Source organism: Salmo salar, chromosome 12 (genome assembly GCF_965601325.2).
Source record: "Salmo salar chromosome 12, fSalSal1, whole genome shotgun sequence".
NCBI classification, from domain to species: domain Eukaryota; kingdom Metazoa; phylum Chordata; class Actinopteri; order Salmoniformes; family Salmonidae; genus Salmo; species Salmo salar.
In genome coordinates, this window is record NC_138302.1 from 76,930,574 (window position 1) to 77,047,713 (window position 117,140).

At 42.6% G+C, this 117,140-nt stretch overlaps 8 protein-coding genes and 1 pseudogene across 14 annotated transcripts; 4 read left to right on the top strand and 5 right to left on the bottom strand.

Moving 5' to 3' along the window:
- The first annotated feature begins 416 nt into the window (after window positions 1-416).
- Window positions 417-5,088, top strand: LOC106565884 (SH2 domain-containing protein 5). Of its 2 annotated transcripts, none has more exons than XM_014133521.3 (10): window positions 417-737; window positions 1,270-1,511; window positions 1,758-1,838; window positions 2,166-2,240; window positions 2,342-2,488; window positions 2,603-2,803; window positions 2,951-3,143; window positions 3,570-3,675; window positions 3,991-4,150; window positions 4,268-5,088. In XM_014133521.3, the coding sequence occupies exons 2-10, from the start codon at window positions 1,350-1,352 to the stop codon at window positions 4,457-4,459; spliced, it is 1,317 nt and encodes a 438-aa protein (XP_013988996.1). In that variant the 5' UTR covers window positions 417-737; window positions 1,270-1,349; the 3' UTR covers window positions 4,460-5,088. The 2 variants fall into 2 exon arrangements, with proteins under 2 accessions (XP_013988996.1, XP_013988997.1); XM_014133522.3 differs by having other exon boundaries at window positions 1,400-1,511.
- A 256-nt stretch (window positions 5,089-5,344) lies between these two features.
- Window positions 5,345-11,227, top strand: LOC106565935 (kinesin-like protein KIF17; annotated as a pseudogene). The gene is made up of 8 exons (XR_014379836.1): window positions 5,345-8,021; window positions 8,128-8,203; window positions 8,283-8,441; window positions 8,822-8,939; window positions 9,022-9,248; window positions 9,437-9,695; window positions 9,870-9,940; window positions 10,053-11,227. The product of XR_014379836.1 is annotated as a kinesin-like protein KIF17 (transcript).
- Window positions 10,058-11,227, top strand: LOC106565883 (kinesin-like protein KIF17). The gene is made up of 2 exons (XM_014133520.3): window positions 10,058-10,173; window positions 10,656-11,227. The coding sequence occupies exons 1-2, from the start codon at window positions 10,077-10,079 to the stop codon at window positions 10,811-10,813; spliced, it is 255 nt and encodes an 84-aa protein (XP_013988995.2). The 5' UTR covers window positions 10,058-10,076; the 3' UTR covers window positions 10,814-11,227.
- Window positions 11,228-14,058: 2,831 nt separating this feature from the next.
- LOC106565951 (specifically androgen-regulated gene protein) lies at window positions 14,059-24,551 on the bottom strand. The gene is made up of 4 exons (XM_014133643.3): window positions 24,294-24,551; window positions 22,071-22,237; window positions 21,680-21,875; window positions 14,059-21,601 (listed from the first exon to the last, which is right to left on the bottom strand). Exons 1-4 carry the CDS (start codon window positions 24,343-24,345, stop codon window positions 20,379-20,381), a joined length of 1,638 nt encoding a protein of 545 aa, XP_013989118.2. The 5' UTR covers window positions 24,346-24,551; the 3' UTR covers window positions 14,059-20,378.
- Window positions 24,552-30,928: 6,377 nt separating this feature from the next.
- Window positions 30,929-40,375, bottom strand: LOC106565882 (ubiquitin thioesterase OTU1). Its single transcript, XM_014133519.2, has 3 exons — window positions 40,282-40,375; window positions 34,481-34,703; window positions 30,929-34,364 (listed from the first exon to the last, which is right to left on the bottom strand). The coding sequence occupies exons 2-3, from the start codon at window positions 34,686-34,688 to the stop codon at window positions 33,661-33,663; spliced, it is 912 nt and encodes a 303-aa protein (XP_013988994.1). The 5' UTR covers window positions 34,689-34,703; window positions 40,282-40,375; the 3' UTR covers window positions 30,929-33,660.
- Window positions 40,376-40,834: 459 nt separating this feature from the next.
- Window positions 40,835-53,865, bottom strand: f262 (6-phosphofructo-2-kinase/fructose-2,6-biphosphatase 2). Of its 4 annotated transcripts, none has more exons than XM_014133094.3 (16): window positions 53,665-53,865; window positions 51,360-51,512; window positions 50,517-50,609; window positions 50,054-50,150; window positions 49,044-49,110; window positions 48,877-48,951; window positions 48,687-48,743; window positions 48,408-48,532; window positions 47,978-48,185; window positions 47,233-47,379; window positions 46,903-47,007; window positions 46,685-46,814; window positions 46,525-46,587; window positions 44,891-44,955; window positions 43,493-43,675; window positions 40,835-42,418 (listed from the first exon to the last, which is right to left on the bottom strand). In XM_014133094.3, exons 2-16 carry the CDS (start codon window positions 51,445-51,447, stop codon window positions 42,353-42,355), a joined length of 1,569 nt encoding a protein of 522 aa, XP_013988569.1. In that variant the 5' UTR covers window positions 51,448-51,512; window positions 53,665-53,865; the 3' UTR covers window positions 40,835-42,352.
- A 463-nt stretch (window positions 53,866-54,328) lies between these two features.
- Window positions 54,329-61,775, bottom strand: LOC106565881 (protein PHTF1). 2 transcript variants are annotated; one of them, XM_082959301.1, is made up of 17 exons: window positions 61,476-61,775; window positions 60,846-60,958; window positions 60,698-60,754; window positions 60,524-60,593; window positions 60,256-60,414; window positions 59,942-60,116; window positions 59,641-59,755; window positions 59,192-59,350; window positions 58,863-59,096; window positions 58,648-58,776; window positions 58,171-58,440; window positions 57,955-58,086; window positions 57,750-57,836; window positions 57,406-57,561; window positions 56,075-56,170; window positions 55,357-55,482; window positions 54,329-55,181 (listed from the first exon to the last, which is right to left on the bottom strand). In XM_082959301.1, exons 2-17 carry the CDS (start codon window positions 60,873-60,875, stop codon window positions 55,161-55,163), a joined length of 2,016 nt encoding a protein of 671 aa, XP_082815427.1. In that variant the 5' UTR covers window positions 60,876-60,958; window positions 61,476-61,775; the 3' UTR covers window positions 54,329-55,160. The 2 variants fall into 2 exon arrangements, 1 of the variants encoding a protein (XP_082815427.1); XR_014379796.1 differs by lacking the exon at window positions 54,329-55,181 and having other exon boundaries at window positions 55,354-55,482; window positions 55,627-56,170.
- A 238-nt stretch (window positions 61,776-62,013) lies between these two features.
- On the bottom strand, window positions 62,014-63,546 carry ora1 (olfactory receptor class A related 1). The gene has a single exon (XM_045692097.2). The coding sequence runs from the start codon at window positions 63,223-63,225 to the stop codon at window positions 62,269-62,271; it is 957 nt and encodes a 318-aa protein (XP_045548053.1). The 5' UTR covers window positions 63,226-63,546; the 3' UTR covers window positions 62,014-62,268.
- A 3,516-nt stretch (window positions 63,547-67,062) lies between these two features.
- Window positions 67,063-68,223, top strand: ora2 (olfactory receptor class A related 2). Its single transcript, XM_014133515.2, has one exon. It carries the CDS (start codon window positions 67,063-67,065, stop codon window positions 68,017-68,019), a length of 957 nt encoding a protein of 318 aa, XP_013988990.2. The 3' UTR covers window positions 68,020-68,223.
- Window positions 68,224-117,140: the final 48,917 nt, after the last annotated feature.

Genomic DNA, 117,140 nt, shown 5'->3' on the forward strand with positions numbered 1-117,140 from the left:
AAAGCCTAGCTATCCAGCCTGCTAGCTAGTCAGTAGCCAGCTAGTAGTGCAAGCCAACTTTGTTCAGTTGTTGTTGAGTTTGTTCTATTGGAATGTTAAGTTCTGCATGAGTATTTTTCTCTTCCTGTCACACACAGTTTAATCCTTTCTTTGTGATTCCAACCTAGGCTGTAAACACACACACCCTACAGGACATCAATATTCTTTGAGGGGGTATTTTTATTTATTTAACCTTTATTTAACAAGGCAAGTCAGTTAAGAACAAATTCTTATTTACAATGACGGCCTACCCCAGCCAACCCCAAACCCAGACAATTGTGCGCTGCCCTATGGGACTCCCAATCCCCGGTTGTGATACAACCTGGAATCGAACCAGGTCCTGTTGTGACGCCTCTAGCACGGAGATGTAGTGCACCACTTGGGACCCCGAACTTCCGGTATAAACAAAACTAAAAACAAACATTTCATATATTGTGTTATTTGTTTTCCATTATTCCATGTCCAATTTTGACACAATAATTGAGAAAACAATTGAGAAACGGAATCGTTTTGCGTTTTTCCATTCTCCGTTTTTATTCGGAAATCAAAATAACAAAATGTACACGGACCCGTCAGCTTGACAAGGTGAAGCAACCTTGAGTAGGAGGGGAAATCAGAGTTTGGATTTGGAACTGTGGCACAGGATCTGGAGTACGAGTGCGGAGGTGAAAAGAGCGTTGGTTTGAAACTAAATTAAGGTATTTTATTATAATTAATTTGACATGTTTACCAAACTTGCGCCTACAGGTTAGAAATACTTCATCCGTGCGTAAATGTTTGCTCTGGCCGCTCAGACAACAGAATAATGGGTGTCACCCGCGTGCTCTGACTGCTGTAATAATAGTCTGAAGGCTATGGAATTAATTTTGAAATGTGACGAAATCCATACCAGTAGGTCTAAGAGTATGCTACTGAAAATGTTTGGGTAGTAATTCGACGATTCAAACGAAATAGTAGCAACAATCTATTCGATTGCAGGTGCGCTTATAATTTTCAGAATTCACGAGGACAAGGTTTAGATCCAGTGCTTGACTTGGGCAGGAGCTCAGCGGAGCTGATTATCGGCGGCTGAAAAGGTGTACTGTTTGAGCTCCTGTTCCTCTTATAGAATATTCGCTCAAAAGTATTGTGTAGATCTGACAGTTTCATGTTTTTGAAGTTACTGTAGACTTACTATCTATCACAACACATACCTGTGTCTTGCTTAAATTGAACGTTTTGCGTTCACAGCTCTTTTTATCACTACCTCCTGGTTACAAAAGCATTTTTCCCATGGGGAAAATAACACTACCAGACGCAACGTTGTTGACATGTCCAATGTTTATAATGCTGGGTGCTACAATGCCATCTGCTCCTGCAGCACTCAGGATAAGTCCTCCAGAAACAGCAGGACAAAGAAATCTAACTCAGGAGTGATAAGGATGGGTGAGACACCAGTCAGGGATGATGGCACAGTTAAAAGGTCAGCTGAGGTAAGCCATATTTTTCCTCCCCATATGGAAGTACTATTTGTTTGAAATAAAAGTACTTCCCAAGAGGAATAAATCTTACTTGCCTTTACTCTTCCCTTGTATTCTGCACCTGGTTACATTACATGATGTTTATCTAAAACGGAGAAAAAATAAATGAAATGTATGCATTCACTACTGTAAGTTGCTCTGGATAAGAGCGTCTGCTAAATGACTAAAATGTAACATGTAGTCTTTCTTCTTTATTAGTATGTTGGCTCCTTTCCTGTGGATGACTGTTGTTTGGATGATCAGATGCAGCAGTTGCACACACAGCTCAAGTCTCTCAAAGTAGGTGCTGGTAATAAGTTAGAAAGCAGCAGTACTTTAAGGCAAGTCTTGACTGTTCACAAATATTTATGGTGGAGATGGGGTCGTGCACAGACCTTTTCGTGGTCAGGTGCTCAAACCACAAAAAGGGCATGAAAGCAATAGGTGGACATATCTTAATGGCCAATTTAAATGACACATTTAACGTGACTTTAACAACGGCTTGCAGGCAATGGGTTCAGAACAACAATGATAAACTATAATACAAAGAATATATATTGTTTTGGCCCCCAAAACAACTTGAGACTGGAAGGATGTGCCTGCCTGAGGTGTTGAACTTTTTCACAGACATGCAAGAAAAGGAGGTCTGTGTCCCTGAAATTTTCCATCAAAGGTGTGAAGATGTATGATGAAGATGAGACGGTAAGAGTTGACCTTCTCAGAGCAAAGCACATGTATCATTGCTATTAGAGCTGTGTACACTACATCAACATTATTATTTTTTAAACTTTCCTTGTCTGTAGACCATCCTCATGGCCCATGCTCTACGAAGGGTCTCCCTTTCCACCGCCCACCCCTCGGATGCCCAGTTCGCCTTTGTTTCCCACAACCCAGGCAACCCTGATGCCCAACTATACTGCCACCTCTTCAAGGCTAGTCATGCCAGAGCAGTAAGAACCAGCGTTAGATCTTTGTCTCCCAACATGGTTGTCAACGAAATTCCTCTGTGATGGCTTTAAGCTGCAGTTTATTGTATAATTTGTCTCTGGTGTGTTCCCTCCAAGGCCCAGTTCTTGAACCTGTTGCTGTGCCGCTGTTTCCAGCTGTCCTACCTGGAGAAGCACCCAGAGGAGGCTCAAGTTGAGTCTGCAGGCCCACTGCCCAACTGTACCCCCTCCCTCCTCAACCAGGGCTTCCCTCTCAGTGTCAGCGCCCTTGTGTCCTTCAGAAGGGCCCCCACTCAGGGCTTACTCCCAGGGGAAAAGGTCAGTCAAACCTGTTTGTTTTAACTGAATTGTGAAAGCACAGTGAAATAATGCTATTTATTTTATTTTATTTGTGTAGCTGAACCCTGTACATTGTGCTGGCCTAGCTGTTGACCCGTTAACACTTTCTATGGGTCTTTATTGTAGGTCTTCCCATTGAAGAACAACAGCGCAACAACTGAGGAACAACCAAGCATCCAAGAAAACTTCATCACCTCTCCTTCCCTGGTGCGCAAGAAAGCCATCCGCAACAAAGTACTGCGCTCAGGGGCCTATCGCTCCTTCACTTACACCCCTCACAAACAACGCCACCTCCAGGATCGGCTTAACTCTCCACAAGGTGGGCTAAGTGTGCAGAGAGCTCTTTCAAGAGTGAAACAGTTCATTAGGTAATGCAAACCCTTAGTGCTTTGTGATGGGCACTCACTCAACGTCTGTGGTGTAGGCTACATTTTTCATTGTATTGATTTGTCATTACATTGTAGGCACTTTTTTTCACAGGGTTGTGATTACTGTAACGTTAAAGCTTTTTACCACGCATTTTTAAAGTGAACATGTTATGACGTTTTATGAACTCCTTTATCACAGTTTTCCTTGAAACAGTAGTTGTACTCACATCAGTAAGTTTTTCCACAGTGACTCCACTTGAGGTGGAATGGAAATAGATTGGAGGTTATCCAAAGCAAACAACATTTCCCTTGAGGGACATCTTGAAATGTGATCATCCCAAGATGCTAAGGAATCTCTTATCTTGTATGTGAAACAGGAAAGGGGCAGGACAAAATGCCAGTGAGGAGAGCCCGGGCCCCGAGTCTTGCCGAAACAGAAGAAGCTCTGGCTCAAGCGGTGTGGTGTTGGGCCGGCATCACCACGTGAGTCCCCCTCTCTTTTATTATAATAATATATGTTATTTAGCAGACACTTTCATCCAAAGTGGCTTAGTCATGTGTGCATAGATGTTTTTGCATAGGGTTGTCCCAGCGGGAATCGAACCCACAATCCTTGCATTCCTAGCGCCGGGCTCTAAAAACTGAGACACATTTACCCGACTCACACTTATCCCAGACCAGTTCCTTGTGTGCTTTATGGTGTGTTTGCTTGATGAAAGTCATGTGAGTCATCTCGGGGCTACCATTGGTCTTCAACCCCCCCCCCCCCCCCCCCCCCCCCCCCCCCATGTGTTACAGTGACAGCAGCTCTTCCCTGCTTGCAGAGGACGTCCTGGGCTCGTACCTCCTCTGCCCGCATCCTAAGAGACCTGGCTGTGACTCTCTTATCATTCGTTTCTCTTCTGGCCTCATCACCCACCTCATAGACAACACCTATAAAGGGAAATACCAGCTTGAGGTGAACCATCATGCTCAATCATTCCATTTTCATCAACTTTCTTTAACTTCCAATTTAAGCTCTTTGTTAATGTATGTTCAATGTGTAGCTATGAAGTCATTTATGTTTTTCTACTAGAACTGCCAACAAGAATTCTGCACCATTGCTGCTTTGATAGAGCACTACACAAAGTTCAAGGAGGAGCTGGACTTTCCTCTGAGTTGTGCCCGTGTAAATCACTGCTACGAGTGGGAGGAGAATGTTGGCAAGGCACACCAAAGCCTCAAAAGAAAGAATGCAGAATATAACCAGAGGAAGCAATGGGTTTAAAAGTCATTTCTGAACATTGGATTGATTGATGTATCCCATTCTCTAAGAGACACTGACATGTTACACTGACACCTTTAATTTCTTTACACTTTGATTCAATACAATACAATTCATTCACTTCTGTGCTTCATTTAGGTTACTTTTATTGTTTTGAGATTTCTGATAAGTGATGTTTATCACAATTCACCTGCTAAAGGGAAGTTTGATCGCAAGGGTGGAGCAGAGCCATATATTTAGATAAATGTAAGGCTCTGGTGTGGAGTAAGATGTTGGCACTTAGCCTATGATGTAGTTTTTAATTTTTTTTATGTAAGTGTGTTTGAGATGTATATTCTATTTTAGCTGCACCTACTTTTTAAATTGTATACTTTTTTTTAAAAGTAGGAATTTAGTGTGCGTATATATGAATGAGAGGGATTTTCTTTTTTTTGTATGTGTCAAGCTGTATGCCTCGTGTTATGCTGTCTGTTTTTCACGGCATGTTTTAAGAAGTTCTGTGAGAACATGATACATGGTACATGACTCACTTTACACCACAAAGTGTAGGCTATTTTTATATTTTTATTGTTGTGTTATGCATAATGCATTGCTGGATTTTATACATATGCATAAATGCACACATCTATTAACTTGATCTAAGTATGTTATTTAGGGGGAACAAGAAGTGATTTCAATTTATGCTCTTTAGAAAGACAACAGGCAGCAAAAACATTTTCTTGGCAATTTTCACACGACGTGATTTTATCACAAGTGTATGGTTGCCTAGCAACTTGGAACGCAATGGGAAGGGGACAGACAGAGCGAGATGATATTTTTTTGCGTATAATTTTGTTTTTGAGCACGGATTGTATTCATTGGACGAAATGAGCCATCTGCCAATACTACGTTTTTATAGCACGTGGATAATTGATTTGACAAGAAATTATTCCAACCAATTAACAGTCTGACATGTCTTGCAGGTTAGCTAGTACAGGTTGTGAACTTGTTTGCTTTGAGGCTTGGCCAATGTGGCAAGCTAGCTACCGTCCTTAGCTTAGTTAGCTAGCCTGTTAGGGCTAGGGGGCAGTATTGACACGGCTGGATAAAAAACGTACCCGATTTAATCTGGTTACTACTCCTGCCCAGTAACTAGAATATGCATATAATTATTGGCTTTGGATAGAAAACACCCTAAACTTTCTAAAACTGTTTGAATGGTATCTGTGAGTATAACAGAACTCATATGGCAGGCAAAAACCTGAGAAGATTTCATGCAGGAAGTGGCCTGTCTGACAAGGTGTCGTTCTTCTTGTCTCTGTTTATTGAAGAGTGAGGATCTTAGCTGTCCCGTGACACTTCCTACAGCTGCCATAGGGTCTCAGAAGGCGGCAAAATGCTGAATCGTGGCTTTGCAGGCTCTGGCTGAAACAAAGTAGCGCGTTTGGGTAGTGGCTGGTTACAGTACTGTGAGACTCAGGCTCGTGCCTGCGTCGAACGAAAGCTTTGTTTTCTTTCCTCTGTTTAGCTAAATGGACATTCCCGGTCGGAATATTATCGCTTTTTTTACGAGAAAAATGGCATAAAAATGGATTTTAAATAGCGGTTGATATGCTTCGAAGTACGGTAATGGAATATTTAGATTTTTTTGGTCACGAATTGCGCCATGCGCACAACCCTGATTTACCATTTCGGATAGTTTCTGGAACGCACGAACAAAACGCCGCTATTCGGATATAACGATGGATTATTTTGGACCAAACCAACATTTGTTATTGAAGTAGCAGTCCTGGGAGTGCATTCTGACGAAGACAACAAAAGGTAATCAAACTTTTATAATAGTAAATCTGATATTGGTGAGTGCTAAACTTGCCGGGTGTCTAAATAGCTAGCCCGTGATGGCTGGGCTATGTACTTAGAATATTGCAAAATGTGCTTTCACCAAAAAGCTATTTTAAAATCGGACATATCGAGTGCATAGAGGAGTTCTGTATCTATAATTCTTAAAATAATTTATGCTTTTTGTGAACGTTTATCGTGAGTAATTTAGTAAATTGTTAGTGAATTCGCCGGAAGTTTGCGGGGTATGCTAGTTCTGAACGTCACATGCTAATGTAAAAAGCTGGTTTTTGATATAAATATGAACTTGGTTGAACAAAACATGCATGTATTGTATAACATAATGTCCTAGGGTTGTCATCTGATGAAGATCATCAAAGGTTAGTGCTGCATTTAGCTGTCTTCTGGGTTTTTGTGACATATGCTAGCTTGAAAAATGGGTGTCTGATTATTTCTGGCTTGGTACTCTGCTGACATAATCTAATGTTTTGCTTTCGTTGTAACGCCTTTTTGAAATCGGACAGTGTGGTTAGATTAACGAGAGTCTTGTCTTTAAATAGCTGTAAAATAGTCATATGTTTGAGAAATTGAAGTAATAGCATTTCAAAGGTTTTGAAAATCGCGCCACAGGATTCAACTGGCTGTTACGTAGGTTGGACGAATTCGTCCCGCCTGCCCTAGAGAGGCTAGCGTTCTGATTTGCTGTCATGCTTTTATGACCAGATCAACAGGTTAGATTTTTGTTAATCTGATCACTTCAATTGTAGCATGTCAGCTGGAAAGATCTGTCATGGCTGCTAGTTATATTAATTGTTTAGCTTCCAAATAACAGTAGGCTAGCTATTTATTTTTCTAGCTTGCACAATGCTGAATGAAATGCATTCAACAACTGACGATTGACTATAATTTTGATATTGGCGTTGCCTTGCTTGTCACTAGTACGCGTGTCTGATATCAGACACCCCAAGAAGACTGAGGCAAAAATGGCTGCAGAGTCAATGAAGGTAGTGGTCAGTTGTCCGCCGATGAATGATAGGGAGCAAATGTAAGACGTAGTATCCGTAGAGATGAGTAGCTGTCAGTGTTTCATCAAGAAGCCAGGGGCGAAGGAGGAGCCACCAAAATAATTCACCTTTGATGGAAGCCTCTTCATTGACCAAGACACTGAGCAATGTACAACGAGATCATTTACCCTTTGGTTGAGGTAGGCCTACAATAAATCCTACTACATTTTCACAACTTGATTATGGTGAATTACATGCAGCACCAGCTCGTGGGCTATTGGACATCTCCAGTATATATCTGAAACTAAATAACATGCTAGTTAGGAAAACATGTGTGCTGCTGGACTTGGCGGGCAGCGAGCGCCAGTTTAAGACGGATACCACCAGGGAACTGCTCTGTGAGGCCACCAAGATCAACCTGTCCCAGTCGGCTCTAGGCAATGTCATCTCAACACATCCCCTACCGAGACTCCAAACTGACCCGGTTGTTGCAGGACTCCCTGGGAGGGAACACTAGCACCCTGATGGTGGCCTGCCTCTCACCTGCAGACAACAACTATGAGGAGAGCCTGGGCACCCTGCGCTACGCCAACAGGGCCAAGAGCATCCAAAACAGGCCCCGCATCAACGAAGACCCCAAGGATCCCCTGCTCCGAGAGTACCATGAGGAAATCAAGCAGCTATGTGCCTTAATCTCTGGCCAGCTGGGCAATGCCAACCTGTCATGCTTTTCTCCACACTTTGTCTAACCATTGAGATTAAGAGTTTGCACATAGAAGATCAAAGTGCTAGATTAAAATTAGATTATTCTCCATGGTCCTATTTTAATCAGCGTTTCTGGATGGTCAGTTGTCTGCGGGGCCCTCTGCTGGTCCATCGAGGCCTCAGTCCAGCACTACAGAGAAGGAGAAGATTAAAGAGGTGGGTAAACTTCCACAAGAAGTTGAATGAGGCTGCTTAGGTCAGTTGAGCTCCTTCTGCTATTTGTGACCTCCAGGAGTAAGAGGAGAAGCTGGCCAGGCTTCAGGCTGAGTATAATGCAGAGCAGGAGTCCAAGGCCAAGCTTCAGGAGGACATTGCTGTCCTGTGCTCTTCATATGAGACCAAGCTGTCCAATCTGGAGAAGCCCCGGACCAGCAGAGGGCACTCTATTACCACTGCTGGTACCATTACAACATCCCTGTCTACATTCAGAACTCCAACCAATTCAAATTTCACTCAGACGACCATAGCCAAGGATTTTAATAAGACAGATTTTCTGAAGATAAATAACTTTTTAACAATAAGGTGTATAGATAGTGCTCTAGTACATTACAAGATATTAAGCCTTGTTTTCTCATTGCCTAGTGTCAGAGCTCTCCATCCTTATGAAACAAGCTCTTGAGGAGGAATTATGTTGTCACTGCACATGAGCTTAGTGATTTGGAACCAGTCCTGGCCAAGGTACCCATGCATCAAGTTCCCAGTACTTGTGGGTAACCGGTTATGCATGCATTTTGTAGTAGTACACATCACTTTAATGATGTAACTTCTCTTCTTGTAGGTGAGCCAGGCACAGGCATCTTGCCAGGTGTCCAGACAGGGTCTGAGGGGGAGGAGAATACTGACTCTCCTCCAATCGGTACCCCAGGCCTTCTGGACCAGAAGCATGTCCTCAAGAGGTGAGTTACCACACTCACACACATTCCCTTTTATATAACATAATGTCCAGTGGTGTGGCTTGGTGCCCTGTCCTGTCTCCAGGCTACAGCAGTTAGAGCAGTAGGTGGTGGGAGGGGAGCAGGCTCAGAAAAAGGAGCTGCAGCAGACACCGACAGAGGAATACTCTGGCAGATCAGAGAAAGAAGCAGCTGATTGAGGCCCTAGCAGAGAATGGCGAGGAGAGTGACAATGTGATGCTCAATGTCTACGACTCCATCCAGGAGGAAGTCCATGCTAAGAGTCGACTCCTAGAGAACACCCAGGGCAAGGTGGGACACATCTTCATGGAAAAGAAATGCCAGATTAATGATTTATCTACTAACATGCTTGTTCCTGTACCACATTTCTGTCACACATTTGCATTGTGTTTGCCTATTCTGTTAATACATTATGTACTGTGACAGACTTAAGTCTGTATGGTCATTATAAGTGGTGTTCTTCTGATGTGATGTCACAGCTGAAGGTGGCCAAGCTGGGGATCCAGGACCTGCAGGTGGAGTTTGAGCTAGAGAGGAATGACTACCTGGCAGCAATCCGCAGACTGGAGGGGGAGGGCCAGCTGCTACAGAGCCAGCTAGAGCGCATGGCCCCTCTGGTCCGCCGTGACTGCAACTACAGCAACTTGGCTCGCCTGCAGAAGGAGGCCACTTGGGATGACGACAGCGTCACCTGGAGGCTGCGTGACATGTTGGTGCAGAAAACAGCCCTGCCGTCAGGTGAGCGGAGGACCGGGGAAGAAATTATGTTGTGAAGATGTCTTTGAATTTAGAACGAATGTTAATCTTTCAGTGAATGGACTATTTTTATTTCGATTTTCAATGTTGTGACTACATGGATGGTTGGTCCTGTTTAGGTTTCTCATCCTCTGTTGTGTCCCTTCTCTCTTTCAGCAGTAGCTCCTTCAGCTCAGAGGCTCTCTGTATGCATGAGCTCAGCAGCTGACACAGGAGAATCCTTTCAAGTTTTATTTTTCTGTATTATTAAACTCATTTCTATTTTTTACCTCCCCTATGGGATATGAGGAACGAAACAAAATGTTTATGATCCTTCATCGTTGCCTATGTTTTGTGCAGGACGATGAGGACTGATATAAAGAGATGATGAACCGCAGTGACAGCGAGAACTTCGCCAGCAACTACTTCAAACCTAAGAGAGTCAACCAGTTGCTGGGCATTGAGCCCCTTAAGGGACTGGGTAAGACCAGGAGATGCAGGCCCTTCCCCTGAACCAATAGCCCAATGCCTTTTCACTGCTCTCATTATTATATAGGGGTAGGGCTTGTTTCTTTCTGGAAACATCAGAGCGCACTCTTCTCACCTGAATTCAACTGTGACTGGAGTCACATCTGTGACTAAGGTGCAGTTAATGTTAACATAAAAACAGTCAAACTATTCATTGGTATTTAATGAAGTGTGCAGACCAAAGGGAAAGTGCCTGAATAGACAATAAAATAACACAATTGAGATACTTTTGGAATCAACATTCAAATACAATGTGACAATTATAACACCACATCATACCAATGTACTGCTTGCTAATACAAAATAGCTTTAGAAGGGTCGGACTCGGTTACTGGAAACATTCAAAAGATCTAGCCTGCTATCCACTTAACTTCAACAGATAATTTGCCCTACATGTGTGGTTATTCCACTGATGACCTCTTCCCATGCACTCAGCACCCCAGGGGAATGGTACGCCTCACCCGATCTCCAGCGGCTCTAATATCGGCCCCTCACTCAGCCCTGAATCTCTCCTCCCTTGCCCCTTCCGCCTCGAGTCACTGGGGATCACCCCAGCCAATGGCAAGGTGAAGAGGAAGAAAAGCAAAACATAGAGAGCTGGGCTACAGAGGCACTCTACTGTCACCACCTCCCCCAGTCTATCCACCATTTCTACCTGCCACCCTTTTTGACCACTAGAAACCTCACAATTCGTTGGCTTGTTTAGGTAGAGTATTTAATTCATCCACTGTGATTGACCCTAGGTTGTTAGTAGTTCACTATTGAACTTTCAGTAACCAGCAATATAATGGCACTTTTACATGGACACTTGGTCTGGCAATGTGATGCTTCGGGTGTTTATTATTTTTTTGCAACTTTTAAATGTTAGCGAAGATAATGCCACACCATAGTGCTTGCAGTGACTCTTAATTCTGTGACACAATGGTGAACCTTGAATATACTGTTTATCACTGTTGTGGATTTTGCTGCTCATATACTGTAATTGTTAATACAATATGTTTTCTGTAGCTTTCTGTGTATCTTGTTCATTTCATGTCTTGTACTACTTCACTTCCCAGAATTCATGTCTGGTTGTGCAAAATATTTGTCTTTGAGCATCACTAAACAGGAAGGTCATCTTCAGTCTTTCAGCATCAGGGCTAAGAAATAAGATCTGAGAGCCAAACATGTCAGACCAGTTTCAGTGTCACACAATCTGGATGACTCTACAAATGCACTGGGGCCAGGGTGGTGTTGTCATAGCAGCAGAGTGTTAACAGGCCATGTATGACGGTGGAGGGTAGCCTCCGGTTTCCTGTCCTCTAAAAAGTCGTGTCAATGACGTGTTGTCTGGAAACAAGACGAGTGTGGAGCAACCTTGTGACCTCCAGGGAGCTGAGTGACACAGACGACCTGAATTGATTGTTCCCTGGTTGTAATAATCTGAGCCAGGCTTATTTGGCAGCAAAATGTAATTTACCTTTCCTGAAAATGACAAATTTCAATAGCATTGGCAATTTAAGTTGAAAGGGTTGGTTAGCCCCAAATTACATTGTTTTCCTTACCCTGTAAGCAGTCTATGGACAAGGTATGACATCGAACCATACTTTGGTTGTTTAAATTTTCCACTGTTTCAAATGTTAACTTTTGAGCATTTATGGTGCAAATCCAATGTGAGTCAATAGCACCCACAGTGCCTTCGGAAGTATTCATACTCCTTGACTTATTCCACGTTTTGTTAGAGTGGCTGCAAAATGTATTAAATATTCATTTTTCTCTTACCCATCTACCCACAATACACTATAATGACAGTGAAAACATGTTTTTAGACATTTTTGCTAATTTATTGAAAATAAATACAGAAATATCTAATTTACATAAGTATTCACACCTCTGAGTATGAATGTTAGAATCACCTTTGGCAACAATTTACAGCTGTGAGTCTTTCTGGGTAATTCTCTAAGCACTTTGTACACCTGGATTGTACAATATTTGCACATTATTCTTAAATTCTTCAAGCTCTGTCAAGTTGGTTGTTGATCACTGCTAGACATCCATTTTCAAGTCTTGTCATAGATTTTCAAGCCGATTTACACTACCGTTCAGAAGTTTGGGGTCGCTTTGAAATGTCCTTGTTTTTAAAGAAAATCACTTTTTTATCCATTAAAATAACATCAAATTGATCAGAACTACAGTGTAGACGTTAATGTTGTAAATTACTATTGTAGCTGGAAACAGTTGATTTTTTTTTAATGGAATATCTACATAGGCGTACAGAGGCCCATTATCAGCAACCATCACTCCTGTGTTCCAATGGCACGTTGTGTTAGCTAATCCAAGTTCATCATTTTAAAAGGCTAATTGATCATTAGAAAACACGTTTGCAATTATGTTAGCACAGCTGAAAATGGTTGTACTGATAAAAGAAGCAATAAAACTGGCCTTCTTTAGACAAGTTGAGTATCTGGAGCATCGGCATTTGTGGGTTCGATTACAGGCTCAAAATGTCCAGAAACAAGGAACTTTCTTCTGAAACTCGTCAGACTATTCTTGTTCTGAGAGATGAAGGTAAACCCTGCGAGAAATTGCCAAGAAACTGAAGATCTCGTACAATGCTGTGTACTACTCCCTTCACAGAACAGCACAAACTGGCTTAACCAGAATAGAAAGAGTGGGAGGCCCCGGTGCACAACTGAGCAAGAGGACAAGTACATTAGAGTGTCTAGTTTGAGAAACAGACGCCTCAAGTCCTCAACTGGCAGCTTCATTAAATAGTACCCGCAAAACACCAGTCTCAATGTCAACAGTGAAGAGGCGACTCCAGGATGCTGGCCTTCTAGGCAGAGTTGGAAAGGAAAAAAAAACATTTCTCAGACTGGCCAATAAAAATAAAAGATTAAGATGGGCAAAAGAACAGACACTGGACAGAGGAACTCTTCCTAGAAGGCCAGCATCCCAGAGTCGGATCTTCACTGTTGACGTTGAGACATTTTTGCAGTTTTACTTTAGTGCCTTATTGCAAACAGGATGCATGTTCTGGAATATTTGTATTCTGTACAGGCTTCATCTTTTCACTCTGTCATTTAGGTTAGTATTGTGGAGTAAGTACAATGTTGTTGATCCATCCTCTGTTTTCTCCTATCACAGCCATTAAACTCTGTAACTGTTTTAAAGTCCCTGCTGCTCCTGAGTTGCGCAGCAGTCTAAGGCACTGCATCTCAGCGTTAGAGGCATCACTGCAGACCCTGGTTCGATTCCAGGCTCTATCACAACCGGCCGTGATTGGGAGTCCCATAGGGCGGCCCATTGTTGTCCGGGTTTGGCCGGGGTAGGCCATCATTGTAAATATGAATTTCTTCTTGACTGACTTGCCTAGTTAAATAAAGGTTAATAAAATTCTGGCCTCATCGTTAAGTCCCTGACCGGTTTCTTTCTTCTCGGGCAACTGAGTTAGGCAGGACACCTTTGTAGTGACTGGGTATATTGATACTCCACCTTAAGTGTAATTAATAACTTCACCATGCCCAAAGGGATATTCAATGTCTGCCTTTAAAAAAAAAATAATGTTTTTACCCATCTACAAATATTTGCTAGGCATTGGAAAACCTCCCTGGTCTTTGTGGTTGAAATTCACTGATCGTGTATACGTGGGGTACAGAGATGAGGTAGTCATTCAAAAATCATGTTAAACACTATTATTGCACAGAGTGAGTCCATGCAACTTATGTGACTTGTTAAGCAAATGTTTACTCCTGAACTTATTTATGCTTGCCATAACAAAGGGGAGGAATACATATGGAAAACATTTCAGCTTTTCCTTTTTTATAAATTTGTAAAAATATCTAAAAACAATTCCACTTAAAAAAATTATGGGGTATTGTATAAAGGCCAGAGACCCAAAATCAACATTGTATCATTATAAATTCAGGCTGTAGCACAACAATATGTGGAAAGTCAAGGGGTGCGAGTACTTTCTGAAGGCACTGTACATTAGCCTTTCCACGCTTCATGTCGACATCTTTAACTAACTTAATTGAGTTACACAATACATTTGTAGATACTTTAAGATGATTTGGATATGAAACATGAAAATACTAATATAGGTACCTTTGACTTGCATTGGATTTGTGCCATAAATGCAAAAAAGTTAGCATTTGAAACCAGGTAAACACAACCAAAGCATGGATTCCTGTCATACCTTGTTCATAGACTGTTTACAGAGTTTTGTAATTTGGGTGAACTATCTCTTTAATATCCCTAACCACATACTGTAAATTGCCATCACAATGGAACATCACTTGGGGGGTGTCCATTTAGTCTGAAGATGGATTAATCAAATCATACATTTTTTCTTTCTCTGTATTGTGTTTCGGATCGATTTTTCCATCCATTGTTCAGTATGACTTGACCGATGGCAGGCGTTTCAGTTGAGAGAGGTGACACCATCATATGCAAAGTACTCCACTCAGACATGGATACGGCTCCACTACAATAATACCTCACTGAGAGATAACACTGAAGTGGAACCAATGCAACAGTGATGTTGTGACCACATTTCCAGGTACAGGGAATATAAGATACTGACCTCTCGCTGAAACTGTTTAATGAAATGAAAGAGCTGTTTGGACATTAGGAATGAGCACCACAGAAAAGAAAGCACTGGTCTGTTCAGTAGGAAAGGATCACATAGAGATGCAGTCCAAGATAATCCGATAACACACAGACAGCTGAGTAGGCTTTCTCATTGCGAAAGTGGCATGTGTAAAATGAGTAGTATGACTAGTCTGTAAGAGGAGAGGAGGGTGCACTGAGGCAAAGAAAGGTAAAGCTGGTGGAAAGTACCTGTATAAATAATTGTCTTTTGTACAAAACCTATTCTTTGATTGGGTCGTGAGGGTTGGAGGAAAAACAAATGGCTGTAATTTAACAATGGGAAGCTCAATCAGGAAAAAAATTGAAAGGAAATGGTCATCTGACACAAAATAGTCCAACATGTTTAAGTGTATGATCAAATACGTTCACATCTCAACCACGAATGCAGTCTGTTACACAGCAATTATGACACACATATGATACGCCTGTTAAAGTGCCTATCATACATATTCCCCCCTTGGATTTCCTCACATTTTATTGTGTTACAAAGTGGGATTACAATGTATTTAATTGTAATTTTATTCTTCAACGATTTACACAAAATAATGTCAAAGTTAAATAAAAATTCCATTTACCTTTTTTTATTATTAATTAAAATAAAAAACAAATATATCTTCATTAAATAAGTATTCACCCCCCCCCCCCGAGACAATACATCCCACTGGGCACAGACGTCAGTTTTGATTTACATTTGGTTGAGTTGTCAACTTCGTGAATTCCAAATATATATATATATATATCACCACGTCATTGGATTTATGTTAAAAGTTGGGTGAAAGAATTCAAAATGTCCTTGTGTTGATTACTTTTAGCAAATCCAATTAGTTTTCCACGTTGATTTAATGTTATCACATAGATTTTTTGGGGGTTCAAACTGTTTTTCCCAGTGGGATGTTAGAAAGACCTTTGGAAGTGATTACTGCTGTGAGTCTTCTTTATAGAACACCGTTTGGGTATACTTCTTCTGTAAGTCTCATAGGGGCCGATTCAGACTTAGGAATTTGACGTTCCCACGGACGCCTTTCCTATTCACTTCTCAGTATTTGGTGTTCAGACTTACGTTATTCAGTTGCTTAATGCGCTCTGCAGGTATGGCTGCCTTGTGCGCTCTGAATAAATTTCATTCAACCCCTGAAAATTCTCCCACTTGCTGTCCAACAGATTTTCTCGTGGAGTTTTCATTCAATAGGGTTTTCAGTACATTTATCTTAAGCCATCCCTTTAAAGACGGTGTACCTTTTAGTTAGAATTTTGTTGACAGACTCACTAGAATATATCGAGAGAACGGCTTCAGAATATTAGGTATCAATGAAAGAAAGCCATCTAAATATATGCATATTCTTATCTGTTTCAGCACCAATTGGTAGATTAAAAAAATACTCTGACCTTGTAGATTATTTAGGTTTAGGAAAATACTTTAGAATCATAAAAAAAACAGGTTTGGAGAGGCTTTACGCACAAAAGAAAGAAAATGGTGCTTTGCTTCATTCTGAAAATTGTCACATTCAGTTCCTCAATCCATGGTAATGTTGAACGATTACTGTATATACAGTAGAATTATAATAGGGAGAATAGTGTACAATAGTAGGCTATACCCTCGTCTATTGCCTGCACAAACCATGGAACTGTGTGACGACAAGGCCAAGTATTGCGCCATGTGTCAGGTTCAAACTGTTACGGCTTGGTCTGTGCGCTGCTCCATAATGATTTAATTAGTTTACATTTCTTTTTATATATCATCAATTGCCACTAATGATCTTCAGCAACAACCACACGGTCATGACGGCATTTACAGAGGAAGCAAATTAATGTAAATGAAACAATGTAATTAAATGGAATGATAACGTAGGTTTACCATCTGAAGGGAACTAACAGGAAATTGACAGTTGAATATGTGTGGTTATTAGGCCTACTGACAATCGATACTGATAGTGGCTATTAAAATGCTAGAAATAGGAAACAGAGAAAGTCTGGGTAGCCTATAATTAAGACATTCGAGAGTGCCCATCTCTGCAAGTTAAAAGCCCTTACAATTTACATTTTGCATAATGGCACAACAATTCATAAACTTTACCGTGGGTATGTTGATATGCTCCTGTTTGCTGCCATATGACTGGTTTCACATTTGTCTCCAGCGATTATAAGGTAAAATACATCTAAAACAAGTGTGATTTATATTTACAATTCCCTTAGCCAAACAGATTACTCATTTACCTAGATCTTATCAATAGCTCTTAACAAGTTGTAAATTACATTGCATGGAAAATAGTATTATTTCTATCGGAAAGAATTAAGTAGATGCTTTTTCCACATGGAATTGATGGGTTCGCTAGACCTTATTTATGGCTTCCTCGTGTGTAAGGTGGTGGAATTATTAGGGAATTAAGTCAAGATAAGAATACGCCATATCTGTAGACACACCTCCGCCACACCTTCATTTATTAGATCTCCACCCCAAATGAATAGCGGGTTCCATTTACGCGCGCTTAATTTGGGTCCGAATCGGCCCCTTAGTGCTGTGCACACTTGGATTATGCCATATTATGCCATTATTCTTTTCAAAATTCTTCAAGCTCTGTCAAGTTTGTTGTTGATCATTGCTAGACAGCCATTTTCAAGTCTTGCCATAGATTTTCAAGACGATTTAAGTCAAAACTGTACTCAGGAACATTCAATGTGGTCTTGGTAAGCAACTCCAGTGTATATTTGGCCTTGTGTTTTAGGTTATTGTCCTGCTGAAAGGGGAAATTGTCTCCCAGTGTTTGGTGGAAAGGAGACTAAACCAGGTTTTCCTTTAGGATTTTACCAGTGCTTAGCTCCACTCCGTTTCTTTTTATCCTGAAAAACTCCCATCCCTGCCAATTACGAGCATACGCATATAATGATGCAGCCACCACCATGTTTGAAAATATGGAGAGTGGCACTCAGAGATGTGTTGGATTTGCCCCACACATAGCGGTTTATATTCAGAACAAAAAGTTAATTCCTTTGACACATTTTTCTGTACAGGCTTTCTTCTTTTCACTCTGTCATTTAGGTTAGTATTGTGGAGTAACTACAATAATGTTAATCCATCCTCAGTTTTCTCCTATCACAGCCATTATCCTCTGTAACTGTTGGCATGGTGATATCCCTGAGCAGTTTCCTTCCTCTCTGGCAACTCAGTTAGGAAGGCGCCTGTATCTTTGTAGTGACTTAGTGTATTGATACACCATCCAAAGCCTAATTAATAACTTCACCATGCTTAAAGGGATATTCAGTGTCTGTTCTTCAAAGTAAATAAGGCATACTTAGATCAAATATTTTTAGGTAGATATAACTCGTGAAGCAACTACAGTGAGGGAAAAAAGTATTTGATCCCCTGCTGATTTTGTACATTTGCCCACTGACAAAGAAATCAGTCTATGATTTTAATGGAAGGTTTATTTGAACAGTGAGAGACAGAATACAACAAAAACATCCTGAAAAACGCATGTCAAAAATGTTATAAATTGATTAGCATTTTAATGAGGGAAATAAGTATTTGACCCCCTCTCAATCAGAAAGATTTCTGGCTCCCAGGTGTCTTTTATACAGGTAACGAGCTGAGATTAGGAGCACACTCTTAACGGGAGTGCTCCTAATCTCAGCTTGTTACCTGTATAAAAGATACCTGTCCACAGAAGCAATCAATCAATCAGATTCCAAACTCCCCACCATGGCCAAGACCAAAGAGCCCTCCAATGATTTCAGGGACAAGATTGTAGACCTACACAAGGCTGGAATGGGCTACAAGACCATCGCCAAGCAGCTTGGTGAGAAGGTGACAACAGTTGGTGCGATTATTCGCAAATGGAAGAAACACAAAAGAACTGTCAATCTCCCTCGGCCTGGGGCTCCATGCAAGATCTCACCTCGTGGAGTTGCAATGATCATGAGAACGGTGAGGAATCAGCCCAGATCTACACGGGAGGATCTTGTCAATGATTTCAAGGCAGCTGGGACCATAGTCACCAAGAAAACAATTGGTAACACACTACGTCGTGAAGGACTGAAATCCTGCAGCGCCCGCAAGGTCCCCCTGTTCAAGAAAGCACATATAATGCCCGTCTGAAGTTTGCCAAGGACCATCTGAATGATTCAGAGGACAACTGGGTGAAAGTGTTGTGGTCAGATGAGACCAAAATGGAGCTCTTTGGCATCAACTCAACTCGCTGTGTTTGGAGGAGGAGGAATGCTGCTTATGACCCCAAGAACACCATCCCCACCGTCAAACATGTAGGTGGAAACATTATGCTTTGGGGGTGTTTTTCTGTTAAGGGGACAGGACAACTTCACCGCATCAAAGGGACGATGGACGGGGCCATGTACCGTCAAATCTTGGGTGAGAACCTCCTTCCCTCAGCCAGGGCATTGAAAATGGGTCGTGGATGGGTATTCCAGCATGACAATGACCCAAAACACACGGCCAAGGCAACAAAGGAGTGGCTCAAGAAGATGCACATTAAGGTCCTGGAGTGGCCTAGCCAGTCTCCAGACCTTAATCCCACAGAAAATCTGTGGAGGGAGCTGAAGGTTCTAATTGCTAAACGTCAGCCTTGAAACCTTAATGACTTGGAGAAGATCTGCAAAGAGGAGTTGGACAAAATCCCTCCTGAGATGTCTGCAAAGCTGGTGACCAACTACAAGAAACGTCTGACCTCTGTGATTGTCAACAAGGGTTTTGCCACCAAGTACTAAGTCATGTTTTGCAGAGGGGTCAAATACTTATTTCCCTCATTAAAATGCAAATCAATTTATAACATTTTTGACATGTGTTTTTCTGGATTTTTTGTTGTTGTTATTCTGTCTCTCACTGTTCAAATAAACCTACCATTAAAATTATAGACTGATCATTTCTTTGTCAGTGGGCAAATGTACAAAATCAGCAGGGGATCAAATACTTTTTTCCCTCACTGTACTCTCTATCCCTTCTGATCGAGCATTCTTCTGTCTCTTCTCTTGCCCTCTGTGTCTGCCACACACTATTGCAACGTAGCAGGCGTAAAAGAAACACACAGACGGACAAGTAGGCGCAATGGATTATCATCATTGTAGTTAATTACCATGTTTTCTGCACTTAACTATGTAGAATATTGGCCTGTTGGAAACTACAACTCCCTACACAGTTCAGTTCAGGCTTCACACAGTTCAGGCTTGATCTGCTTTACCGCTAGAGAAACTGTGCAATGTTAAAATTTAGCTTACAGAAGAGAAAAAAACCAGAACAAAATGGAATTCAAATAACTGAAACGAAATGACAATTAATTGCCCAGCACTACTGTATAAATTAAACTGCAGTACTCTCTTAAAGAGAGAAACGGAAGAAAGAGGCCAGTCTTTCCTGAAAAGCCAGCATGTTCAATGCTCAAAATATTTACAGAAATTGATTCAATCCCCACTTTTTTCTGCTTCCCTCCCTAAGGTGGTGGAAGTCTGTTTCATTTGATACCCTCTGTGTATCTGTTTATTCTCTGGGCAGATATTTTGGCTGCCTTCTCTCCGGGCCTAGTCTTTCAGCAGCCCCAGCTTCCTAAGTGCCTCTCGTCTGTCTTCTCCCATGCTGGGCATCATCACCACACTGAAGCCTGGGCAGTGCAGGGTCTTGTGGGGGGATACTGGCTGAGCAGCGGGGGTTGTTTTCACCTGTTCTGAGGCTTTGTTGGGAGCAGATGGGGTGCAACGTCCACCCTCCCTCTGGCTGCCCAGGGTGGTGGAGCGGGGATCGGGATGTATCCCATGGTCGGCCATGTAGCTCCCAAGCCCCACCCCTGAGCGCTCCAGCGTGGCAGCTTTGACCCCACTGGGTTTGGACGGGTGTGAGAGGGGGGCGGTGGGCTGCTCCTCACTAGAGCGATGGAGGAAGCTGCTGCTGCTTTTTACTGGCCTGCTGTTAGATTCTCTGGGTCCCTGGGAGGTAGTTGAGGGCTGGCTTCTTGTTGGGTTACCATGAGGTGGAGCTTTGACTCCCACACGGGCTGAAGTTAGTCCCAAGGAGGAGTGAGATTTGGAGGTGCACAGTGGCGTAACAGGCTCAGGTTGGGACTCATTATTGTCTCTCAGGAGCCCCAGCTTTTGTAAGGCATCCTTTCTCACCTTCTGTGGGTCCGACAAACGCCTGTCCCTGGGCAATGAGCCCAAGGAAGGGGCACTGGAGTCTGTAGTGAGGTTAGCAGAATCCCTTTGGGTATTCACAGCAATGTGGGAAGGGATTTTGGGGGGTTTTGGGAACACGACTGGAGGACTGGCTTTGTGCTTGCTGGGCTCCCGGGGAAGTATCCCCTGGGCTGGGGTGACTGAGCGTCCTCTGGGTGTGCTTCCATGATGCGGGTGAATGGGTATGTCTGATGCAGAGGGCTGCCTGTTCCAGTCTCTGGTCTCAGCTGTGGGACTTTGAGGGGTTCTCTTCATGGACGCACTCTTCCTCAGCTGCACTAGGGCTTCATAGGACAGAGGGCCTCTGGGTGAAGGGGGTGGTCTCTGACCAGGGTAGTCTTTGGGCTTTGACGGAGGGGGAATCACAACAACATTGACCTCAGGGGGTAAACAAGGGTGGTTGCCCTGACATGGCATGTTGTCCAAGGCAGTAACCTGGGGCTTTGAGAGAGAGTTCTCCTTAACTTGGGGTATGCCTGGCCTAGCATTTGGCAGGATGCAGGAGGTGCTGTTGGCCAGGATGACCGGAGTAGGAACCATGTAACCGTTCTGCTCTCTGGGATATTTTGATACATCTGAAAGAGAAACAAAATTCTCATTAGATACTTTCGATATTCAAGAGGATCTAATTCCCTCCGGGGCAGGTCACTCACTGTTGAGTTTGTTTTGGCCCATGGAGGCAGAGAGGTGGGCCATCTTGGTGGCCACATTGCCAGGGGTGGGCAGGCGGTCAGGCTCATCATTGGATAGTCCACTGTCCTCCTCAGTCTCTAGGGACTCTATGGTCTCTTCCAAAAACATGAGACATGCCCTCTCCTCAGCAGACAGGTGCTCAAAGCTATCGTCACTCTGCAAGACACACAAGACCAATTTAAAAACACTTAAAACCTGACAGCACGCTTAAGGTATTGTCAATTCAGTTCATTCTGAGCTGTTTAGTTCTATGTGAGACGCAGTCATTTGTCATAAAATGTATTTAGCAAAACTTATTTTGCGGGTTCATGAATACAACTTGAGAAATGTGAGGATAACAAATGTACTTACAAATCCCGAGTTCATGCTGACAACACTGTCACAGCTGCCTGCACTGTCCATGCCAGTCATTGTCTCTATGGCGACACCACCCGGCCATGTGTCACTTTTTGGCATTGTAATGATGAAGGAGTCCAAGGTAGTAATAGAAGTTGGTAGTAGAAAACCGTTCTCTCTCTCTGTTAAAAATAAATACAAAACAACTTCATTAATTACACTTGGGTACTTTGATAATTCCACACATTCCTAATTCACATGTTCTTATCTAATTATCCACAAATAAAACTTAGCTAATCAATTATTATAATCCGTTTCACATAATCTATTGTCTCCCTATCAAACTCTCTCTCACACACACACCTTTCTAAACCTTTTTATATCCCAGTCAGATCTCCTTACATAACCATGTGAGTGATTCACACAGGACTGATGAACAGGTAGCAGAGCTAGTGGAGAATAACAGGGTATCCTGGCTAAGTCTATTTCTGTGAGATATCTTAGCTAACTACTCTCCTGGTCACATGTGACTCAGATTACAGCACACACTACTCTAATCTCCTTCAGAAGGATCAATTTCAGCAAGAATGAAAGGCAATACAAATGATATCTCTCCTTAACTCTACATCCTACTTAACCATATATAGATAAAGTAGCCTTGCTTGTTTGTTAAATTATGCCTTTGAAAATGTAGAATGATGTAGGTAATTGTTGAACAATGTCTTTCACACCATTTTCCATATTATGTGTGAATGCACAACAAACAAACAGATGTGAGATAGGAACCTCTGATTAAATAGTCTGAGAGTCTGATATCATAATAAAGTACTCCCTGATTGAGGGGAGTTTTAGAAGAAATGCCGCTGGAGTGGTTTCAACACCTGAGTGGGGCGCCTAAGTAGGTCAGTAGAGAGACAATAGCAGTTCTGTTCTGTTCACTGCTCAGGATTTGTCATGTTACTCCATACCAGGCAATTTCCCTGTGGAAGTTAAGTCCTCTATCCACAGGCATTTATGTAAAATCTCTATCCAAATCTCTATCTGCTCTTGAAATGTGATTTTGAATGTAACAATGTTCGTGATAATGTTTATTGTCTTTTAACCTGTGCCAATCGGGACTGATCTAATGCAAATAGCAGGGCAGTGGCACCTCAAGCAGACAATGTAGAGCACACAGACTCATCTATTCTGATTCACAACAAAAGAGTGTGACAAAAGTGAATAATACAGTCGATACTTGATAGAAAAGTAATAAAATGTCTTATCCGTCGTTATCAATCTCCTACTGTATAACACATTCCAATGTTCCCTATAGATGTTTCACTAGATATGAGATATGCAAAAGATATGAAATGAATAACCTCCATTGTGTTTTGTGTTATATATTTCAGAGGTTTAACCAAGACACACAAAAGACTTTAACCCTCATGCCCCTATCATGCCAATGTGTATGATCAGCCTGCCCTATGGGTGAAAGAAGGGAAAATAGATGCAGGTTATCACCACACAGTACTTTCAGTTGTTGTACAGTATTTACAGAGATTATCTATATCACGCAGGTGCTGTGACAACATGCCAATTTCCTCAGAATGACAGACCTCAGATCATCTAGTTAATCATTACTTCAACTCACCACTTCTGACATAGAAGTACATATACTTATTAGTGAGAACAACGTTCCGGTCAACTGCTCAAAGGGCTTACTCATGTTTTGGCTCATATTGAATACAACCCATATGTGTCTGATGGTGAGTCACCTGACACACAATGGAAAAACAAATGTGTCATTCTCCATCAATTCAGGACAAACTATATTGTAAACATTGTTGCATGATTTGCTCAAACATACACATGCACTGGGGGCAATAACATAATAAACACTTTGTTGTCATAAGGCAGGTTAAAATTTGCGAGCAGATATTCAACACCAGGGTCAATGTCTTTTTCTGATCTTGACACTCCCATTGGACTCAGTATGTTTGTACAGAGGCAGTTTTATAACTAGTGAGTGAATGCATGCCGTGCTGGTCTTGTGTCTTATTCAAGAAGGTCAATTGATCTGTATTATCAATAGTTGCCATACAATTTAGGCAATATACAGTAGCCATGCAGATAGTTTACAGCTAAATCTATGTAGGCTATACATTTGTTTTAATTTCAAGAATCATTCAGAATCATTATTTTATGATATAAAAATATACAAGTAGCTATTCTCTATTGTATTATAATTAAGCTTACCTGAAATTTGTTGCAATTTTACAGGCTTTGTGCTAATAACCCTACATTCCATCAATTGCGCAGGGCTTGTCCGTCCACCTGTTGACTGCCTGTACCGTCTGCGCTTCTGTTCAGCACCTTGCTACTACAGGTGATAATAAACCATGTGCTACACATTCTTAACCAATCATAGCACAGTACACCTAAGATGTTGAGGCTTCATTCAAGCTACACATCTATGTAGTAGTAGGTTAACTACATGTTTTAGTGGTGTTAACCTTGATCCTTGAAGCAGTAAGCAATTTTGTTATAGTATCTACAAAAAATGCCCACCACTAGTGTTTGATATTCTCAGCATACCTGTGTGGGAATGGCCCTGAATATAGCGGTGTGTCACTGTTGTCATGCACAGGTTTCCAATCCTATTGTTGGAGATTGAAGGTTCCTTAAAATAACATGTATAATCCAGTTGGCAATGATTAAATTGATTTAATCATGTTTGTAGGATTGGGATTCATTATAACTGCCTTTGGTCAGTGAATAATTATGGACTGTTTAGGCTATACAGCAAACTATCAGCCAAGATAAAATATTACCCATGACAAATTATTAAAGTGAATTTACAAAGTAAGTTGTGCAAGATAAAAACATATATACAGTATATAGATATACTGCAATAGCATTGCCTTGTCATAGCCTTTTTGCTGACATCCTAAAATACTTCCAATTAAATATTCACTGGCTCACCAACGTGAGTTTGAAATCAATCCCATCTGCATTGTACAAGGTTTATCATAAGGAAAACAAATCTAAGCAGCATTACTGTATTCAGTTAGGGGGGAATTTCGTCCTGAGTTAAGTGTGCGTAAATGGAACATAATTCCCTTTTTTCCACTTGTGTCTCTTTGCATATTCTGACCTTGAACTTAAGCATGAAAAAAGCATGCTATTTACCCGCTATTAGTTTGGGGCGGAAATCGAATAAATGAAGCTGTGGCGGAGGTTTGTCTACAGGTAAACTATATTCTGACCTTGACTTAATTCCTTAATAATTCCTCCACCTTTATGAACGAGCAAACCATGAATAAGGTATAGCAAACAAACCTGTTTCAAGTGGGAAAAGCATCTACCTTATTTTTCCGATAGAAATAATATTATTCTCCATGCACTGTAATTTACAACTTGATGAGAGATAAGATCTATTGATAAGATCTAGGTAAATGAGTAATCCGTTTTGGATAAGGGAATTGTAAATATAAATGACACTTATTTTAGATCTATGTTACCTCTATTTTATAAATGTGAAACCAGTCATATGGCAGCAAACTGGAGCATATCAACATATACATTTTCCCACTGTAAAGTTTATGAAATGCTGTGCCATTATGCAGAATTTAAATTGTACAGCTTTTTAACTTGCAGGGATGGGCATTCAAATGTCTTAATTATAGGCTACTCCGTATTTCTCTGTTTCTATCATTTTAAATATTAACCACTATCCGTATCAACCATCAGTAGGCCTGATAAATCTTGTTAGGGATAGCCCCCTTTTTTAACATTTTTGCCTAAAATGACATACACAAATCTAACTGCCTGTAGATCAGGCCCTGAAGCAAGGATATGCATATTCGTGTTACCATTTGAAAGGAAACACTTTGAAGTTTGTGGAAATGTGAATTGAATGTAGGAGAATATAACACAATAGATCTGGTAGAAGAAAATACAAAGAAAAAAACAACTGTTTTTTTGTATTTTATTTCTACCACCATCTTTGAAATGCACCAGAAAGGTCCCAAATCTATCCATCACTCTGGTTGTGAATTCCAATGGTGTCCACAAGAGGGCAGTAGTGTATGTGCGAAGTTTCAGACTGATAACTTAAAATATGAGCAAGCTACATGACATTTAGCATGAAGTCACCAGGTGTCCTTCACGATTTGCCCAAATGTACATTTACATTATATTTTTCTGCAAGAATATCATCAAATCTGTGTACTTGGACTTTGATTTAGCTTTTCCAGTATTAGTAGCCATATTGTAAGTTCAACATTTGCAAAACACACAGTTCTCACAACTTCATAACTCTCTATATTCTTGCAATTTTTGTCCAAAAGGAAAAGGCTTGCTGTCGCAAAAACTTAGCAGCAAAATTGTGCGACAAATTGTGCGACAAATCCCAACTCATTGGCTATCTAGTTAGCTTTGTTTGACCCCGATTGGTGCTTATTTGACAAAGTAAATCAAGTGAAGACCGCCAGTGTCATCGACGCGCCATGAAGGCATCGCTCTCTGACCAAATTTGGTGTCCTATAGGATATACTACACTCCTAATGATAGAGTGAAGTCTGGTTATGTTCTAGGATCTCTGAGGAATAAATACGAACGTAATTTGACTGGTTGAAACAACGTTTAGGGTTAGGTTTTCACAGATTCCTTTCATTGCAAATTGAACGAGTGGAAATACAAAATCGATTATGCATGCTATATGGACATTTTTAGGATATGAAAAAGGATTTTATCTAACAAAACCACACTTCATGTTATCTCTGGGACGATAAATCAGAACAAGATTTCAGAATGTAAGTACACATTTCACCTTCAGAGGTGAATTTATCAAACCTGTCACAGTGAAAAAGGTGTTTTGTTGTTTTGAGCTCTCCTCAAACAATAGCATGGCATGTTTTCACAGTAATAGCTACTGTAAATTGGACAGTGCAGTTATATTAACAAGAATTTAAGCTTTCAGCCGATATAAGACACTTATATGTACCGACATTTGTTGTTTCTCTAAAATCTGCGATTATGACACGACGCTACATGATTTACAACTGTCCCGTTGACGGGATGCTTATCCCTAACAAGCTGAAGCTCATAACCACACATGTTCAACTGCCAATTTACTGTTAGTTCCCTTCAGTTGGTATAGCCTACATTATCATTCCATTGAATATTTTTTTTTCGTTTACCTTCATTTTCTTCCTCTGTAAACGCCATCCCTGCTGAGGATCATTAGTAACAGTTGATCATAAAGAAAAAACATGTAGGCTACTTTAATCATCAGGCCAAGCCGTAACAGTTTGAACCTGATGCATGGCGTAATGCTTGCCCGTGTCATCACTCAGTTCCATAGGCAATAGACGAGGGTATAGCCTACTATTGTACACTATTCACCCTATTATAATTATATGTACAGTTGAAGTCGGAAGTTTACATACACTTAGGTTGGAGTTATTAAAACTAGTTTTTCAACCACTCCACAAATGTCTTGCTAACAAACTAGTTTTGGCAAGTCGGTTAGGACATCTACTTTGTGCATGACACAAGTCCTTTTTCCAACAATTGTTTACAGACAGATTATTTCACTTGTAATTCACTGTATCACAGTTGACTGTGCCTTTAAACAGCTTGAAAATTCCAGAAATTCCAGAAAATGATGTCATGGCTTTAGAAGCTTCTGATTGACATAATTTGAGTCAATTGGAGGTGTACCTGTGGATGTATTTCAAGGCCTACCTTCAAACTCAGTGCCTCTTTGCTTGAAATCATGGGAAAATCAAAAGAAATCAGCCCCAAAAATTCTAGACCTCCACAAGTCTGGTTCATCTTTGGGAGCAGTTTTCAAACACCTGAAGGTACCACGTTCATCTGTACAAACAATAGTATGCAAGTATAAACACCATGGGACCACGCAGTAGTCATACCGCTCAGGAAGAAGACACGTTCTGTCTCCTAGAGATTAACGTACTTTGGTGCGAAAAGTGAAAATCAATCCCAGAACAACAGCAAAAGACCTTGTGAAGATGCTGGAGGAAACGGGTACAAAAGTATCCAAATCCACAGTAAAACTAGTCCTATATCGACATAACCTGAAAGGCCTCTCAGCAACGAAAAAGCCACTACTCCAGGTCGACCGATTAATCGGCATGGCCGTTTAATTAGGGCCGATTTCAAGTTTTCATAACAATCGGACGCTGATTAGATTGCACTCCGCGAGGAGACTGCATGGCAGGCTGACCACCTGTTATGCAAGTGCAGCAAGGAGCCAAGGTAAGCTGCTAGATAGCATTAAACTTGTCTTATAAAAAACAATCAATCTTAACATAATCACTAGTTATCTACACATGGTTGATGATATTACTGGTTTAACTAGCTTGTCCTGCATGGCAAATAATCAATGCGGTGCCTGTTAATTTATCATCGAATCACAGCCTACTTCGCCAAACGGGTGATGATTTAACAAGCGCATTTGCGAAAAAAGCACTGTTGTTGCACCAATGTACCTAACCATAAATGTCAATGCCTTTCTTAAAATCAATACACAGAAGTATATTTTTTTTAAACCTGCATATTTAGTTAAAAGAAATTCATGTTAGCAGTCAATATTAACTAGGGAAATTGTGTCACTTCTCTTGCGTTCTGTGCAAGCAGAGTCAGGGTATATGCAGCAGTTTGGGCCGCCTGGCTTGTTGCGAACTGTGTGAAGACCATTTCTTCCTAACAAAGACCGTAATTCATTTGCCAGAATTGTACATAATTATGACATAACATTGAAGGTTGTGCAAAATAACAGCAATATTTAGACTTATGGATGCCCCCCGTTCGATAAAATACAGAACAGTTCCGTATTTCACTGAAAGAATAAACGTTTTGTTTTCGAAATGATAGTTTATGGATTTGACCATATTAATGACCTAAGGCTTGTATTTCTGTGTGTTTATTATAATTTATTCTATGATTTGATAGAGCAGTCTGACTGAGCAGTGGTAGGCAGCAGCAGGCTTGTAAGCATTCATTCAAACAGCACTTTCCTGCGTTTGCCAGCAGCTCTTCGCAGTGCTTGAAGCACAGCGCTCGCTGTTTATGACTTCAAGCCTATCAACTCCAGAGATTAGGCTGGCAATACTATAGTGCCTATAAGAACATCCAATAGTCAAAGGTATATGAAATACAAATGGTATTGAGAGAAATAGTCCTATAATCCTTTTAATAACTACAACTTCTTAACTGGGAATAATGAAGACTCATGTTAAAAGGAACCACCAGCTTTCATATGTTCTCATGTTCTGAGCAAGGAACTTAAACGTTAGCTTTTTTACATGGTACATATTGCACTTTTACTTTCTTCTCCAACACTGTTTTTGCATTATTTAAACAAAAATGAACATGTTTCATTATTTATTTGAGACTAAATAGATTTTATGTATGTATTATATTAAGTTCAAATAAGTGTTCATTCAGTATTGTTGTAATTGTCATTATTACGTGTGTGTGTGTGTGTGTGTATATATATATATATATATATATATATAAACAAATCAGACGATTAATCGGTATCGGCTTTTTTTCGCTCTTCCATTAATCGGTATTGGTGTTGAAAAATCATAATCGGTTGACCTCTAATAATGAATATCGTTATGTTTGGAGGAAAAAGGGTGTGAAGCACGGGGTGGCAGCATCATGTTGTGGGGGTGCTTTGCTGCAGGAGGGACTGGTGCACTTCACAAAATAGATGGCATCTTGAGGATGGAAAATGATGTGGATATATTGAAGCAACATCTCAAGACATCAGTCAGGAAGTTAAAGCTTGGTCGCAAATGGGCCTACCAAATGGACAATGACCCCAAGCATACTTCCAAAGTTGTGGAAAAATGGCTTAAGGACAACAAAGTCAAGGTATTGGAGTGGCAATCACAAAGCCTTGACCTCAATCCCATTGATAATTTGTGGGCAGAACTGAAAGTGTGTGCGAGCAAGGAGGCCTACAAACCTGACTCAGTTACACCAGCTCTGTCAGGAGGAATGGGCCAAAATTCACCCAACTTATTGTGGGTAACTTGTGGAAGGCTACCAGAAACGTTTGACCCAAGTTAAACAATTTAAAGGCAATGCTACCAAATACTAATTGAGTATATGTAAACTTCTGACCCACTGGGAATGTGATGAAAGAAACAAAATCTGAAATAAATCATTCTCTCTACTATTATTCTGACTTTTCACATTCTTAAAATAAAGTGGTAATCCTAACTGACCGAAGGCAGGGAATATTTTACTAGGAATAAATGTCAAGAATTGTGATACTGAGTTTAAATGTATTTGGCTAAGGTGTATGTAAACTTCTGACTTCAATTGTACACTAATCTTCCAACATTACCATTGGTTGAAGAACTGAATGTGGCAATTTTCAGAATGTGTGTAAATGTAATGAACATTTTCAGAATGTGTGTAAATGTAATGAAAACCCTATTGAATGAAAACTCCACGAGAAAATATGTTGGCAAGCAAGTGGGAGGATTTTCTGGGGTTGAATGAAATTTATTCTGAGCGTGGAAATACTGAGAAGTGCATAGGATAGGCGTACATTTCCTAAGTCTGAATCGGCCCCTTTCTGATGGTGTCTAGGGTTACTGTCATAGAGCTCCACATTTCATTCCCTCATCAGAGAGATGCTTCACAACATAGAACTAAAGTGTAATCCAACAGAGAGACCCTTGTACACCGTTAGAACAGAGTAGCCTACATTTTCAGTAGGGTAACAGTGAATGGCAGCAAAACGATTGCTAAGAGAGATCTTTCATTGGTTGACAATACAGTATCAATATGTAGGGCTTAAAGCACATTATAATCTAAAACCGAATACAAAAACACATTCACTCAAATAATATCCTAAATGATTTATTTTATTGTGACACAACATTGGAAAAATCAAGTAAACCCAGTTTCTCTGTAGTGCTTTGAGTGCAACATTCATTGAACGTTTCCTTGAACATCCATGTAATGGCTTGTGGGAGAAGTCTTATTTGAGTCAAATCAACACCCACTAGAACCATGCCCCAGACCTCTTACACACAAGTCTTTGAAAAGTCCAAGCAAGAACAGGGAAACATATTCCACACAAAGCCGGCCCTGACCCAGAGTATTTCATTGTAAGACAAGCTTTCATAATGCTCATACATGCTGTCCATTTTCTATAAATAACAAGTCAAAGGAGTTTTCTGAACTGTATACGGGACACTTTGGAGTCTGTTTACGACCAGCTGACAAAAGCTAAAATAAATATTTTGTTTTGAGATATGATGTGCGAGAGCTTTTAGACTGCATTAAATAGTTAGATGGGGAAAAAAACAAATCACCCGCCGTTCATCTCTGCCAACAACCAAAAATGATATGATTATTTTTACCAGTAACAACAGTATCAACCTCTTGAAGAAAACTGTCAGAATTCATGTATTTTCATGTGTGAGAATTATAGGGTTCAACCATCTCAGTGGCTCTGCTTCAAGAGCAAGGCATGAGATCATGGTGGCTGTCATCTGTCACAGTAGAACCCTGGCAGTCTTCCTCTCACATGCATTTAGATTGAATACACAGTTGCTTGGTTTCCATCCAATTGGAGACAGATTTTATTGCAAATTCTAAAATACGCATAAAGAAAATATGCGCTTTTTCCACCAAACTGACTTGTGGCGGAACAAAATCAGTGCATGATGACGTAGTGCACACAATGTATTTTTTCACAAAAGTTTTCACGTTCCAAATAAAATCTAAAGTTCAATGTGTTTACATCACATTTTCAACTCCACTGATAGTTTTGTCACAAAAACTGTTGAGTTAAATAGCAAGATGTGCCTACTCTAGTCTTGGCAAGTGCGCTCTAGCCAACAGCTTGCAGATACAGTGCGAATAGGCTAGTCTATATGATGAGATTATTACAGATAAGGGCGAGAATATTTGTTGGTCAAACTGCAGTCAAGCATCAATCATCATGTCACCAGAATATTTATTGGAAAGGAGCATCAAGCTCAACATTGTGCACTTTTACCTGTGAAGTTCATAACATATTTCATCTGCAGCCTAATAAACTACATGGTTTCGTAGTGGAAGAACCACACACGCCATATAATTGCATGACTCCCAAGTTTACGTCAATATGATGGTTATTATATCAATATTTGCACATAAAGGCGTTTCCACCATTTCTCGCATAATTCATTTTAAAGACAAAAAGATCCCACCATGTCGAACGAACAAATGATCTGTCGGCATTTAGAAAACTGTACCGAAGATTCCTGTTTCCATCACAGCTGTTTTTTTTAAATTTTTTATATGGTATGACTTATCTTGCATAAAAATCAGATCAACATTACAACTATGACATCACTTGGTGGTCCTTACATTAGTACAACAAGACCTCCAGGCTATGTGAGTGAGAGGCTAATGGGAAATTAAAAAGAAAAACACTATCATGAAGAGAATGTTGAAAAGCAAAGCACATTGTGTACAGTACCTGAACTACAAATATATAATGATTCATCACATAGACTTACAATCTGTCTAATAATTCCAAAATTAAAATGTAAATAAAATAAGCATGTAGCATTCTTATCGATTCTCTGTAATACAAAATACCATAATTCAAATTACACCATATAAAATAGACACAAATAAATATAATAAAAAACCAATCCCACTGTGGGTAATGCCATGGCCTTTTGATGCCAGAGTGCCATGGCATGATAATAATTGCATGAAATGTTAATGTTCCACACCAAGATGAATGTAGAGCTATATTTCAATCCAAACACCTGACAACCCACAATGCAGAAAATAACAAATTAAATTCAGTAATAGCTTACACAATAGCTTATACAGTTGTCACAGCACCATTGTTGAATAATTTAGGGTTGTATTGACCTATAAGGAATCTAGCTAAACTCTGCTATTACAAATATTAAATACATTGCCAATGCAAAATAATAAAATAACAGCTTCTCTACCAAGTGACTGACTGGGTTTATATTTGATATTTGCAACAGTTGTCACTGTTTTTCCAAGTACTAGTGAGGCACAAACAAAAACATTTAAATTAATATTGTCATTGATGTGTGAAATCAAACATGTATCTTGTCCCAATGGCCCTGGAAAAAGATTTCTGTTGTAGTACTATCTAGCCATGCCATGCCGATTGTGCCACAAGTCAGAACTGAAAAAGCAAGGCATTTCCAGGCATCTCCAATTTTGGTATTAAGAAAGTTTTCTGCTCCATTAGTGTCAACAAACTGAACAAATGCTACATTACTGAGCAACAAGACTTCAACAAACAATCACCCACTGTGTTTTGAGTTTAGTGTGAAGACTCAAAACTGAGCTTAAAAATGTCCCTAAAACAATTGTAGCGGATATTTTGTATGAGATCAGAACCTTACAGTAGATTAGCCTGTGAGCTGACAGCTGTAGTAGTAATACTGAACGGGTAAGACAGAACTCAGGGTCTGCAGAATCTCGCTGGACCAAGTGAGGTAGAGGATCGTACAGACACAGATGTGACGGCATGGGGGTGGTGGTTGTGAGGTAAGGGGGGGGGGTGTGAGAGGAGGAGGAGTGCTCTGACTTACACCTCTCCAAAGTTGGTGTGGCCCGTCTCCTTGGCATGTTCCCGGGCCTCCTTCTGTCCTACAAGGCCTGTCTGACACACCATGCAGCGCAAGGCAAAGCGGTTGACGTCCGTGAACTGCCGCTTCCTTCGCGCCTCGTCCGCTAGCTCCAGGGCCTGGGCCAGGATGATGTCATCTGTGGTGGAGAAGATGGTCTGGGGCGGAGTGTCGGAACCAGGCGTTTCCTTCTGCAGTGGGTCGTAGTGGATGCCGTCGTAGATGAGCAGCACACGTTTGTGGTAGCCAGCGTCCTCACCAAATCTATCCACACGCACTGTCTGCGTGTCCACTACACAGATCTCACACTGGTAGAATTTGGACAGGATGGACACCTCTATAGCTCCGCCCCAGGTGTCGTCACGTCGGATCCAGGTGCAGTACTCCTCGTTGGTCTTTCCCAAAACCGCTTCAGAGTAAGCCGTTGGGTCACTCGACACGATCTGGGCGATGAGGCCTCGCATCTCAGGGGCACACGCTGGGTCGTATACCCCGCCCTCCACCACATAGGAGACACTGGTGAACAGGCAGGAGTTGTCTGCTGGAACGACCCTTCTGGCCAGCACAGGGGGAGACTCCAGGCGGGGTCCCTTGGTTACAGCTGAATTGGTTGTCTGGGTCTTCATCTTGTTCTTCTCCTCCTCCTCAACAATGAGAGTGTCTCCTGCAACACAGTCATTTTCTTAATCAAATACAGCCATGACACTGCATGGTGTATCCAGCTGTGTAAAAGTCACAAATGATTGATTCAAGTGAGAAGAGAGAGACAACATAGCCTACCTGATTTGATGGGGTAGTCCTTGAGGTGAGCATCTCCGTTTCGGAGGTCCAAGCTAGAGGGAGGGTAACCAACCATGATCTTCTGTACATCACAGGGGATACCAGTCAGCTCCTCTACCTTGCTCTTCAGCTCCTGCACACAGGACTGATGGGTCAGGCCCTGCATAATGTGGCTCCCATTTTTGGTTTTGCAACGCAGACGCAACATTCTGGGGTCCTTAACCTGTGGGAATAAAACACCATTCAACAAAGGAACATCACAGGCGTGTAGGCTACATACAACTGAAGAAGTGAATGCCAGTTTATTCAGGCCGAGGAACCTTGTAGCAAGACATTACTTTAATTTCTAATGGAAAAGTAATTTGTTTGAAGTCACAGCATGCTGATGACACTTCGATGGGGCTAAACTGCTGATCACAGCAGTGCAAGCAAAACAACTGATTGCAACTATTTATTTGTTCTGCAACTCCAAGATCTCTTCTTCACCTCCCGAGTGGCGCTGAATTGCAGTGCTAGGGGGTCACTACAGACCCGGGTTCGATCACGGGCTGGATCACAACCGGCCGTGATCGGGAGTCCCATAGGACAGCGCACAACTGGCCCATCGTCGTCCAGTGTTGTGCCGAAAATCTCCTCCCTGCCAGAACCCCCAAACCCCCCCCCCCCCCCCGTGAACGTGCACACATACAATTCTTCACTTGCTTGCTAGTTGAGATTGCTAGTTGAGATTTCTGATCACTTTAGGCTGCGTTTCCCTTTATTTTTTTATGGTGGTTTGATCGCAGGGGAGGCACTAGTAATGTCTGCAGTTTTCAGGTTTGGCTATAAAGTGAATGAAATTAGAAGGGCGGGGCGTGGGTTGCGGCAAGGCCATTTTCTTGCCTGTCGAAATCCCCCCCAATCTATCTTGGGACTGCAAGGCCTGGCACTTTTCAGAATCATTTTGATGACCTATCATACCCTCTGATGTGTGCCACAGGAAGTATTAGACTCTAGTCACAAAAATAAGTGGTTATTTCAGCAATAATAGTTTTCAGAGCCCTCTACTGTTCTCTATAACCATCCCTCAATCCCCCATCCCATTGTGCTTTCCCTCATGGCTTTTCTACATTTTTCTTTTTTTACACTTTTTCTGTTTTAGTTAATGTAGGTACAGTAGTAATAAAAGAAAAGTGTACTCTGGGCCAAAAAAAATGCTAATATACAAGTCAACATGAGTGCATATCCATAATCACAGTAAACTGTTATAATAATAATAGAAAAAAAGAAGACAAAAATAAATGTATAATAATATAATAAAACAAAACTATGACTGAATGTGCCTCCATGAAGAATCCCCTCCCCCTCAATAGGACAGCCCCAGCACCTCCACCATCCCCATCAACCTCCCCTCACCCACAAAACACAATAATGATAATAATTGAGGAGAAAAAAAAGTGTGTATATATATATATATATATATATATATATATATATATATATATATATATATAGCTCAAAAAAATAAAGGGAACACTTAAACAACACAATGTAACTCCAAGTCAATCACACTTCTGTGAAATCAAACTGTCCACTTAGGAAGCAACACTGATTGACAATAAATTTCACATGCTGTTGTGCAAATGGAATAGACAACAGGTGGAAATTATTGGCAATTAGCAAGACACCCCCAATAAAGGAGTGGTTCTGCAGGTGGGGACCACAGACCACTTCTCAGTTCCTATGCTTCCTGGCTGATGTTTTGGTCACTTTTGAATGCTGGCGGTGCTTTCACTCTAGTGGTAGCATGAGACGGAGTCTACAACCCACACAAGTGGCTCAGGTAGTGCAGCTCATCAAGGATGGCACATCAATGCGAGCTGTGGCAAGAAGGTTTGCTGTGTCTGTCAGCGTAGTGTCCAGAGCATGGAGGCGCTACCAAGAGACAGGCCAGTACATCAGGAGACCTGGAGGAGGCCGTAGGAGGGCAACAACCCAGCAGCAGGACCGCTACCTCCGCCTTCGTGCAAGGAGGAGCAGGAGAAGCACTGCCAGAGCCCTGCAAAATGACCTCCAGCAGGCCACAAATGTGCATGTGTCTGCTCAAACGGTCAGAAACAGACTCCATGAGGGTGGTATGAGGGCCCGACGTCCACAGGTGGGGGTTGTGCTTACAGCCCAACACGGTGCAGAACGTTTGGCATTTGCCAGAGAACACTAAGATTGGCAAATTCGCCACTGGCGCCCTGTGCTCTTCACAGATGAAAGCAGGTTCACACTGAGCACGTGACAGACGTGACAGAGTCTGGAGACGCCGTGGAGAACGTTCTGCTGCCTGCAACATCCTCCAGCATGACCGGTTTGGCGGTGGGTCAGTCATGGTGTGGGGTGGCATTTCTTTGGGGGGCCGCACAGCCCTCCATGTGCTCGCCAGAGGTAGCCTGACTGCCATTAGGTACCGAGATGAGATCCTCAGACCCCTTGTGAGACCATATGCTGGTGCGGTTGGCCCTGGGTTCCTCCTAATGCAAGACAATGCTAGACCTCATGTGGCTGGAGTGTGTCAGCAGTTCCTGCAAGAGGAAGGCATTGATGCTATGGACTGGCCCGCCTGTTCCCCAGACCTGAATCCAATTGATCACATCTGGGACATCATGTCTCGCTCCATCCACCAATGCCACGTTGCACCACAGACTGTCCAGGAGTTGGCGGATGCTTTAGTCCAGGTCTGGGAGGAGATCCCTCAGGAGACCATCCGCCACCTCATCAGGAGCATGCCCAGGCGTTGTAGGGAGGTCATACAGGCACGTGGAGGCCACACCCACTAATGAGCCTCATTTTGACTTGTTTTAAGGACATTACATCAAAGTTGGATCAGCCTGTAGTGTGGTTTTCCACTTTAATTTTGAGTGTGACTCCAAATCCAGACCTCCATGGGTTGATAAATTGGATTTCCATTGATTCTTTTTGTGATTTTGTTGTCAGCACATTCAACTATGTAAAGAAAAAAGTATTTAATAAGATTATTTCTTTCATTCAGATCTAGGATGTGTTGTTTAAGTGTTCCCTTTATTTTTTTGAGCAGTATATATATATATATATATATATATATATATATATATATATATATATATATATACACACACACACACATATATATATATATATACACACACACACATATATACACACACATACATATATACACACACATACATATATACACACACATACATATATACACACACACACATATACACACACACACACATATACATATATATATACACACACACACACACACACTACATTAACAGAGAGAAGTTGAGTGTCCTGTGAAAATGTTTATGTAGTGAGTGTGAGATATATATATCTCACACTCACTACATAAACATTTTCACAGGACACTCAACTTCTCTCTTTTCCTACATCAGATATGCAGGTGACATTTCCACCTGGATGACATCACATAATCAGCAAGACGGAGATGCTCTTCATCCGAGGGAATGCCTGCCCATTCTCAGATGTTAGATAATCCGAGATGATCACGCCATTTACATTCCAGCCCTAACCTGAACGTTCTGCTTCTTCCTCCACACCATCCAGCGATGCCCCCAAGATGCTAAGTCAGAGCCTTGTCAGCTCCAGATTTGACTACTTCAACACACACCCTGCTGGAATCCCTGCATTCTCAGATTCCCTCTGTTATTAATCTCTATATTGTAATCAATAAAGTGTTCCAAAATGCTGTACTTTTATTAACATATGTTCAGATCGCACCTGAGAAGGGGTGTAATATCTCCAGATGGGTGTGTGGTACCCTTCCTCGCCCATGCCAACAAGATGTTACTTCTTGTGGGGTCTTTACTTATACTCTCATACTTACTTTCAAGGCAATGTACAATGAACCTACTGAAAGAATACTGACTAAAAGGCAAAACAGAACAGTCAAATTATATTATAGCAGTGTTGTTGTATACTTCAAATCTTAAGTGTTAGAATCTTAAGTGTAACAATTTTGTTGGGGAAAACAACTGAAATGTCCAATTGTTTTTCGCAGTTTGCTGAATGTGTTCTGAAGGAGGAGTCGATTTGTCTTTCAAATACGGACAAAGATGTTAACATCATGAGAGAAGAAATAGCAGTCACTCTCCTCAAACACGGGTATGTTCAATTTCTAATTTAATAAAAAAACATTGATGGATCTTTCAAGGTTAACTTTGATCCAACTTCTGACTAGATGGCCACTAAAACACATTTATTTAAATAATTCTGTAACTATTCCCTTGTTCCCTGTTTGCTCAGAAAAATACATGTAAAGATTTATAGACTACTTGACATAACCTGAGCCAACTGTGCCACTTCTGTGGGGAGGTGGACAATGAGGAAGACACTAACTGGGTAATTGCTTATTATTACTTATGTAAAAATGTGCCTTTAGAATTGAACATTTCTAGAGGTAGTATCATCTGCTTTGTCTGATAATAAATGAAATAATTGTAATTCAAGAAAATGTATTTAATGTTTTAAATATATTCACATTTTTCATCATACATTTCAGATTGGTTGTGCCCATGATGGTTCCACCAGTCCTGTATGAAAACCATCCCATCATTGGAGGACTGTCTGCGCTGCCTGTCAGGACAAGGTTAGGCTTGAGTTCCAGGCGATGGTATCAACTGGAAAACGTTCCATAAAAAGTGGACTAAATGTTCAGTTGCAGCTTTCCAATATTTGTTTGTTATGTCTTTTTATATTTGATTTGTCATTTTATATTGTATTATGCAAAGATTGAAATGTGTATTTCTTATTTAATGTTCGTTAACAAATTTAACTGTATGTGATGTTATTGTGTGATTAATGTATATTATCATTATTTTCTTAAACATTACAAAATGTTTCTAAAATAAATGTTTGTTTATTTATACTCTAATTTTGCTTTGTGGCACACACTACTAGTCAACATGAGCTACCAAAATGATTCTGAAGTGTGCAGGCCTCGCAGTCCCAAGATTTCCTTAATTTTGTGGCTAGAGTCAAATACTTTCTATAGAATAAACTTAATGTCAGGATAGGCAACCGAAATTAATCATTTATGTATGTGTGTTATATTAAACAGAGTCAAATGTAGGCAAGCAATAAACATTTCAGAACAACTACTAGTCGAATAAGACATGGTAGAGATGACGAATTTTGGAAAAGAGATTTATTTATAGACTAATAGACTTGAAACAAATAGCCAAACCGAAAACTGCAAACATTACTAGTGCCCCGCGATCAAACCGACATAAAATATATAATGAAACGCAGCCTAACGTGATCAGAAATCTCAACTAGCAAGCAAGTCGCAGCAATGAAGAATTGAGGGCGTGCACGTTCACGGGAGGGGGAGCTTTTCGGCACAACACCTGTTAGGGGGGGACTTCACAAGTAGGCCGTCATTGTAAATAATAATTTGTTCTTAAATGACTTGCCTAGTTAAATGATGGTTGAAAACAAATAACATAGCATTTCTGTGCTAGCATGTTGTCACTTTCCTCTTCTGCTATCTACAATACGAGACGAGTTGGTTTCAGTGAAACTGTCTAGCAAAACACAAGCAAATGAGCAATGTGATTGATTAACGTTAATTGATGTTGAGTGTTAGCTAGTTTGACAACTAGGTTAGCTAGCTAGCCAAGTGTTCTGCTAGCAAAGGGCTAACGTTAGCTGGCTAAACTGTTATGGTACTTTACACTAACGAGATTGCAGCCTCACTTTACATAACTATCTACGTAATTAACCTCTTTAATTAATATTTGAACCATTATTTATTTGCTTACCTGATGAAAATTGTACCCCTGCCTCGGACAATAAATATCAACCGACAGTCTCTGATGTGTAGAACGTCACAAATGTGAGTATGTTGTTATTCGTAACGTCGTTGCCACACACATGACGTATACACAAGCTTTGTTTCCTTTTGGCTAGAACAGGGGATAGATCCACTCACTTGATGGATCCAGCCTCTTTTAAAATGAAATGTTAACTTTTGTAACATATTAAAGCCTCATATAGTTTACATCCTAATAATGCAATTGAAGTGAAATTACATGAGCTAACTTTATATTTTAGCAGACACTTATCCAAAGCAATTTATAGGAGCGATTAGGGTTAAGTGCCTTGCTCAAGGCAGATTTTTCACCTAATCAGTTCAGGGATAAGAAACAGCGAGCTTTCGGGTTACTACCCCGAAGCTCTTATCTGCTAGGCTACCTGCCGCTTGTGTACATAGTGCTTAATAGCTCCCTAGAGCTGTGCAGAGTAGGAAAATTAACTTGAAACATGCCACCTCCTTCCCCAAAACTCACACAGAAAAAGGAGACATAAATTACACCTGTTTTACATATTTAATGACTTTTTAATACAGTTACTGGAGCAACATCTTAAATACAATTCAACTATGCTAAACCAGCTAACTGACGCAATGAAGTCCATATCAACAGGCAACATTTTACATGACGAAATTCACGAGATTAATACTGCAGCCGGGTATTGAGTACAGTACATTCTTGAGCTGAGCAGGCTATCCTTGGAAAACGTATCAAATATATAGTCACAACTCTTGACATTTCTTTGGAACCTTCTTGTGTATGATTATACACATCTTTACAATTGTGCTATGCACAGAACAGATTACTTTTCAGTAAGGCTATCAACATGCCCCAAAAGGCACAGGCAAAAAAAATCATAAATAATTGTGACACTGTAGTTCGCAGTCATTGGAATAATTGGGTGTGCGTAATAGCATAACTTTTATCTAAATTAAAAGGATCTTGTGTGCCCCTACTGACTAGTGGCTTTTGGTGCAAATGACCAGAAATCTCATCACTTTATGCAGGTTATTAATGAAAACATTCAACACAAACACAGCAGAATGCCAAACACATTCATACAAATAGAGACATCTCAATATCTAATATACAGCTACTGTACATTCTTCTGGTATTCTATATATCAATATCCTATTAAGAATATGTGATGAGAAAAACATCTTATCACACCTTGACTATGTCAAATATTTCCTTCAAGTATCTCAGAGCACCTGTTAAAATATGGGATATTTGCACAGTTTTGGTTTCAGTGGTAATGGCTAACAAGCTACATTTATTAATAGTCGCATGTCTGTAATAATTGGTTAAAAGGCAAGGTTCTCAAATAAGCTTTGAGTTTCTTAAAAATCTACTAGTGTAAAACATTTCCTCAACCATGAATATAATCAAAGGGACAATTCAGCGAGAATTTCATAAGAAAGGTATTGAAGCTACACTGATAATTAGGACCGTAGTACTTTTCTTATTCCATGTTTACATATTTCTGTTACTCCTTTATGTTATCTGAAGACAGAGTAAGTAATTGACAGATAAATACACTCATTTACATGACAACTTCCCTTTTAAGAGCACTGGACTAACTTCTAATCTAAAATATATACAGTATATTCTTATTGTAAATGGTTCCACACAAACCATATATGACCACAATATCAAATTATCCTACTATGTTTTTCTGTGTTCATAATGTCATGTGATGGCTAATATGGATGTGTCTGATAAAATGCTTTATGCTGCAGTAGTGGGAAAGGATTTCATGATACCATAACATGCTGCCACATATATTCAACAAGACATGAAGGGTCTCTGATACACATAAGGCATCATGTTTGATCTTTATTGGCATACATGAAAGAGGTGTTATAGTTGTGCCACCAGTGGTTCCAGATATTTGGCATGCAGGGAAATTATTATATGATGTGGAAGGCCATAGGGACATGGAGGATAGGATGAGCAGAACTTCAGTGTCACAGGGATAGACTGAGGCACCAGCTGAACTTGAAGGTGACTTCATAGTCACTCAGAAGCGGACACAGCCACTAATTTCTTCTGGGCTGTCATAGTCGATTCCTTCACACAGGGAGTCCTTTAAACAGAAACAGACATGATTAATATTCTCAGTCGATGGTTCTATCCCTGTCTTAACATAACTCCAAACACTGACCAATTATTGTCTTGAAGACAGGTCTTACATTACTACTAGTGTTTTGCCTCAGAGACCAATGAAAAGAAACATCCCTGCTAGGGAAACTTTTCTCCTGATACACCATCATCATTATAAAACAAAGAGGGAACGAAATGATTAGTACTATTAGTAGTGAAGTGTATGTCCTTGAACTGAAATTATGATGAAGCATCATACTGTATGATGATATCGGTTTAAGATGCTATACATACCCCATTGTCTTATTGAGATGACATCTCATGTGAATAAGTGAAAACAGAAATTAAATTGGTGGAGTTCTGCGGGAATTTATCTTAAATACTCACAGACAACAGCTTCCTATCCGAGGCTGTGACGACACAGACAGGGAGGGAGAAAGGGAAGAGACAGAAATGGGGAGACTAGCTGAAGCACTGAACTCACAACAAAGCAAAGCGAACCAACACACTCGGATCACAACAGCAACTTTGAATACGCATCTCAAGACATCAACATGTCTATATTTACGACCCTTGTATGGCATTGATCTCTGACACTAATTGTTGTTCAGTGCATGTTTCTCCTAAGATGACTAATGTATAACACCTGGTTACTGGAAGAATGTTGAACTGTGTATCATCTGGAATGGTGCTTAAGTGATCTATTCATAAGATGTAAATGAGTAGAAGTTAGTGGTGCAGTTTATTTAGGACAGGCATAGTGCTGTGCATATTCAAGATGGAGACACAGCCCATGAAGAAAAGGGGAGGCCATGTAAGACAAATAGCTAATGTTGGGGGAGAGACAGACATTATATAAAGAGGGGAAGCCACCAACAAGACCACAGCATGTCAGGGAGACGTCCACTCTGTTTTTATTACAGAGTCTAAATTATCAAGGGGATTTAAGGGTGATGGGATGCTAAGGATAAAGAAGGGCTTTGGTGGCAGGAGGGAGGGGACTGAGTTGAATTATGAGTGATTAATTAAGAGGGCACCATCCATTTCTGACACTAACTTGGCTTTGCTGCAGCACCCCCTCTGGCATCTCGGGGAACTGCAGGGCCGATGGGGTGGGGCGTTGGGGGAGCCAGGGACGGGTGCCGGCACTGTAGAGCCTGGGCCGCTTGAACTGGTCGTGACTGGACAGGGGTGTGTAACTATTCCGCCGGATGGGAGCTGGGTCCCTCGGGACCTTATCCTGGTTGGAGATGGGGAAACACCAGGTGCATTAAAGAAAGAGACCCGGGAACACACAGCGTTATTGGGACAATTCCCCAAAACACAGCAATCAAACAATCGTTCTCCTTGACCAACCACTACAATAGGACTTTCTCTATGGCATATGAAAAAGTTGATTCTACATAGTTAAAAAAAAAAAAAAAAGCACTAACAGATTCCACTTAATTCTGCTCTTCCATATTGTCTATGGCATCTCACTAATAGCTCAGACACACCGGTAGGATTGTGAAACGTTTGCCTGCCGACTACTTAGCACTTCTGAACAGAGTGTCGGCAGTCTCTCTCTTTTGTGTTCAAACAGCAAAGACCTTAAAGTCGTCAGCCACTCAGCCTTGTTAATATAGTCAAACAGAAGGTGGCAGTAGCGTTATTTGGAAATGCATGTCCGTTGTTTTATGGTCTACAGTCACAACGAGTTCAAGCGGCCCAATATTAGCTAGCTATATAGCTAGCTGCGCTAATGTCACTATTGTTTTAGACAGCCTTTGTTGATATAGCCAGATGGCCACAGCTAGATAACTCACTAGCAAGATGACAAATAAACAATTTAATTCACTCTCCATGGTCACTACAGGCCATCGATACATTTTTTGCTAGCTGGCTAACGTTATGGTTAGCATTATTCACTAGCTAGCGAGATGTTGTGCTAGCTAGGTAAAGTTAAGACACTGCATTGACTCTCAGCAGACAGCTACAGGCAGCTGCTTCATGGAAAATAATCCATTGCAATTTAATTATAATTTTACTAGCTACAGTGGCCAGATTGGTAAAGTATTTAGTGTTGTGTGCATTGTGCTGCACTTACCACCCCGTTTGTTTCATATGAAGTGTGAGTAACTGCCTTGTCAGTTAGCAAGCTAACGTTATCTAGCTAGCTAACTAATAAGCTAGTGCAAACCTAAAAAAATATGTAAAGACTTGCTCTAGAAAAAAATGTATTATGCAGCTTTATTGTTTTAGTGGTGTCGGTGTTCGCAAGCAGGGAAAGGTGATCAGTCATAGCTTCATACAAGTTAAATATAAAGTCACACTAACTACTCATTTATCCAGACATAGCTTGAGCTAGTTTGGTTAAAGAGGTTCCGTGAAGCATGTGATATGTGAGCAGAACAGAGCAGGGATGCCAAAAAGGAGCAAAGCCTTACCACTGAGAATAACATGGAATGTTACTTACAAGTGGTCGGTCGCGATGTGTGTTCACTGCCTCCACGTTAAGGTAAAACATTTCCACTTTACAGCCTGGGGATAGTTGCAGAGATACATTCATGTTACCCATTCCTAATTGTCAAACTAAACTCAGCAAAAAAAGAAACGTCCCCTTTTCAGGACCCTGTCTTTCAAAGATAATTCGTAAAAATCCAAATAACTTCACAGATCTTCATTGTAAAGGGTTTAAACACTGTTTCCCATGCTTGTTCAATGAACCATAAACAAATAATGAACATGCACCTGTGGAATGGTCGTTCAGACACTAACAGCTTATAGACGGTAGGCTATTTAAGGTCACAGTTATGAAAACTTAAGACACTCAAGAGGCCTTTCTACTGACTCTGAAAAACACCAAAAGAAAGATGCACAGGGTCCCTGCTCATCTGCGCGAACGTGCCTTAGGCATGCTGCAAGGAGGCATGAGGACTGCAGATGTGGCCAGGGCAATAAATTCGCAATGGCCGTACTATGAGACGCCTAAGATAGAGCTACAGGGAGACAGGACGGACAGCTGATCGTCCTCGCAGTGGCAGACCACGTGTAACAACACCTGCACAGGATCGGTACATCCGAACATCACACCTGCGGGACAGGTACAGAATGGCAAAAACAACTGCCCGAGTTACACCAGGAATGCACAATCCCTCCATCAGTGCTCAAACTGTCTGCGAGAGGCTGAACTGAGGGCTTGTAGGCCTGTTGTACGGCAGGTCCTCACCAGACATCACCGGCAACAACGTCGCCTGTGGGCACAAACCCACCGTCGCTGGACCAGACAGGACTGGCAAAAAAGGAAGGAATGAGCGTTACACCGAGGCCTGTACTCTGGAGCGAAATCGATTTGGAGGTGGAGGGTCCATCATGGTCTGGGGCGGTGTGTCACAGCATCATCGGACTGAGCTTGTTGTCATTGCAGGCAATCTCAACGCTGTGCATTACAGGAATGACATCCTCCTCCCTCATGTGGTACCCTTCCTGCAGGCTCATCCTGACATGACCCTTCAGCATGAAGGGTCTGTGCGTGATTTCCTGCAAGACAGGAATATCAGTGTTTTGCCATGGCCAGCAAAGAGCCCGGATCTCAATCCCATTGAGCACGTCTGGGACCTGTTGGATCGGAGGGTGAGGGCTAGGGCCATTCCCCCCAGAAATGTCTGGGAACTTGCAGGTGCCTTGATGGAAGAGTGGGGTAACATCTCACAGCAAGATCTGGCAAATCTGGTGCAGTCCATGAGGAGGAGATGCACTGCAGTACTTAATGCAGCTGGTGGCCACACCAGATACTGACTGTTACTTTTGATTTTGAACCCCCCCCCCCCCCCCCCCCCCCCTCCCTTTGTTCAGGGACACAATTCAATTTCTGTTAGTCACATGTCTGTGGAACTTGTTCAGATTATGTCTCAGTTGTTGAATCTTGTTATGGTCATACAAATACCTACATGTTAAGTTTGCTGAAAATAAACGCAGTTGACAGTAAGAGGACGTTTCTTTTTTTGCTGAGTTTACTAGTGGTGATAGAAGAATTCCATCAGATGTGAACATAACACAATGTAATTGTCAATTTATTCTGCCATAAGTCTAATGAACACAAAGTCTTACCATAGGCAACAGGGCTGAGCTTGAGCACTGTGTGCAGTGGACATTTCAGGTAGGGTAGATCATCTACGAAATACATAGTTAAAAAAAAAAAAGTGTCAATGACTTCTGGTGTTTGTGACAGTGTCAGTAAGTGTGTACTGTATGTTGTGTGCTCACCCACCTGCACTCTTGTCCAGGAAGTAGGCTAGCAGGCAGCGCATGACAGCCTGGTGACAGATGACCAGCACATTGCCTTGTCTCTCTAGCTCCATGATGACAGGCTCTAACCGCTGCACTAGGTCCTGGTAGGACTACAGGTGGGGAGAAGGGACACACTGAGCTTTAGCTATCCCTAACAAGATAAGGGCTCCATATTGTGGTAAGCAGGTAGGACTTTACCTCTCCTCCTAGGTAGCGGTAGTGGTACTTGTCCTGGTCCCTCAGGGCAAACTCTTCTGGAAAGGAGTTCTGGATCATATCATATGTCATCTCCTCACAAACACCCTAACAGATGGGAAAGAGAGAACTCTGGAAAATGTACCTTGGCAGTTGAGTTGCCAGATAATGATCAATCATTACTTATTATTCAAACAATGAATATAACAAGTCATTTATCAAAGATCAAATTCATTTTAATCACAAATGGTGTCTACCTAAATTAAACCATCATGGTATTCATTATTTTCAACCAGTGATAGGTGAGAGATCAGAGGGAAAGTCAGTACTGACAGCATCTATCTCGTTGAGGATCTTCCACTGTTCGTAGGGCACAATCAGCTCCTCAGCAGTCTGGATGGTACGTCTCAGCTGGCTTGTCCACACCTTCAGGTCCGACAGTTTGTGCTCCTCGATGAAGCCGCGCAAGGCATGGGCAAACTGGACCAGAAAGGGCAAAGAGAGATTAGTGTCAATAACAGGCCCATCTATCAGGGGACTTCTTATTGTACATGATCATGGTAAACATGCTATTAACTATTTAAAAGTACATGACCTGATTACCAGTGTTTCCTCAAATTTAAAGTACAGGAGCTTTAATTAGTCATTTCCATTAGCTGTTCAACTAAATCTAAATAGAAATCGGTAGGATCCACTGACTCAAAGACAAAGATCAGTATTATGCCTGACTGCTCCATAGAGATTGATAGAGGCTTCTACTGTCCAAAAGGCCGTATTAGCATTGGCAGCGTCACTGAGGGCTTCCACCATTTTAATGTAGTCAACAGGGTGGGCCTTCCAACTTCATTGGCTGATCCCTCCTGTTTACCCTGTTGGAGTCATGTCCAACTGAGTCATCAGGAGGGATCAGCCAATCGTGAAGAAGACAATTTACTACTTCAAAATGGAGATGGCCTCAATGGCGCTGCCCATGCTATCACAGATGCTATAATGGCACAGATACAAAGATGAATCCTCTATCTCTATGGACTGCTCTCTCTGGACTAGGCCTAACTGTCATGGCAGACAGGACACATACCTGTTTTCCCCCTGGGGAGAGCTCCGAGTCGCCTCCGATACGGCCCTCCATGTTGTGATTGCTCTCTCCATGCCGGCACAGGTAGAGCGAGTGAGAGTGCACTTGAATGTTCATAAGGTAGTACACTATCCTACTCTGGATGTAGTCTTGCACCCGGTTCACCAGGAAGCGCCGGCCCACATTCTCCACCTTGATAAAGGATAGGTCCCTACGGGAGACACAGTAACACAATTGTCTATGTATTCTGTCTCCACCAGGTGGCATACATCTGACCTTGCAGCAAATTTACAGCAATTCTCGAGAACTACAAACGTTAATGCCTATTAGGTATAACACATGATGATCAGTATGGACAGTTGCCTCTAATTGAAGCAATGTCCTATTCAATTGCAACACACTGAGACAGACAATATGCATTGGTCATTCTTACTTGTCATAATCATCGGGATCCAAAGGTTGGTATGTAACCTTATAGCACTCTATGCGTTTGAGAAAGTCATCCATTACTCTCTCTCTGTGCCTCTCTGGGTAGTCTGGACTGGACACCTTCACCTCCTGTTTAGAGATATGACACATTAGAATGTGGGCAAAGAAAAATGAAAGTCGTGACATAACAAGGATATAGTCAGTGTATAAATAGGTTAGTTTTGACCCTGGCCTGGGGTCATAGTAAAGCATTACAATCCCACATGGCGACATCAGAACATACCAGAATATTAGCAGCAATGACTTCTGGGTCATCACACACAGACTCCACAAAGAACACCTGTTGGAAAGAAAGCAGCTCAGACTGCGCCACTAAAATATACTGCCTCACCACAGGGCTGGATGCAGTGTAGTTACACAGAGTAATGTTATATGGAGATACAAACACAAAAATATATTTGGCACATTTTTACCTTGAATGCATTCTCTTTCCCAAAATCAAGAATGAGGTCTCTCCTCTCCCTTGTTGTGTTTGTTGCATCAAATACCTAATCAAAGCAAACATCACAAAACGGGTGGATAAATGTAAAATATATTGAACAGACAAAAAGGAATCTAAAGGAAAGAGTAGATGCCTTACAGCGATTTGTCCTCCTTCTTCAGTTAGATATCCTTTCACATCCTCCAGGGCTACCAGAGCACACTGTCTGTGGGAGAGGAGAGGGAAATACAATGACAGTAATCTTAATCTGCATCAAAGGGCTCAACAGTGGGTCTGCAGAAAAGGGGGCAGGTATGCATTCCAACCTCATATATATATATATATATATCGTTTTTATACTCAATCTTAAAGGCCACTGTATCATTTTGTGTTTGATTCTACGGTGAGCAGTCCAGTAGACCAGAATGATATACTGTATATCTATCTTTCTTCTGCACAGACATCTGAATAGTAACACTGACAGAACAGTGAGGGAACATACCGATGCAACATTTTGTAAGGAGTGAGTGAGTGCCAGAAATATATTTAGATCAGCATTCTGTGATGCTGTCAAGAGCAGTAAAGCCATTTACAGGTCCATAAACGGCAATTCAGATGTCTCATTAAGTGATTATTCTGGATCAAGTTTAGTGCTTGCTTAGAAAACTTTCAGCTAGTTGGAAAATAGTAATCCATCACAAATTACTATGAAAAACTAAGCAAATGTCCATTTGAATCCCACAACTGCTGTGTGTACTTGTGTGTGTGTGTGTGTGTGTGTACACACACATTCTATTAATATAATATGGGTCTTTTGTACGCTGAATATCTGCTTGCACAGCAGACAGTGTGTTGGTTCAGAAACTCACTAGCCATTGACGCAGCAGCCGGGGCTGCAAAGTACACCTGTGAAATCATGCATAAGAGAACCTGGTGTGCTGCTGGAGTAATAAGATTCACTCAGATCTGACCATGCTGATGGAAACAATACTTGATTAATGACCGTTTTTTTCTAACATGTTACGATTGATAGAAAACTTTGTCTCTCATATGTGAACTTAAGTTCTAAGCAAATAAAAATGAAAAATGTGCCATCAAAACAGTGTGCATGGCAATTGTGAATGCTTTCCCAGTATGGAATCTGCATGAATAAAACAAATGTAACTTACTTCCTTATTTCCATGGCTTCCTTGTTGTCGTGTCTGAAGAAGTCGTAGGACTTGTAAGCTTTGACAGCCTCTCGGCGGTAAACACCCAAGTTAAACACTACAAAATTAACAAAATGGCACCAACAGAGTTATGACTTGCTTGTATTAGTGTCTACATGGTTTATTAAGTTAGGGTTGTCTCCTATCATAGAAATGGGACTGGTTCAAAGTAGGATCCTATTCAACATGGGGCGTCTCAGTTCTCAGGAGCTTTACATTTTTTATTAAAAATGTGACATTTACCTAATAATGAAGACATCTACTTTGTAGGACACAATACACTGGTGATTTAAAGTTGACTGAAGTGCTTATTAAAAGATATCTCAAACACCAGACGGTTCCACCATCAATAGTCTGTCATAATGGAAGACTTAAAGGGACATTCAAAAAGTGATGTTGTAGGGGCTGTCTTCCCCCACCTCACCTTTGGTTGGCACCCCTATCCAGTTGAGGTATCGTGTCAGTTTCTTAGACATGTAGGTCTTTCCCCTAGCAGGTAGGCCGATCATTACAATCACTGTGGGAGAGTTTGTCATGTAGGATGCCCATGCTGAACAGAAAGACAGACAGACATACATACATACTATAGTGCATTAGCATCAGACTAACTCAGATACTACTGTATACATTCTATACTGTATACGTACAAGTGATACACAGGCCTGACAATAAAATGATATACAGTAGATAAGGCAAAACAATTTAACTATCAAATTTGTTGGTTGTTATGATCAATCATCATTGGATACATTTCTTATCCTTGATTTCCCATGTACTGTATACTTAGATGAAAAGGGATATGTCAAATGGACTGGCAAGCCTTGGCTTGCTATTCTCATATAAATTACGTCGGCAACAGGACTGCAGATAAACTGAATACTGTATGGAATATGGGCTCATTGTAAACAGATTTCAACATAATCTGCATGATAAAAATATAATGTGGAATGAGAGTGAATAATTTTCAGAGAAGACGAGTCCCTCTCAAAATATTATAAACACAGTTGTATTTCTTTTAAACTAATTTGCTTGTTAATGTGTGCATCAACCAAAAAATGTGTTTTCAATGCATAGAGAAAGCTTTACATCATAACTAGCAACATTTTTGGAGATGAAGCCAAAACAAAATAACACCTGTAGACTTATTCTGTGCCAGTCAAAACAGCCAGAAGCAAACATCCAGACTGCAGCAGAATTGTTGCTGCCTGCGCAAAGCTCTCCTGCATTGAAGATATTGCTCTGGGAGGCTTATCATTTGGCTACTTACAGCATTTCTTCTTGTTTACTCTGAGCTCTGTTTTCTTGGCTTCAGCAGAGTTCGCCGAGCTAGTCTCTCTCTGAATGGTTGCGGACATGGTGGAGTTGTGTCCTTGTTGTGCCAGGTTCCCAAAGGCTCTAGAAGGGCATGGCCCCAGACAATCTGAAACACAAGGTTGATTTATTCTAGCAGTAGGTCTAGGCCTATGTAATATTACATTTTTATTTATATTTCCTGAAAAAGAATGACAAATGTATCCACTATCTGAACAATATTCAATTAAGTTGATGTTGATATAAAATATATACAATGGTATGTGGACACACCTTCAAATTAGTGCATTCGGCTATTTCAGACACAATCGTTGCTGACAGGTGTATAACATCGAGCACACCGCCATGCAATCTCCATAGACAAACATTGGCAGTAGAATGGCCTTAGTGAAGCGCTCAGTGACTTTCAACATCATAGGATGCCACCTTTCCAACAAGTCAGTTCGTCAAATTTCTGCCATACTAGAGCTTCTCCAGTCAACTGTAAGTGCTGTTATTTGAAGTGGAAAGTGGTCTAGGAGCAACAACGGCTCAGCAACAAAGTGGTACGCCACACAAGTTCACAGAATGTTACTGCCGAGTACTGAAGCACATAGCGCGTAAAAAAATCGTCTGTCCTCGGTTGCAACACTCACTACCGAGTTCCAAACTGCCTCTGGAAGCAACATCAGCACAAAAATGGTTAGTCGGGAGCTTCATGAAATGAGATTTAATGGCCGAGCAGCCGCACACAAGCCTAAAATCACCATGTGCAATGCCAAGTGTCGGCTGGAGTGGTGTAAAGCTTGCTGCCATTGGACTCTGGAGCAGTGGAAAGGCGTTCTCTGGAGTGATGAATCACACTTCACCATCTGGCAGTCTGACGGACACATCTGGGTTTTGGCGGATGCCAGGAGAACGCTACCTGTCCCAGTGCATAGTGCCAACTGTAAAGTTTGGTGGAGGAGGACTAATGGTCTGGGGCTGTTTTTCATGGTTTGGCCTAGGCCCCTAAGTTTCAGTGAAGGGAAATCTTAACGCTACAGCATACAATGACATTCTAGATGATTCAGTGCTTCCAACTTTGTAGCAACAGTTTGGGGAAGGCCCTTTCCTGTTTCAGCATGACAATACCCCTGTGCACAAAGCGAGGTCCATACAGAAATGGTTTGTCCGAGCCAGGCCTAATCTCCCAACATCAGTGCCTGACTTCACTAATGCTCTTGTGGTAGAATGGAAGCAAGTCCCCGCAGAAGTGTTCCAACATCTAGTGGAAAGCCTTCCCATAAGAGTGGAGGCTGTTAAAGCAGCAAAGGGGGCACCAACTCCATATTAATGCCCATGATTTTGGAATGAGATGTTCAATGAGCAGGTGTCCACATACTTTTTGTCATGTAGTGCATATAGGCCACACTAAATGCACTTAAAATCCCATTTCATTAAGTATTAGGAGTCTGATGAATTTTCTAATGAATTAGAAAGTAATGGCATGACTTGACATTTGCTGTAACATAATTAGACTACCTTTATATTAGGTTGGATACAGCTTCGTTTTCTGTCAAAGGCCTTCAAGCATATTGCAACACAGCAAAGCGAGGGACTGCCATTTCATCCTCACAGCCACCATGTATTGCGCGGCCATATCCGCTCATCAAAAGAGCACTAACAAAAACCGGGAATCACAAAATGATTCCAAAGCCATTTACCTCAGTAAGCAATATTATTATGCGACGACACTACTACAGTCCAATCGGATAGTCTCGAGCCAGGGTCACTTGTCTGTGTCCGGAACACTGATAATACACGCATTGGTTGTTTCCATGGAGATAGTTAGAGGGCGCAATATCTTATTTGTCCGATTATTGCGTCTATGTGAGCATGGGCAGCGCCATTGAGGCCATCTCCATTTTCTACTAGTTGGTAAACAAACTGAAAGGGTGCATACTGCCACCCGGAGTGTGTTGTTTGAACAGGTATAAAGCCAAGGTTGGCGATTTACTGCCACCTGCCATTATGCAATGTTTGCTCACAAGTATAATTAATTGGTCCCGAGTATAACCCATTGATCCCACCTAATGACCTGGATGGAATTATGTGATCCTTCCTTAACCCATAGGAAGTCCCACCCAGTTGACTACTTCAAAATTGTGAATGTCCTCCATGGCGCTGCCCATGATAAAATGACATTTTGGCCACTAGAGTCCTCTATCGGGCTCTATGGTTGTTTCACACCTAAATAACACAGGCTACTTACTGTACACTCAAAAACTATTGCAATTTACCTGCAATATGAGAGCCGATGAGGGAATTAGAACATTGATCTGACGCCCAATACGCACGTTCTGCTATCTCTGACTATGAGTTTTTTGTCCCACTCCAGTCGGCGGCGCAACTGTTAAGTCCTGTTGTGTGCTACGCTGTCCTTGTGCTGAGGTTGGTGGCGCGGGCCCGGTTGATGTCCTTCCAAGCCAGAAAAGCATGAGGTGTGCCATTTGCGTCACAATTTCTTTACCGTAATCTTCATAATATTAAGATTTATGATGCGCATATAATGTATATTCATTCAAGTAAATTTACCTTAATACCTTAATAGAAAATTACTCAAGTATAAGTGGAAGTCACCCAGTAAAATACTACTCGAGTAAAAGTCTAAAAGTATTTGGTTTTAAATATACGTAAGTTTCAAAAGTAAATGTAATTGCTAAAATATACTTAAGTATCAAAAGTAAAAGTATAATTAATTAAACCGGACTGCACATTTTTTTAAATTTATGGATAGCCAGGGGCACACTTCAACATTCAGACATCATTTACAAACGAATGTGTGTTTAGTTAGTCTGTAGTACTTTAAAGTATTTTTACTTAAGTACATTACATCACTGTGTATATTATGTAGGCTGTGGAAGTGAGAATATTATGTGCACTGACCAGGCAGCAGTAATAAAATCATTGTGAAAGATTTATTATCAAAGGAAATAAAACATAACCTAATTTATAGTCAAACATTTTTTTTTTTAATCAAACTATACCATCTGTGAATAGTTGCTTAGCAGAACATAATGGTCTTCAGTACTAAGGCCATGATGGCGGTCCAAAGATTACAATCTATGTGTACCATTATGTCAGTAATGAAATACAGACAAACCCCAAATAAATAAAGCCCCAATAAAAGCTACAGCACGTTGCCCTTAAAATATCACAAAATCGGTTTAGAGTAGAGTTAAATATTTCCTATAAAAAAAAGCAATTAATCAATTTAGTTCAGTAACCCATTTTGAAGATCTGTATTAACATTTTTCATTTTAAAAGTATTTTACGCTGTCTAACAGCCGAGTACATGTCAAACCACGCTGGAATGTCATTCTTACATAACAGTTTGTTCATTCTTGTTTCCTATTCCACGTCTTGAAATGGTTCATATTGAAATGGCCAACACATTTTTCTGTGTTCATTAGGCACCCATTGGCTACTGTTTCTCAGAGTAAGAACCAGGAAGTGGCCAGGTCCAGGTCCTGGCACTGGAACTGCTGCAGCAGATCAGTTCAGGCTACAATGATTACGTAGCCAGGGATGTGTGTATCATTGATTGTAAAGAGCTCATGCTTGTGTATGACCACAATGGTATTGTGTGATTTAAAGTTCAATGTTTCTGGGAAGGCACAGAGATGCATAGGCGATCACTCAGTAGGTTTGCACACTTTGCACAGATTGCCAGCTGTAGATGGTAGGAGTTGGCAGAGTCTCCAGTATCCAACAGTTAGTGGTTTAGCAAGTCACATTAAGGCTTAATCTTCCACAGCTGTAAGAGACAACAAAGAGGGCACATTTAAAAACCCAGCACATATACTCACTTTTGGAAGTTAATGCACATGTGCCAGGAGGAAAACAACTCTGACAAAGGTGAAGATTCACTGTATGGCAAAAATATCAGTGTTAAGAAACAGCATTGTAGGATTAGAAGTGTCTCCACTCACTCGGATGTTGAAGCCGAGCAGGTCGCTGACCACAGCGGAGACTGCAGACAGGATGACCACGCGTGTGATGTTATAGATGAGAGGGTTCACAGTCAGCCCCAGCAGTCGGAAGGGGGTGTCAAGCTCCTGTAAAAGGGTTGGTATGAGAAGCCAGTCAGAGATGCTTTCACTGTACGTTATGCTGAATAAACAACTACCAGCCCAGTAGATTCTTCTTATTTATTATGATACATTTTTTTGACCCCCTTTTTCTCCCAAATTGGTAGTTACAGTCTTGTCCCATCACTGCAACTTCCGTACGGACTCGGGAGAGGTGAAGGTCGAGAGCCGTGCGTCCTCCGAAACACAACCCCGTCAAGCCGCACTGCTTCTTGACACAATGTCGCTTAACCCGGAAGGCAGCCACACCAATGTGTCGGAGGAAACACCTGGTGACCGTACACGTGGCGACCTTGTCAGCGTGCATGGGAGGACATCCTGGCCGGCCAAACCCTCCCCAAACCCGGACGACGCTGGGCCAATTATGCGTCGCCTCATGGATCTCCCGGTTGCAGCCGGCTGCGATACAGCCCGGTATCAAACCAGGATCTGTAGTAACGCAGCTAGCACTGCGATGCAGTTCCTTAGACCGCGGTGTTACTCGGGAGGCCTCTCAGCCCAGTAGATTTGACTAAAGTCAAAAAAGTCAAGATTGGCTGAAGTTGAGAGACATCCTTACTTTCATTAGTTTTGTTGCAAGCTTCAGAACATTGTTCACTATGTTCAAATTTTCTTTCTTGTTGGGCTTCTTTTCCATCTTAAGATACAAGTTGATCTGAAATAAGAAAATAATTGAGAGGGAGATGTATTAATAAAGTTTTTGCTTCAATAGAGTTGTAGCATAGATTTTTGTATCATACTTTTATTCTGAAACTATATTGAGTCATTATTACTGACAGTACCCCTTTAAGACTTTTATTGCAAAGCACTTAATTATACCTGTGCATGTCCAGAGGGAAAGAGAAGAGCTTTGATGTTGATGTGAATCCTACTTGGCTGCATTCTTGTGATCGGAGAACTAATGCAAGTACTTTACCCGTTGTAACTGTGTGACCCACAAGTCCTCCAGAGGAGATTGAATATAATATCCATGATCAAGAAATGAAGGTCGCAGAGGTGCTTGGTGTTGCTGGTATTTGCAACGTGTTTCTCCATCCAAGGCAGTGAACTATGGTGCATGTCTCAGCTAACACAATGGTGTGAGTGGACTATTTCGGTAAATGTGTCCAAAGTGGACATTTGAAACATCACTAGCTTAATTTCATAGCACATCTATGTTAAAGTAGTGAACACTCAACGGATATCATGCATTTATTGGCCAAAAACACCATCAATCAAGTTCTCTCAAACATCAAACAAACATCAAAGAGACACGCACATGCATTTCACGACTGCGTTGAACTACCCCATTGTTTCTAGAAGCTTCTCCACGTGGAATACCCAGTTGTAGCTGGCTGTGTAACACATTTGGCAGAAAATAGTTTTAATCAGATGACATCAGAAGGGCAACACTATTTGGCTAGCAGCGACACAAGTAAGTTAGCTTACAATGAAAAAGCAAGGTATTTTTTGCAAAAACGATGCATGGCCATATTTCTAATGTTTATCATAGAAAGAATGTAGCTGCCTACATTTCCTGAAGGTTTGCTTGAAGTTAATCTTGCATTTTAACTTGCTACCAGAGAGAAACTAGACCGGAGGAAAGTAACCGAGAAAAGTAGCCTACATCAGTCAGAACGCTGTCTGATGATCCAATGACAAGAGCAAAGAAATTTCATCCGAGTGGAGAAGTGCAACTGATGCACGAAATTAGTCCTTTTACATTCATGATTTGGAGCGAACCCTGACTGAAGCTGAGCAGAATTTACAATAAGAAGCATTTTAAAATCTGTGTTTATAAAATGCGGCAGATCTTTTTTTCTGTCTTTTATCTTTCCCTTTCTGCGTGAAAAATTTAGAATCCTGCGTTAATGCGAACCCTGATTGTGTGTGTGTAGCAGGGGGCCTTACCTGTTCGGTAAGCAGCACTGACACGTTGCTGTATTTACAGTTGGTCTCGGAGCCCAGGGTGGCCAGACGGAGCAGGAAGAGGATGAGGGAGGAGCCCCACACCATGAGCTCCCAGTTGGTCTCGGAGTCCAGGAATGTGTGGTGACTCTTTAGGAGCTGGCAGTAAGATATAGAAAATTAGTACTCATTATCTTAAATCTATTCTGTTTGTACAGGTTGGAGCTTAACAAATGCACATTCGGTCTTACAACAGGTCTTTAAAAAAAATAAAAAATTGTGGATGGTAAATCATGGTGTGTTTACTGGAATCTTGTGTATTTACTCTTTTTATAGATATGTCTGACCTGTGTACACAAGATGAAGGCGATAGAAAGGGCCAGGAGGAATATGGAGGAGACGATGACATCAACGGAACGCTGGGGCCCACGTCTCTGTGGTTAATAGGAAAAAATATTTGGGCACATTTCAATGAGGGCAGGACCTTCATCCCCCCTAGTGGAAAACCATACGCTGAAGTAAAGGCACCTGAGTAGTGAGAAGAACTCAGACCTTGAGGAAGGAGCGGAGCGACAGCCACATCTTAATGTTCTGCACATTCTTCAGCCTGAAGTGGGGGATTTCCGACTTCTTGGCCTTTCGTGCTGATGTGATGTGGTTGAAGAGTTTGGCGAAAACAAGCCTCTGTTGAAAGAGAAACAGCCACACCATTTACAGCGTATTCATTTTGTTGTAGTGAGTCTACAACAGTGGGACTAACATGCTGACCTGTTTGTAGGTCCTCTCTGCCACACACATCATGAAGAAGAAGAGGCCTGTAAGGCAGAGCCTCTCCACGGTGGTGATGAAGAGGAAGGCGTAGGTCTTGGCATCGGGCGGCCCCACCGCCATGACAGCCAGCTCAGGCAGGGACAGGGAGCTCAGGCGTGTCATGTCCAGCCGCTGTGCCAGGCGGAAGGCAAAGGGAAGCAGCACCAGTGTGGCAGTGACCAACCCCCCCAGGGCTAGGTATCCCATGCCCTGCTCCACCACTTTCACCTACAGAGAAGATATCACCTCTGTTAGGAGGACAGAGTTATGGGGCACAGAGTACACAGCCCATATGGTGTTTCTATAAATAGAAACAGTAAGAAACCCATTCCAGCCCTAAAGCATTACACACCAGCATTCACTCTGTATTGAACATGTGTTAATTGTACCAAAACGGCATCAGTGAGTGTAATGAAATGGTCATAGGAGGTGTACCCGTGTGAGGATGATCCCACTGATCTCCAGTACTGACATGTCTGCTTTCTTGCACTCCCCCTGCTCCCAAATGATAGCACTGACCCGGTCTCTGGATGGGTGGCACGCCTGCAGCCACGATAGTTGACCCTGTGAGGAGAGAAAGCTGGTGTGTTGATATACTAAGCCTTTTGAGGTTACATATTATGTGACAGGGTATGGTGGTGTAGACCCACCTGCTGTAGGTTCTCATCATCACTGCTGAGAGTGGTGGATGGGGGGAGAGTCAGGCCAGGGCAGTACCGCCCCTCACTGTCACTGCTGCCAGTGGAGGCGGAGTCAGGCCCCTGAAGAAGATCCTCCCACATCGTATCATCTGTGTCAGAGGCCGGGCGCGAGCCCTCGGTCCTCAGGTGCTCCACTTCACGAGGGTTCACCTTAGTGTCCTTGGCACCTCCACGACTTTCCTCCTGTGCAAATAATAGGACTGGTCAAACTAAATGTCCACCTTTCACTCAGGCTACAAAGAGCAGGACCAGAGCACCCTGACTGTCTTAAGGTTTACCTCAGGTGGTGAGGGATTTGAGAAGGAGTGAAGGTGTCTCTTCCTGAGGACAGTGGTAGGTGTTGGTCCAGCTACACTAGTGGGTGGTTTTGCTTCCTTATCATCCTCCTCACTGGAAAGCTCATCAGAGGCCCCAAAGCCCGACTTTTTCTGATTTGACTGGACAACATCACAAACAGCAATAGAATTAGCTGGATAAAACAGCAAATCCACATGATACCCAAAATGTAAATCACAGACAAAAATCCAGCCTTACAACCCTCTATACAAGTTTACTAAGGCAACACAAAGGAAACAAATGTTGATTCACACAGACATTTGAAAAAAAGGAAGAACTGGAACTCTGTTAATGACTGCTTGACTCAAACAGTCATTGTTTAATGATCAGGTAAAGGATCTGATCATTGTTTGTTTGGCCTTACCCTCTCTTCTGATCTGTACAACCTTACCTTCTCTTCTGATCTGTACAACCTCTGGTTTTCCTCCAGCTGCCAAGGCTGCAGCTCAGTGTCCCTGTCGTTGACCTGTCCCTCTGTCCTCTTCAATCCTTTACCCTTCCTTAGCCTGAATGAAGGGTGAGAAAATAAGGGAACATGTTATACAGTGTGGGAGCAGTTTGCACAAGTGTATAAAAGGGTGTGTATGAACAGCATGTGTGTGAGCACCATGTTTGTGAACAGCATATGTGTGAACAGCATGTGTGTGTGTGTGTTAGCAGTGTGTGTGTGTTACTGGCAATAAGAACCATACCTCCTCCTGCGTGCAGGGCTGGTGCTGCTGACAGGACTGACTGAAGGGCTCCGGTTGGACTCAGTGGACACTATCTGGCAGTGCACTGTCCCCAGCAATAACATAAGACACATTGGCCCCAACTGCTCACTAGCACTGGCTGCAGGAACCTCCACGTACAACATTGCTGCTGCCACTACAGAGAGAAAGCCATTAATAGACTATTTAGGGGACAGAGTTACAGACCCATTTAGGTTTATGAAAAAGTATATTGGATTCCACAGCATACATCTGCATCATTCCTAAAGCAATGTTAAGGTGAGATGTAAGTTTACCTTGCATGAAGTAGAGCACCAGGATACAGGTAGAGATGGACCTGGAGGTCACCTGGATCCACCACTGGAAGAAGAAGGGGAAGAGGAGCACCCTGACCAGGCCCTTACGGGTCAACGCCGTCCATGGACTATCGGGCTTGGCCTTGCCGAATGTAGACCCTGGAAAAGAAGAGAGACAATCTATAGCGTTGCATGCACCATATCCATCCAATAAGCAAATAGTGCAAATGAGCATACATATAACACCTTGTAATAAATGGATAGTCACCTCTTACTAAGTCAACATCAATGAGGTCTGGCTTGACATGACCGGACCTTTTTGGTTTACAGGCCATGCCCTGTGTGAGAGACAGTTATCTTTCCAACAAATACTGATCACATAAGACATTCATTTAATTGCTGGTGAAATATGAGCATATTAGACCAAACGTCATGAACTTACATTATGTTCAGCCTGTTCCAGAGACTTCTCCCAAACCTGCTGATCATATGCACCGATCTGTTGACACATGGACACACTTCAGTTTTATTATACCATATAAGGGATTTTAGACCCTCATTACATTGTCAGTAAGTCCAGCATGTCTTACCTTCTCTTGATACCATGCTATTCTCGCCATTGTCTTATGATTGTGGTGAACATTCAGTGTCAGGTCATTTCAGAGGTGACACAGGGACAGATAAGATCTGGCTGCAACCCAGGCTTGTGTAACAACAAAAGCAATGGAGAGAACATTAGAGATTAAGCAAAAACAATGACATTGTGGAGTACAATGGGCCTTTCCACAACATGTTCACTCAATACCAGAAATTACCACTGCTAGCTAATTGTAGTTTACTGTTTTTCATTGTGCTGCATGTACAATTGTTACCCTCATTACAAAAAAATAACTATATAGAAATTCAACTAATCTCAATTTAGCCCAAAGGATAATGTGGTTGAAGATAGGTGATACAATTGTTCAACTGTGTTCAAATGAAACTCTGTACTAGTGATCATTCTAAAAACAGCCAGTAAAACCATCATCCCGGAGCAGTATCATCAAGCGGGATGTCGCAGTGTCGTAGCTCTGCTTCGCCATCATTCATGCAACCTCGGCTATACTTTTCAACTCGTACAAAACACGGTTGAACTTGCCACCATTCAAAATAGGTAAACAGATTCGGGCCACATTTACATTATATAGATTAGAAACAAGTAACGTTAGCAAGCTAGCTACCATTAAACAAAGAGTTATCTCGCCAGCTCTTCTTCAGCCCAGGAGTGACGCGCGGCTCGACGACGTAAACTATAGCCAGTTAACGTGAACAGCATCTCGCCTGTAGGAATTGCAATGATTTATGAGTAACTCTCTTTTACTGCAGTTATCAAAACGATTTCCCCAATCTTTGCTATCAGTTGTATTTGAAGTCGAATTCCCAGGAATGCACACCGAAACAACTATTTTTAAGCTCTTGCACTTCCTTTTTCCGGGTTGATCGGAGCCTGCTTGTTTGTTGACATTTCTGTCAGAACTGTCAAATCTGTGCAGCCAACAGCTGTGACCTGTGGAAACTCCACATTCCAATGGAAAACCTGTGACAGCTAGAGCGTACTCTACAATAAAATCTATGCGTATGGAATACCGTAAAAATAAATAGCTACATAGAACAGAATATAAAATACTTTTTTATTATTTTTTGTAAATATTATGTTCATTTCCATACATTTCATATAGCTATTTTTTTTTTAAAGTATAGTTGGACTACATTGTTGTATTGTATGCTACTGTATTTGCCGTCTATCTTCACAGCTCCTGCTTGTTCAATAGAATGATAATATAGTTTCGAACCTCAGGTCTGACTAGTTCAATCTAAAATCCTGAAAACTGTCAATGATTTACACAAATACACAAATGCCTATAACAAGTAGGCTACATAGGCATAATTACACAAATTAATCACAAGACCATCCATGAGGTATTAATAGCCCCAGAAAAAGAAAAAAAATCTGCCCAGAATTTTGGTAACATTTTACATCTTGTCATTGGAGTCCTGGGTGTTGACTGATGGCTGTTCTTGGTCAGCTGCCACACACACCAACTTACTCTTGACCTTCTTATTGGAGCTGATGATGAAAAAGGGGCTGAGACAGGCATAACAGCAGGAGAAGAAGACCCTCATGTCATTTACCACTGGAGACACCTTATCTACCGTCAGCATGTAAACCCAGATGATATTGTCTATGCCGAAGAATACAGCATACAACACTACCAGGGTGATCACTGTCTTGGCTGCCCTAGTCTCAGCTCCTCCACCCTGGGATGATCGTCGGATGCTTCTCACCTGGTGGCTGTGACGGTGGAGGAGGAGAAGGATGTAGCCACTAGACCACAACATGAGCCCCACAAAGGCAAAGTCCCGTGTAGAGACAACCACTCCATTGATCTTGTAGGACAGCCTGTCTCTGAAGTCCACATGGCAGAAGCCCAGATTGAGGGTGAAGGCAGGCACTGTGCCGTTGCGAGGGGCAATAGAGAATAATGGAGCTGCTAAGCATACAGCCATGTTGAAGAGCCACAGCCCTGCGATGGTGGGCACGATGAGACTGGGAAGCTGGGCCTTAAGCCTGGACAAACAGGGTCCACCTGCAGGGGCGATGGTCACTGCCTGGAACACACTGAGCATACAGGTGATGCACACTGACAGAGCCCGGGCGATGCGGTAGGAGTAGACGACCACCTTGCAGCCCGGGTCATTCAGCAGGTCACGCAGGCCAAACACAGTCATTGTCTGGGGGATGCAGCGGGTGAGGATCAGTATCAGATCAACGAAGGCTAGTTGGCAGAGAATTATGTCCACAGGCTGGAGTCGGCACTCAGAGCAGACTACCTGGGTGTAGGCCAGCAGCACCAGGGTGTTCCCCAGGAACCCTAACCCTGTTTGCAACAGGAAGGACATCCCTTTGATGGTGACACAGAGATCCAACATGATACTTAACTTGGGTACCACGCTGAAGAATAGAGACAGAAAATGAAGTTTGTTAAACAGATTTATGAATACACCAACTGTGAACAAATGTTACTTATTGCACTCTCTATTAGACTAGGATTGCGGAAGCATATTCTTACCTCCAACTATTGATAAAGAAACATGAACCCAGTATTGAGCATTCATTGTGGTTAATTGCCCCTGTAATTTCAATATATAGCATGTTCTAGTCTGTGGGGATTATTAGAGGACAACATTAGAACACTCACCCCACCCCCCCTAAAGATGTAAGAACCACTACAATATGTAAACAAGAATAAGAACAACTGTAAACAATTTTTTAGATGGCAGCCATCAATGGTCATATTCTATTGGAACTTCAATTATAGAAAAAAAAGTAATAATTTGGCAAAACTAGTCAAGGGGTAAGATTCAGTCTTAGTGTTCCCATACCCCAGCAGAGGTTTTTGTTATTGTTGATGTAAAAGCAGCTTGATGAAGCTATTAGGAAGTCATTTAGAGGTTTTAACATGCACAGCTGGCCCCTTACACTGCTCTCCTCTGTTCTCTCCTGTCCTGGGAGTATGTCACCTAGGCACACAGCAGCACAGGTCATTATCCAGCAATAACAGATGTCTGTTCTAATTGGGAGCACTGGGAGAGTGATGATGTTCTATTCTCTATTCTTAACACTGCTTTATTCACCTACACTGTTAGAAAAAAGGGTTCCAAAAGGGTTCTTTGCAAAGGGATAAGATTCTACCAAGAACCGTTTTGATCAGAGGAACCCTTTTTGGAAGACAAGGGTTCTTTGTAAGGCAAAGGGTTCTACAGAGAATCTTTAACATCCTATGAACCGTTTTTGGAAGAAAGGGTTCTTTGATGATTCTTTGGAAGGCAATACGGATTCTTTGGAAGGCAAGAAGGGTTCTACATAGAACCATATATAATATTTCCCAGCATGTTCTATTGCAGTGAGATTTTCAAAATTGTTAGTGTAATATCTGTTTTTGCATTTACATTGATTGGTTAATACATTTTTTGCTACACAAAAATAAATAACACACAGTTTTCAAAACGAATCCAATATGTTGGATTTATTTCACCCATTACTGAGATGTTTGTTCCAGGTTAGATGAATGAGGTAGTCTCAGTATTCAATATTCCCTACCTGGCAGTCATACTGAATGCAGGTTGAGGGTGATTAACAATTCCACTTGTTGGATATCCTAACTATGACTGGATTCCAATAGGAATTACACATCACTTTGCAAGCCAGCATAATGTGACTTGCAGGCCTGATGTGGCCAGTAAACCAGGAGATTCCTGACACCACTGTGTTAGGGTATAACTAGGCCCTCAAAGAAAGGCCTTATGATACACAGTATGTAATGTATTGCCATAGATAATAACATTTTAAAGGCAAATAAGGCTGATGGAATCGTTCATAGTGGGTTCTAGAAATAACCATATACAGTGGGTTTTTTGAAGAACCCTACTTAGAGGGTTCTAGATAGAACCCTCTGCAAAGGGTTCTACCCAGCACCAAAAGGGTTAACCTATGGGGACAAACCGAAGAACCCTGTATGGTTCTACTTAGAGTTTTCCAAAACAATCATCCTGTTCCACCAATACTCTTCTGCACTATGCAATCCAGACTGTGTACATTTGTAATCCAGTGTTGCTCCATTCTCAAAATGTGAATGTGTAATTTAGACTGCACAGGCCCTTGGACTAATAGTCAAACTTTGAAGAAAGTCAACCAATACTGAAGAATCCTTGATAAAGGCGAAGGTGACATTTTAATTTAATTTGCTAAACACATCCTGGAAGCACTCTCTGGGTTACATAATGTAAAGGTGTTATTTCCCCATGTGTGTATCAAAATGTTTATATGAGTACAGGACTAATTAAAGAGCAAGCTCATGCATGTTCTTCTCTGGGGATTTGATCATGTGTTCCGAGTCAGTGAGCAGATGGTTTTAATGTGTTTCCTCCAAAGACCAGACCCCCCACCCCCGCTTCTAATTAAAATACAGATGACTGTTGAAAATCTCTAAAAGCTACTCTGTTCACCACGTTATTTACTCTCCTGTCCTATTTCTTCTGCCACCCTACTCGTATCCCCATCGCTCTCTGTGGGAGACATTATGTCTTATTAAAGACTAATGAGGAGGGGTAGAGGTGTACACTACTATGTTTACACTCCTTGGAGTGGGATCCACTTACAGGAAGATATATTTTTTATTCACTTCTTATGTGTTTTTATAGAGCATGGTGTCTTGCTTCAGCATCACTTTCATCTCTGACAGAGGTGACAATGACAGTGAGGCGTTTCACGTCAGTGACATCAAACAGGCTCTTTGTTTCACTTGTTACTCATTTCATTACAAGCATCAATCACAAAGTAAAACAAACCACACAGTGCTCATACATTATTTCTCAGTTTGGTGTAACTATTTTACTCCTAGGTCAGATCTTTTTTAATAGAGTACCACAGTATGAGTCATAATACCCATAAAACCCCAGGGGTCAAACAAGGAAATGGTTCCAATCGTTTTTCAGCCATTCATTTTTCCCATAGGGGATTTTAGAAACACTTAAAATAAGGTCTGTGTTTTGTGTAGGCTTACCCTGGTGTGACGTTTTGATAACCATGTAAATCTCTCTAGGACAAGGGGACTTTTATCAATAAATTCGCCTGTATTTACCGCTCAAAAGTCAAATTCTAATTAGCTACTAATGTGTCTATCATAAAGAACTACAAATGCCATGATGATCTGCCATGACAAGACTGCCAAATCGAGGCAAAGGTAAGAATCTCTGAATTAACTATCTAATGTTAGCTATATTTAGTAACAAATACATTTATACATTTCTTGACAATTCTGTGAACTGTCTTCTGCAAGTTTTAAAATGACACAATACCTGTTAGCAAAGGTGTCAGCTAGAGATAACGTGCAGGGATTTGTAGTCTTCCATGATGTCTACTTTGATGTTAACTAGCATTTTTAAATCTGAGAGTAAATAGAGCCGAATACATTAATAAAAGTCACCTTGATCGAGAGAGATCGACATGGTTATCAAAACGTCACGCCAGGGTAAGCCTACAGAAAACAGATGTTATTTCGTGTTTCTAAAAAATTCCCTTTGGGAAAAATGAATGGTGGAAAAACGATTGCCCTGTCTGACCGCTAGGTTTTATGTGTATTATTACACCTCCACTCTGGGGCTCTATGGCAAAAATTATACACTTATCTATCTTGTCACATCTTTCTCCATAGGGGGGCACTGTAGCCTTGTTGTTAGTCCTTACCTGGACCATAGCAGAAAACAATTCAAAGGAACCATAGAAATAGAGCAGTAGACCTAGTCCATGAGTATTGAAAGTGACCGGTCTGGCTGGGAATGCATTGAGCCCATTGAGATACTTCTTCAGACCTACAGTATTTTTCCATTCTGGCTGACAGTCCTCAGTCCTGATCATATGTTTTGGTGCCATATGGCCACAGCTGGAAAATATGCAGTCATCTGTATTGATATCAGGTAATTGGAGGGAGACTGAAAAGCAGCCTAAAGTCAGTGGACCATGCTGATCACTCCCTATGGCTACTGAACCACTCTAGGAGTATAAGAATACGAGGAAACTCACTAGACATGGGGACTTTGGTCTGGTTTACAAACAGACTTGTGATCTACAGACTCCAACTGCATCATAAAGCATACCCCTCAGGTAAGAGAACTGATGAATGCAATGGCCTTCTGAGATGATTGAATATATTGACAAATACTGATAGGCCTATGACATAACTTTTCATATCCTTCATCTCTGCAGCCATGCAATCAGAGGAGGTGGTCCGGGGAATGCTGTACCTGTCTCTCACTGTGGTTGGAGTTCCGGGAAACACTGCTGTCATCGTGGCCTTCCTCCTGGCACTGTACCAGGAGCATCAGCTTCTTCCTGCTGACGCCATTGTGCTGCACCTGGCCTGTGCCAACCTGCTGGTGGTAGGTGTGCGCTGCCTGCTGGAGACCCTGGCCACCTTCCGCCTGGTCAACATCTTCGGGGACACGGGCTGCCAGGGGGTGATCTTTGTCTACCGTACGTCTCGTTCCCTCTCCATCTGGCTCACCTTTGTGCTGAGTGCCTACCAGTGCCTGAGCATCGCTACTCCCGGCTCCCGCTGGGCCTCCATCCGTGTCCTAGTGGCTCGCTACCTGGCAGTGATCTTCCTCACCCTTTGGGTCATCAATACCTCCATGAGCTCGGCAGCCATAGCCTTCTCCCTGGGCTCCCGGAATGACTCGGTCAACATGCAGCACAGCATTAATGTTCAATTCTGCTATGTTCGCTTTCCTACTATGCAGTCCAAACAGGTGAACGGGGCTGTCCAGGTAGGGAGGGACGTGGTACCTATGGGCATGATGACCCTGGCCAGTCTGGTCATCCTTGTGTTCCTGTACCGCTACAGCCAGCAGGTGAAGGGACTCCGCAGCAGCTCTGGGGCCAGCGGTGGGGCAGAGCGGCGGGCGGCTAAGGCTGTAGTGGTCTTGGTGACACTGTATGTGGTCCTCTATGGGGTGGATAATGGACTGTGGGTATACACCCTCACCGTGAGGAAGACCATGAGCTCCTCACTGATCTCAGACCTGCGTATATTCTTCTCGTCGCTGTATGCAGCGCTCAGCCCCCTGGTGATCATAGCCACCAACAGGAAGGTGAACAGCAGGCTGAGGTGTGTGGTGCAGGAGAGGCCCGTTCAGGACAAAGCCACTACACTATCTACTGTCTGAGTTAGGGACCTTATTGTAGTAAGATGGTAACAAAGATGAATGTTGATTATAAATTAATTATATTGCTATTAGAATATGGAGTAGAAAACACATAGAGCTAACATTGTACATTGTTAAAGGCATGGCAAAAGTATCTTGACGTCTTGTACTCACATTTTTTAAGAAGACTTTTCTTCTGTTTAATATTCTTTAATATACTGTATAAAGTTAATGTTTGAGCTGTTTTGATTATTATGTGGAAAAGTTGGTGGCAAGCTTGGATTGACGGAACTCAAAGGTCATGAAACCAATATATTGCTACAAATGTGCCTAGAACGTGCCTAGAAATTCAAAAATAAGCATCGCAAGTAGTGTTTGAGCCTTTTCTGTCAAAGTCCTATTAGTGAAATTGCCATGATATTAATCATTCCATATTTGTCCTGTTATCGCTTTGTTTGTTCATTCATTATGCTCCATCTTAACTGGATGGAAACATTATAACTGGATGACTAACAGCACACTATAGCTGTCAAATGACTTCCAGCAGTCTCTTTCATTGTAATTAACGATTTGAATGAGATCTGTGAAACGTCACACTGCTAATGAAGGTAGTTAATTGCCCCACGGAGAACTAGGTACAGTCTCATGAGAAAACCAACTCTCTTTAGAACAAGAAAGATTCATTCTGAATATAAATATCTGATGTAAATGTGAAACGGATGGTTTTCATTTATAGGTCAAATAATAAAAGATGAGACTACTAAGATAATAGTATATTATTGGTTGACATTATAAATGTAGACATTTCCATCAATTTAGATGTTAGATTAAGTTGCATGAGCTGTTATACCCTTGATTGACTGACTCGCTAGGGGTGATATTTCCCATTTGCATGTAGTTATGTTCCACTTCAGGAATACAAGGGCTGAGTAAAATGGACTCGGAGGGGTGGGGTTAGGGGTGTCTGTATGACAACTTCAAAACCTCATGATTTATGTACAAAGAGTGAGTCATGAGTCATCAAATTGTTATTACTACAAATAATTTATGTATTCTTTGTAAGGGCTTTGAATTGTGTATACCCTAGCCACATATATTCTAATTTTGTGTGTTGGATGCAACTTGTTTTTTAGATGCATTTATATCAGTAGAGTATTGCAGGTCACAAAACTGCCATGAATGTATAATGTTAATGAGCAAAAATCTGACCTTGCCCACCATGTTCGTGTAGAGATTGCAACTGTGTCATACACCAATCGATAAACATAAACATTCCTTAAATCTAATGCAGGAAATAACACGTTATTCATGTTTGCACCTCTGTCAGGCTTTTACTGATCTATGTAAAAAAATATTATATTATGTTTCTGTCATAATGCTGTATCATAATCTGTATCAACATACACTATGTCTGCAATACAAGGCTCAAAACTATTTTCCGAACAGGGCTAGATCTTGTCTGTAAATTCAGGTAAAATTCAGCTAAGTTACTGATTTGAGTCCAGATTCACAGAGTAAAGAATCCAACTCTCCAAATATTTTCTCTTGATGATAAACTCCATGTTTCTTACTCTTCATACCACTGAAATCTGATTGGTTCATGACACAGACTCCGGTGGAATGAAGGATAGAATGCATGGATAATTCCAGTCAGCCTATGGGTCTTTTCCTTCATTCGCCCCAATTCAAAGCGGAGTACTCCTTGGATCCTTGTCAGAAAACAAATCACAAAATTTGTCAAAATGGAACATGAGACACTGAGGAAAAACTGAGGAGTGAAGAATTACATACAGTTCACTCCATGTGTCTGTGTATTGTGTGTGGGCCTCTGTGTAGGTGTGCCAGCCTCTCACTGCACAAGATGCAACCTGCTCCTGTACTGTTACATTCCTTCAGTGTGTTCCAGGCCCTGGTGAATGCCTTAGCCCTGTTAGACATATGTAGAGGCGGGGCTTAAGCCTCTGTGGCCCAGAATCACATTGTTTTGTATGTAATCCTGGACTTGGAAAATTATTTTTACTTTTGCAATACTGAGTAGAATATGAGATTTCAATATCACGACTGCTACCTATCAATGAAATGGTTGAAGGTCTGGGTCACTGCATACCCTGTTTTAACATCGATACCGGAAGTCTCCAATCTGACTCACCTTACTGGAGATTGACTTTTCAACTCTTGGTTCTCGTTTGATCCATATCTAAAAACAAAACAAAACACAAATATCAAACATCAAGCAACAGTTTGATCAAAAGAAAAAATATATTTTTAAATTTATTTCTGAGTAATCATTGAAGGTAAACAAAAAGTAAAGACGATGTCTCCGAAAGGTTTCTGTAAATTTCCTTTGAAAGGTAAATTAACTGAAGTAGTCCAGATCAATCCTTTTCCTGAAGTGCCTGATGTCAGCCTCATTGTCTTTTCACCTGCCCTAAATAGAGGCATTTTAGCTTACAGCATGGACCAATGGCATTGCAGCAAAAAGAGCATGCCTCGCCCCCTCTATCTTAAAGGGATACTTCAGGATTTTTGCAATTAAGTCCTTTATTTACTTCTCCAGAGTCTTACGTTAGCGCAATTGCTAACTAGCGTTAGCACAATGACTATCAGTCTATGGGAACAGTTGTCCCTGTAGTCTTCCAGTCATTGCGCTAACGCTAATTAGCATTGGCTCGTGAATCTACCTCTAACTTCCTTAATATTGAACACAGAGACATGAAAATTGTATCAATGGTATTCATTGCCAAAATCCAGAAGTATCCCTTTAATACTGGTCAACACCCTAATATAGCTCTTGTGGCCAAATTCTGAATGACAGAACAGAACTTATCCCCCTCCCTTGAGAAACTAAAACTATTCCACCAACAAACACCCAACATTATTCAGCAGTATTGTTCCACATCCATTTTCACAATTCAGCATAAGAAATGATAATGATAAATGATCATACTCAAAGCATAAACAATCAATAACTGTTGACATGGATAAACCATTTTGGTTTTATTCTATTATTATTCTAGGTCAACACAGTAGTATGTTTAATAGCTTTGTCTTTGGCTGTCTATGCTTGACAACAATCTATAGATGTGAGTTGTGCATTCTTTGGCAGAAATTCTATGGAAATGTGGGATATCATCAACCCACCCTCCTCCCAATCCTCCCCCTCCTCCCCTTCCTTACATTCTCACCAGAGTGGAGTCTGTTTGGACACGTTGGCCAAGGAATTTGCTCGCTTTCTGGGTGACTGCAACTATGGAAGAAAACATGGCGATAAAAAGGAAAGTTAATGCAGGAAATCTGTATGCAAAATAACAGTATTTTAATGGTCGCAGTTACCCCCAGAATAATGCAAAAACAGTTGTGTTTGATAAAAGAAAAACACCATATATTTTACAGTCCATAATTGATGTTACGCTATGACATTACTTGTGAATAACATTTATGATTAAGATATTGCCGTTCACATGTTGTGAGGGCAATATGTTATTAAGACTTCCTGTATTAAACAGGTAAAATTTATGTTAAACAGAACAGAACAGCTATTTCGACATCCAAGTTCCAGGGAGAGGTCACTGTTTCAACATGCCTGGAATTCTACAGTGCAGGAAAAGAGTAGCACCTGTATATTCTGCTCCTTGCCTGAATGAGAACCTTTTTAATTCTGTGATACCAGATCTCATTTCAATATGAATGTGTTCTGATATATTTTGACTTTATACCATGTTTAAATGTACTCACAGCACTATTCTAGAGTCCTGAATAATGCATTGTGGTCTTTCATGCAAGATTCTCTAAACAATAGTGAGATTGACAAATGTCTTCATGTTCAGCCTAGAAACATGTTTAAGTTTGTGATTCGAGTACATATGTGAAGACAAAGGTTGCACTCAGTGGAAAGAGAACCTGACACTCTGAGAGGAGCAGAATGACACACTATGAGCAGTAGAACACTGTTTGTTTATACAACTATTTGATGAAAGCATATTACTGTGATCCAGTTGAGGAAATTAAATGTCGGAGGAGCCCCTGGGTGAAGCAGGCCACATAGTAGATAGGGGTATGGGGAGCTACAGGAGCCCCCTGAGGGCCCGGGGCCAGCCACAGCCACAGTCTCTGCTAGAGTCTCCTCCCAGCCGACACTCAGGTAAAATATGTGTTGCTTTGTCTGGACTTGCACAACATTCAAGGCTGGCTGCAATCTCCCCAGCAACACATTCAATCAGGAAATTTTATTTTATTTTATTAGGATCTCTATTAATCCTCATTTGGACTAATCTTCCAAGAGTCCTTAAACATTAAAATACAATTTATAATACTATCACATTACATTTACATTTACATTTAAGTCATTTAGCAGACGCTCTTATCCAGAGCGACTTACAAAATGGTGCATTCACCTTATGATATCCAGTGGAACAACCACTTTACAATAGTGCATCTAAATCTTTTAAGGGGGGGGGGGGGGGTTAGAAGGATTACTTTATCCTATCCTAGGTATTCCTTAAAGAGGTGGGGTTTCAGGTGTCTCCGGAAGGTGGTGATTGACTCCGCTGTCCTGGCGTCGTGAGGGAGCTTGTTCCACCATTGGGGTGCCAGAGCAGCGAACAGTTTTGACTGGGCTGAGCGGGAACTGTGCTTCCTCAGAGGTAGGGGGGCCAGCAGGCCAGTGGTGGATGAACGCAGTGCCCTTGTTTGGGTGTAGGGCCTGATCAGAGCCTGAAGGTATGGAGGTGCCGTTCCCTTCACAGCTCCGTAGGCAATCACCATGGTCTTGTAGCGGATGCGAGCTTCAACTGGAAGCCAGTGGAGAGAGCGGAAGAGCGGGGTGACGTGAGAGAACTTGGGAAGGTTGAACACCAGACGGGCTGCGGCGTTCTGGATGAGTTGTAGGGGTTTAATGGCACAGGCAGGGAGCCCAGCCAACAGCGAGTTGCAGTAATCCAGACGGGAGATGACAAGTGCCTGGATTAGGACCTGCGCCGCTTCCTGTGTGAGGCAGGGTCGTACTCTGCGAATGTTGTAGAGCATGAACCTACAGGATCGGGTCACCGCCTTGATGTTAGTGGAGAACGACAGGGTGTTGTCCAGGATCACGCCAAGGTTCTTAGCACTCTGGGAGGAGGACACAAGGGAGTTGTCAACCGTGATGGCGAGATCATGGAACGGGCAGTCCTTCCCCGGGAGGAAGAGCAGCTCCGTCTTGCCGAGGTTCAGCTTGAGCTGGTGATCCGTCATCCACACTGATATGTCTGACAGACATGCAGAGATGCGATTCGCCGCCTGGTTATCAGAAGGGGGAAAGGAGAAGATTAATTGTGTGTCGTCTGCATAGCAATGATAGGAGAGACCATGTGAGGATATGACAGAGCCAAGTGACTTGGTGTATAGCGAGAATAGGAGAGGGCCTAGAACAGAGCCCTGGGGGACACCAGTGGTGAGAGCGCATGGTGCGGAGACAGATTCTCGCCACGCCACCTGGTAGGAGCGACCTGTCAGGTAGGACGCAATCCAAGCGTGGGCCGCGCCGGAGATGCCCAACTCGGAGAGGGTGGAGAGGAGGATCTGATGGTTCACAGTATCAAAGGCAGCAGATAGGTCTAGAAGGATGAGAGCAGAGGAGAGAGAGTTAGCTTTAGCAGTGCGGAGAGCCTCCGTGACACAGAGAAGAGCAGTCTCAGTTGAATGCCCAGTCTTGAAACCTGACTGATTAGGATCAAGAAGGTCATTCTGAGAGAGATAGCAGGAGAGCTGGCCAAGGACGGCACGTTCAAGAGTTTTGGAGAGAAAAGAAAGAAGGGATACTGGTCTGTAGTTGTTGACATCGGAGGGATTGAGTGTAGGTTTTTTCAGAAGGGGTGCAACTCTCGCTCTCTTGAAGAGGGAAGGGACGTAGCCAGCGGTCAAGGATGAGTTGATGAGCGAGGTGAGGAAGGGGAGAAGGTCTCCGGAAATGGTCTGGAGAAGAGAGGAGGGGATAGGGTCAAGTGGGCAGGTTGTTGGGCGGCCGGCCGTCACAAGACGCGAGATTTCATCTGGAGAGAGAGGGGAGAAAGAGGTCAAAGCACAGGGTAGGGCAGTGTGAGCAGGACCAGCGGTGTCGTTTGACTTAGCAAACGAGGATCGGATATCGTCAACCTTCTTTTCAAAATGGTTGACGAAGTCATCCGCAGAGAGGGAGGGGGGGGGGGGGGGAGGGGCAGGAGGATTCAGGAGGGAGGAGAAGGTAGCAAAGAGCTTCCTAGGGTTAGAGGCAGATGCTTGGAATTTAGAGTGGTAGAAAGTGGCTTTAGCAGCAGAGACAGAAGAGGAGAATGTAGAGAGGAGTGAGTGAAAGGATGCCAGGTCCGCAGGGAGGCGAGTTTTCCTCCATTTCCGCTCGGCTGCCCGGAGCCTTGTTCTGTGAGCTCGTAGTGAGTCGTCGAGCCACGGAGCAGGAGGGGAGGACCGAGCCGGCCTGGAGGATAGGGGACAGAGAAAATCAAAGGATGCAGAAAGGGAGGAGAGGAGGGTTGAGGAGGCAGAATCAGGAGATAGGTTGGAGAAGGTTTGAGCAGAGGGAAGAGATGATAGGATGGAAGAGGAGAGAGTAGCGGGAGAGAGAGAGCGAAGGTTGGGACGGCGCAATACCATCCGAGTAGGGGCAGAGTGAGAAGTGTTGGATGAGAGCAAGAGGGAAAAGGATACAAGGTAGTGGTCGGAGATTTGGAGGGGAGTTGCAATGAGATTAGTGGAAGAACAGCATCTAGTAAAGATGAGGTCAAGCGTATTGCCTGCCTTGTGAGTAGGGGGGGAAGGTGAGAGGGTGAGGTCAAAAGAGGAGAGGAGTGGAAAGAAGGAGGCAGAGAGGAATGAGTCAAAGGTAGACGTGGGGAGGTTAAAGTCACCCAGAACTGTGAGAGGTGAGCCATCCTCAGGAAAGGAACTTATCAAGGCGTCAAGCTCATTGATAAACTCTCCAAGGGAACCTGGAGGGCGATAAATGATAAGGATGTTAAGCTTGAAAGGGCTGGTAACTGTGACAGCATGGAATTCAAATGAGGAGATGGGTCAGGGGAGAAAGAGAGAATGTCCACTTGGGAGAGATGAGGATTCCAGTGCCACCACCCCGCTGGCTCGATGCTCTAGGGGTATGCGAGAACACGTGGGCAGACGAAGAGAGAGCAGTAGGAGTAGCAGTGTTATCTGTGGTAATCCATGTTTCCGTCAGCGCCAGGAAGTCTAGGGACTGGAGGGTAGCATAGGCTGAGATGAACTCAGCCTTGTTGGCTGCAGACCGGCAGTTCAAGAGGCTGCCGGAGACCTGGAACTCCACGTGGGTCGTGCGCGCTGGGACCACCAGGTTAGAGTGGCAGCGGCCACGCGGTGTGAAGCGTTTGTATGGCCTGTGCAGAGAGGAGAGAACAGGGATAGACAGACACATAGTTGACAAGCTACAGAAGTGTTGTTTCTTGTATTATTGTCTCCTGTGTCTTTAGAGAACTGTTTCACTTTGATATCCTTTTTCTTCTGTCCTGATTTTCTCTTTCTTTTCTTCTGTTAACTAGATATTCTTTGTTGTTCTTCGTTAGCTAGCTAGCTTCTTCCAAAAGAGTCCCTAGCAACTGCTTAGCAACTGGTAAACAATTCAGCTTGCTAAGATAACTACAATTTTATGAAAAATAGTTATTTTTCAAAAGCCTATCTTCTTTGTTTGTTGCATGTTTTTTCTCCTATTCAGTCTTGCAGTTTTCCTTTGCTTTTTTCCGATGTACTTCACTCTAAAAACCATGTAAATTTCACAATATCACATTTTCACATATAACACACTGTTACAAACAGACATAATACACTGACATATTGACCAGATAAATACTCTAACAGTCAATCTATCTAAAGGATAGATTGATTCCTTCATCTACCATAGTCCCGCACAACCTTCCAATTTATTATATTTAAATGGTTGTTAAGAATTGTTTGAATTTATTAATTGAAAGGTTTCTGGTTTGCTCAGATAAATTATTCAATTTCTTTATTGCTCTAAATCGCAATGTTCTTTTGCCTATTTCTCTTTTCTATCTGGATAACACATAGATGGAGGACAATCTATTCCTAGTATTTACTGAATGTCTGTCTCTTACCAGCTGAATACTGTTGTGAATAGAGTTTGGCCGTTTTAATGGTGTACATTGTGAAATAAAATAAGCATGTTTTTTTTCAATTATCTTGTTGATTGATGACCAACCAAGAGCATTGAGCATGACTACAACAGAAAAACCATATCTCCACCTTTAAAACAATCCTTGCTGCTTTGTTCTGTGCAATCTGCAGCCTCCTAATTTCACTTGCTGACTCCCAATTAATGCTTGGCTTGTTTGCTTAAGAATATTTTCCGGTAAATATTTAGCTATCTGTCACGACTTCTGCCGAAGTTGGTCCCTCTCCTTGTTCGGGCGGCGTTCGAAGTCGAAGGTCGAAGTCACCGACCTTCTAGCCATCGCTGATCCTTTTTCATTTTCCTTTGGTTTTGTCTTGTATCACACCTGGTTCCAATCCCATTCATTACATGTTGTGTATTTAACCCTCTGTTCCCCCTTATTGTCCGTGTCGGTGATTGTTTGTTTTTAAGCTATGTGCAAGATATGTTCTGGTGTGCAACGGTTTTTGTACCCACTTGTATTATTTTGTATATTTTGGTTTTCAGAGTTTTTGAGCACTTATTAAACTGTTCCGTTTTATAGCAGGTTTGATCTCCTGCGCCTGACTTCCCTGCCACCAGCACGCAGCCTTACAGAATCACCGACCCAGTATGGAGTCAGCAGGAGCAGGTACCCCGGTTATAGGGGTGGAGGAGCGCGTCCGGGAGCACGCAGCAATGCTTCACCATCTTGATATCGCCATGGAACGCATTGTCCGGACTATGGACTGCTGGGAGAGACAGGGAGTTCTTCCAGCGCCTCCACCAGCACAACAGGGGTCTTGTCTGAGTGCCCCTTTTCCACCTGGTTCCAGTGGGATTCGTCTCTCCCTGCCCCAGGAGTACGACAGAGAGACTGCGAACTGCCAGGGGTTCCTGCTTCAACTGGCGCTATACCTCGCCACCGTCCACCCGGCTCCATCGGGCTGTGAGAGGGTGTCGGCCCTCGTCACGTACATCACCAGGAAAGCCCTGGAGTGGGCCAACGCCGTGTGGAGAGAGGGAGATGCGGCGTTGGACCAGTTTGAGAAGTTCACCCGCCGTTTCCGGGCGATCTTCGACCACCCGCCCGAGAGTAGAGTGGCGGGTGAGCGCCTCCTCCATCTGAGGCAGGAGATGAAGAGTGCCCAGGAGTTCACCCTGGAGTTTAGGACCCTGGCTACCGGCACGGGATGGAGCGACAGGGCCCTGATCAACCATTACCACTGCAGTCTGCGCGAGGACGTCCGTCGGGAGATGGTCTGCAGAGACACCACCCTCACGTTCGACCAGCTGGTGGACTTGTCTATCCGGCTGGACAACCTGCTGGCTACCCGCGGACGTTCAGGGTCCGGTGGTTCCATCCTCCCGCACCCCCTCTCCGATTCCCATGGAGCTGGGAGGGGCGGTGCGCAGGGAGACCGGAGGGGGTTCCCGCTCATGCACCATCTATGGCCGCAGAGGTCACACTGCCGGTCGGTGCTGGGTTGGTTCCTCTGGGGATAGAGGCAGCAAGCAGGGCGCTCTGGCGTCACCCCAGGTGAGCCGGCACCATTCTCACCCAGAGCTCTCTGTAGCACATATGTATGTTTGTCACTTTCCCTGAGTTTTCCCCGCATTCCCAGCATAAGGTGCTCGTCGACTCAGGCGCGGCTGGGAATTTTATTGACAGAGCTTTAGCCCACAGTTTAGGGATCCCCATCGTTCCCGTGGATGTGCCTTTCCCCGTTGAAGCCTTAGATAGTCGACCATTAGGGAGGTCACCGCTCCTTTGGGCATGGTGACACACGGGGTCATACGGAGAAAATTAGTCTCTTCCTTATTGACTGTCCTGCGTTTCCAGTGGTGCTGGGCCTAGCCTGGTTAGCTTGTCATAACCCCACTGTTTATTGGCCACAGAGGACTCTCACGGGGTGGTCGAGAGTGCTCAGGTAGGTGTTTAGGGGTTTCCATTGGTGCTACTACGGTGGAGAGTCCAGACCAGGTCTCCACCGTGCGCATTCCTCCTGAATATGCTGATTTGGCTCTCGCCTTCTCCTAAAAGAAGGCGACTCAATTACCACCTCATCGACGAGGCGATTTTGCGATAGATCTCCTGGTAGACGCTGCACTTCCCAGGAGTCACGTGTATCCCCTCTCACAGATGGAGGCTATGGAAACATATGTCTCCGAATCCCTGCATCAGGGGTACATTCGGTCCTCCATGTCACTCGCCTCCTCGAGTTTCTTTTTTGTGAAGAAGGAGGGAGGTCTGCGCCCGTGTATTGACTATCAGGGTCTGAATCCTGATCACTGAGGTATAGTTACCCGCTACCTCTCATAGCCACAGCGATAGTCAATGCACGGGGTGTGCTTCTTCACCAAATTTGATCTCAGGAGCGCTTACAACCTGGTGCGTATCCGAGAGGGAGACGAGTGGAAGATGGCTTTCAGTACCACCTCTGGGCACTATGAGTACCTCATCATGCCGTACGGGTTGATGAATGCGCCATTAGTCTTCCAAGTCTTTGTAGACCAGATTTTCAGGGACCTTCCCGGGCAGGGTGTAGTGGTGTATATTGATGACATTTTGATATACTCCGCTACATGCGTAGAGCATGTGTCCCTGGTGCGCAGAGTGCTTGGTCGCCTGTTGGAGCATGACCTGTACATCAAGGCTGAGAAATGCCTGTTCTTCCAACACTCCATCTCCTTCCTAGGGTATCGCATTTCCACCTCAGGGGTGGAGATGGAGAGTGACCGCATTGCAGCTGTGCGTAATTGGCTGACTCCCACCATGGTAAAGGAGGTGCAGCGGTTCTTAGGGTTTTCCAACTACTACCGGAGGTTTATCCGGTGTTTTGGTCAGGTAGCGGCTCCCATTACCTCACTGCTGAAGGGGGGCCCGGTGCGCTTGCAGTGGACAGCTGAGGCAGACAGGGCTTTTAGTCACCTGAGGGCTCTGTTTACCTCGGCTCCTGTGCTGGCCCATCCGGATCCCTCTTTGGCGTTCATAGTGGAGGTGGACGCGTCTGAGGCTGGGATAGGAGCTGTGCTCTCTCAGTGCTCGGGTACGCCACCGCAACGCCGTCCCTGTGCCTTCTTCTCGAAGAAGCTCAGCCCGGCGGAGCGAAACTATGACATGGGGGACCGGGAGTTGTTGGCTGTCGTCAAGGCCTTGAAGGTATGGAGAAATTGGCTTGAGGGGGCTAGACACCCTTTTCTCATCTGGACTGACCATCGCAATCTGGAGTACATCTGGGCAGCGAGGAGACTGAACCCTCGCCAGGCAAGGTGGGCCATGTTTTTCACCCGTTTTGTGTTTACCCTTTCTTACAGACCAGGCTCCCAGAATGCGAAGGCAGATGCATTGTCCCGGCTGTATGACAAAGAGGAGCGGCCCCTGGATCCCACTCCCATACTCCCCGCCTGGTGGTGCCGGTAGTGTGGGAACTGGACACTGACATTGAGCAGGCGTTACGTGCAGAGCCCACTCCCGTCCAGTGTCTCGCTGGGCATCTGTACGTCCCGTCTACTGTCCATGACCGGTTGATCTATTGGGCCCACACGTCACCCTCTGGTCATCCTGGGATCGGTCGGACAGTGCGCTGTTTGAGCAGGAGGTACTGGTGGCCTACCTTGGCTAAGGACGTGAGGGTTTATGTTTCCTCCTGCTCGGTGTGCGCCCAGTGTAAGGCTCCTAGGCACCTGCCCAGAGGTAAGCTACACCCCTTACCCGTTCCACAGCGGCCTTGGTCGCACCTGTCGGTGGATTTTCTTACTGATCTTCCACTCTCACAGGGCAACACTGTGATCCTGGTCGTTGTGGATCATTTCTCTAAGTCCTGTCGTCTCCTCCCTCTGCCCGGTCTCCCTGCGGCCCTACAGACTGTGGAGGCCTTGTTTACACACGTCTTCCGGCACTACGGGGTGCCTGAGGATATAGTGTCTGATCGAGGTCCCCAGTTCACGTTTAGGGTCTGGAAGGTGTTCATGGAACGTCTGGGGGTCTTGATCAGCCTTACTTCAGGGTTTCACCCCGAGAGTAATGGGCAGGTGGAGAGAGTGAACCAGGATGTGGGCAGGTTTCTGCTGTCCTATTGCCAGGACCGGCCGGGGGAGTGGGCGTTGTTCGTGCCCTGGGCTGAGATGGCACAGAACTCGCTCCACAACTCCTCCACTAACATCTCTCCCTTCCAGTGCATACTGGGGTACCAGCCGGTTCTGGCGCCTTGGCATCAGGGTCAGACCGAGGTTCCTGCGGTGGACGACTGGTTCAGGCGCGCGGAGGAGACATGGGAAGCCGTCCATGTCCACCTTCAGCAGGCTGTGACACGCCAGAAGGTTAATGCAGATCGCCACCGCAGTGAGACCCCAGTGTTCGCACCGGTAGACCAGGTCTGGCTCTCGACCTGAAACCTGCCCCTCCGCCTGCCCTGCCGGAAGCTGGGTCCGCGGTTTGTGGGGCCATTTAAAGTCCTGAGGAGAGTGATCGAGGTTTGTTATAGGTTACAGCTTTCACCTCATTACCGTATTAACCCCTCTTTCCATGTGTCTCTCCTCAGGCCGGTGGTGGCTGGCCCGCTCCAGGAGTCTGAGGTGCGGTAGGTTCCTCCACCCCCTCTGGACATCGGGGGGGCCCCGGCGTACTCCGTTCGCTGCATACTGGATTCGAGGCGCCGAGCGAGGGGCCTTCAGTATCTCGTGGAGTGGGAGGTGTACGGTCCGGAGGAGAGGTGCTGGGTTCCGGTCGAGGACGCGTTGGACCAATCTATGCTGCAGGAGTTCCACCGTCTTCGTCCGGATCGCCCTGCGCCTCGCCCTCCGGGTCGTCCCCGAGGTCGGTGTCGACGCGCTGCTGGAGCCGCGCGTCGGGGGGGGTACTGTCACGACTTCCGCCGAAGTTGGTCCCTCTTCTTGTTCGGGCGGCGTTCGGCGGTCAAAGTCACCGACCTTCTAGCCATCGCTGATCCTTTTTCATTTTCCTTTGGTTTTGTCTTGTCTTGTATCACACCTGGTTCCAATCCCATTCATTACATGTTGTGTATTTAACCCTCTGTTCCCCCTCATTGTCCTTGTTGGTGATTGTTTGTTTGTAAGCTATGTGCAAGATATGTTCTGGTGTGTGACGGGTTTTGTACCCACTTGTATTATTTTGTATATTTTGGTTTTGAGTTTTTGAGCACTTATTAAACTGCTCCGTTTTATACCAGGTTTGATCCCCTGCGCCTGACTTCCCTGCCACCAGCACGCAGCCTTACACCATCCATCTGATCATGCATGCAGTTTTAGTAGTTTTTTTTAACATAGATGAGTTATTTGAGACGACCATGATTAGCTGTTGTCTAGCTGCACCCCTAGTAGTTTGGTTTCTGCCACTTCCTCAAGTTGTACTCCCCCCATACTTAACTGTATCCCATGCTGTGTTGGCCTTTTCCTGGTGGAACAGACCAACAACCTTGATTTTCTTGGTGTTCAAAACAAGTTTGTTCTGGCAAACCGACTCCCTGATATTTTGCAGATCTACTTGTAGAGCTTTCTGTACCTGTTGAATCGATTGTCTTGCTGTATAAAAGTGTAGTATCATCTGAAAATATACTAGCTTGAGTTTCAGATAAGGCATAAGGAAGTTCGTTGGTATATATTAAGTAAAGAAGTGGCACAAGGCAGCTGCCCTGCGGTATTCCACAGTTTAAAGCATGAGGGGAAGAAAACAACCCATTGATATAGGTGGACTGTTTCCTGTCAGTTTGATATGACTGTACCCAATTCAATGCTGCCTCCTTAAACCCATAATGCAAGAATATTGTTAAAATGATTTCATGATCCACTAAATCAAATGCAGCACTAAAATCTAAAAATGGTACACCCACAAACCTACCATTACCCATAGCATTGAGCCACTAGTCAGTCATGTCAACCAATGCAGTGGTGATGGAATGGTTTTGTGATAAGCATGCTGATTGGCTGTAATCAGATCATTATTTTCCATTAACTCCCATATTTGTCTACTCACAATACCCTCCAATATCTTACTGAGGGAAGGGAGCAGGCTAATTGGTTGACTATTGGCAGGAGTTGTCACGCTTGTCGTCGTAGAGAGAAAGGGACCAATGCGCAGCGGGTTTCGTGCTCAACATATTTATTTATAAAATAATGCGAACACCACGGAAGAAAACAATAAACAAACTAACGACATGAAACAGTGACAGCAGGCTCAACAAAAATCAGTGCTCTCAATCAACTACCCACGAAAAACAAAGACAAACACACCCTACTATATAGGACTCCCAATCAAAGGCAACTCAACACACCTGCCTTCAATTGAGAGTCCAACCCCAATCAACTAGACATAGAAACACAGACATAGACCAGTGACAAACCCCATAATACATACATCAACGACCCTCTGCCACGTCCTGACCAAACTACAATAACCAAATATAGTCTATACTGGTCAGGACGTGACAGGAGTAATGGGTTCTTTGTCTTTCATGATTGGACACAGTTTAGCATGCTTCCATACATTTGCAAATGTCCCCTTTTCCAGTGACCAATTAAATATGTATTTCAGTGGAGCTAGAATCTGGGGAGCAGCATATCGAAGTAAAAAACTGTCCATAAGATCGTAACTTGTAGATTTACCATCGGGTAATGACTTCAATAGGTTTAACACATCCTCTATTGACACCATTTGTAGACTAAAAGAGCTCTTTTTTTGCTCATAATATGATCATCAATCCATTGGACAATAGCTTGTTTGGAAGAATGGGTGTTTACATTATCGCTCTGTAAATTCATTTTCTTTGTAAAAAAAAATCTGCAAAATGATTGGCAATATCAGTTGGTTTTGTTATTGTCCTCCAGTCAACATCCACACTAGATGGGCATGTTGAAATAGATGTACCAAGTAAGCCCTTAACTGTATTCCATACCTTTTTAGAATCATTTCTACAATCAATAAAATCATTTTTGTAAAATAACATTTTTTTTCTTATGATTTTATTTAACTGCGTAATTACGTAGTGTTCTATAATTCTGTTAATCAATTTCTAGTTTAGATTTCGCTGCTAAGACTTTTGCCATATTTATTTGAGAAAAGAGTGCAGCTTTGAGTTTCACCTGTAGCCAACACATTGCTTAATGCCCAATATTGTACAAGCTAAGACAAAATAGGAGGGTAAGGCGGGGAAGCAAAACAGAACCCAATCATGAGGCAAGAAGACACTTTGTGACAACTGGTGACAAGCCAAGCTGGTATTAGTGTAGATGAACACATCTCACATAAAACATGTGAATTTATTTGGCAGAAAAATATACTTTCATTTGCTGCGTCAGCTCCATTGTCGTCAATTATTTGGCAACGTGAAGTGAAATCCATCATTATCTAGAAGCTGATCTATATACATTAGGGTGTCAGTTTGCAAAGATTAATTCCTCTGATGAAAACCAATGAGCCAATCCAGTGCCCTCCCTTGGGGGAGACTATGGCGTGCTGTGTGCTCCCTGAATACAAAAACCTAGCTCCAAGATTCTAATCTCATTTAATAATTGTGGTTAAGAGCTGAAGGCTGAAGCTAGGGGAAGGGTTGATTGTAACTCCTGAGGGACTTCGAGTCTGGCCCTGGTTAGTTGATTTCGGATTAGGATGTCACCTCATCTTTCTTTTGGCAATGACACATAAGAGCCACAGCCTGACAGCACGGTCAAAAGTCAAAATGTAGGCAACAGAGTGTTTCACCACGGCAACACATTTGTTGAGAGAAATAGCCATAAAATACAGTATGTTCTTGAACACAAGTAAAGCTGTTATAGAGGCCAGTTGTACAGAAACAGGTTATCCCATACAGTACTAGGTTGCGTTAATGTGGTCCCCTGGCCACCCCTTCTTCTCTTTCAATCCACAGAGGTGGAATTTTCCACATGGGAGCTCCATAGACCACTGTGGAATGTAGACAAGACGGAACACGATCTCGGGGTGTGCTGCCTCTCCTGAATCCTGCCAGTGAAGTCTTGTGTTGTAGTTTAGTAATTTACTGGTGGACATCATCTCCGGTCCCCGGGAGACTCCTTCCCCCAAGGGATGGTCATTTACTATGACTGTAGGCTAAATCTTCTTGTCACTGACTCGTTGCTCAGAGGGTCTTACAATGATAGATGGTTATCTCTGCCTTGGAGCAGAACTTGTAAAGTTATACAATATGGGCAGGGCATGTGCTGACATAACAACATCCTCAGAGCTTTCTCTCTCCCATCCTCTACCACACCTATATCTAAATGAATTGCTTACATGGCACATGAGTAGAAAATAAAAGTACAGAAAGGGCAGACCTTTATGAAACAGTAGAATCACAGATTCTAAACTATATCCCCTTAAAAGACGAAACTGTGATCACTGAGCTGCATGTCACGTCTGTGCATTGGCACAACAAGACCATTCTTGTCAACATTGAACCTTTTACCCCAGTGGGATAAATCACGGTCACACAGAGTGTTTCTTGGTAGTATAAACAAATCTACTTTGAAACGAAAGTATACACCTTACACACATGGTTATGGGCTTACAAAAAAGAAGATACCTGTACTGTGTTAAATATAGAGTTGAAATCTATTAAATTCTGAGTTTGTATCCCAACATTAGACTTTATATACATCACAGAAGACAGAAATATAACACAACTGTTTGACATAGAAACACTGTATTTCTTGCAGTGTTGCAGTTGTGAAGCTAATTCCCAGCAATTCTACATAGTTTGGCATGGAGCTGAGAGACTATTTTGTAAAGCCAATTACCTGAAATTCTATGCATTTTGCAATGGCTAATGCTGTCTTAATATGCTCAAACATTATAACAAAATTAATGGGCATGCGCCCAGAATGCCAGTTTTTTTTAAATAATATTTTATTCTCCTTGACTGTCTAGCTTTCATTTGATTGTTCCTTCAGTACTACTAAATATACTGAACAAAAATAGAAATGCAACATGCAAAAATAGAAATGCAACAACCGGTGCACCCACACATTGACTCTGTACCGGTACCCCTGTATATAGCCTCGCTTGTTATTTTACTGCTGCTGTTTAATTATTTGTTACTTTTATTTTTTACTTATCTATTTTTTACTTAACACTTTTTTTCATTTTTTTCTTAAAACTTCTTAAAGTATTGTTGGTTAAGGGCTTGTAAATAAGCATTTCACTGTAAAGTCTACATGTTGTACCTGTTGTATTTGACGCATCTGACAAATGCAATTTGATTTGATTTTGCAACAATTACAAAGATTTGAGGAAATCAGTCAACCACCTGACCCACCCACTGGGAAGTCAGGCTCAATCAGCATGAGTTTTTCCCCATAAAAGTGCTTATTTTACAGACAGAAATACTCCTCAGCACCTCTGCTGCCACCCCCCTCAGACATTCCCACAGGTGAAGAAGAAGGAGGATGTGGAGGTCCTGGGCTGGGTTGGGTTGTCTGCGGTTGTGAGGCCAGTTGGACGTACTGCCAAATTCTCTAAAATGACATTGGAGGCAGCTTATGGTAGAGAAATGAACATTGAATCATCTGGCAGCAGCTCTGGTGGACATTCTTGAAGTTAGCATGCCACTTGCACGCTCCCTCAAAACTTGAGACATCTGTGGCATTGTGTTGTGTGACAAAACTGCATATTTTTAAGTGGCCTTTTATTGTCCCCAGCACAAGGTGCACCTGTGTAATGATAATGCTGTTTAATCAGCTTCTTGATATGCCACACCTGTCAGGTGGATGGATTCTCCTGGCAAAGTAAAAAATGCTCACTACCAGGGATGTAAACACATTGATGCGCAAAATTAGAGTGAAATAAGCTTTTTGTGCATTTTTTATTTCAGCTCATGAAACATGGGACCAACACTTCACATGTTGTGTTTAGATTTTTGTTCATTGTAGCGTCAGGCTCGAAGACATGAAGTAGGGGTAGGAGAGAGCACCACCTTCTGACCAACAACGGTATGGCTTCAATGTGCAACTGTCATTGGAGGTTGACAGAGAACCACTGACATACAGTATGTGCTCAGTCTTATTAACAGAGGGGAATGAATGCACAGCACACCCAAGGCAAAAGGAGCTCAGTATGCCAGTGCAATGTCCTCACAACGTACAAGACTGGGTTCAATTTATTCAATGAGTGCTTTACATAAATAGATGCTCGCCTTGCATGGCTCACAATTACAAAGCTCAAGCTGGGTCTGTCTACAAAATGGGGTTCTACCAGCAATACATTGAAGCTGTGAGCTTGTAAACACACAAAAAGACTTCCAGCTCTTTGGTGGGTGAATGTAATCTGCACTGTGTGATTTTTGGGGGTGTTATTTAATGTTTACAATTTTCATACCCAGACTTTCAGGTGCCTTTTAAATAGTGCTGTAGGTTCTCTAGTTGACCACCTTCCCTCTGTCAAAAGGCCTTTTACATTTTAGTAATTTAGCAGATGCTCTTATCCAGAGCGACTTACAGTAGTGATTGCATACATTTCATAAAAATACATTTGTACTGGCCCCCCGTGGGAATCGAACCCACAACCCTGGCGTTGCACACACCATGCTGACGTTGCAAACACCATGCTCTACCAACTGAGCCACAGGGAAGCCTTTTCAAGGGATTAAGTAGATAAAAACAAGAGCACAAAGCTTAAGAGCCTGCAACGGCTACTTGCTTCATTAAACTGACTCATTGTGATAGCGTCTCTACATTAAGGGCTTCTGACTCAGTCCCGGGTAAGTAGCCCATTCATAGACGCTAACTACCTTAAGCGTCAATTGAAATATTATCTTCTGGTCGGGGGAGTTTTGTTAAGAGCCCCGACGCTCGTTCTGAATGTTAAAGCGCATCGCTTGCGGTACAGTTTTGGAAACATAAGGAAAGTATATTTCGTATCAGCAAGAAATTATATATATAAAAAATGTTAAATTACTACACACCTTTATAGTGTTAGGGTTCCCACACGGCCATATATCTATCTTACAGCGCTTGTTTTCCGGAAAACAGACGGATGACAGAGGCGTACCTGTGCTAATTAGTTATCTGCGTCTCCGAATACCTGTGTGTAAACGGTAGACGGACCCCACAAACGTGTTGTCAATGAAAAATAATGTCGGCTGCAATTGTGTTCAAACTAGTTAACAGTGTACAGTAAGTGTATATTTTGCATTTGTGAAATTATTTTGATGTAATATGAAAGTAGAGTGCTTTATGTTTCTAGAACCATACCGCAATTGAGTATCGATTCACGTTAAGATGGAGTATTTGGCTGCCAGAGCCAAATTCACCTCTAAACAGAACATGTAAGGTCCTTGGACTATAAGGTGTAATATTAGGCTTTAGTCCATTATTGGGCTAAGTTCAGGGCTGCACTCACAGGAGCATTCACAGAAAGTTTCCTTTGAAACCCAAGATGATTATGCACACTTTATTGGTTTATTGACTGTTTGTGTAAAGAGTGTAAGGCATATAAATGTATCACAAAGCTGCCACCTCACTACCTTGCAGTGGAGGGAGAGTTTTAAACCTTATTTAATCAAGGTGCTTTCCCTCACTATAACTAAAAAGAGAGAAAGACAGAGTGCATAAGAACAATACAGCTACTTAACATTAGCCATAGGCTTTGCAATCCGGTCTTCAGGGAACACCTGAATAGGAAGCTCTCCTGTCATGCTCTTTTGAATTCAAGCATTGTGAACACTGTGATTTGGACGCAATTATTATTCAGCCAGCTTTACAATAACATGCTGTAGACACATGCACAATACCAATCAAAAGTTTGGACATACCTACTCATTCCAGGGTTTTTCTTTATTTTTACTATTTTCTACATTGTTGATTAATAGTGAAGACATCAAAACTATGAAATAACACATATGCAATCATGTTAAACAAAATCAAATTATATTTTATATTTGAGATTCTTCAAGTAGCCACCCTTTACCTAGTTGACTAGTTAAAGAAAGGTTAAATAAAAACATTTAAAAATTGCCTTGATGACAGCTTTGCACTCTTGGCATTCTCTCAGCCAGCTTCACCTGGAATGCTTTTCCAACAGTCTTGAAGGAGTTCCCACATATGCTGAGCACTTGTTGGCTGCCTTTCCTTCACTCTGCGGTCCAACTCATCCCAAACCATCTCAATTTGGTTGAGGTCGGGTGATTGTGGAGGCGGGTCATCTGATGCAGCACTCCATTACTCTTATTCTTGGTCAAATAGCCCTTACTTTAAAAAATAATAATTATTTCACCTTTATTTAACCACGTATGCCAGTTGAGAACAAGTTCTCATTTACAACTGCGGCCTGGCCAAGATAAACCAAAGCAGTGCGACACAAACAACAACACAGAGTTACACATGGAATAAACAAACATACAGTCAATAACAAATAACTAAGGGAGGGAAGGCAATAAATAGGCCATAGTGGCGAAATAATTACAATTTACCAATTAAACACTGGAGTGATAGATGTGCAGAAGATGAATGTGCAAGTAGAGATACTGGGGTGCAAAGGAGCAAAAAATTAAAAATAACAGTATGGGGATGAGGTAGATGGATGGGCTACTTACAGATGGCCTATGTACAGGTGCAGTGATCTGTGAGCTGCTCTGACAGCTTGTGCTTAAAGTTAGAGAGGGAGATTTTTGCTGATTTTTGCGATTCGTTCCAGTCATTGACAGCAGAGAACTGGAAGGAAAGGTGGCCAAAGGGGAAATTGGCTTTGGGGGTGACCGGTGAAATATACCTGCTGGAGCGCGTGCTACGGGTGGGTGCTGCTATGGTGACGAATGAGCTGACATAAGACGGAGTTTTACCTAGCAAAGACGTATAGATGACCTGGAGCCAGTGGGTTTGGCGACAAATATGAAGCGAGGGCCAGCCAACGAGAGCATAAAGGTCGCAGTGGTGGGTAGTAAATGGGGCTTTGGTGACAAAAACGGATGGCACTATGATAGACTGCATCCAATTTGCTGAGTAGAGTGTTGGAGGCTATTTTGTAAATGACATTGCCGAAGTCAAGAATCGGTAGGATAGTCAGTTTTACAAGGGTATGTTTGGCAGCATGAGTGAAGGATGCTTTGTTGGGAAATAGGAAGAAGATTCTAGATTTAATTTTGGATTTGAGATGCTTAATGTGAGTCTTGGAGGAGAGTTTACAATCTAACCAGACACCTAGAATATGTGGACAACTACAAATACCTAAGTCAGAACTGTCCAGAGTAGTGATGCTGGACGGGCAGGTGCGGGCAGGTGTGGGCAGTGACCGCTTGAAGAGCCTGCATTTCGTTTTACTTACATTTAAGAGCAGTTGGAGGCCACAGAAGGAGAGTTGTATGGCATTGAAGCTCGTCTGGAGGTTAGTTAACACAGTGTCCAAAGAAGGGCCAGAAGTATACAGTGGTGTCATCTGCATAGAGGTGGATCAGAGAATCACCAGCAGCGAGAGTGACATCATTGATGTATACAGAGAAAAGAGTCGGCCCGAGAATTGAACCCTGTGGCACCCCCATAGAGACTGCCAGAGGTCGGGACAACAGGCCGTCCGATTTGACACACTGAACTCTATCGGAGAAGTAGTTGGTGAACCAGGCGAGGCAGTCATTAGAGAATCCAAGGCTGTCGAGTCTGCCGATAAGAATAGTGGTGATTGACAGAGTCGAAAACCTTGGCCAGGTCGATGAATGCAGCTGCACAGTATTGTCTCTTATCGATGGCGGTTATGATATCGTTTAGGACCTTGAGCGTGGCTGAGGTGCAACCATGACCAGCTCGGAAACCAGATTGCATAGCGGAGAAGGTACGGTGAGATTCAAAATGGTCGGTAATCTGTTTGTTAACTTGGCTTTCAAAGACCTTAGAAAGGCAGGGTAGAATGGATATAGGACTGTAGCAGTTTGGGTCTAGAGTGTCACCCCCTTTGAAGAGGGGGATGACCGCGGCAGCTTTCCAATCTATGGGAATCTCAGATGATATGAAAGAGAGGTTGAACTGGCTAGTAATAGGGGTTGCAACAATTGCGGTGGATCATTTTAGAAAGAGAGGGTCCAGATTGTTTAGCCCGGCTGATTTGTAGGGGTCCAGATTTTGCAGCTCTTTCAATACATCGGCTATCTGGATTTGGGTGAAGGAGAAATGGGAGAGGCTTGGGCAAGTTGCTGAGGGGGGTGCAGGGCTATTGACCGGGGTAGGGGTAACCAGGTGGAAAGCATGGCCAGCCGTAGAAAAATGCTTATTAAAATTCTCAATTATCGTGGCTTTATCGGTGGTGACAGTGTTTCCTAGCCTCCGTGCAGTGGGCAGCTGGGATGAGGTGCTCTTATTCTCCATGGACTTTACAGTGTCGCAGAACTTTTTTGAGTTTGTGCTACAGGATGCAAATTCATGTTTGAAAAGCTAGCTTTTGCTTTCCTAACTGCCTGTGTATATTGGTTCCTAAATTCCCTGAAAAGTTGCATTTTGCGGGGGCTATTCGATGCTAATGCAGTATGCCACCGGATGTTTGTGCTGGTCAAGGGCAGTCAGGTTTGGAGTGAACCAAGGGCTATATCTGTTCCTGGTTCTAAATTTTTTTGAACGGGGCATGCTTATTTAAGATGGTGAGGAAAGCACTTTTAAAGAATAACCAGGCATCCTCTACTGATGGAATGAGGTCAATATCCTTCCAGGATACCCGGGCCAGGTTGATTAGAAAGGCCTGCTCGCTGAAGCGTTTTAGGGAGTGCTTGACAGTGATGAGGGGTGGTCGTTTGACCGCAGACCCATTACGGAAGCAGGCAATGAGGCAGTGATCGCTGAGATCCTAGTTGAAGACAGCAGAAGTGTATTTGGAGGGCAGGTTGGTTAGGATGATATCTATGGTGCCCATGTTTATAGATTTGGGGTTGTACCTGGTAGGTTCATTGATCATTTGTGTGAGATTGAGGGCATCTAGCTTCGATTGTAGGACGGCCGGGGTGTTAAGCATGTCCCAGTTGAGGTCACCTAACAGTACGAGCTCTGACGATAGATGGGGGGCAATCAATTCACATATGTCCAGGGCATGGCTGGGGGCAGAAGGTGGTCTATAGCAAGCAGCAACGGTGAGAGACTTGTTTCTGGAAGGTGGATTTTTAAAAGTATAAGCTCAAATTGTTTGGGCACAGACCTGGAGGGTATGACAGAACTCTGCAGGCTATCTCTGCAGTAGATTGCAACTCCACCCCCTTTTGCAGTTCTATCTTGTTAGGGATGGAAGTTTCAGGGTTTTTGGTGGCCTTCCTAAGCAAGGATTCAGACACAGCTAGGACATCCGGGTTGGCAGATTGTGCTAAAGCAGTGAATAAAACAAACTTAGGGAAGGAGGCTTCTAATGTTAACATGCATGAAACCAAGGCTTTTACGGTTACAGAAGTCAACAAATGAGAGCGCCTGGGGAATGGGAGTGGAGCTAGGCACTGCAGGCCCGGGATTAACCTCTACATCACCAGAGGAACAGAGGAGGAGTAGGATAAGGGTACGGCTAAAGGCTATGAGAACTGGTCATCTAGTGTGATCGGAACAGAGAGTAAAAGGAGCAGGTTTTTGGGTACGGAAGAATAGATTCAAGGCATAATGTACAGACAAGGGTATGGTAGGATGTGAATACAGTGGAGGTAAACCTAGGCATTGAGTGATGATGAGGGGTATTGTTTCTAGAGACACCATTTAAACCAGGTGAGGTCACCGCATGTGTGGGAGGTGGAACAAAAGGGTTAGCTAAGGCATATTGAGCAGGGCTGGAGGCTCTACAGTGAAATAAGACAATAATCACTAACCAAAACAGCAATGGACAAAGCATATTGACATTAGGGAGAGGCATGCGTAGCCGAGTGATCATGGGGTCTAGTGAGTAGCTAGGCGGGCTGGAGACACGGCGATTCAGACAGCTAGCGGGCCGGGGCTAGCAGGCTAGTAGAAGGGCCTTAGGGGGACGTCGCAACGGAAGAGTCAGTTGTAGCCCCCTTGGGCGGTTACATCAGCAGACCAGACGTGATGGATCGGCAGGGCTCCGCATAGTAAAAGGGTCCAGGCTAATTGGCAAAATAGGTATTGTAGACCAAGAAAATTGGCTGATGGACCTCTTCAGCTAACAGTCCGATATGTTCTAGACAGCTAGCGGGCCGCGGCTAGCAGGCTAGCAGATGGGCATTCAGGGGACATCGCGACGGAGGATCCTGTTGAAAACCCCCTCGGGCGGATTACAGCCCTTAATCCGAGGTGTGTTGGGTCATGGGGTTGATGATCCTGAGCTTGACTGCCACATCTTGAATTAATGACTGCTGTTCTAATCCTCTTTTATGCACCAGAAATGCAAAGCCACACTCTAGTTTAGAGCACTCTGTTTTTGCACTTTCAGGAACCGACAGATAACAAAGCAAAAAACACACACTTGCGGGAATCTTGTTAGAACGTGATGTGGTGGTGGTGGTGGAGATTGACAGATGTTACTGTATATTTTTAAAAGCCTCTCCTCTGCATTGAGTTTAAGTCTTAAATAACGTATAGGCACATCTGTCTGTAGGATCTGTCTGTAGTATCACCTGCTGATCAATGAGACCAACCGACCAAGCTGGATTAACATTCATAGCAAAACCCCATGGCAACTTTTTTTTAAATGTCTAGGTCCGAGGTTGGCATACTGACACAGTCTAATAACATACTCAAAAAACTAATGTTTTATGATTTGTTATGCATTATACACAGATAAGTCTGTTGACAGTGGGGGTGATGCTTGCCAGCATCTGATGTCACCCAATCTCCAGTTCCCTGATACTGTCTGCATTATGTCCATGCAGCACTATTACTTGGCCTGAATGAGATCTGTAGGGAGTTTGTTTGCCTGAGGAAAATGTCACTGTCCTGCAATATTACCATCAATTAACATATCTGCAATGTAGCCCTGATGTAATTAGTCCAAATGAATGATGGAAGAAAATTAGTAAATTGGTTCCCTCGCGTACAGTAATACAATCCACAGAGATAACATTTGTGGAGGCAAAGATGAAGATGCTTGTATATTTTACAGCATTCTTCAATAAAGACACTTCACTTGTTTCCCTCCCTGGTTCCCCCCTAATTGGAGACCCATTTTGTATGTATTTATTACTTATTTTGAGTTTGCAGTGATCTTTATTCTAAATGTATTATCCTTACTAGCATGCCTTTATTTATTTGGCCTTTCTTCTTCTTTGGGATTGGTTTGGCGGATCGCATCCAACTTTTAAGGTGCATATACCACCACCTACTGTACTGGAGTGTGAGGCCAATCACAGCCTACCTACATTAAATTCTCTTCATTATTCCTGTTCCTCTAAGAAAGTGAAATAATAGCCTAGACCCCACTTCCCTTCCCTTTCCTCCCCCAACTACACCACCCAAACACCAACTCCGTCCAGCCTCTCTAACCCTTTCACACAATTTCTCCCTATCTACGTCATACAGTTCACAAAATATCAACATATGCCCCACCGTTTCCTCTACTAAACACTCATCACACAGACTTGTTTCATGTCTTGTTGTACCTTTCTTTTGTGTGTCTCCTAATTATAATCTCCTCCCCTTTGGCTGGTCTCCACGACGATCGGCACACCCCTAATTGACACACATGAGCCTAATGCGCTCAGGATCTCAGACTGGATTGAAGGTTCACCTTCCAACAGGACAACGACCCTAAGCACACAGCGAAGACAACACAGGAGTGGCTTCGGGACAAGTCTCTGAATGTCCTTGAGTGGCCCAGCCAGAGCCCGGACTTGAACCTGATCTAACATCTCCTGGAGAGACCTGAAAATAGATGTGCAGCGACGCTCCCCATCCAACCTGACAGAGCTTGAGAGGATCTGCAAAGAAGAATGGGAGAAACTCCCCAAATACAGGTGTACAAAGCTTGAAGAATCATACCCAAGAAGACTTAAGGCTATAGTCGCTGCCAAAGGAGCTTCAAGAAATTACTGAGTAAAGGGTCTGAATACTTCCAAAAAAAAATTCTATACATTTGTAAACATTTCTAAAAACATGTTTTTGCTTTGTCATTATGGGGTATTGTGTGTAGATTGATGTTACAAAAATGTTTGAATCCATTTTAGAATAAGGCTGTAACACAACAAAATTTGGAAAAAGTCAAGTGGTCTGAATACTTTCCGAATGCACTGTATTTACATTGTTCGAGCGGTCACTCAAATATCTTGTCAGTATAACAGACATTCTTTGCTTCTGGCCTTCTGCTGCTGGTGAAAATAACCACAACTATCAGGTCGCCATGCCACCTGAGCGCCATGCTACCGCTATACAACCGCAATTGAGCAATGCTGCCGCCTGGAGGGGATATGGAGGACAGAGCCAAACGAACGAGGGCTATGATGCACAACGCCCGAACGTGGCATGATGGATGTACTGAATGTACTTGTGGTTTTATCCATACTCTAGTCCTCCCATCAGTGTGAAACAGCAGGAACTGGGATTCATTTGACCAGAAAATGTTTTTCCAATTGTCAAGTGTTTTTGTTCCTTAGCCCACTGCAACTGCAGTTTCTTGTTTTTTGCTAAAAGAAGCAGAAGGTCGTCAGCTGCCATTCCCCATTCGTGTCAAGGTACAACTAGTTGTGCATTTTTTATGGGTCTTTGAGCACCAATGTTGTACTGGGCTGTCAGTTGACTAACTGTAGCCCGTGTGTTGCTCTGCACAATTTGTGTCTGCCTCCTTTGTCCTCTTTCAACAATGACCCGTTTTCGACCACTGGCCTTCCGTTGACAGGATGTCCTTTGGGTGGTGGACCATTCTTAATACACACTGGAAACTGTTGAGCGCAAAACACCCAGCAGCGTTGCAGTTCTTGACACACTCAAACCGGTGCGCCTGTCACCTATCACCATACCCCGTTAAAAGACACAAATCTTTTGTCTTTCTCATTCACCCTCTGAATTGCACTCATTCACCCTCTGAATTGCACACATACACAATCAATGTATCATTGTCTCAAGGCTTAAAAATCCTTCTTTAACCTATCTCCTCCCCTTCATCTAAACTGATTGAAGTGGATTTAACATGTGACATCAATAAGGGATAACAGTTTTCAGAGCTTTCCTAATGTTTTGTACACTCAGTGTACATACAAACATAGTAGGTAGCCTATGGGAAGTGAGGGTATATTGATAGCCTGAAGCTTTCAATCGCTGCCATACACTGGTCTACATGGGTTTCCTTTTACTGAAAGGAGAGAAGAGGTCACTAATTTTAGCAGTTGTGAACATTCTCCATGAGGTGTCCAATGAGCAGAAGTAAACGTTGTGTGATTGCACATAAAGCTTTTTAACACAAGGATCCAGCAATCACCAGCAGGCACTGTTATAGTAAATGAGCCCTTACACTTCACAGGTTCAAGATTCACATTTTTTTATCTCATCCAGAGCAACTTACAGTAGTGAATGCATACTTTTCATAATTTTTTTCCCCCCGTACTGGTCCCCTGTAGGAATCAAACCCACAACCCTGGCGTTGCAAACACCATGCTCTACCAACTGAGCCACACGGGGCCATATCAAGATAGTGATTAAAGGTCAACATACAGTAGATTCACTGCATGCTAAGTACATACAGTACCTAAGGAACATTTTACACAGTAATCCTACGGGAGCTTTAGGGACAAATTCTACTGATGGATCTCACAGCAGTAGAAATCAATCTCTAAACACCTGAAGTAGGGCACTGTTTTCTAATCTAAACTCTGAACTAACAGTTTTAGGCTATACACTGCTGCCTGAGAACTCGGAGTGGCCAGAGGCAGAAACTAGAAGGATAAAGTCTAATGACGGTTGGGAGTTTTTTCCTAGTGCATTGTCACTATAAAAAAAAGTGCAATAGAGCACAGTGTGTGAATGTGAGAGCATCAAATGACTCAATCCTGTGGACTAATTTGTGTTTTTTTTAGTTTTTTTTTAATACTGAGACCAAGGTCTCTTTTCCAGATGAGCTCTACACATCAAAATACAATATACACATTCAACTACACATTACAGTTTTTGACAATTGCATACACATGATTTCTGAAACTGTGGCTCCTTTTTCTAGACTCTACCCCCAAAACACACACACAACATGCAAAACGTCACACATCTCTTGCAAAACCAAACACTTCATTCAAAACTATTTTAACTCTTTTCAAAAGTGTGTTTTTGAATCAAAACTCTACACACAAACCATCTAATGATTAGCTCTTATACACGCCAATTGCACACAGATGTGACACATGTAAAACACTACTATCTTGTGTCTTGCATGATCAGTGTGCAGTGGAGTCCACAGAAGTTTGTAATAGCACTCACACGTACATGTATTTGCACAAATATATACATTATGTATCAGTAGTGTAGCTTAAAACCTCTATGGGCTAGGTGGTGCACTCCATCAACAGCAGGTGCATTTCAAGAGCGGCAAATTTGAATCCAAATAAATGTCAAAATTCAAATTTTTCAAACATACAACTATTTTACACCCTTTGAAAGATAAACATCTCCTTAATCTAACCACGTTTTACGATTTCAAAAAGGTTTTACGGCGAAAGCATCAATTTAGAGTATGTTAGGACAGTACATTTACAAGAGTTGTGTGTAATGTTTTGTCAATTCAAAGACAGGGTCACCAAAACCATAAAACCAGCTAAAATGATGCACTAACCTTTTACAATCTCCATCAGATGACACTCCTAGGACATTATGTTAGACAATGCATGCATTTTTAGTTCTATCAAGTTCATATTTATATCCAAAAACAGCGTTTTACTATGGCATTGATGTTGAGGAAATCGTTTCCCTCCAATAACCGGCAGTCAAGTCAGCATCACAAATTAAATAATTAAAATTAGAAAACATTGGTAAAATATTATATTGTCAGTTAAAGAATTATAGATTTACATCTCTTGAACGCAATCAACTTGCCAGATTTAAAAATAACCTTACTGGGAAATCACACTTTGCAATAACCTGAGCACTGCGCCCAGAAAAATACGCGTTGCGATACAGACTAGTCGTCATGTTGGGGAGATCTAAAATCGAAAATACTATGTAAATAATCCATTACCTTTGATTCTCTTCATCAGATGTCACTTCCAGGTATCACAGGTCCATAACGAATGTAGTTTTGTTCAAAAAAGCTCATCATTTATGTCCAAAAATCTCCGTCTTGTTAGCACATGATCTAAGCCCGCCGGACTTCACTTCATGAAAGAGGGGAAAAAATATATTTACGTTCATTCAAACATGTCAAACGTTGTATAGCATAAATCATTAGGGCCTTTTTTAACCAGAACATGAATAATATTCAAGGTGGACGAATGCATACTCTTTTATAACGTATTGGAACGAGGGTACCCAACATGAACTCGCGCGCCAGGTGTCTAATGGGCCATCATCGTTCCATGGCTCGTGTTCGGTCAGATCTCCCTCCAGAAGACTCAAAACACTTTGTAAAGGCTGGTGACATCTAGTGGAAGCAATAGGAAGTGCCAAAATATTCCTCAGCCCCTGTGTTTTTCAATGGCATAGGTTTAAAGGTAATACAACACATCAGGTATCCACTTCCTGTCAGAAAATGTCTCAGGGTTTTGCCTGCCAAATGAGTTCTGTTATACTCACAGACACCATTCAAACAGTTTTAGAAACTTTAGAGTGTTTTCTATCCATATATAATAAGTATATGCATATTCTAGTTACTGGGTAGGATTAGTAACCAGATTAAATCGGGTACATTTTTTTTATCCAGCCGTGCAAATACTGCCCCCTAGCCCTAACAGGTTTTAATCATGACGGGCCCAGGTTCCCCAAAAAATTATGGGCTCCTATCACCACCCATATTTCCTTTAAAATGTAAATAATTTTGGTGGTAAGGCTGTGTGTTAATATTACTAAGCATTGTAACAGCAGAGCAGAACCTAATCTAAGGGCACATTTGAAGCTGTTACCAGAGAAGCCGCAATATAGCCAATACATTCAGCACCATGGACGGCGGTCAGAAATTAACCCGTATAAATTGATCAGCACCACAAAAAGCACAAAGCGGTCAAAAAAAACACCCTATTTTATCTGCAAGTAATAGGCAATAGCCTATATTCTAATACATAAATATATAGATCCATCTCTTGACAGAAACACCGAAACACAGCTAATGAACCAGTACATGCTCGCTGAAGTTATGCACGGCGGGAAAAACTGACATACCGGTATTTCAAATGATCTGCCTCCCGCAGAGGCCTGTAGCAAAAACACCAGCAAATCAATCTAGTGGAGCATTCAAGCAGATGGCTTAAATGGAAGCATGCCTTTTAACAGTATATGATGCATATGTGCTTACTATTATTCTTATAGCCTAGTTAAATGTATAGGCTATGATGACGATAAAATGGCTCACCGGCAGTACACCAGAACATGGTTTCCAAAGACAGATCGAGCATAGTCGTAGATTGACAAGCAATGTAAATTAATCTCAATAAAGCTTGATTTTATATAGCCTGTCTGGGTAGCCTGCCCTATAAAAATATACGCTTTCTCACTCAGTTGATTGGCATTCAACGGGCCTTGAGCTCTGCGAAGTCGTTGACTAGGGCATTCAAATCCAACTACTTCCCCAAATGTAGCAGTGACTGAATTGTAATCCACAATGAGCATCTTGGCCAGGTCTCTCAATGTAGTGTGTTTTGCTATTTCCTTCTTAAAACAGACCCTGAAAGAGAGAAATTGGCCTGGGAAGAATGCCGATACATTTTTGCTGTAATGTTCAGCCAGCCGGCTGGCGGTCTCGTAGAGTGGATCATCATCTGCGTTGGCCAGGGTAGTGGGATGGATGGAGTCAAACAGACTCGATGTTGCCCGCATACTTTTTTACATCTGTTTGACAGCTGGTGGATAACGATGTCAAGGTTTGCATTAAAGACATTGACTCTAAAACTACTCTCCACATCAGAAAGTTGATCGTCCTCGCATAGCTCATCAAAATGACGTCTCGCTTTCCTTCTCCGAGTGTCTTCAAATGCGTTCTGAACTCCCCATTTGTCGGCAAAGGTCTTTGCAGTGACTTTGGCCTTCTCAAAATCCTGTGGGAATCCGGACAGGACCTCTATCATGTCCTTGAGTAGGCTGACTACCCTGTGCAGGTCTGCGTCTTTGGTCTGTAGCATTTTGGAGACGACGTTCACGTTTTCTAAAACCTTAGTCTGCAGAACGACGTCCTTCTTGTCACTTAAAAGCACAATCTTGGTGAGGCCTTCATTACGTCCACATATCTGTATCTCAGGGCGGCAAGGGACTCATATCTAGATGACCAGCGGGTGGGACACAGTCGTTTTTGAGTTACATTTTATGTTTCTGATGCAAAATCAACTATACCACTCAACATTGACCATCTCTTTATGCTGTGCCCAAAGAAGGTGTATAACAGTTCAACAGTTTCATAAACTATTTAATCTCTGGCACATTTTTGACAGAGTCGTTGAGAGCCAGGTTAAGATTGTGCGCTGCGCAATGCATATAAACAGCAAGCGGGCTCTTTTTCAGATATTCTGGCCTGCACACCCGAACAGACCCTGCTGATGTTAGTAGCTCCATCATACCCCTGCCTACGACATTTTGAAATATCCAGCCCATTATCCTCTAAGCCACCCAGGATTTTATGTTGAAGCTCAGCTGCTGATGTGACAGCAGTCTCCAGAAATCCCCAAAACGACTCTGATGGTCAGATCTGTGGCGACATTATTTGCATCCCTTATCACTCTCACATAGCGATAAACCTGGCTTAACTGGTCTACTTTGGATACATCCGGTGTGGTGTCCATAATAAAAGAAAAAATGGGGCTTCCTGCAGCTCTCCCTGAATGTCACACTTCACTCGCTCAGCTAAAATATAAATCAGCTGATTTGGGATTTGAGGACTGAGATAGTTAACGGATCCTGCGGGGTGTTCTGAAAGTTCTTTCTGAACTGGGTCGTAAAATGGCATCAGTTCAAATATACTGAGAAAATTCCGACTGTTGGCCTGCCGCAGGTTTTCACCATGCCCTCTTGAACGCCAAATTACATGATGCAAGTGTGAGAGTTACATTAACTATGTGCTCCAACACCTGTCAGCAGAAGTTTGCTGCGTTACGCAGTCCTCTCCATTTCTGCTTCAATAGTGCCATTGAGCTTCCATTGTTCATATACCAAACAGGCACACGTGAATCTGGGATGTCTCATGACATGCTATTTTAGATTCACATTTACATTTAAGTCATTTAGCAGACGCTCTTATCCAGAGCGACTTACAAATTGGTGCATTCACCTTATGATATCCAGTGGAACAACCACTTTACAATAGTGCATCTAAATCTTTTAGGGGGGGGGGGGGTTAGAAGGATTACTTTATCCTATCCTAGGTATTCCTTAAAGAGGTGGGGTTTCAGGTGTCTCCGGAAGGTGGTGATTGACTCCGCTGTCCTGGCGTCGTGAGGGAGCTTGTTCCACCATTGGGGTGCCAGAGCAGCGAACAGTTTTGACTGGGCTGAGCGGGAACTGTGCTTCCTCAGAGATGTTAGATGTTAGATGGCGTCAATCTCTCACCCCATTCACCCACGCATCAGATAAGGATGGGGTTCTCCGATCTCCCAACAGCCAGCAAGGCTCAGGATACGCGCAATCTAGCTTGGCTGAATAACATTGCCATGTACGTGGTAATTTGATTCCAGCCTTGGTTGTAGTGGTGTAATACAACTTGGAAAAACACAGCCTTTCATCATCTATTGGGGGTGGGCAAGTAGGCTTAGACGAGTATAATGCAATAACGTGCCGTTTAACTTTTACATCCACATTTGTTGCATAATGCCCCCTGTCAGTTGGATAGGTAAAAAGTCCGTCTGTCCCATTTCCACCTGGGCCGGTGCTCAGGGTCGTATCCGCCGATACCTGACAACCTGTATCCTCCTCTGTCAAAGTTCCTTCTTCTGGCACGATGGAACAGCTTGGTTTTGGCTCACTTGACCCGCTAAAGCTGCTGCTGGCGATGATAAACCTACATTCTCTTCTGGCCCTGCTACATTGCTTGTGCTAGCAATAGCTGCACTTGAACTGCATTTGAAAAAGGAATCTAATTTAACTAACTTTGATATCTCCTTTGCTTTCTCATTTTTGGCCTTCCTCTTTTGGCCTCCACTTTTGTGTTGATACATTGCTGAGTTTTAAATCCGTAATTTTCTATTCTCGACATTCTCTCTTTATTTATTTTTTGCCCGTTGTCTCTTGATAGGTAGCTCAACTGTTGAATCCCAGAATGCATTTCATTATATTAACATGGTATTGAAACTATTGAATAATATTAATTTGATTTATTGTCATCAATACACTAAAATGTCATGCTGACTTATGTAGTGGCAAAAAAACATTTTGTTGGTGAAACCATCAGTGGGATCATTTATCATATAGCCTACGTTAAAGAAAAATCTTGTCAAATCATTGACTTGATGGGCGGTATTCAAATTACATAGGGGGCCCGTGGGGCCCGTCACCGGTCCCATGTAAGTCGCGGGCCCTGGTGCGGCTGCACTGGCTGAAGCTACGCCACTGGTATGTATGCATATTCAGTATATATTTACTCTATAAACAGAAATGTATTTCTTTCTCAAAACATTGTATTTTCATCCAGATTTTGGGATGAACAGTAACAGACAAAACAAATACAGTAGAAGATAAACAAATAGGCTTGTTACTATAAAGAAAAAACAATTAGGGTGCATCCTGTCTCCTATTTGGGTCTGGCCACAGCTCCTAATCAACATCACAAGCGATGTTCTCTCTGGCTAAACAGTTGGGGGGGGGGGGGGGGGGGGGGGGGGGGGGTAGCGTCTGGAGTGGCGTATCCAGCCCTGGCATGCCCCCACGTCTATGTCACCACAGGCCTCCTCCGTCGCCTGGAGAAGGGGTATGCGTTGGTGGGATTGGCGATCATATACTTTCCAACCACACGCTGAAAATAACTCTTCTGTTGGGTTTATAAATGGAGAATATGGTGGCAGGTTGAGCATCAAAACTTGCGGATGGTCAATGAACCAATTGCGGACCAGAGCAGCCAGATGACATCAAACCTGGACTGCTCTGGCCCATTCCTCTGGTCATTGGGAATGAGGAGATTATGCAGGGTATCAAGGAAGGTGATAATGTGGGCAGTATTGTAAGGACCAAGAGTGGCATGATGATGAAGGACACCGTTCTGACTAATGGCTGCACACATTGTGATGTTGCCACCCTGCTGTCCAGGGACATTGGCGATGGCGCAGTGTCCTATGAGGTTTCTTCCCCTGCATCTTGTTTTGGCTAGGTTAAAGCCGACCTCATCAACGTAGACGAAATCATGATGCTCTGCAGCACCATCTGGTTCCATAACTCTCTGAAACATACAAGACAAAACATTATTGTACGACAGAATGAATAGACATCGAGCAGTCATTATGTAGCACAATACACTGGAAATGACAGGATAGTATAGCTTACTTGTAGGTATTCATAGCGCTGTTCTTTCACTCTGTCAGAATTTCACTGAAATGGTACTATGTAGAGCTGCTTCATACAAATCTGATGGCGTTTCATGAGACGGCCAAGTGAGGATAAACTCACACTATTTATGTTACTGAATGTTGTGTTGTCAGTGACGATGTGGTGTTGCAGTTGTTGTAAACATATGCTGTTGTTTGAAATGACCATATTCACTATGTGTTGTTCCTGCTCTGCTGTGAACAGCCAGTTTCCTCCTCCATTAAAGGGTCGTCTAGCAATTCTGCAAAAACATGATGTGAATGGTTAGTGTGCAAGATTTCTTTCAGTATGAAATGAAATGTTACTGTTGTGCTGTAAGTGTTGTAGTGCTGTAAGAACAGTAGCATGGTATAGAGGGTAGGTTTACTTACCTGTTCTCATTTCGAAATGTCTGGATCACACTTGTTGCAGTGTGGTGGCTCAAGTTAGGCTGGACCGTCTGCCCAGCCTCCCTGAAACTCAAACCATGGCTGACCACATGGTCAGCTAAAGTGGCCCGGATCTCTTCTGTGATTGTTCTCCTTCCTCCTCTTCCTTGTCCCACTCCTCGTCCTCGTCCTCTTCCTCATCCTTGTACTCCTCCTCATCCTCGTCCTCTTCCTTGTCCCACTCCTCGTCCTCGTCCTCTTCCTCGTCCTTGTACTCCTCCTCATCCTCGTCCTCCTCCTCGTCCTCGTCCTCGTCCCCCTCTTACTCTCACTCTCACTCCTCTTCCTCTAACTCTCCCTCTAAAATTGGCCTCCATTGTTGTCCATACCAAGAAAGCCAACCTAAAGAATATTTATAGTACTCAAGCTCTGATTTCTAAGTGAAGAAATTAGCTATAAGTGTTTTCACACTGGGTGTAGGTAATCGTTAAATGTGTGTGGCATTTTGAATGGCCATGTTTTCCAAACGAAACACAAGACCTGTTAGTTTTGAATGATGTGTCTAATGTAGAGAGCTGTGTTTAGTGTTTTGCAAAAAGTGTGTTTTACAGTTGCAAACTGAGTGTAAAGCAGATAATGTGCTTCCAGTTTTGCAGACTTGGTCTGAAGATTAGGTACATGAGATAATGGTTTCACTGAGGGTGCCTCAAGTGTGTAAGCGATTGTAAAAAAAAATGTAAAACATACACTACCGTTCAAAGGTTTGGGGTCATTTAGAAATGTCCTTGTTTTTGAAAGAAAAGCAACATTGAAGAGGTGACTCCGGGATGCTGGCCATCTAGGCAGAGTTCCTCTGTCCAGTGTCTGTGTTCTTTCGCCCATCTTAATCTTTTCTTTTTATTTTCTTTTTATTACCTAGAAGGCCAGCATCCCGGAGTCGCCTCTTCACTGTTGACGTTGAGACTGGTGTTTTTTTATTTTTTTATTTTTTTTATTTTCACCTTTATTTAACCAGGTAGGCAAGTTGAGAACAAGTTCTCATTTACAATTGCGACCTGGCCAAGATAAAGCAAAGCAGTTCGACAACATACAAAAACACAGAGTTACACATGGAGTAAAACAACATACAATCAATGATGCAGTAGAATAAAAAAAATAATAAAAAAAATAAGACTATATACAATGTGAGCAAATGATGTGAGATAAGGGAGGTAAAGGCAAAAAAATGCCATGGTGGCAAAGTAAATAAAGTATAGCAAGAAAAACACTGGAATGGTAGATTTGTAGTTTGAAGAAAGTTCAAAGATAAAATATAAATAATATGGTGCAAAGGAGCAAAATAAATAAAATAAATAAATACAGTAGGGGAAGAGGTAGTAGTTTGGGCTAAATTATAGATGGGCTATGTACAGGTGCAGTGATCTGTGAGCTGCTCTGACAGCTGGTGCTTAAAGCTAGTGAGGGAGATAAGTGTTTCCAGTTTCAGAGATTTTTGTAGTTCGTTCCAGTCATTGGCAGCAGAGAACTGGAAGGAGAGACGACCAAAGGAGGAGTTGGCTTTAGGGGTGACCAGAGAGATATACCTGCTGGAGCGCGTGCTACAGGTAGGTGCTGCTATGGTGACCAGTGAGCGGAGATAAGGGGGGACTTTACCTAGCAGAGTCTTGTAGATGACCTGGAGCCAATGTGTTTGGCGACGATTATGAAGCGAAGGCCAGCCAACGAGAGCGTACAGGTCGCAGTGGTGGGTAGTATATGGGGCTTTGGTGACAAAACGGATGGCACTGTGATAGACTGCATCCAGCTTGTTGAGTAGGGTATTGGAAGCTATTTTGTAAATGACATCGCCGAAGTCGAGGATTGGTAGGATGGTCAGTTTTACGAGGGTATGTTTGGCAGCATGAGTGAAGGATGCTTTGTTGCGAAATAGGAAGCCAATTCGAGATTTCACTTTGGATTGGAGATGATTGATGTGAGTCTGGAAGGAGAGTTTACAGTCTAACCAGACACCTAGGTATTTGTAGTTGTCCACAAATTCTAAGTTAGAACCGTCCAGAGAAGTGATGCTGGACAGGCGGGCAGGTGCAGGCAGCGATCGGTTGAAGAGCATGCATTTAGTTTTATTTGTGTTTAGGAGCAGTTGGAGACCACGGAAGGAGAGTTGAATGGCATTGAAGCTCGTCTGGAGGGTTGTTAACACAGTGTCCAAAGAAGGGCCAGAAGTGTACAGAATGGTGTCGTCTGCGTAGAGGTGGATCAGAGATTCACCAGCAGCAAGAGCGACATCATTTATGTATACAGAGAAAAGAGTTGGCCCAAGAATTGAACCCTGTGGTACCCCCATAGAGACTGCCAGAGGTCCAGACAGTAGGCCCTCCGATTTGACACACTGAACTCTGTCAGAGAAGTAGTTGGTGAACCAGGCGACTCAATCGTTTGAGAAACCAAGGCTACTGAGTCTGCCGATGAGGATGTGGTGATTAACAGAGTCAAAAGCTTTGGCCAGGTCAATGAATACGGCAGCACAGTAATGTTTCTTATCGATGGCGGTTACGATGTCGTTTAGGACCTTGAGCGTGGCTGAGGTGCACCCATGACCAGCTCTGAAACCAGATTGCATAGCGGAGAGGGTGCGGTGGGATTCGAAATGGTCGGTAATCTGTTTGTTGACTTGGCTTTCGAAGACCTTAGAGAGGCAGGGTAGGATGGATATAGGTCTGTAGCAATTTGGGTCAAGAGTGTCACCTCCTTTGAAGAGGGGGATGACAGCAGCTGCTTTCCAATCTATGGGAATCTCAGACGACACGAAAGAGAGGTTGAACAGGCTAGTAATAGGGGTTGCAATAATTTCGGCAGATAATTTTAGAAAGAAAGGGTCCAGATTGTCAAGCCCAGCTGATTTGTAGGGGTCCAGATTTTGCAGCTCTTTCAGAACATCAGCTGAATGGATTTGGGAGAAGGAGAAATGGGGGAGGCTTGGGCGAGTTGCTGTGGGGGGTGCAGTGCTGTTGAATGCAGTAGGGGTAGTTAGGTGGAAAGCATGGCCAGCCGTAGAAAAATGCTTATTGAAATTCTCAATTATAGTGGGCTTATCGGTGGTGACAGAGTTTCCTATCCTCAGTGCAGTGGGCAGTTGGGAGGAGGTGTTCTTATTCTCCATGGACTTTACAATGTCCCAGAACTTTTTAGAGTTGGAGTTGCACGAAGCGAATTTCTGTTTGAAAAAGCTAGCCTTGGCGTTTCTAACTGCCTGTGTGTATTGGTTTCTAACTTCCCTAAAAAGTTGCATATCGCGGGGGCAGTTCGATGCTAATGCAGAACGCCACAGGATATTTTTGTGTTGGTTAAGGGCAGTCAGGTCTGGGGAGAACCAAGGGCTATATCTGTTCCTGGTTCTAAATTTCTTGAAAGGGGCATGCTTATTTAAGATGGTGGGAAGGCATTTAAAAAAAATAACCAGGCATCCTCTACTGACGGGATGAGGTCAATATCCTTCCAGGATACCAGGGCCAGGTCGATTAGAAAGGCTTGCTCGTTGAAATGTTTCAGGGAGCGTTTGACAGTGATGAGTGGAGGTCGTTTGACCGCTGACCCATTACGGGTGCAGGCAATGAGGCAGTGATCGCTGAGATCTTGGTTGAAAACAGCAGAGGTGTATTTAGAGGGCACGTTGGTTAGGATGATATCTATGAGGGTGCCAGTGTTTGCGGCTTTGGGGTTGTACCTGGTGGGTTCATTAATAATTTGTGTGAGATTGAGGGCATCAAGCTTGGATTGTAGGATGGCTGGGGTGTTAAGCATGTCCCAGTTTAGGTCACCTAGTAGCACGAGCTCTGAGGATAGATGGGGGGCAATCAGTTCACATATGGTGTCCAGAGCACAACTAGGGGCCGAGGGGGGTCTATAGCAGGCGGCAACGGTGAGAGACTTGTTTTTGGAGAGGTGGATTTTTAAAATTAGAAGTTCAAATTGTTTGGGTACAGACCTGGATAGCAGGACAGAACTCTGCAGGCTATCTCTGCAGTAGATTGCAACACCGCCCCCTTTGGTCGTTCTATCTTGTCTGAAAACGGTGTAGTTAGGGATGAAGATTTCAGAGTTTTTGGTGGACTTCCTAAGCCAAGATTCAGACACAGCTAGGACATCCGGGTTGGCGGAGTGTGCTAAAGCAGTGAATAAAACAAACTTAGGGAGGAGGCTTCTAATGTTAACATGCATGAAACCAAGGTTATTACGGTTACAGAAGTCATCAAAAGAGAGCGCCTGGGGAGTAGGAGTGGAGCCAGGCACTGCAGGGCCTGGATTCACCTCTACATCCCCAGAGGAGCAGAGAAGAATAAGTATGAGGGTACGGCTAAAAGCTATAAGAATTGGTCGTCTGTGACGTCCAGAATAGAGAGAAAAAGGAGCAGGTTTCTGGGGGCGATAAAATAGCTTCAAGGTATAATGTACAGACAAAGGTATGGTGGGATGTGAGTACAGAGGAGGTAAACCTAGGCATTTAGTGATAGTGAGAGAGATATTGTCTCTAGAAACATCATTGAAACCAGAAGATGTCATAGCATGTGTGGGTGGAGGAACTGAGAGGTTGGATAAGGTATAATGAGCAGGGCTAGAGGCTCTACAGTGAAATAAGCCAATAAACACTAACCAGAACAGCAATGGAGAAGGCATATTGACATTAAGGAGAGGCATGCTTAGCCGAGTGATCAAAGGGTCCAGTGAGATTCAGACAGCTAGCCGGGCCATAGGTAGCAAGCTGGTGGAAGATGGGAGGGAGGTCTGTTTTTAGCCAGCTCGTGCGTTTCCGTCTGTGGGTTAGTGGGGTTCCGTGTGGAAGGGGGGACCTGTCCAAGTTGGCAAAATAGTTAGTTATAGTGGCCCAAGAAAAGTGTCCGATAGACCTATTCAGATCGCAGCCGAAAAGACAGCTAACGATTAGCGGGCCGCAGATGGGCGATCAGGTTACGTCGCGACGGAGGGGCCAGTTGGATAACTCCCTCGGGCAGATAACGTCGGTGGTCCAGTCGTGAAGACCCGATGGGGCTCCGGATCGGCAGTAAAACGGGTCAGGATAGGTGAGTTGTAGCCCAGGAGACACTTCAGCTGGCTAGCTCAGGAATAGCCCAGGAGTGGCTGACGGAACTCTTCAGCTGGCTAGCTGGCTAGCTCCGTAATAATGTGTGTTATTTCCGTGACCGACGTTGCCGATAGTCACTCAGGTAGCAGCTAGTTAGCTGCAAGATCCAGGTGTAAATGTCCAGAGCCTGCGGTAGAAATCGGGGAAAGGAGAGAGAATAGGTCCGGTATGCTCTGGTCTGAGTCGCGCTGTACAAAAACTGGCGATAGCTTTTCGAGCTAATGGATAGCTGAGGACAGCTAACCGTGGCTAGCTGAACTTCAACGTTAGCCAGTGAAAATGGCTAACCTCTTGCTAGCTTCTGTTGTGGAATTCAGATGAGGTAAATAATACTTTCTTTTTTTAAATTGGTGAGGCGGGTTGCAGGAGAGTGCTTTGAGGTTGAGTTTTTAGAATTAAAAAAGAATATATATATATATATATAAAAAGATAAGTGAAGAAAAAAAAAGAAAAAATATGTAAATATATAAATACACGGGACACGACAAGAGGAGGGTAGAGGACGTCTGAACTGCTACGCCATCTTGGGGAAAAGGGGGTACTATTTAATGGAGCTGCCAGTTGGGGACTTGTGAGGTGTCTGTTTCTCAAACTAGACACTCTAATGTACATGTCCTCTTGCTCAGTTGTGCACCGAGGCCTCCCACTCCTCTTTCTATTCTGGTTAGAGCTAGTTTGTGCTGTTCTATGAAGGGAGTAGTACACAGCGTTGTACGAGATCTTCAGTTTCTTGGCAATTTCTCGCATGGGATAGCCTTCATTTCTCAGAACAAGAATAGACTGACGAGTTTCAGAAAAAAATTATTTGTTTCTAGCCATTTTGAGCCTGTAATCGAACCCACAAATTCTGATGCTCCAGATACTCAACTAGTCTAAAGAAGGGCAGTTTTATTGCTTCTTTAGTTAGAACAACAATTTTCAGCTGTGCTAACATAATTGCAAAAGTGTTTTCTAATGATCAAATGATAAATTTGGATTAGCTAACACAAACTGGGTTAAATCTCCAAGCTGCCAAAAATCTGCCCAGAGACCAATGACACTCTTGCTGACAGAATGTTATGGATAGCACCGCCAGAAGAAAATGACAGCCAACAAATTGCAATAGATGTAACCTGTCTCTAATATTACATTTTCACTATGTTAAAATGCATCTAACATCGTTCTTTCAGAGGAAAATGATTCTCCCTGCTGGACTCCAATATGAAAGGTTGCAAATAGGCTAATTTGACGTCAGTGGCACTAGGCTTGGCAATGGGAACCATAATAGAGTAGTTGCAGCAGTGCCGGTCCACTGACTGCTGTAATGAGAATACTGTGGCTGGGAAAGAAGGTGCAGGTCAGTTTTCTCTGTAAACGTTGACAAATTGAGAACAGAAAACCTTTGACATTTTATCATGCTAGGGAGTTTCAAAGGTCACCGCTTGCGGGTGTTGCTTTCAAGACATATTTTGCTGTAATAGCTTATTGCACCAGGAAAGGATATTAGGTGTCATGACTTCAGCAACACACACATAATAAAATGACCTCTATGTGAGCCTGTTCATATGAAAGGTCACTGTAGAACAAAGGCACTGTAAAGAGTTTGTTGATGAACAATTTTTCTCAGAAAGAAATACATCACAAAATCAACTTGTTTCCCTTGAGTTACAGTAGGTCTATACATGTTGTGGAAATGAACTATCATTATCATGTTTGAAGTGAGGTTCACATATTCCTCTGTTGCGTTGCTGTCTGTGGCCTGTCTCTGTGTCATATCTGCATCCTCCCTTTCTGATGTTTACTTTAATCCTCAGAATCAAGATTAGCTAAAGGATACATGTCTTCAAGAGGATGTGACTGTGTAAAGAACAACCCAAAGCATGTAAATAATAGAGGAAGTAAACAAAGTAATTTGTGATTATATTGCCATCACTCTGTACTGTATAACATCTCGTAACACCGGAGGAACAAGACTGTCTTATTTAAATGTTAATATCATTCCCATTATTCATAATGCAATGTGGTCTCTGGCATTCTCTGTTCATCTCCGTAGCATTGGACATGACAAGCCAATTTACAATGCCTTGGCCAAATTGCTTTAGCATTGTAACACTCATAATAGATCCAATTTATTTCTCAGGTCACAGAAAGCTATTCATATTCAGCACAGTATCTTCTTTCTGTCTGTTTAGTTGAATCCCTGATATCATCTTTGCTATGGGAGTTTTCCTTTGAGCAACTATAAAACTATAGTGCACCATAACCAATCATCACACATACGTCGGAGAGCGCCTGTGAGCTTCTCCTCTGCTGCCCTTCCCATCTAAGAGGTGAAATGAGTGGAGCATTAAAACAGCAGGAGATGACACCAGTGGGGTAGGAGGCTATGCAGTATTAGTCTTGGTGGAAATGCTTCTGACAGATTACAGCTCTGAGAAGACAGAGGCAGGCTTTGTGCTGGTATCTCTGTGACCCTTCCAGGCATCATCACAGAGCGTGGCATGTCACTGAGACACTGAGTCTCTGCTGCTGAATGTCTGCAATATTTCCCTTAAGATGTAATTCCTCCAGTCAGACAGCCCGACCGTCATCAGACTGTAATTCAGCCCCTAATGCCCAATCTCTTCATCTGACATGGTTATAGCTGGCGACACTAATGATCCCTATAATCATTAATGCATTGAAATGGTTCCCTCGCTGTTGGGGGGTCAACCTTTGATGAGGCTCTGGCAGATCTCAGAACAGAGAATAAAGAGGATTAGTTGATTCATGAAAGCCGTTGTAAAAGAAAGGTTGCATCAGATGATGGTCTTTATTTAGGGAATTTGAACAAAAGCACAAGCCCAAACACACAGGAAATGACAGCTTGAAGAAAAATCATTTTCAACATCTGTTTAACAAGAGTGCAAATTGTGTTAAGTCTTAGAGAACTGTTAATTTAGAACTATCTATTTCAAACTGGTGATATGACATTTCCTTTCACGCGGAATAAACGTATTATCCTTGTATTAACTCAACATAAGACTATTTTAAAAGATTAGCATCCATAATAACTATTACAACTACATCTTGCAATATCATATGTCTGCTGATTAGTGAAACAATCGTACTCTGACTACAGCAACACCAAGGTTTCAGAGCTACAGCAAAATACTATTAAAATGCATATTTATATAATGCCAATTACATATCATAAGAGCCCCCCAAAAAATAGTCCAATAAGTATTAATGCATTCAACTGAACAAAAACAACTCTGAAAATGTGTTGCAAAGTTGAAAAAATTGTGAAGTTTATATCACAATGAGTCTCCTGGCTGTAAACCAAAAAACACTATTTGAAAATTGCCTTTAAACACATCCAGCACAACTTTGTTTTCTTCCCCCAAAAGATTTGATCAATTCATAACAACACTGCATCTATGTTTTCCCCCCCATTGGCCTCCATATCTGATGTCCTCCAGATACGTGCCTCTGAGATTGTGTTGTGAATGGCACATATGAGGAAATTATTAATTTATCAGACAGGGACCAGGCTGTAATCCCAGGTGCCCTGGTGACAGTAGCAGTGTGTGGGTAAAATCACCAGGGAAGCCAATCCAGAAGAAAAAGCCATTTTATAACCTGTGTTGTGATAATTGCTTTGTTTGCTCTACTACCTGTTAGTTCATATCCCGTGCCACCATCAGATACAGGCCTAAGGCCTAAACAATAACAAGACACAGTGGCAGAATAAATTCAACCACACACTTGTTTTATTACAAAACCAGAGAGCAACATCTGTCCGGTGAAGTCCACAAAACATATTGCATATAACAAACAGTTACATGACCTACAGCATGGTCAAGCAAGGTAATGTTTCCAAAATTTTCGGACTACTAAACAACTATTGATTTAGAACGACGGAGAGTTACCTTAAGTCGCAAAGAAAAACAGGAGTTGCCTCCACTCTTCCAGCACCATTACAACTTTAACATCATCTAATCACCTATGCTTAGTCTAATACAGTGACAACTAATAAAAACTGTTTAGTCCAGTCTACGTAAGCTAAATATGATGTGGCTGTCCATGTTACTGATTTCTCTCTCTCGTGTGTGTGTGCGTGTGTGTGTGTGTGTGTGCGTGCAAGTAGAAAAAACCTGTTTACTCACCCTACTTGTAGAGAAACACAAATACCATCCTCCTCTTTCATGTCGCCTAAACTGTCTATGACTCTGTCATACAGTACACACTTTTAGTTTTTGTTGTCCTAGGCTACCTGGCGAAAATACTTTCTCACTAGCCGAACTACCTTTCATGGGCAACTGTATACCAGGCCAGCTAGTTAACATTAGCATACTACATCTAGCATGTTGAACCTCCATCCTCTCAGGCCAGAGGCACAATGTATGATTTTATGGTTGGATCAGAATCGCCACAATGTCATACTCATTCTGACCAGACAGCATCAGATAGATACACTACTCATACTGAGACAGAGGGGTGCTGTTTCGTTTGCTCAGATGCCTTCAACGGTGAGATACGTTCAGCCTCTTGCGAATTAAAAGGAAATGTATGAAACACACAGTGATGAAAAATTCATTCTTTTGTTTCTTTTTTTCTTGCTCAATTTGTTGGGGAAGCCTGGCTTCACTTGGCAACCATGAAAACACACAACCTGGTGATCAGATGGCTGATATTGCACATCCACCCCTGGCTGATGGCTGAACCTGTTAAAAGGCCTGTCAATGGATGTGCAGCGGCCTGGCAAATCTCAACCTCTTCTATAGGTTATCTTTCCTCTATCCATCCCTCCCCGACTTCTCTTGATGACAGAAAACACAAACTGGCTGCCTTGAAAAGTGGACGTCATGCTCTTAAATACTGGTCATCCACATCACTTAATTCAAACGTCAGTCCAAATACTTGAGTGAAAAGTGGACAGTCTGAAGATATTAAGTGTGAACAGGCCTTCTGGGACTATAATGATATTCTTGGAAATGGAAATATGTGTTTGCACTCTTGAAATTAGAATTGTCTTGAGCTTTCTATAGCCATTAGTGTGTGTGTGTGTGTGTGTGTGTGTGTGTGTGCGAGTGTGTGTGCTGAGTGTGTGAGAGTGCTCGTCTGATAAAGAAATAAAAACATACAGCAGTGTTGGCCCAAAGGTTCAGGACGTTTTCATTGTGTGTGAGTGAGTCATCTCAAGTTTGTGTCCAATGGTCCAATGGACCATTTTTATAAAAATAAAATTATTTCTGTGGGCAAGTAATTTCAGAGCATATGTTAGAAGTTATGTGGACAATATGATCTGCTGTCCATGGTGCTGAAAGGCCACATGTGCACTGTAGTGTATGTACAATCCCTCACCACAGCAGAATTAGAGCCACAGAGGGAGTCAGTCTCTCTACCCTAAGGCAGAAATGTGACCATGACAGACTCACATTGGTGAAGTGTGTCTCCCCATCCAAAATCAGATGTATTAAAAGCCACACTTTAGACCAGGGATCATCAACTAGATCCAGCTACGGGCCGTTTTTTCTTGAGCGTATGGTCAGGGGGCCGGAACATAATTACAAATCATTTATAGACTGCCCAAACAGATATAATATTTTACTTATCATTTCAAACCTTGCTTGGATTTCTATACAATCACATTCATCTCTCTACAATGCGTGTGAATACTTTGGAACAAATATCCAAAATGTAAGATCACTTGGAGCTGATTTGCTGGCAGGCTGCCAGATGGGGAACCCTGCTTTAGAGTGACCATGGATTCTCTTTCTTTCTTTCTCTTTCTTTCTTTGTTGTGTGGGACATAGTCCCACACTGTTGGGTGGATTTCAATTATGGAGCAGTAAAATAATCTACTAAAAAGGCTACGGGTGAGAGCCATTGAGGTTGAACATAGTACTGTGACGGTGCCGAGGTCTGACGTCCTTGTCAGGCTCATCGGAGTCTTTTGTCAAACTGTAGGTACTGTAGTAGGTAGAAGGTTTTTAATTCTGCTCCACACTTCTTCTAAACAGCACAAAATCATAATCTCATCCAACTCTTCTGCTTTCAGATTTCTCTGGTGGACCTTTGGCACTATTTGCAGTGGAGCAATTTTAAAACTCAATGAAGGGAGATGGAGGTTAAATGAGGCTTTACAGAGAGCTGCTTTCCTTCCATTACTTTTACAACATAGCCATGTTCTTTAAACCAGAGGACCCATCTTCTCACCTCATTCATTTGCAGCATTGAGGTGTGTTGCCCTAATTCCTGTTGAATATTTTCATATATCTTATATTCACAAAAAGGGCCAATTTACCAGGCAGACGTATTTTCTTTTATCCAATAAGCAAGATGCAAATGAATTCCAGGAATGAAGGTCAATCACATTCAAGTCCAATTTGAAAAGGTCTGGGATGGATGTTGTTAGTTTATAATGGAAGAGCAACTTTTAAAAGAACCTGCCTTCCTAACTCACAACATATACCAACCTCCTTGGACATACAAACAGGACCAAAAAATGTATTCTGCAAAAATATGAATGGATATTATCTGAAAGTACAAGAAAAAGTATTCAAACCGTTCTCAACATTGTGGACAGAAGTAAACCATGTGCATTGGGTTGGTCACCAAAACCATTTGGCTTCTGATCACATTCCACTCTGCAGGATGTGAAGATGTGCTGAGTTGGCTGCTCTGTTCTAGTCCACCTGTTCACTAGGGAATGAGCTCCAGACCCAGGGAGGAGATCACAGCAGGACTCATCAGCATCATTGCTCAAATCCAGAGGAGAGGAGGTGAACGGAACATGTTGATGAAAGAGTTATGAAAGGATAGAGGATAGGTTGAAGTGAGAAAAAAGTATCAAGTCAACCTTACCTTTTCGACACATAGCTTCTTGCCGGCTATCTCCAACATTGAATGATGAGTGTTTGTGTACCAATAATGGCTTATGAATTTACATTTTAGTCATTTAGCAGATGCTCTTATCCAGAGCGACTTACAGTAGAGTGCATACATTTTATTACAATTTTAAATACTGGCCCCCCGTGGGAATCAAACCCACAAGCCTGGCGTTGCAAGCGCCATGCTCTATCAACTGAGCTACAGTGGGACAAGAGAAAAGTGATGCCATTACTCCAGCCATTCAGGAACACTTCACACAGAGTGAATGCATCTGATGTTTCATTACCTTCCTTCACATCTTTATTTACTTCTTTGCTGGGTACAAAATGTCAGCAAATGTCAGCTGTTGAAAATGCATGAGTGATGGGAGGGGAGGATGTTTGCATATCACATTCACAGATAATTGGTTCGCTCTCTATTTCCTCTCTCAGTGAGGGTCACGACATCCTGAGAATGGCTCTGGAGTTAATGGGGGTAATAACATGAAGATGGATTAAGATGCCGAATTCTAAAATGGAAAAAACGTGAGTAGACTAACATTGCACACTGTTGTAATTGAGTATGGTAAATCTGTAGACACAAGGAGGTTTGTATCCCACTCAGAGTATCAAACTAGTACTACTGTAGGTAAGTTTTCCACAAAGTGTATGTACAGATGTATTACAATTGAGGATGTCTTACTCTCTAACTTCAGTTTTCTAAAGAGTCATAATGTAATAAATATGGTTCTGGTTCTCTCTGATGTGGTAAGATCTTTGCGTCCCGTAAGACAGCTTCATAAATATAGAAATGTCATATGTAGCTGTAAATAATGCAAACTAAATACTACACAGTGCACATTTACTAGGCAGCCAACAGTAAAAACTTTGTCCACTTAAGGTATTACCATCCACAATGACCGCAGTTCATGTGTTTTCAAACATGGCAGTACAGTACATCTTCCTGCTTGGTACTTGCATTTGGTTATCAAGTTTATTAAAGTAGGCCTACATTCCTTTTCAAGTAAGTCTCAGCACGTTTGAGTGACCAAAGATAATTGTTTTCGAGCTCAAGATTCAAGTGTCATTTTGATAAATGTTTTGTTATAATCCGAAGATGATGGATGTGAAATGAACAAAGTGTGAAACTAATTCAGTGTGTTTGTTTAGCAATCCTCTGTCGCATTCATTTTAAAGCAAGATTGTAACAGCTCAGTTGGTTTTATAGGTTTTTGTTCTTATTATCCATCTGCTATGACAGCTTGATTGGGCAGCCAGTCAATTCAATACTATTCCATGTGTATACGCCTCTCCATTGCGTTTCTCCACAGTGTTGTGTTGTTATGGTAATTTCCATGAAGTAGATTGCATCTAACTGTTCAATTCTGGCTCTGGCTGTTATTAGGGCCCTAAGCAAAGGCATAAAACTGATAATGAATACATCTGAACAATGCTTTATATGGCAGATATATCATTACTGATAACAAATACTAATAACCAGCATGATCACTTTATTGGGAAAAATAATTATAAATCATAATTATAAAACATTCACTGTCTTGTCACTCTGAAAACCAGCTATGTACTGAACAAATCTGACTGCTCTGAAACCTTCGTGTTTTTAGAGGGCCCTGTCTTTCTGTGTGTTTTTCTCTGTGTAATTGGGGCTCACGGCCAGATCACCTGTGAAGGCCAGTGGGGAGTACTTGTCATCTGTGCTGCTATGGGGGAGTCCAGCCAGCCCACTGGCCACCTCGGGCCGCTCAGAACCACCAGGTAGTGGGTCTGACATCTCCACATGTCAACCTCTGGATAATGAGGGCCAGACAGCTGGCAGTCTGACAGGCTTTGCTACTGCCCCCAGGAAAACTGTTAGAAAGGCCTTCTGCGCTTTTTAGCAATGTGAGCAGGTCTCTGGTCAACATACTCTGGGTTTGACTTTGAAGAGTATACAATGGCACCTACTGCCTGTTTATTAATCAAACCATGATTGGTTTTCTAATATAAGGTGACCTTATTCTGTATTTAATTAATATTGTTAGGTTAGTTCCTCTACCAGCCCAGGCTGTCTATAGCAGAATAACTTCACA

Coding starts and splice junctions, on each gene's coding strand:
- LOC106565882 (XM_014133519.2), bottom strand. CDS start 34,688: ATGTTGCGTCTGCGTTGCAAAACCAAAAATGGGAGCCACATTATGCAG. Junction 34,365..34,480: donor GGACTACCCCATCAAATCAG/GTAGGCTATGTT, acceptor ACTGTGTTGCAG/GAGACACTCTCATTGTTGAG.
- ora1 (XM_045692097.2), bottom strand. CDS start 63,225: ATGTTGGATCTCTGTGTCACCATCAAAGGGATGTCCTTCCTGTTGCAA.
- LOC106565884 (XM_014133521.3), top strand. CDS start 1,350: ATGTCCAATGTTTATAATGCTGGGTGCTACAATGCCATCTGCTCCTGC. Junction 2,241..2,341: donor TGTATGATGAAGATGAGACG/GTAAGAGTTGAC, acceptor CCTTGTCTGTAG/ACCATCCTCATGGCCCATGC. Junction 4,151..4,267: donor AAGGGAAATACCAGCTTGAG/GTGAACCATCAT, acceptor TTTTTCTACTAG/AACTGCCAACAAGAATTCTG.
- ora2 (XM_014133515.2), top strand. CDS start 67,063: ATGCAATCAGAGGAGGTGGTCCGGGGAATGCTGTACCTGTCTCTCACT.
- f262 (XM_045690460.2), bottom strand. CDS start 51,447: ATGTCCGCAACCATTCAGAGAGAGACTAGCTCGGCGAACTCTGCTGAA. Junction 43,676..44,890: donor CACATCGCGACCGACCACTT/GTAAGTAACATT, acceptor ATCTCCAACCAG/GATAAGGTCCCGAGGGACCC. Junction 42,419..43,492: donor GGGTGCTGCAGCAAAGCCAA/GTTAGTGTCAGA, acceptor TTCTGTTTAAAG/GACTCCCTGTGTGAAGGAAT.
- LOC106565883 (XM_014133520.3), top strand. CDS start 10,077: ATGATGAACCGCAGTGACAGCGAGAACTTCGCCAGCAACTACTTCAAA. Junction 10,174..10,655: donor TGAGCCCCTTAAGGGACTGG/GTAAGACCAGGA, acceptor CCATGCACTCAG/CACCCCAGGGGAATGGTACG.
- LOC106565881 (XM_082959301.1), bottom strand. CDS start 60,875: ATGGCGAGAATAGCATGGTATCAAGAGAAG. Junction 57,837..57,954: donor CGCTCCGCTCCTTCCTCAAG/GTCTGAGTTCTT, acceptor TATTAACCACAG/AGACGTGGGCCCCAGCGTTC. Junction 56,171..57,405: donor CAGTGCTGCTTACCGAACAG/GTAAGGCCCCCT, acceptor TTCTTATTTCAG/ATCAACTTGTATCTTAAGAT.
- LOC106565951 (XM_014133643.3), bottom strand. CDS start 24,345: ATGGAATGTAGGGTTATTAGCACAAAGCCTGTAAAATTGCAACAAATT. Junction 22,238..24,293: donor AAAATTGCAACAAATTTCAG/GTAAGCTTAATT, acceptor TATTTTTAACAG/AGAGAGAGAACGGTTTTCTA. Junction 21,602..21,679: donor GGGCCAAAACAAACTCAACA/GTGAGTGACCTG, acceptor TTTCTCTTTCAG/ATGTATCAAAATATCCCAGA.